At 38.4% G+C, this 116396-nt stretch overlaps 3 protein-coding genes across 10 annotated transcripts; 1 reads left to right on the top strand and 2 right to left on the bottom strand.

Annotated features, from left to right (window-relative positions):
- Positions 1-5796: 5796 nt before the first annotated feature.
- IKZF3 (IKAROS family zinc finger 3) lies at positions 5797-98015 on the bottom strand. Of its 5 annotated transcripts, none has more exons than XM_045044264.1 (8): positions 97831-98015; positions 70070-70123; positions 67803-67901; positions 32959-33219; positions 31875-32042; positions 29792-29908; positions 20112-20228; positions 5797-8462 (listed from the first exon to the last, which is right to left on the bottom strand). In XM_045044264.1, the coding sequence occupies exons 4-8, from the start codon at positions 33209-33211 to the stop codon at positions 7759-7761; spliced, it is 1359 nt and encodes a 452-aa protein (XP_044900199.1). In that variant the 5' UTR covers positions 33212-33219; positions 67803-67901; positions 70070-70123; positions 97831-98015; the 3' UTR covers positions 5797-7758. The 5 variants fall into 5 exon arrangements, with proteins under 5 accessions (XP_044900199.1, XP_044900198.1, XP_019673383.1 ...); XM_045044263.1 differs by having other exon boundaries at positions 67803-67904; XM_019817824.3 differs by lacking the exon at positions 97831-98015 and adding an exon at positions 94328-94541.
- LOC111557747 (ATP synthase subunit ATP5MJ, mitochondrial-like) lies at positions 83650-85887 on the bottom strand. Its single transcript, XM_045044268.1, has one exon. The coding sequence runs from the start codon at positions 84167-84169 to the stop codon at positions 83987-83989; it is 183 nt and encodes a 60-aa protein (XP_044900203.1). The 5' UTR covers positions 84170-85887; the 3' UTR covers positions 83650-83986.
- Positions 98016-98150: 135 nt separating the features above from the next.
- On the top strand, positions 98151-106030 carry ZPBP2 (zona pellucida binding protein 2). Of its 4 annotated transcripts, none has more exons than XM_003996822.6 (8): positions 98151-98339; positions 98483-98548; positions 99935-100060; positions 101487-101648; positions 102228-102446; positions 103088-103170; positions 104838-105018; positions 105572-106030. In XM_003996822.6, exons 1-8 carry the CDS (start codon positions 98291-98293, stop codon positions 105664-105666), a joined length of 981 nt encoding a protein of 326 aa, XP_003996871.2. In that variant the 5' UTR covers positions 98151-98290; the 3' UTR covers positions 105667-106030. The 4 variants fall into 4 exon arrangements, with proteins under 4 accessions (XP_003996871.2, XP_044900200.1, XP_044900202.1 ...); XM_045044265.1 differs by having other exon boundaries at positions 104838-104945; XM_045044267.1 differs by having other exon boundaries at positions 98151-98325; positions 104838-104945.
- Positions 106031-116396: the final 10366 nt, after the last annotated feature.

A 116396-nucleotide genomic window follows, 5' to 3' on the forward strand; every position in this document is an offset into this window, starting at 1 on the left:
GTGCAGGTGTGGGGTGGCCTCTTCTGCCAGGCCTACCACCCTCTAAAGTGTCACATCAGTTCCAAGAATTAGGAAAGGACACTGTCCTTAGGCTGGAAGCCAATCCAGCCCCAAGCCCCAGCACCAGCCAGCCTCACAGCTCTCTCCACTGCTCACTGGCAAATGGGATGGGGTCTCCTGGTCTCCCTTTCTCTCTGAGCTGCTCGCTTTGGGAAGGCAGTGGGGAGGAAAAGGCCACATACCACTCAACTCAGTTACCCAGAGGCCACTTTTCAAAGTACTTAATGTAATAATACAAAGGCGGGCTGTGACACAATTCCTCTCTCCCTTCCCTTAGTGCTGAGAGTGCAAAACCTGCTGGAGATCCTCCAGCAGTCTGGTGCTGTAGGGAAGGAGATGGTGCTGAGCGTAGAAGACAGAGGAAGCTGCCCCCAACCTGGCCCCACCTTTGCTGATCCTAAATTTCAGAAATGGCTTCTTTCTGCCTCTCTCACAGAGGAGGGGAAAAGGAAGGCGTTTTGGAAGAGGTTGAGCAGAACACCAGATGACCTCCCAGTCTCTTTTCTGATATTTTCTAAGAGAGACCAGAAGATATCAAGACCAGGCGAAAGCTGAATAATGTCTGTGCCATTCTCCTAGGACTTTCTCCCCAGCACCTTAGGTTTGGGCCTCCAAATATCTTAAGACTATTTTTTTTTTAATTTTTTAAAATTTATTTTTGAGACAGAGAGAGACAGAGCATGAATGGGGGGAGGGTCAGAGAGAGAGGGAGACACAGAATCAGAAGCAGGCTCCAGGTTCTGAGCTGTCAGCACAGAGCCCGACGCGGGGCTTGAACCCACGGACCGTGAGATCACGACCTGAGCTGAAGTTGGACGCTTAACCGACTGAGCCACCCAGGCGCCCCTCTTAAGACTATTTTTAAATGCAGCTGGGGCGCCTGGTTGACTCAGTCGGGGGAACATGAGACTCTTGATCTTGGGGTTGTAAGTTTGAGCCCCATGTTGGGTGTAGGGATTACTTAAAAATAAAATCTTAGGGCACCTGGGTGGCTTAGTTGGTTAAGAATTGGACTCTTGATTTGGGCTCAGGTCATGAGCTCACGGTTCGTGGGTTCAAGCCCTGAGTCAGGCTCTGTGCTGACAGTGTGGAGTCTGCTTGGGATTCTCTCTCTCTCTCTCTCTCTCTCTCTCTCTCTCTCAAAATAATAAATAAGACTTAAAAAAATAAATAAAACCTTAAAAAAAGTAAGTGTGGCTGAGTTTAGTGACTTCACTTGAACTTCCTGAGGTGGATGTTTCTGAGACCCTAGCAGTGAAAAAGCCAGGGCTTGCCTATCTTCTAGAAAGAACCCATGCTGGGAACAAGGGCAGAGCAGTGTCTTGGCACTGGGAGACACTGCAGTGTTGAGCCAGCCAAATCCAGGCCCCAACTTCCTTGGGTCCCCTTAGTGAACTGAGGGCCGGTGGAATGAGAACCCCAGTATAGGGGTATGAGGGCCAGCAACAGGATGCCAATGGCAGTCTCAGGAAGGCATCAGAGTAGATGCCTTATTTCAGTGATAATTTCATTCACCTTGGTACTTAGACTTAAGAAATAGCCACAGGGACTAAATTAAGAAAACAGTCCTAGAGGCAGAATTAAGTCCTTCCATTTTCTGACAGCTATAAATGATAGGCATGCACAATGACTAATTTTAAACACACCAGTATATATTTTTTTATTTTTCAGTGTAAAAATCAAACATGATATAGAAATCTTGAAAACTATCAGCAGGTTTTTTTTTTGTTTGTTTGTTCGTTTTTTTGTGTTTTTTTGTTTTGTTTTGTTTTTTATGTGATGCGCTCATTATGGTTCTGGCAAGGTTAGCATTGCTACATTTCAGAAGCTGACTTTCTTTAAACAGTCGTTACAGAGGAATAGGGCACCTTACGATGCTCTAAAATAGTTGGACTCTGGGTAAAACTTGAGAGGAGTTAAGAGAGAAGGTCACTGCTGGGCAGGGAGGGCATTTCTGAGAAACCCAGAGAGAATGCTATGAGCACAGGCCGTGTCGAAACCACTCAGCAAGGGCTCCCTCCCTTCCTCCTGGGGGGAAGGCCACTTTGAACCCCCCAAACCAGGTTCCCTTCTTCCCCTGTCATTCTGCAGACAAGGGTCATCCACAGACCACACGTGTGGTGGCTTTGGCAACCAGAAATTAAAAATAACCTATGGTTTTTCCAGTAGCCAAAATGATCCCTCACCAAAGCTCATAGACTGAGAACCTGAGCATGCAAAACCACAGTCTGGGTGAAGGGATGTCTGCTTTTCAAATGACCTGCTAATTCTTTGCAACCCACAGTAATTTGGTTTCTGTGAACCCACAGAAGCAGGCCCACCAACAAGGGTTTTTGTCTGCTAACCTGGAAAAGTCCTTGTATAAATGAGTCACTGGCAATGGGATCATTTTCAAGGCTGCTCCATTTTCTTACTATGTTAAAATGTTTGTTCTCAGTCTTTTTATGAGAGGAAGAAGAAAAGCAGCTTCAGAATCTGAAGCTAGGCCCCACAGAGGTGTGGCACAGGCTTGGGAGAAGGGGGGTTACCTTGTGGGACTGCTCTCCAGGCTTTCTGGAGTAGGGTCAATAGGGAGATGGACAGTGAGGAGCATTTGAGGAAACTCTAAGTTACTTGGGGAGTTAATAGTCAAGAGCTCATGAGACAGGGAGGGAGCAAAGCCATTCTACTTTCCTGGCTGCAGTGCCGTGAAGTGTCTGTAGCATGTGGTTAACTCATATTGGTTTTAATATTCAGCATATTCTTTACTCTTATGAATTAAAATAGCATGAAGGAGACTGTGCTAGAGATCACATGCCTCCACTGGCTACTGAATGACTGAACTGTGGTCCTAGTATGGCCTTGGAATATCTCCATGTCTTTAAATCCACATACAGTACACGTAGTGGAAAATTTGTAACCATCCAACATAATCCCCCCCCCCCCAAAAAAAAACAGTAACATCACCCCATAGACAAAATTACATAAAACTTCATAACATCCTTGGGAGGTAGATATTCTGTCCTTACATTTTTTAATCAAGACATTAACATTCCGTTTTCAAAGAACAGCTCAATCGATATGAATATTCAGCAGTCCACTCTTGTAATATTCGGAGGAAACTTGCATTCAACTTTTTCAAAGTGCAAAGACCTGTTTATCATGTTGATGGCATGGTGGGGTACACACTATCTACAGTTGGGGTGAATGGAGCTACAGTCTTGTATTCTGAGCTCACACAAGTCTAAAGCCTACGCTTCTTTTCCAGGCTCTTCTGAGTCCACGGTCTTTAGAGGCAGTGCCCAGCCCTGGGTTCACTGATTATTTGCAGAACCAGTCAGTCCTTTATCTTTAGAGAACAGCATCCTTTTCCTAGAGTGGCCCAGTTCTAGCCTTTGGTTTCAGGCCAAAATTGTCTTCTTCACAGGCACGGAAGTTTCAAATCCATTCCGCTTTTCTGAACTCTGCTTATAGAGAGTTCTCTGAACTGTACTGTCTGAACCTAAAAAATTAGCTCCCAATTCTTTAAAGGAGAAGTATCTCTTCTGCACAACTGGATGCTACTTCCTAGGGCAAAATTTTTATCACTCCCCTTTCTTTCTCTTCTTGAGCTCATAAATCTCAATTCCAAGCCCTTGTGAAAGAGGTTGGCTATCTCTGAGGATTCAAATGTTGAGTGGCCTGGAGTTTCCAAATCTCCACTGGAGACCAACAGACCTGTTCTCTGTGGGGTACATTTTAAAGTTAGGACTCTAAGCATTTAACATTTCCATTACGGTCTTACTGTGTCTGTGCTGGGATATTTATCAGCAGTATTGCTTTTTCCCTTAAAACACATTAAACCTCACATTTATCAGAGGGGAAAAAGCAGAGGAGGAGAATAAGAATAGTGATACAGAGACTACTTGGAAAAACTTCATGTCAGTGTGAGATTTGTTCATAACACAGTGTTTCAACTAAGCAAAATTCTGTGTTTTCAGACCTTTTTCTTTGCAAAAGAAATCTGAGGTCATATTATATCTGGGCCACCACTATGAGTATGGGCCTAGCAAATGTTAAGCACTGCATTTGAAAGGTGAGAAATTTTGTCACTGACAAAATCAGAAGCTGAGTCAGGAACAGCTCAAAATAGGTAACAAGGCATAAGATTAGTTAGCTTATCTGTGTCAAGGCAAATATCTTTTGGGGAGAATGACTTAAAGAATCTAAAGACTGGTAGATTTATTTATGTAAAAAAATTTCAACATTTATTTATTTTTGGGACAGAGAGAGACAGAGCATGAACGGGGGAGGGTCAGAGAGAGAGGGAGACACAGAATCGGAAACAGGCTCCAGGCTCCGAGCCATCAGCCCAGAGCCTGACGCGGGGCTCGAACCCATGGACCGCGAGATCGTGACCTGGCTGAAGTCGGGCGCTTAACCGACTGCGCCACCCAGGCGCCCCTATGTAAAAAAATTTTAAGTTTATTTATTTATTTCAAGAGAGACGGAGAGAATGAGCATGGGAGGGGCAGAGAGAGAGGGAGAGAGAGATCCCAAGCAGGCTGTCAGCGTGGAGCCTGATGCAGGGCTTGAACTCACAAACTGCAAGACCATGACCTGAGCCAAAACCGAGGGTTGGATGCTCAATTGACTGAGCCACTCAGGTGCCCCAAGACTGATAGATTTATTAATGTCTTTTTGTCCTTGGTGATGGTGGTGGAGGGTAATGGGGGAGATAACTTCTGTTTAGTTCTATGTCGTTAGGAAATACCTGTGCAATGATTCAAGTGGTGGTAAGGAACATCTGGAGAGCCAGTTCTCTTCCTTTTCCGCCTCACCCCAATTCTGTCACCTTGGCTGCAAGGGAACTTTCCATGGGGTTGGCTGTTCCTCAGATTGTGGCCTCCTGGGTGTGTGGTGGGAAATGAAGATGAGCGAAGACCCACAACGTTCATGTTCAGAGGGACTCTGGCTGGGAAAGGAGATCTCACTGTCCAACATGGTTGAACGTGAATCCTGATTCTGCCCTTCTCACTAAGCAATCTTGCTAAGATTCTCCTTTACCCTCTTTACCAGCAAGCGGTGGGCAGGGACATTAATTGGTATAAGGAGTGCCTACAGAAGGAAATATTCACCTGTGTGGTGACAACCACTACTACATATTAACTGGTTCGACTTTAAGATTTAAGAATATGCAGTTTGTACATGCAGATTTTCTCCGGACTCGGTGTGTCCCAATCTAGGCCCAGAATGCTACAGTGAAAGTAGCATTTCTGAGTGGCCACCCCACTCAGAAGACTGACCTCAGAAGAATAGAAATCATTTAGAAAATCTATTAGTCACAGGGAAAATGAGGGTCATATCTACACAAAAGTCCCTAGGTTAGTGGGATGGGCCTCTTTCACTCTTAAGGTGCAAGAGTTGGCTTCTGCAGAAGGACTTTCCCACTAATCTGGTGGAAATGCCCGCTTTCCCAAGCTTTCTCTCCTACTAATTCTTGCTTCCAAATAGTCTTTCTTTTGTCCCCTGAAGAGCCAACAGGATGTGCGGCATTTCAAGAGTATAATAAGCAGCTCCTCGGCCACAACGGGTGTAAGCAACCTGGCGTAGCTTGGGGTCTAGGATTACGGAAACATAGTGAAGACTACGCACTGAAATACGTCTAGTCTTTTAGCTGAAATCTCAGACATGTTGGGACTGTTACCATGGAATTTCACAAAGTCTTTTTTTTTCCCTGAGACAGACGCCATGCTACAAAGAAGGATAAGCCATTTGTGCAGTCTGAGGTGGAACATTTTAATTACTGGCAGCACATAAATTAGTTGAGTTGAAGTCTAATGCCTAAGCCCTTTCGAAATATCAAGGCAGATACATAAAACACTAATCTACCAGGAATTGGGGATTCTTGGCTCTGGTAGAAAGGTGCACAAAGCTGACTCTTAATGTGTAACTAGGCTCCATGAAGTTGTCCCTGGAAGCAGAATTTATTTTCGCTAACACCAGTTCTTAAAAAGGAGAGAGAGAGAGAAAAAAAGGCTTTGGCAAGCAGCTGCAGGTGCCACTTTGTGTATATACTTTGGGGCAAGATCAAAATACCTTCCTGTTTTTTGTTCCTCCCCACCATCCTCTTCACATTCACAACTCAGTGGTCAAAGGAAAAATTTAACAACACTACCATTTTCACACCAAAGCAATGTGAAACAGATATTCATATACATACTCTTCTGCTTAATACCCATGCATTAAGAGGTCTAAAAAGTAACTGTGGTTACAGCATAATCGCATACATTTAAAGCTGGAAGGGACCTTAGAGAATGTATAAACCCAACTGCTACTTTATGGTTGAAGAAACTTAGTTTTAAGAGTTAAGTGATTTGCCCAAAGTCATACAGCTAATTAGCAGCCAATATGGAATTCACAAACAGATTTCGTGACCCCTATTGCAATACTAATTTTACAGTTATCCCTGAACTCTCCCTTGATAGCGTATTTCCCATAACAGATGACAAAGCTGACCGATACATGTGCAGAATCAAGATCTTTCAGGAGTTTTCGTGGCATACAGCAGCTCCACTTAAAATGGAGAGAGAAACCCACCCTGCTTGATCAAGGAGAACCTGTCAGCAGAGTTGCCTCTCCTCACCCCGTCAGGAAGCTCATCAAAGACCCAAACAACACACATGACATCTGTCCCTGATTCCTCTCCTGTGGGGAGGGGGAGACTAAGTCACTCATTTTGGATTCTTTGGTGGTGTTTTGTCAAAAAAAAGAAATCATTGGTAAGTGTCTGTACACTAATGCTCCATGAAGGAGACCAAGAACTTTTAGGTAACTACCCACCCCCCTCACTGCCCCATGGTGCTTCTGAACCGTTTCCCCCTCAGAGCCCAGTTCTGCCAGTCTTGATCATAGGAAATGGATGCCATCGTCCAAAGCTGACAACTTCCTGGAGTTTCAATCATGGTCTATGTTTAAAGCCATCCGTTCTTCTGATATAGAATTTCTCCTATTCATGGCTGGTTTAAACCAAAGCAACTTTTAATCGATGATGGGAAGGTTAAATGGTAGAGGCAGAAGTATCATTGGATGACTTGATTTTTTTCCCCTTGTGTGCTAAGAAATGGGTCTGCTGCCTAGAGACTTCAGTCTTCAGTTACTGGTAACAGATACTTGTTTTATGGCTGTTCTTTTCCTTACCATTAGAGTATAATTTGGGATGAGGAGACTATATCCTAGACTTTCAGCCTGTGTTAAGTACAGAAGGGCATGGCTTCCGAGCCAGGTTAGCTGGTGAGCTCTTCTTCTTTGTGGACCTAGGCAGATGACCAAAATGCTTTTCCACATATGGCTGATGTATCTGTGTGTCTCAGAAAGAATGTCTCTTGCAGCACAACTGGGGGATTCTTTTGAATGGTAACAAACTCCAAGGACTGCTTGTTCCATTGCTGCAAAAGATAATGACCAAATACTTCACTGGCTTTTAAATATCATAAAAATTCAAGTCCCTAATGAGAAAACAAAGGTTTAACAAAAATGATAACATGATATTATCTGCAAACAATTTCTGAATGAAGACAGCATTTCCCTGTTGCCCATGTGAACATGACTCTTTGGACACTAAAAATGGTATGGAAGGGAGTTTGGAAATGAGTTTGGAGAATAATTCGTTAGGTGGGGTGTCGGTTTTTACAAATTATGTTGAATGCTCAGGCGTAAATCATCTTGGAGACCAGATGTTCACTTCAGCATGGCTCTGTGCTCTCCTCTGGCTATGTGAGATGAGAACTCATACCGATCATGGCTTCGATATCCACACATGTTACACTCAAAAGGGTCACGAAAGCCATGGCAACCCATGTGAATAGTGAACATCACATAATCCAGGAAGAGGACTCGACAGTGGTCACATCGATACACATCCATCACCTCCCCTTCTTTGTTGATCACTTTGATGGAGTCTCTTGGACAGATGGGTGGGGGCTTGAGGAGTTCATAAGAGCGGGGGATTTCCTTCAGAAGTGGCATCCCATTGCGGACCCGGGGAGGGACCATGTGATTTTGCTGGTAGATGTGATTCTGGCGTTCTTCATGGTTGCTATCAGTGTCTGTGGAGTCATGGCCACTATTGTTGGGGGAGAGGCCTCTTTCAGAAGGCAGGCTCTTCTCTGGCAGGTGGATATTCTTCTTTTCCAGGTCCTGGGGGGCACCATTTGGCATCTCCGCACGGGTGAGGGCTATGGGATACATGCTGCTGATAACTGGAACCATCTCAGAGGTGGGAGCAGGTGGTGTCTGGACTAAGGGGCGCAGGGCTTCTGCACCGAGATAGCTGATGGCATTATTGATGGCTTGGTCCATCATCCGGGTCTGTATCATCTCACTCTCTTTCTCGTACATATAGCCGGGATTATAGTTGACGTCAAAACAGTGGCGCTTCTCACCTAGAACAAGTGAAAGAAATAATTACACGAGGAAGAACACACGGGCAGAGAGTTTGTAAAATGATTTTCCAGAGTCCTTGAAAAGGGAGGAAGGATGTGCCACCTGCTCAAGAACACCCAGCCCTGGGGCGCCTGGGAGGCTCAGTGAGTTAAGCATTCGACTTCGGCAGGTCATTATCTCACGATTCGTGGGTTCGAGCCCCGCATCAGGCTCTGTGCTCACAGCTCAGAGCCTGGACCTTTCTTTGGATACTGTGTCTCCTTCTCTCTCTGCTCCTCCCCCACTCACGCTCTGTCTCTCTCTCTCTCAAAAATAAATAAACATTAAAAAAAAAAAAAAAAAAAAAGAACACCCGGCCCAGGCAGAATGGCTCCAATGGGTGCTGAAGTCTCAAGGGACAGTGGCTGACAGTACATGTTTGGACAGTCAAAATAAATTAAGCAGGCAGACAAAAGGGAATGTCAGAGATGTCATTAAGTTGAGGCTACAACGTGAACTGTTTCCATTGCTCACATCAGAGGGGACACTGGAGAAAAGGAGAGAAAAAGAAGCAAGAGGACACTGGGGCAGGGTTCACGGAAGGCTGGGGAGCTACCACTGTGCAGGAGCATGGCACTTCTACTGTTCCTGGACTCTCAACCCAATCAATTCCCAAACTCTTATTTTGCTTGTAATACTAGAGAGCCAGGGGAACGGAAGTGCTGCAAACAGCGGGGATGCTCAGCAACTAGCCTCTGCAGCTTTTTAAATAGCTACAGGGGCAGAAAAAGTAGCCCCCAAACCTCCAACTTACCACTCCCCAAACAAATTGTCACCAGACTGAGATTTAAGTAAATGAACTTCAAATGTAGAAAGTTTTAGAAAAGCTTTCTTGATGAAAGATCACAGTCTTTATTCCTTTCATAAAGTATGTCATGCTTTTGTTTGAAAAAAAAAAATGTATCACTGATACACAGGTGATCATTAGGACCTATCTCACACTTAACTGAAAAATGTATTTGTGGTCACCCTGTCCTACTGCTCCTGTCAAACTGCTGAGAAATTCTGAAAACAGAGTTTAGCCACCTTTGGGGTGTGGGTGTTGTGTGTTAGAAAATAGAGGCTCTCTGGCCACAGGGAAGGCAGGAGCAGGGTCTGCAGTGATGGCAGATGTGCTCAGCAGTGAGTGGCTGGTAGAGGGAAGAGAGAACGGGTGGATGTGTCAAGCACTGAAAGTGAGGCTAAGGTATTGCTGATGCTTTTTTATTTTGTAGACACTAGATTCTGGGGGGATATGCTGAACCAGATCCTCTCTTCCGTAACATTCCCTAGGCATGTTATGGTTCCAAAGCTTGTCCCTGCCGTACAGTAAAGGGTCCAGTAATGAAAGAATTCAAGAAAACAGAAGAATTGGAAGAACTAGTTTCTGTTCTTGAGCTGTCTCCAAACTGGTGGGAGAGAAACAAGACCTGTATGCATGGAAGCAGAGAAAAATAAATGTTAGAAGTCATGAAAGGACAGCCCTGCTCTATGGAGGTCTTTGATTTTATTCTAAATGCCATGCTTAAGGCAGTTAAGTAGGGGAGTACACATCTTCTGTAAAAAGAATTATAAGGCAAGGGTAAGGCAGTCTGGTAGAAATTGTCTATTTAAGTGTTAAGGGAATGAAAAACATTCAAGAGTACCTGGGGCAGGGAAAGCTTTCTTGGAAAACCCAGATTTTGAGAAGGGTCTTGATGAACTGGTATGACGTAGCTTTTCAGAGAGGTTGATGAGACATCCTAATTGAGGGAGGAGCATGACAGAAGGCAGAGAAGTGGGACTACACAGGACACAAGCAGGGAACAGTAAGAGAGTATGGCTGTAGCTCTCCTTCAGGAAGAATGAAATACAGCATTTCTGAAACTTCACTTATTCCCTCACGTTCTGCAATACTGGCACCTCAGGGTGGTGTGGTGGTTGAGTGCCTGGGCAATAGGGCCAGATGGGACTGGATCTGATGCTGGCTCATCAGTTACCCATTGTGTGACCTTGGGCAAGTTACTTAACATGTCTATGGCTCCATGTCCTCATGTATAATGGGGATAATAATTGTATCTGCCACCCAGGGTCACTGGGAAGTGCCTAGAAAAATGCCTGGTACATAGAAAGCACTTGGTAAATGTTAGGACTTTTTGTTTTGTTGGAATCAGCTTGCCTTTTCTTTCTCTGTTTTTTTTTTTTTTTTTTTTGCTAAAATGAATTTTCTTTTAAAAATGTTTATTTATTTTGAAAGGGAGAGTGTGTGTGCCCGTGTGCCAGTGGGGGAGGGGCAGAGAGGGGGGGAGAGAGAGAGAGAGAGAGAGAGAGAGAGAGAGAGAGAGAATCCCAAGCAGGCTCTGCTCTAGAAGCATGGAGCCTGATGTGGGGTTCTATCTCATGAACCTGAGATAATGACCCAAGCCGAAATCAAGAGTTGAATGTCTAACTGACCAAGTCACCTAGGTGCCCTGAGTTTGCTTCTTCTTTCTTTCTTTCTTTTTTTCATGTTTATTTACCTTTTTTTTTAATGTTTATTCATTTTTGAAAGACAGAGACAGAGCACAAGCAGGGGTGGGGTGGGGTGGAGAGAGAGGGGGACACAGAATCCTAAGCAGGCTCCAGGCTCCGAGCTGTCAGCACAGAGCCCAACGCGGGGCTTGAACCCACGAACCGCAAGATCATGACCTGAGCTGAAGTCGGACACTCAACCGACTGAGCCACCCAGGCCCCCTATGTTTATTTACCTTGAGAGAGAGAGAGAGAGAGAGAGAGAGAGAGAGAGAGAGAGAGAAAGAGAAAGAAAGAGAGAGAAGCAGGCGAGGGGCAGAGAGACAGAGACACAGAATCCAAAGCAGGCTCCAGCTATCTGAGCTATCAGTACAGAGCGCAACGCAGGGCTCAAAAACACGAACCGTGAGATCATGGCCTGAGCCTAAGTCTGACACTTAACCGATGGAGCCACCCAGGCACCCTGCAAGTTTGCTTTTTAAGTAAACTTTATATTACTAACACAAATGGAAAACCAGAATCACTTACCGCAAATAGAAGGTAGTTATGAAAAATAAAGACAATGAAATAGAGCTATTTACTTAAGTTTTGATCAGATACTGTGACTACTTGGAAACAAAGATCCCCTCTGTCTGCTAAAAACAGAGATTGCCAAGTGTGAGATCAGTATTAATGAAATCTAACATCAAATTAAGTCTAAACCTTTTTCCTTTGGTATAATCAAGAAGATTGAGAGAGAACTAAAAAACAAAACAATTTTCTTGCCCCATGGGCCTCCTGGCATTTTGCATTCCACATTTGGGGAGATACTGAAAAAAGATAACACATGGTGAAACCAAACGATGGGCATTCTGAAATTGGATTTGGATTTGAACAAAGAACAAACTGCCACATGCCCTTGAGCAAGGGAGGCTTGGGTCAAAATTTTATTTTCAGGATATTAATGGAACAGCAAAGTGTAAGATAGACCAGAACAGTGAGAAATGGGAGCCAGAAAGAGCAGCTAGAAGATCTAATGGAATCAGACGGATTTGTCCTGCATCCCCACTACCTTAAGGCCAACATGATAGTTTCTAGACAAATACCTGAGAGAAAAAATATGCAAAGAGAAACACCCTGCTTTGGCAACTCAATAAAAAGCAACAGAAAAGTAGACCTTTGCCAAAGTCATCAGTGGTTCTTATTTTCAGCTTCCAGATTGAATATATCTTTGATCAAAGCTGTTTGAAAGAATGAGGCTGAGAACATGAAAGCCAGCTAAGGTCACAAATATTCATTCTCCTGAACGTGACACAGAAATGATGAACTTTGGTTTCCTGGCCTTTTCAAGGTCATCGATGATTTTCCAGTGTGGCTGGTTCTACTCAACTCCCCAGATACCAGGGGTCCGTGAGAACCTTTTTTATCTTTTCACCTAACAGAGAGGTTCCAGAAAGTTTCCGGGGTGGGGTAGGCACATCATAAACTCAGCTTTTATCCTTTCTCCCAAGAGTTCGCTTTACTGAACTAGGCCTACAGTTTCAGAGTCTATACCACCTGCAGCACATGTCAGAAAACAGCTGAGTGCTAAAGTTGTAAGAGGCAAAACAGTAAGAGGGAAATAAACCCTTGGATGAGTGGAAATATGTGACTGAGTTCTGTGGTTAACACAGACCATTGTTCATTGTGAAGATGGGAGAGCCTCAGATCTTCACGTGCACGCAACCTACAATCATCAGATCCCCTCATCTCTGAGTTACGGTAACTTGAGTAGTGCAGATGATTATCAGTCACCTGTAGACACGATGACTCAATGTGTATGAAACTCAGAAGGGGTAAGCTACAGTAATTGAAAAGCCAACAGCTCACGTTTCTTTAGTAACATACTCATAAAAAAGGTTAGTCAAACCACAAGAGTGTAACTTCTCCCAAACCTGCACAGAGCCTCTAGTCCAGCTTGTAGTCAAAATCGTACCACACCTTTGAATGATTAATGATAGCAGCTTCAGGCTGAATTAGAGGTTTCCTTCTGATGAAAGTACAAATGGCAGCAACAAGTTCTGAGTTTAGGAACCAAGGCTGCCTGGTTGGGCCATTACTTACCCGTGTTTCCTTTTAAAGGTGTCAATCCCTCAATCCCTACCATCTAGGCTTTGGTAACTCTAAACTGAGCAACTGCCTGACCTGAATTGCTGCGATGTGGTGAGGGCATATGGTTGTTGGCTTCGAAGTGCCAACTTGAAAGTACAGACAGAATCACAGCCTAGAGCTAAAAGGGACTTAGCTGAGCACACGGATTTAGACCTCTGCCTTTGGGGCCAAGCAATACCCACCACACTAATCTGTTTACTTCTGGGTTTTTTTAATTTTTATTTTTTTAATATTTTTATTTATTTTTGAGACAGAGAGAGACAGAGTATGAGCAGGGGAGGGGCAGAGAGAGAGGGAGACACAGAATCTGAAGCAGGCTCCAGGCTCCGAGCTGTCAGCACAGAGCCCGACGTGGGGCTTGAACCCATGAACCGTGAGATCATGACCTGAGCCAAAGTCGGACGCTTAACCGACTGAGCCACCCAGGCGCCCCTACTTCTGGGTTTTATACTTCACACTACCTAGCCCTGTGCCTTATATATAATACTAAAAGGAATAGCTACTATTTATTGAGCCCTTACTATATACCCAGTGCTGTCCTAGGTACTTTTTGTATATTGTCTCATTTGCCTAAGGTGAATTAGCATCTCTTAGTCAGATGAAGAACCTAACCTACAAACAGGTTAATTTGCTAAGGTCGATTAGTCAGTAAATGGAGAACTAGGATGCAATCTAAGGGCCTAAATATATCTGTCCATGAGCATTAACTGCTGTTTCCTGGATGCTACCTTGCCCATGGCTGCACAATCCCACCATGGACAGTGACTTCAGATTCTCTGCTGGGGTGGTTCCCATAAGCAGTGGACCAGCAACTGTGCTTTATTCCAAATGGACCAGCAACGTGCATTCAAGAAATATCTATGATGCACAGAATTGTTGTATCTGTAAGTGCTTAAAAGAATGCCTGGCAAATGTAAACACTTAATAAGTGGTAGATCATTTATTATTATTATTATTATTATTATTAGCCTCACACCATGTTACGTGCTTTGAGGAATATAAACATAATTGCAATCCAATAGGAAATGTAGCATTTATGCAATTTCATTACAAATCAGTACCCCTAATACAAAGCATACAGTAGTCAAGAGAGTAAAGAGAATAATATGGACAGCTTCTCAATTATGTCATGTAATGTGAGACAAATATTAATCTATTCTTTATTTAAAAAAATTTTTTAAATGTTTATTTATTTTTGAGAGAGAGACAGAGACAGAGACAGAGCACAAGCAGGGGAAGGGCAGAGAGAGAGGGTGACACAGAATCTGAAGCAGGCTCCAGGCTCTGAGCTGTCAGCACAGAGTCCGATGTGAGGCTCAAATTCAAGGACTGAGAGATCATGACCTGAGCCAAAGTCAGATGCTTAACTGATTGAGCCACTCAGGCGCCTCTGTTCTTTAAAGTCTCCTTGTTATCTGAGGTGGTGGCAGTGATTGTGGTGAAGACAGTTCTATATATCACCAAACTGTTTTAAGCTTGCCTTGAGTGCAGGGGGAGAACAGAGTAAAGAGGACTCAGGAGACTATGCGAATATAGACCATGTGTGTGCTTTTTTTTGTTGTTTTTGTTTATTTATTTATTTTGAGAGAGAGAGCACCACACAAGTGAGAGTACAAGAGTGGGGGACAGACAGAGGGAAAATCCCAAGCAGACTCAGCACTGACAACAGTAAGCCCAATGAGGGGCTTGATCTCAAGAACCAAGAAATCATGCATGACCTGAGCCAAAATCAGAAACTTAACCGACTGAACCACCCAGGCACCTCCTGACCATGTGTACTTCTTTTATTTATTTATTTTTTATTTTTTTTAACATTTATTTATTATTGAGAGACAGAGAGACACAGAGCATGAGCAGGGGAGGGGTAGAGAGAGGGGGAGACACAGAATCCGAAGCAGGCTCCAGGCTCTGAGCTGTCAGCACGGAGCCCGATGTGGGGCTTGAACTCAAAAACTGTGAGATCATGACCTGGGCCAAAATCAGATGCTTAACCGACTGAGCCACCCAGGTGCCCCCTGACCATGTGTACTTCTAAAGGCAGATGTGAGTGATGGTATTCCAGACAGACAGCATGGACAGAACCATTACATATAAGAGGGAAAGTATTACACAGAAGTGGAAGTAGTTCACTGTGGCTGAATTAAAAGATTACTTGGCTGAAATGATAAAATGAGAAAAGGTAACTTGGAGACAGATTGTGCAAGGCTCAGAACACCTGGGTGGTTCAGATTTTATTCCATTGGGAAGCCACTGAAAGGTTTTTTTGAAGATGGGGGGGAATGATTTGAACTTTAGGAAAATAACACATTTCTACTATTACAGTCATCATGAGGGGTGATGTGAAATATTCAGGTTTTCTTTTGAAGTTTCTTCAAGTCACTGAAATGTATTTGCCACTACCTTCATACCATATCCCATGCATATTATCGCTTACTCTTACTGCAAGTACATGTCAAAAAAAGGGAGGGGGGCAGGTAAGTAGGGTAAATGGAATATCTGATGAGATGATGGCTCTGATCTCAATCTAAATGAGACCAAAGTGACTAACATTTCTTCCAGGAGGAGGAAAGCAGTGGGGAGCCACAGAACAGGCAAGAAGGGGAGCAAACAGAGAGAGAGTGATGGGGGTGGCAGTGAGGAAAACTGAGCTGGAGACTGTTTTGTTGTTGCAGAAGCCTTGTCCTCTGTGAGAGGTACTATTGGATGTCATCGGTCCTGATGGAGTCACCAGGGGAAGACTTCTTTTCTCAAGAAAACACACCCTCGAGGGAGAATGATTGCCTTTCTTCAGGGACTTTTTCTTCCACCAGCTTTCAATGACTACACTCCCCACTGTCCAAAGCCCTGGTGTAGCACACATGACATGCACTGCTCGGGGTGACCTCCCAAGGAAGGAAGGCCTTGAACTGCAGCACATTTTAGGCCTTGCCCTGACCCTGCTCTGTCACCTACTAGTTGCATCTCGCCATCTCTCCAATTTTTCCTCCTCTGGTGAAAGAACTCGCTGGGTGTTCCTGATATCCCTTCAAGCCCTAAAATGCTATGATTTTATAGTGTTTAAAGGATTATAGATTTCAGCCCTTTGGGAAGGGGTGGGAGAAGATACTTTTTGCTGTTAGAAACGAGTTTTCAAACTGCTTCCTGTCGCTCTGTTAACCAAAGCAGACAATTTCTCATTAGTTACTTCACAAGGAGAATCGATGGTGTTTGTTGAAGTGTCAAAACCTCACCAGAATGTTTACCGCGGCTGAGTGAGATCTGTTTTCATGTTCTTTTCAACATGAAAACTTCCTTTAATAAAGTAATACATAAAATTAAAAATAATAAGGAGATGCTATGGTAACCACTTTGGTCGGAATAACACATCTGTTTTTGGAGAAAGAATGAAAATCAGAAAAAGAAATATGCAGAAATGTAGTCATTTTCCTCCTCCCTCCAGGAGAGAAATCTGGCCTCTATTTTGAGCCAAGTATTTGAAGATGGCCTAGTTAGAAGTCTATTCAAACAAGTTTATAACAGGAGAATAAGATGCAGAGAAAGGACAACTCTTAAAAGGGTTAGGTGCTAAAAGTGAGGCCTTCGTGTCCTTCGAAAAGAGCAACTAAGAATTATTTTGATGATGTAAAGATGCTGATTTCTAATGAATGTGTGTTGATTTATGTCCTATCTTACGGAAAGTGAAATAAAACATCTTAGAGAATTAGGAAAGAAATTATTTTATTTTTCTCCTATGTAGGCAATTTAATTTTACTCCTATGCTTCAATACAGGCATGCTTTGTGTTTCCTTTAAAACATTTTTTTTAATGTTTATCTATTTCTGAGGGAGAGAGAGGGACAGAGCATGAGCAAGGGAGGGGCAGAGAGAGAGGGAGACACAGAATCTGAAGCAGGCTCCAGGCTCCGAGCTGTCAGCACAGAGCCTCATGTGGGGCTCAAGCTCACGGACAGCAAGATCATGACCTGAGCGGAAGTCGGACGCTTAACCAACTGAACTACCCAAGTACCTCCTTTGTGTTTCTAAATGCACCTGAGCTTAACCCAATCTGTCCCTCTTCCTCAGTTAATCTCTAATTGATGGAAGATGCTACCTACTGGTGATTATCTCTAGCCTGTTGGGAAAGTAACAGGCTGACCTGATGGTATAACTTCACCTTAACCCTCATAGTTCAAGAGGTCAAGGAAGCAAAGGTTGGTCTGAGTGCTGTGCAACTGTCAGCAAGGATTAAAGGGAGTGACTCATTCTTCCTTCACACTTTACCCTTTGCCATTTCCCTGGCAGCTGAATCTTTTCAGAAAATGGTGCCTTGGAGAGGAAATACAGGAGACAGAAGAGAAGAGGAGAGAAAATATTAGCCCTGATGTTTTGTAGCTCTTCATCCCATACACTGCAGTGCCAAATGTTCCTTTTCTCTCCCTGATATTACTGTTTTCTATCAAAAAGGTTGATTCCATTAAATGATTCAATAAATAAAGGAAACCCTTTATTTAAAAATAATCTCTAAAAGGAAGAGATATAAGCTAACGCTAGAAGATTAGAACAGGGCTTAGGAACAAGAACATCATGGATATGGCAGGAGCGCTATCCCCATTTCCTGATGAAAGAGCCAAAGAAGTAGCAATGCCCTCAGTAAGATATATGAATGTTGGCCAAATGCAGCTGTTTGATAGATTCTCAGATTTAACCACACCTTCCTAAAAAAAAAAAAAAAAACAACTAAAATATCTGATATGGTTTATAACATAAATACCTTGTCTGTACAGCCTTGAGAAAACAGTTACCTGAAGTTACACATACGGGTTTATAAACACAAAGTGGTATTCATAATTGCAGCCTTTGCTAATTCATCTCACTGACTTGTAGAATGATAGAGCTGGGAGGGACCTTCCCGATCACTTCATCACCTATTCAGTCTCCTCATTTCACAGATGAATAAACAGAGGCCCAGAAAGGTTATGTGATTTGTCTGAACACACAGAGTTAAGAAATGACTGAGCTAGAATCGGAACCTGGGTGATTTGGCTTCAAATCCAGTGTTCTTCCTACTGCACTACATACCACAATTTACCAAACAAAATTTCCCCCAGTTATTCAGGGCCTTGAAGTTGCTGCCTCAGCTCAAATCAAGAGCTAACTCTACTGGGTTTCCTGATTCCAGCATAGAGAGAAAATGATGGTTCAGAAGATGAGAGAAATCAGCACCTACAAGCATCTCTCATGAGTCTGGAAATGAAGGAGTGGAAATCCTCCGGTCACAAGGGTAACAAATGGAACAGATCCCTGATGTAATAAGTAGAGTGGCATGGAAGTGAACACAGGAAATGTGTTTTCTTAAACCCATGAAGATAACAAAGCAACTTTTATTATATTTTTTATTATATTAAGTAGGGTTTTGGCTCTACTATTGCTGTACGGCAGCTATACTAAGCACCTTCTCTCATATTTTAGTTCTCTTAGACCAAAACGCATTGACTATAATTGGATTGAAATTGCATCACTTCACATTTTTTTCCTTGCCCATTTCTCTCCATGTCCCTCTCCACATCAAGTACGGCCATTTCTAGAGTCAAAACTTTCCCCAAAATAAATTACAAGGTAAATTACACTCATAGAATAACAACTATACTCTCCCTTTGTTCTGACTCCAGTCAGAACTTCTTCACAGGAGTCAAGCTCAAAAGATATATGAGCAATGTCTTAGGATTGCGCCGTGGAATCACAATTGATCCACTGCTCCTAAACTCCACATGGAAGTCACTACATGCCCCTTGACATTTCTCACCAGGGAGGGGGGAAATGGTAATGGGGGTTGGGGGGGGGGATGTGTCTTTCTAAACTGAAATGCACCAACTTTAGTCTGACACAATTCTTAAAGTGATTAAAAGGATACAAAAACTTCTCAGCTAATCAAAATAAAATAAAGAAGGCATAAGTACCTAAATAAGCATAAATACAAAGCTAGGTAATTTTGAAACACATTAGTTCTTTCAATAAATCTCTATAATTCACATAAAATATCTGCCTGTAAAAAAATGACCTAGACCATAATAAAATTTAACCAGATTTAACAACCAGGTAGGTACATAATATCTGTAAAAGCTATTGGGAAGATTAAGCACAAAAGAACTGTAGTGAGAAATCAACAGCAGCAAGTAGCTTTGGAAAAACAGAATGACACTCCTCTAAAATTTTACTGGTGTTGAGGGAGGTCTATTTTCGTGTGACAACTATTTTTGTTCAGTATCACTGAATTTCAATTTATAGCAAAACTGATACATTCAATTCAGCTGCCCTCTTCACAAATACAAATCTATTTTAAATACCATGGTCACATTTATGTAAACATCTGGGAGAGTTGGGCAAAACATCTCTGCTGTTCAGCAGTCCTAACACTTTAATGAACATAATTATTTTTTAGCCATCTCATTCTGCTCCATTGTTTGACAATGTGAAAACCAATGGCATAAAAATTAACTCCTGTAAGACAAATGATTGAATCCAGCCTAGTTATTTAAATCCATGTTCTCCCAACCACATTCTCTTAAAGCCACTCCTCAATCAAATTCAAGAAAGAATGGCAGTAAGTTTTAGAGCATGAAAAAAAGTTTGGGCACGATTACAGAACCAACTTGTAAAATATAACTACAAAAGGTTACAGAAATGCTATTTCAAACATCTTACTGGTGTCAATTGCACAAACTTTGTCATGCAACATATGTCATTCGGAATAAAGAGGAAGGAACAGCATTTTTAACACCAACTCCATTTAGGAAATTGGATATCAAATACTTCCATCTTCAGGAGTTAAGATTATTCAGTTAAAATATCTTATTCTATTTGCCCTAGGTATCAAAATGAAGCATGAAGAATAAAAGTGTACAATGGAAAACCAATTACCTTATTTTAACAGAGATTAAGCTAGGAAGGGCCTGTGTAATATATAAGCATCCTACGTTATCTCATTTAAACTATCTGCTAACAACAGCAGGAAAAAAAGGGTTGTATTCTTACCAATGAATTTCTGAGGCATTGAGCTTTTTCGTTTTGCCACATTGCTTGCTAATCTGTCCAGAACGAGAGCTCTTTCACTTCCCATCTCTGCTTTGATGTGTCTTGCCTCCGCACTTGCTGGTTTGGAAAAATGTAAAAAGAAGAGGGAAAAGAACACGGTGGTAAATGAGGGAGAAAAGGAAATAAACTGGAAGGAAAAGTATCAGACATCTGATGCACACTCTGTTGTTACCTCAGATTCTTGCCCGGGGTACCTGCTGTGGTCAGTGAAGCCAGCACCAGGGCACGTTCAAATCTTGCAGTCTTATGCTGAGATGGGAAAGCCCGACCCATCCCCAACCAGTATCTTCATTAGCAAGAGGAAGTATTAAATAAACAGCCTGGACGTGGTTGGTTGCAAAAAGATAGATAGATGGAGATCTTCTAACCCCCGATCAGCCTTCTTTCTGATTCTGAGTAACTGCGTGTGACACCTGCAGACTGATATAATTCTTCTAAACAACTTAAAAAAAAAAAAAAAGTATGGTGCCCCAGATTTACTGTTCTGTTTATGTTAATAGCACTTTTGAAAATAGATACACTTACCCAGACAGCAAGAAATCTACTCAGTGATTTGTGTATTGTAATTCTGAGTGGTTTTCTTTTTTCTTTCCTTTCCTTTTCTTTTCTTTTTTTCCAGCATGTTCCTTTCAGTTCCTATCTCTTAAATTCTATTTCTCTGGGCTCTGCATTATCTGTTTCATATGCTCCTCACATTTCAAAATTGTCTCAGAATTTCCCTGAGCAACACTTCTGTCTTGAAATTAAAGAGCAATTTGTATAATGCATCTTTATTATATTTCTAATGAACAATGTAAATAAAAACTGCCTAAGAATATGGTCTAGTTGTTAATCCACGAATAGACCCCTAAATGGTGTAGGCCTGTGGTTCTCAGACCTGCCTGAACATTAGAATCAGCTGAAGAGAATGTAGGAAACACCTATGCCCAGCTTCCCCTTCAGATCCTAAAATCAGGATCTCTGGTGTAGGCACCTAGGCAACAGTATTTTTAAAGCTCTTCAGATGATTTTTAAAATTCAGCCAGGATTGAAAACCATTAGAATATATAGATGGTACTAACATCTAATCGATTAAATAGTAAATTGGAATAAGTATAGTATAATTTGCCCTGGTATAGCAGGTAGTACTCAGTAACAGTCTGTATCTAAAGTTCAAAGAGATACCAGCTGATCGAGATGTAAGGCTTTACACTTTAGCAAACGATGCTAGCCCAAGCTACAGATCAGAAAACTTTTCTGTAAAGGGCCAGATAGTAAATATTTTCAACTTTGTGGGACACATCTAGTCTCTGTTCCATATTCTTTGATTTTTCCTCCAACCCATCACCCTTTAAAAATGTAAAAACCTCGTACACAAACAGTCTGCTGGCTACATTTGGCTCATGGGGCACAGTTTGTTCACTCCTGTCCTCCATAATCATATTGTGTTACTACAAACATTCCTCTCTGTTTTATCATAAGCATTTCAGGAGGTCCAAACTAAAATGATGTATCCATACATTTCTAATGTCTCTAAGGAAGAAGAAATTGAAATTAGTTTAAGAGACTAGAGTAAAAAGCAAGTGATGGCCGCAGAATGGATTTTTTTCTTCTCAAATATATGCACAGATTTAGGGATGGTCAGTGCTCATTCCGTAGTTGAAGAGTTTGCTGTGTGAACAGATTCTAATATACAGAAATAATGTCACAAATTCCATGGTCTCTCAGACATTCAGTACCACAAATTGGTATGCCCAGAGAGAAGAAAATTGGCCACCTCTGCAAGTAAACAAAAGAGAAAAACCTCCAGGGCAGGACTGTCAATTATGGTCAGGGCAAGAAAACCAAAGTCAAATTAGAAAAAGAGAATTCAAAATACCAAATATGTTTCATTGTATTATTAGTGTGTCTTAGTTTTTGGTTGCCGGTCGTTACACAATAAATTATAAAGCTCACGGTTTTTAAAATTCAGGAATAAAATGGAATCTGGCTCCAAAAAGGATTAAGAGAAGACGATGATAACCATACTTACTAGACTTTGTGAGTTTCTTGTCAAATATAATTATATGCTCCAAAGAAATAAGTCCCAGTCTCTGGTTTAAGCTATTAACAACACTCTATGTGTCAATGAAAACAGTAAGGGTCAGAATAAGGGGCCTGGGCAGCTTTGGGGCTGGTGGTAAAGCACTGTCACTTTGGCTGGCTGGCCATTGTAAATAATGGGTACTTTAGCAACAGGACACGTTGCTATTGAGTGAAGTGGGTCAAATTCTGTCCAGCACAGGGACAGGTTTAAATGACCAAACAGGAAACTATTATATATATTATTTCCTTTCACACAAACCACCACCAGATGTGGCACTACCCCGAGCCCCAAGAGCAAAGAGATGAAAGACAAAGGCCCTGGATTTGAAATCAGTTCCTGAGGCTGTTATAAGGAGGCTTTTTCTTAGAAACAGCTAAGGGTGCTTTGACTGGGAACATTCATTGTGGTTTGAGCAACTTTGGGAGGATTAAATCCACACCCTGCCCTCTCCCTACCCCCAACTGTGTATTATTATTATCAGAAAGATTTAAAGCGAAAGGAGAATGAAAAACAGTCCTGTGGGAATTTTTAATTCCATCCCCATTTTACCCCTATTTGTATTGGTATCTTCAGTCACTCTTCTAATGGGCCAATCATCTCCCAGAGATCTTGTGCCTTCAGCCCCAGGACTCACCCCAAGCATTATGTTGCCAGCCTAGTTTTCCCATTGAGCTCTCAGTAGTCACTGTCTACATTTTACCAAGTCACTATCAATTACCACAAGCAGCTTTCTGAGGACACATACTCAATATCTTCTATATTTGGGAGGATGCTAGAGCGGGGATACATGACCTAAATAATGTAATGAGGGCATGTCACTAAATGGCAACCTTCCGAGATAACATCTTTTATCCCTGGTTACTCACCAAGCTCCTCTTGACAGTCATTTCTAGATAAATCTTACTCTGTAAACCAGTGGCCAAATGCCTGACATTTAAAAAGATAACATTCTGAAGTGTGTGGATGGACAGATAATTGGGGACATGGGTGGAGACTTTCCCATTCCCACAATAGAGTGAAAGAAATCCTCTGAAGCGAATCGAGAGGGCTTCTGTCCCCCTAAGCCCCTCTCTGGCTTGTTCACTCAAAATAGCAATTCCAAGATCCCAACCGTCACCGGACATGTGAACACGCTCTAGAGATTATGTTCATCTTTACCGAGTTAACCATTGCCAAATCGGCAAGTTAGGCAAAGGCTAACACTTCAGTTGAACCTGCTGCACTCTTTCTTCCCAAACTGCAGGTCTTTTGCCTTGCAGTTATCAGTCAGCTGCTGTCTGCTCTTTAATACACAAAGAAATGCTCTGCAGTTAGAGGATCTCTTTGGGATTACGAGGAGTTTAGGCAGTACACTGAAAAGCAAACAAAGAGGACCACTGGCTTTTGGTCCTCTGCTTCAACTTGAAGACCCAACTGTCTACTTATAGAGTCTAGACTTGTTATCTTGCCACATCATGTCTCAAAAATGTAAGTGGAGGGAAACCAGTTTGGCAAGATAGTAAGGGGACAAGATAATGGGTTTAAATGATGAAATAGGAAATCCGTTCCTGGGTGGTGTTTGGCAGTTTAATGTTGCAAGGGGTGGGTGCGGGGAATACGGGATAGTGGCAAAAAGCAATTTACACACTTGGTTCATGAGTGAGCATAGGGGTAGGGCTGTAATTCTGGATCAATTCCCCTTCATGTCACTTGCCTACTACATAGTGGCTATACCAATTTTCATTAGCAAAATGATTTTAAAGACATGTTGAAAAAAATATTAAAACTAATATGAAGTCATAATTACAGAACAGGTTTCTACCTTTAATCGTCACACAAGTCTTAATTGTCTTTCAGTTAACTATTTCCATGATGCAATTTCTATCTCAAAGTGATTGCAGATTTAACTGTGTAATTGGTTGTGTTTTTGTGTTTGTTCCAAATCTGTCATTTGATCTTGAAGTGTTAAATGGAACTCAAATAAGAGGCATTGCTTCCTGTCTCTTCTCTGGTGTGGTCAGTAAGTGGCTAATGGACAGTGGAACAAAGGGGTGTTATTGTGTAACGAGAATTGTCTAACAAAAGATTGCTATCAAAGACTGAGGCAGGTTCTAACAAAAAAAGCTACATAAAATTGTTGCCTTTTTGAGCAAGCAGAATGAATACTACCTGTGAGATAGTATCACTTTTTAAGAAGAAAAATCAGTTGGGAAAATCAACTTTTAAAACATTTAAACTTTTTCTTTGGTCTGCTCCTTGAGAAAAATATAAGTTTATTCTAAAATTCTCATGCTTGTATTGGCTCAGCTGAAACAATGAGAGTGAGGATAAAAGGTTGTGACTCCCAGATTCATAAATAAATATAATTATTCAATTACTTTAAAAATCTTGTTATTGCTAGAACTCATTGTCATACAAAAATATGTCCTGCTCCAAGTACTCATAATCTGTGTGAAATGAGGCTAAATGAATCTCTATGCCAGCTGTTAGTCCCTTTCTGGGATAAGAATCAAGCTAATGAGAAAATGAAATCCGTGTTCTTCTCTATTTTTTTCATATACATTCCATTAAGACAGCAGAATTGGATTATCTTGATGATGTCACTCATGAGGTCTGGAGTAAAAACTTGGCCTGAAGTAGCTGTATCACATGTACCTCTCTTAGACCTTTGTATTATATTAATAGATCAAATGCCCATTGCCTTGTTGGATTGTGATTTCTCCAAGGATAGGGGCTAAACTTTCATTCATTTTTACAAACAACTCTGCCACAGCTCTGGCACCTAGAGAATCTAACAAATGCTATCTGAGTAGTAATAATAATAATAATAATAATAATAATAATAATAATAAAAAGAGGCCAGAAGTCCTATTTCCCAACACAACATTCTTTTGCAAACTGGTCTCCAGTCCAAGGTCTTTTTATCTGTTCTGCTTCCATAAAGACCTGCTTCCTGATGGGAGCAGGTCTGTCTCAAAGCTTGGGTCTTAGACTAGGCTGCACTTCAATTTACACTAAGCACTTAATGGGGGCACCTGGGTGGTTCAATAGGTTAAGCATCCAACTCTTGATTTTGGCTCAGGTCATGATCTCACGGTTCATGAGATCAAGCCCTGCATTGGGCTCTGTGCTGATAGTGTGGAGCCTGCTTAGGATTCTCTATCTCTCTCTCTGTTCCTCCCCCACTCGCACTCTCTTTTGCTCTCAAAATAAATAAATTAATTTAAAAAAAATAAGTACTTGATGAATAAATGCTATACCCACAGTAGCACATTACTACTATCATTACTTTAAAAACTAGGGATGAAGGGATAAGATATACCACTGGTGATACTATGTTGGTTAGGCTCAGAATGGAACATGATATCCAGACTGGGACTCCCAATTTTAAGAAGGAAACAAAAATGGAAACCATATAGGGAGCAGTGGCAGTAATTAAAGTTTGGTATGGCACCTGGGTGACTCAGTCAGTTAAGCATCCAACTCTTGATTTCAGCTCAGGTCATGATCTCAAGGTCATGGGATGCCCGGCATAGAGCCTGCTTAAGATTCTCTCTCTCTCTCTCTCTCTCTCTCTCTCTCTCTCTGTCTCACACACACACACACACACACACACACACACACACACACACACACACACATTCTCTCAGGGTGCCTGGGTGGTTTAGTAGGTTAAGCGTCCGACTTCGGCTCAGGTCATGATCTTGCAGTCTGTGAATTCAAGCCCCACGTCAGGCTCTTGTGCTGATGGCTCAGAGCCTGGAGCCTGCTTCAGATTCTGTGTCTCCCTCTCTCTGCCCCTCCCCCGCTCATGCTCTTTCTCTCTCTCTCTCTCTCTCTCTCTCAAAAATAAATAAACATAAAAAAAATTTTTTTAAAGATTCTCTCTCTCTGTCCCTTCCCCCCTTGTACTCTCTCTCTCAACACCCCCCACCAAAAAAAAAGATTGGCTTGTATGGATAAACATTCTTTATGTTTTTGGGGGCACCTGGCTGGCTCACTCAGAAGAGCCCATGACCCTTGGTCTTAGGGTCATGGATTTGAGGCCCATGTTGGGTGTAGAGATTACTAAAAAAAAAATAAATAAACTTAAAAAAATAATTTTTTTTTAATGTTTACGTTTTGGAATTCAGGAAAAATCATGGGAACTATTTGAAATATAAAAGAGAATAATATATTGACTGACATGCAGTATTTATTATACTTGATTAAACTGACTTTAAACATTTTATAACATGAAACCACCATCACAACATACTTGTTTTAAACAACAACAACAAAAATTAAAACTTGCTGACTCAGTTAACCCTTTATTTATTTGTTTATTTTTACTGAAACTTAAAGTATGTTGCATGCATCCATCAAACCACCCTATGAAATGCAAATTAACTCAACTTCTGTATTTCAGCATTTCCTGAATCACCTTAAGCCACTGAAGACAGCTAAAATATTTCTTTGATACTTTCCCAATTTGAAATTCCTAAAAATGATTGTGGATATGGGAAATAAGATGGTATCCTTACTTTAAAATCCATAATTTTGAACTTGCTACTCATAGGGGATAGTGTACTGACTTTTCCCCTACTTCCAAGAGAATCAAGACATACACACATGCATATGTGTGTGTCTACTCATATGTGTGTTACCATATTTCTTTCACTAACCAGATAATGTATAACCTTAAAAAATAGCTAATCAAGCCACATTTTCCCAAAGTGGAAAAAAAAACCAAATGTCTATTAACTGATAAATAGATTTGTATTTTAAATGCAGTAAATCCATATAACGGAATATTATTTGGCCATAAAAAAGGAACGAAGTGCTGATACATGCTAAATATGGATGAGCCCTGAAAACATTATGCTAAGTGAAAGAAGCTAGACATAAAAGGCCATGTATTATATGATTCTAATTATGTGAAATATTCAGAATAGGCAAACCCATAAAGACAGAAAGTAGATCAGTGGGTGCCAGGGGCTAAAGAGAGGGGGAAGAGGGAATGACTGCTAATGGGTACAAGGTTTCTTTTGAGAGTGATGAAAATGTTATGGAATTAGTGGTGATGGTTGTATAACTTTGTGAATATGTTAAAAACTACTGAATTGCACACTTTAATTTTTTAATGTTTATTTATATTTAAGAGAAAGAGAAAGAGAGAGAGTGAGTGTGTGTGTGTGTGTGTGTGCGCGCGCGCAGGGGGTAGGAGGGGCAGAGAGACGGAGACAGAATCCAAAGCAGGCTCCAGGCTCTGAGCTGTCAGCATAAAGCCTGATATGGGGCTTGAACTCACAAGCTGTGAGATCATGACCTGAGCTGAAGTCAGATGCTTACCTGACTGAGCCACCCAGGCGCCCCTGAATTGTACACTTTAAAAGGTGACTTTTATGGTAAGTGAATTATATTGCAATGAATTTTTGAAAATAAAAAATATATTTAACCATGGGAACATGAAAAGTTCTAGTGATTTTTAAGCAAGTCACTGAATTTTTGATGAGTTTCAATATCCTCATGTCTAAAATGAGATGGTAGGACTAGATGTTTTCTTTAACCTTCTAGCTTTAAATACAATAATTCTATTTGGAATACAATTGATGTTGATAACTTGGGAATGTCTCACAGTTAAGAGTACTGTCTGTTGCAAACATTTCTCTTTAGAAATAAGGAGGAAATCCAACTCCTTGATAAAACCAAAGATGCCATCAGGATAAAAAGCAGAAGCGTGCAAACCAACGGAATTCAGTTGGCCAGTTCCTAACACTGTAAAATAGGCTTTATCTAAAACAAAAGTTTCCTCTCACTCAAAATAGGTACAGCTAAGCTACTTATGATTTCCACTCCATTTCCCATTATTTCTGTCATACTTGTGTAATCTTTCTGCTTTAGAACCTTCAAACCACTCAACTGCACCTACTGCTGTCAAACAGCAAATCCCCTCAGGGTTTGATACTCTGAATATGCAACCGGTTCAAGTAATTGAATGAAAATGTCAGACAACCCAAGCTGCAGAACCAGGATGATGGTCAACTGGATGGGACAAAGGACAACTGCAGAGATGTGACACAAAGAAGTTTCATGCTATTTCAACTGAAGAATGAAAAGGAAATAAAACCATAATTGATATATGGAAAGGCATCTAGTATTTCAACCAATTGCTCCTAGGCATATAATTCAAAACACTAAATAAAATGTGAAACTCCCAAAGGCAAAGATAAGCATCACAGTAAATCATAGGAGTAGACAAATATATGATTTTGGGGCCTTGGACAAAGAAAATCCTTGTAGTTTTTACTGACTCTGCCCTAGCCACTCCTCAACCCACTCTACTCTCAATTGCTTTTTCAGTTAATGGCAACTGCATTCTTTTTTTTTTTTAATGTTTATTTATTTTTGAGAGAGAGAGAGAGGCAGAACATGAGTGGGGTAAGGGCAGGCTCCAGGCTCTGAGCTGTCAGCACAGAGCCTGACACAGGGCTTGAACCTATGAACTGCGAGACCATGACCTGAGCTGAAGTTGGACACTTAACCAGCTGAGCCACCCAGGTGCCCCATGCAACTGCATTCTTCATCACATCCCACATCAATCTGTTAGGAAATCCTGTTGGCTCCACCTTTAAAGTATATATAGAATTAGAACATTTCTCACCACCTCTACCACTACCAAGACACAATTTTCTCCTGCTTGAATTATTACGATGGCTTCCTAACTGGACTCTCAAACAATTCCCAATTTTGCTGCAAATACAATCTATTCTCAATAGCAAGTAGAGTGATTTTTTTTTAATGAGAAAAGTGTCACCTTTCATTTCAAAATGTTTTGAAGATCTTCAATTTCATTCAGAGTAAAAGTCAGCCTTTATAGTAGCCCACGAGGCTTGATAAGATCTGGTTTCCCCTTTCCTTTCTGGCCACATGTTCTATTACCCACTCTGCTCCAGAGACACAGGACTATTTATACTTTGTCAAACTCAAGCCCCAGGGCCTTTGCACTTGCTATTTCCTCCTTATCTGCAGGGCTTTCTCTTTGTCCCTTTAAGCCTGTTAAAATGTCAGCTCCCTGACTCAGGTTCTGCCCCCAGTAGCTGCTCCATTTTTCTTCTTCTTTTCTTTTCTTTTTTCTTCTTTCCCTTTCCTTTCCTTTCCTTTTCTTCCATCCTTTCTTTTTTAAAGTTTATTTATTTATTTTGGGAGAGGGAGTATGAGCAGAGGAGGGGCAGAGAGGGGGGGGGGGGGGAGAGAATCCCAAGCAGGCTCTGTGCTGTGGGGCTCATTCCCAAGAACCATGAGACCATGACCTGAGCTGAAGTCAAGAGTTGGATGCCTAGTCTACTGAGCCACCTAGGTACCTCCTTGCTTCATTTTTCTTCATAATACTTAACTATCTTCTAAGAAACTGTATATGTTACTTATTTGCTTTGCTTATGGTCTGCCTTTCTCCACTGAAATATAAACTGTGAGGGCAGATGTTTGTTTGTTTGTTTGTTTGTTTGTTTGTTTGTTTTACTTACTACTATATCCCACCACCTAGAAGAGCAGATGCTCACTACATGCAGATAGAACGAGTGTTGCATGAACTCACCAGTCTCACCCAGGTCCGTGCTCTGAAGAAATGTACGGCAGCGCTCCTTGTGCTCCTCAAGGGAACTTCTCTGCTTGTAGCTCCTTCCACAAAACTCACATTTATAGGGTTTCTCGACTATAAGGAGAGCACAAGGGGCACTCAGTGACCCTCACGGTTACAGAATAAATGATGTCTTGGGGTCCCGTGCAAACTATCCTTTAGGAATGAGACTACTGAGAGAAGCCAGGGTATTTGGATATTTTTGCATCTATACTACTTTTAAATTTAATAAACTAAAATCACGTTATGGTCACATTAGAGTTTTCTTCGGAAGGACAGCCTCCTTTCACAAATGAAAGGATTTGGATATAATGACTATCGCTGAGCATGGTGTTTTGGCTCCAGATCCAATCTTGTTTCTTTAGGAAAATATATAGGGCCTTTTTATTCTTCAAGGAGGTTTGTGTGGCTTGAAAATGAAACAGAAAGAGATTCCTTATTTTGTGACATCCATCTGGCTTGTAAGTAAAGAATGCTGGGAGTTAGCCATTCAGCCAGTTGATGGCCTTTTCAGAGCATTGACATATTTGGATAAGTTTAGCTTATCCTTGCCAAGTGGCTATAGTGAAATCTGGGCTAAATCAATAAAAACTGAGCTAACTGAAGATATGTTTGAATAATAGAAATGAGAATGAATTACAAAAATGACTTTATCTTAATTTCTGAGATAAAGCAAAATTTCCTCAACAATTCAAGCCACCTTTGTCCTCCCAACTCCTCCAAGTGCTTTATTGCTTAAAATATGTAAGTAATAATTTCAACTGTGCAGGGCTGGTTTTTCTGATTGGTGGATAAAGTGTACCCTAAGAATTTGTCAGAGTTTTAGGAACTGAGACTTTTATTTTTTAATCCTCTTGCTCTGTTTAAAACAGAGTCTTTGGGACATAAAGCACTAAACAATCCCTCTGGAATCCCAAATTAAAATGAACGCAGGTTTGCTAGGGCTAAAAATGTTTTAAGTGTTCTGCATAAATTGGGGTCCTCTAGAATCTATCTCAAAAATGACCACTGTATTTGGATCTTACTTGAAAAAAGCAATAGACAAGACTGTTCTAATTTTTTGGATTAAACTCATCTTTAATTCATTACTTTGAATGATGAGCTGTAAATGAAACCTTTCTTTTGCCACTTAATACCTCTCATGGTGGGTTTTGCTGGGGCTGATTTGTTTAATCCTTAGTCTCTGAATTGTGACCAGTTGTGGGTTTGGGGCTGGGTTTTAGTCAAAGCAGTACGTGGATTGACATAAAAACAAACCTTTTTTTTTTTTTTCAATTAAAAGTTTGCCAGATAACATCAAGAACATGAGGTCCCAAATTTGAAAATAAACTCAGTTTTAGTTTTCTAGGAGGGAAATTCTAAATGTTGAAAAAAAAATTTATTATCTTGCTTGGTTAAAATAAAATGTGAAAACATTAAGATAGAACATAGTTATTTGTTTTTTTTTTAATTCTGCTCATCTTCTAGAGATTAAAAATAAATAGGCTGATCAAGAAAAAAGTCAGGTTTAAGAAATTTACCCCATGTACACCTAAAACTAATACAATGTCACATTGTCAGTTATATCCCAATTAAAAATTTTTTAGCCCAGAATGGCCAAAAGAAACCATCTGACAATTAATTACACTCAGTTTGCAAACTGTACATCATTTGCTTGTCCAGACTTCTGAATGAAAAGTGTGTGCATGTGTTTCTCAGGAAAATAATCTCTTAATAAAGTTTACCATAAGAAAATACCAATGACTATAATTTTTTCACAAAATTTTAAAAGGCATTTTTATAGGGCAGGCTCTTCCTGTCTGACTGTGTTGTTCTCTAAGGGAACAAGGATGGTGAGGAGATGATCATCTCCATTGAGCCAGACGGAGAGCAATTAATGCCTTAATGGAAGTGTAATTAGCCCTAGAGGTCTCTGCTGTTGTAACCCTTCAGAACAGGAATGACGGATTAAAACCTCCATACTTAACTCTTTCTAGTTTCCTCAATGGGCACTAAGAAACACAAATTTACTAGATATGGAATGCTCATTGCTCTCACTTACCAGAATGTGTCCTAAGGTGACCTGTGAGTGCGTCTCTTCTCTGGCATGCGTAGTTGCAGAGGTGACACTTAAAAGGTTTTTCCCCTGTGTGCAGTTTAATGTGGCGGAGGAGGTTACCTTTCTGAGTAAAAGATGCCCCACACTGATTACACTGGAATGGGCGTTCACCTTTAAAAAGGACAAAAAGGAGACTTCTGATCACCCAGCAAGTGGCAAAGCATATGCACAGATTAGACGCCTATGGCAAAAGCTCATCTTTTAGACAATATCTGTTCATATCATATTGGGATCAGCTGGGAACTATATTTCAAGGCAAGCATACAACTTACTTCTAGAATTTTCTCTGTAGAAGAGAAAAAGCATTCATCTAGTAAGGCTATTTTAGGTATCATCTTGTCTTGGATCAGAGTGGGGGGGGGTGGGGAGGGGGAGAAAGACAGCTCTAGAAGTGCTTTCTAGATGTAAATTTGTAACATTACTTAGCATTCTGTTTGAATATAATCTCAATCTGAAAAAAAGAATCACATACTCAAACTCTAATAAGGTATTGAGGGCCATAAATACCTCTTTTTTAAAATTTCATATCAAATGTCAGATGGAATCTATTGGGCTCAATGGGACTGTTGTGTTTGTATGCAGTTCTATAGACTGGCTGTTTATTTGTCTGAAGATAAAAATTTTAAACTGATAATAAAAACTATATCCTTTCATCTATCAAATTTGAACCTGATATAATAAGGAGGTCTGCTTTTCAAAAAGTTATGCAAAAATGTATGAAAGATGCTTAAGAAGCATATCACAAAATTCAACTCCTACTTATTAGCTGAAGAAAAATATTTGGCTGACCTAGAACACTGTGCTTACTATAGTGTTTTTATTCATGGCATATGCAATGTTTGCCAAATGCATAGTAAAGCAGGAATGAAAATCACTGGGTAAATGAAAATGCAGAGAGGGGGAGGTACATCAGTATTATAGCAAAAATCAATGGAAGTAATCAAAAGTCCCAAATTCCACCATTTCATTTCTCACATGGCTGCATTAGGACAGTTTTCAGAAGAATGGATGAAGGAAACTTATTTACCAGTATGGCTCCGCTTATGAACCATTAAGACATTGAAGCTAATGCAGGAGAGTCCACACACATCGCAGTTCATCTTGCCACTGGTTGGCCTGCTACTATCATACGAGACAACATGTCTTTCCAACTTAATGTTTTCATATTCATTATATTCTCTTGAAAAGCTGTATGGAATTTCAGGCTCTTCTGCATTTCCCATGGGCTCTGGCTTTAAAATATTCTCATCCCTTTCACTGTATTCATCTTTCACTTTCATTGAATCATCTGCAGGCAGGAAAATGCAAGGAATGAACAATGATTGTATTTGGAGCTATCAAAGCAGCTCAAAGAGAGAGACCCACAACTGACAATCAAATACCAAATGAAGTTAACATAATATTGTACATCTACAAAATAAGAAAGCACCATTAGGATGATCACTCATTATCTGAATTCAGAACCACAGTCAGGGGGAAACACACACACACACACACACACACACACACACACACACACGTGACAATGACTTCCACCATCCAGAAAATGAGACAGAATACATTTAGCTGTCACTGCTCAAAGCGGCCATGAAAAAAACATTTTGAGCAACTCTTCTCCAGAACCGGGGGAGAAAAAAGGTTCTCAGATTTAGTACCTTTTTTGGTGGCCGCAGTTAAAAGGTAAGGTGATGGAGCTCTTTGGTTTCAAAAAGAAAATACTGTTTCAGTCCTTCAAATGCATTCAATTTAAGCCACTAAGAGTGAGAGTTGAATAGTTGTTATGGTTTTTCTGATTTTAAGCCATGCTTTGCCTCTTCCCCTTCCATGTATATGCACTGCTAAAAAGAGTCTTATCTCTCTGTTTCTCTTGGAACTGATAAAGAAACAACATTGAATATAGAGGAAGCTGGCAGTACTAGTGAAATACTGTTGAGAAAGATAAAAGGAGAAGTAATTCTTTAACATAATCTTCTAAGGAGTCACTTTCATTGACACAGGTAAATAGAGCTCAACCTAAACAAGGGGAAAGGCACCTGTACCCATGTTAGGGAGGATGAAACTCAAGATCCTGGAACTGTATAGAACTGGAGAGGAGAGGAGGGACTGGCCCAAAAGAATTTGCTAACCAGGCAGTCTCTTAAAAAGAGTTGCCACACTCTTGAGTTGAAGAGCATAAGAAGTGAAGAAGGCAAATATATGTAGTGACACTGATAACACCTAAATATTTGCCTGATATTAATCTTAATAAACATTTGCAAGGGACTTTTCATATATAAGATAAACTGCTTACTTTTCCCAACATTTGTTCTTAGAAATTGGAAGTTATGCTTCCTCATGAGGAATTATAAGTCAATGGAATTTTAGGGCTGGAAGGGAATTTAGGGATCATCTAATCCAACCCCCTTTTGTCCTTCAGATAAGGAAATCTGACACCAGACATATTTTCAGTGATTTGTCCAAGGTTACACAGCCACTTAATAGCAGAGGTGTGATTAGAATGCTGAACGTGGATTTGACCTCACACACGAGATGTAGAAAGTCTAAGTGGCTTCTTACTAACATATTCCACTCTCTCATCAATGGTGAAGACATTAAAAACCAAAACACTCTGAAGAAAAGATATTTTAAAAAAACTGCATCCCTTCCAAAAAAACACCAGTGAGTGCAGAGCTCCTGTTGCCACACAGGAGGAAGTACAACTGCAGCTGTGCCTGGCTTGCTACCTTCAACTCGAGTTTCAATTTTCACTTCTATCAAGGTTACCTTTTATCTATATTAACTGTGTTTGCTTAATAGAGCAAGACAGGGCCTAACCACCAACCGAGGAGCCATTGCTGCAACACTGTTCCTCTGCTTCTCACCACAGTTCATGGTTCATAGCCTTTCACTCTTTGGTTAGAAGAGATGCAAGGCTATAGGATCAGTCCAACATTTTTCAAGTTTGTCCATTCTGTACATCTGGGTCATACATGAATCCATATCCATTTCCACATGGAAAGAGGTTCATTCCCTTCTTTCTCTGGATAGGTCTCACCTGCTTTCAGATGGAATTGGTTTGCTCAAGTGGTTTTGCTTTTTTAAAAAAAATTTTTTTAAGAGAAGGATGCACCTGAGGCTTGTACCCTCCTCCCTTCCTCCATCACTCCAGCTGTGGGTGATATCCCACCAAAGCTTGAGTGCTCTTCAGTTTGCATGTAGGCGTTTAAAAGAACCTCAACGGAAAACTTCAGCTACTGAAAACCAAAAACAGCAGATAGGGGCCCGCAGAAAAAGATCCTTTTCATTTTGGTTATAAAATGTTAATATGAGCAAACGAGCCATTCCATGGTCAGTGACAGTTAAAAACTAGGAAGATAAATGTGTTGGGTCTTTCTGAAAATGGCAGGACAAAAGAGAGTTGCTACTTCCCTCAGGACTTTGGCTTTAATGGGCTTGATCTAGAACTCAATACCACACCAACCTGGCCCAAGAGAAAATCTTGGCTTTGGTCCCTTAGGATTTAGCTGTAGAACAAGGAAGATGGTATTTGAGACCCAGAGCCCTAAGGGAAAGCATAACAGACTCATGGACAGAGTATTAGGGAAGTCCGTTGGACTTAATGGACCAAGAGTTCCTGGTACAGTTGTTGGTTTGCCTTGGAACTCGTACTTTTCTTTTCTTTTCTTTTCTTTTCTTTTCTTTTCTTTTCTTTTCTTTTCTCTTTCTTTCTTTCGAGAGAGAGAGAGAACAAGCTGGGTAGGGGCAAAGAGACAGGATGAGAGAGAGAATCCTAAGCAGGTTCCACACTGTCAGTGCAGAGCCCGACACAGGGCTCAGTCTCATGAACCTGAGCCAAAATCAAGAGTCAGATGCTCAACCACTTTGAGACACCCGGGCAGCCCAGGAGAGTTACTACTTTTAGATGAAAGACCTGAATGGCCTCTCTGCATGGTTACTGGGATCAACAATTCATCATGATTTACCATGTAAAGATACACAGAATTGAACATTAGAAAACATTAGTATTTAAGATATGAATGGGATTTCTGAGGCATTATTGGGTTTAGAACCCAGCCTCCAAATACAGTCCACCAAAACGACTGGCACAGACACTTGTCTGCTCTAATGAAGAGATTCATTCCATCTCTTGGGAGGAAGATTTATTGCAGAAGAAAGGGGAGCATTCTGCTACTTAGTATCCTTTGAAAATATTAAAATCATGTCTAAAGTCAAACTTGTCTAAAATCAATCATGTTTAAAATCATCTTTGAACCCAAGCTTGCTTCTAATTTATGACTTTGTTATATTTCCAAATGGCATCTTCCTTCTTCCAGTTTCCAAGTCTTAAAAATGGAATCCTTTTCCTTTCAGTCTCCACATCAATTCAGTCTGCAAGACCTATAGATTCTATGTCCTCAGGCTCTCTGGATGCTAATTCCTCTTTTCCATTCGCAGTGCAATTTAGTTTAGCCTCTCATCCTCTTTCAATACTCCTTTTTAGACAAATTTACTACAAAGTATGCTATGCTTTCTGCCTGTATATTCTCAAAATTGATGTAAAATTGCCTCTAACTGGGTTTCCACTTCCATAATTCACTGAATCTACTCCCCTGAAGATCATCAATAATGTCCTGATTCCTAAATCCACTGGCCTTTTGTGTGCCATTCTCCCCAGCTTTTCTGTAGCCCTTGACACTATTGACCACCATTCATTCTTCTATATTATTTGTTCAGTGAAACCGTAACTTCTTTCCTTACCTTTCTGCTGTGTTTTTTTTTCTAGCTCTTTTCCCTCCCTCTGCCTCATAAATACCGCCCATAATGTTGTTTTTTCTTCCCTCTACATCCCCTCCCCTGTGGCAATTTCATCTACTATTCAGGCTTCAACTAGTATTTTCTGTGATTAACTCCCAAATATATATATCTCTCCAGGTGTAATCTTTCTCCCCCCTTTCAGTCCTCTAATCTATAAGGCCTCCTAAGAATCTTTCCAGTTACTTGGGCTAGACTCCTTACAGACATCTTTCCTTCCTCTTGTTTGTACCCCACATTTAATCATCCCTTGGTTCTATTTTTGTATCCTCTCTCCAGTTCTGTTTCTCCTCCCCACTATTGTGCATTCCTAGTATCCTGAATCTCAGGAACTTAATGCTCTCCACTTTGTTCTCCTTGCCTCCTTTCTCTCTTCTTTCCAGTTCATCCTATACACTACCACCACACTATTCTTCCTCAACTATAGCTCTGGTCATATCATGGCCACGTGAAAATTCTTCAATACTATACTGCCAACAAAATAAAGTCCAAACTCAGAAAGAATTTAAAGGGGCTTTCAGTATCTGCCTCCACCCCGTCTTTGTAATGTTGATTTTGAATTCTCAGATATCTTTAACCAAACTAAACAACTTCTAAGTATTCTTGCTTTTATTATTTCCACTGCTTACATACAAGATCTTTCCCTAATGTTGTCATGGGTGGGTCCAAATCCTACAGATCCTTTAAAGTCAAAACTAGTATGCCATCTCCCCCCTGACACACACACACACACACACACACACACACACACACACACACACACACACTGATCCTCACCCCACTCCCAGCTGCAAAATAATCTGTTCCTTCTTTCTCTGAATTATTTATAAATTTACTTCATCTCCCATGTGGTTATGTAAGCTATCTGAGGTCAGAAGTTACACAGGTTTGTTTTTTTTAACTCAGTATCCCCTGTGACACTGCTTAACTTGTATCTGTTGATACAAGACTGTGAGGTTTTAACATAGAAATTTTGGGGGTCTACTAATTTGATGTGGAGACTGGAAATATGCATTAAAAATATGCTCCATAGGTAAATCTTTTTTTTTAAAGTTAATTTATTTTTTATTTTGAGAGAGAGAGAGTGCATGTGCAGCCCAACATGGGGTTCCATCTCATGAACAGGTCAGATCATGACCTAAGCCAAAATCAAAAGTCTGATGCCCAACCAACTGAGCCACCCAGGTGCCCCAGTAAATATCATCATCATCATTATTATTATGATTATTATTTGAGAGAGAGAGAGAGAGAGAGAGAGAGCACCCACAAGATGGGGAGAGGGGCAGAGGGAAAGAGAGAGAATCTGAAGCAGGCTCCACACTCATCTTGGAGCCTGATGCAGGGTTTGATCCCATAACCCTGGGATCATGACCTGAGCTGAAATTGAGTCTAACGCTTAACCGACTGAATCATCCAGGTGCCCCTAGATCTTTGGGTAGTAGATCTTGTATACAATGGAGTTTGAGAACTGCCACTCTCTAGTTTGACACAGTATTCTGCATAAAGTACATACATAATAAATACTTAGTACATGAATATACCACTGCATTAGCCTCCTAAATGGCCCACAATATATGTGACCTCTATTTTATACTATATCTTATTTCCAGATTAATCAACCTGTAGCACTAAAAATCTTTTCCAAAAACTTTCTATGATTTCATTCTACTTCTAGAACAAAGTCTAAACTCCTTAGCAAGACCATCAAGGGCCTATCCAGAACCTGCCCTGAGCCTTCCCAATCATCTCATTTCTCACTAGTCCTCTTGAATCAACACTTTTTCTAGACTAGAGCCTTGCTACTCAAAATGAAGTCCTTGGATCAGCAGTTCCAGCATCCCCAGGGAGCTTATTAGAAATGCAGACTCTCAGGTCTCACCCCAGACTTACTGGATCAAAATTTGCATTTTAACAAAACCCTCAAGGATTCCTATGCACATTAAAGTTTGAGAAGTATAGCAGCAATCTAATTGCAGTTTTCCAAGCCTCTTCTCTAGTCTTTTCTATACCTAACATGCCCTTCTCTGACATCAACGTTCGATTCAAACTTCCAGATGCTATTTAAATGCCATTTCTTCCATGCAGTCTTCCTTGATACTCTAAAGTAGAAAAAAATTCTCTTGTTTCTGTGCTTTCTCATATACCTACCTCACTCTCCCTTATATTTAACATATCACTAAGCCTGTACAGATTCACCTTAATATAGGTGATATGTTCATAAAGTGTTGCATGTAAAACCAATAATATTGTTCCACTGATTTAAATTATACATCCAGAGATGTTTCTCTTCATTTTTCTATGATTTTCAGTTGTCAGTAACTGGCAACATGTGAACTGTTAGTGAAAGCAGAAAATCTTTAAAAAAATTTTTTTAATGTTTATTTATTTTTGAGAGAGAGAGAGAGAGAGAGAGAGAGAGAGAGAGAGAGAGAGTGAGGAGGGGCAGAGAGAGAGGGAGACACAGAATTCAAAGCAGGGTCCAGGCTCTAAGCTGTCAGCACAGAACCCAATGCGGGTTCTGAATCTATGAACTGTGAGATCATGACCTGAGCCAAAGTTGGATGCTTAACCAACTGAGCCACCCAGGGGCCCCTAAAAGTAGAAAAGATTAAAGATCTGGCAAGAAATACTTAAATACAGTGAAGAACTGTCCAACAATATCCGGAAGGTTTTGTAAAGTAAATAAACCTTTTGTAATGTGAATAATTTCATATCTTACTTTTGTAAATTCCAGTTTCCTATCATATGTATCAGGTTTCTTAGGCACACAACTTAAATTGCCACTTAAAATACTATCAAGGGGCGCCTGGGTGGCTCAGTCGGTTGAGCGCCTGAATTTGGCTCAGGTCATGATCTCACAGCTCTGTGGGTTCGAGCCCCACATCAGGCTCTGTGCTGACGGCTCAGGGCCTGGAGCCTGCTTCAGATTCTGTGTCTCCTTCTCTCTGCCCCTAACCCACTTGCATTCTGTCTCTGTCTCTCTCAAAAATAAATAAACATTTTAAAAAATTAAAAAAAATAAAATACTATCAAGAATCTTCACAGGCACTAGCAATATTTTATTTCTTAATTCAGGTGGTGGGTCCATGGATTCTTGTTTTGTAGTTATTCTTTCAACTATACATGTAATTATATTTGCCTTTCTGTGTGTATGATATATTTCGTAGTAAAAAATGTTAAAGGCTTCCTGAGTAAATTTTTTATAAGTGAACTTGTGGAGAAGAGAACATACCAAACCACAAATTGCTGATAAAGGTAATTGCTTAACATTCCCAGAGGGGGGAAAAATATGTCTAAATTGAATCTAACCCATAGAAAATTAGATTAAACTGAACTTCTTCCTAAAGGAGCTACTCTGGGGTACAATTGCTCCCATCTTTGTCTATGTTATGGAGGCCTCTTAGGAAGATGACATACACTAACACACACACACACACACACACACACACACACACACACACCCCAGAGAGAATTTTGTAGGCTGAAGAGAACAAAGGCTTGGCTCACTGGGGCTGATGCACATGGTTTCATTTCCTGGGGTGATGGTTATCACATGAAAGGCTTGCACTCCAGAGTAGACATTTTTGGTTTCACCTGAGACACTGCAAAAACAATGGGTCTTGGAAAGGATCCAACATCTAAATCCTTCAGGGGCAATAGCACTCTCAGCCAACTGTGCCTCAGTTTGTTTTTACAGGCACATAAAATGCTCAGTTGGAGAGAAGAACCTATCAAAGATGGCAAATGGAACAGGCAACTTGGATGTCTTAGATAGCACGTTAGTAGGAATTTCCCAGTGCAGAAAGGGGGTTCTGAGTTTCCACTCTGAATTATGGATCTCAGAATCCAACTCAAAGAAGGACAAAGCTTGGAGTAATAGCCTTAAGTTTGCCAGAGATATTGTGAGAAGGGGCAAAACAAGATAGAGGCTCTTGAACAGGGAAGACACAAAAGGGTGATGTTGTTTAAGTGTTTTACAAGGATTAGGGGTCATAACCATGAAATCCTCAGCACATGCAAAAGTCAACTGGATAACAAAGAAGCTTAATCATCTTAATGTGGCATTTTAATGATGCCACTGATTTGCTATGCCAATTCAGAGATAATGAGGCCCTAATGCTACAGATGTTCAGCCAGGCTAAAAGAAAGGGGGGGTGGGCTTTTCTAGCATGCCATTTTCTAACTATCCAATTAAACAAATTGTGAAAGCATCTAAATAGTTTACCAGGTTTTGACAGCTGTTAATAGGATTTAGAAGCTTGAAGCACTAAAGAGCAAAACGGGAGATATATGTATTGTAGGTATTTAGCCTACAGAATTTGTTGCTACCATCCAATACAACAGAAATAGATCGACTAAAACAGTTTTCCTTATAAAATTAATATCTCTACTCCTTTCCTACAATGGTCTCTTTGTATCAGAAACAAGAACACTGAAATCATGGGTCATTTTCATTTTCTAATTTACATTTTTATTTGTAAAGTGAGGAGGGAGGAAAACCAATGCTATTTTGCCAACTAAAGAATACTAAGTTCTAGTATTTGCTAACCAGTAAAATTATAAAGCTTCAATGAAAGCAAAAGTTTTGGTCATTGATTTATAGGATCTATTATGTTTTCCTTTTTTTCTTCTTTTAAAATTTAAAATGGTAGACATCTATTAATTTTTAAAACACCTATTTTAAAATTAGGAAAAAACTGGAAAAGGTGAACCAGATGGCTAAGAGATGAAATATATCTTAATAGCAGCAAAATAAGAGATAAGCAGTTTGGCTAATCTTTGGTTTGGTTAAAGTTTTCATTAAAACATATTCTTATCAGACTTAAATCTGCTCTTAAAAAAATCTCAACTGTAGGGGCACCTGGATGGCTCAGTCAGTTAAACGTCTGACTCGATTTCAGCTCAGGTCATGATCGAGCCCCGAGTCAGGCTCTGTGCTGAGTGTGAAGCCTACTTGGAATTCTCTCTCTGTCCCTCCCCTGCTCGTTCTGTCTCTCTCTCTCTCTCTCTCTCTCTCTCTCTCTCTCTCTCTTTCTCTTCCTCTCCCTCTCTCTCTCAAAAATAAATTAATGAACATTTAAAAAATCTAAACTGGTAATTGCTAAATCATGTCGCTTCATATTCAAAAACTTTAGCATGAAAACATGAAGAAGGTTTCTGTTGCAAAGGAACCATTCTCCACTTAACTAATGATGTTAATCTTTGTCTTATTATCTGACTATCAAATAGCTCATTCATTGCCATAATAATAAAACTAATTTTGTTTAATAATTTCAGTGTGATGCTTTGCTTCCCTATCAGAACAAGAGGAGATTTATTACTTTTAACAGGAATATACTACATATCAGTGGTAGGTGAGGTTCCAGCTGCTCAGAGGGCTAAATTTACTCTTCAGATGTCTTCATCTACAGTTGTGAGGATTGAAGAACATGGTGCGTGAAAGTTCCTTCTAAACTATAAAGCAGTATACAAATATAGTGGCTTTTTCATTTCTCTCTATTATAACTATGAACTTTTCTATTGATCATTTAACCTATGTATTATTTTATATTTCTATTTCTGAGAAGTAACTACTATCCATTGAAAAATAAAGAATGAAAATATATCTAAAAAGGTTGAGGTTTGGAGCACTTGGGTGGCTCAGTCAGTTGAGCAGCCAACTTTTGATTTCAGCTCAGGTCATGATCTCATAGTTTGGGAGCCTGCTTGGGATTTTCTCTCCCTCACTCTCTGCCTCTTCCCCTCTCATGTGCTTGCTTTCTCTCTCTCACTCTCTCTCTCTCTCAAAATAAATAAATAAGTTTAAAAAATATATTTAAAAAATAAAGAGGTTGAGGTTTAAGATGTTGCCCAATCAGAGATTGTTTACCTAGTAGACATTTCATTAATAAATACAGAAGAAAATCTTCCTTTTCATTTATAATTCCTTTGTATAGAATATTCACTCTCTTTTTTGAGTGCAGTTAAAACATTTAAAGCATATTAAAATAGAATACTTAGAAAAATTAAAAAATTATCATCCAAATACAGTTAAATTGGCTAAAAATACCCTGACTGACACAACACTAAACTGAGGATCACAGGTAAAGAAAGGAATGAAAATGCCTCCACATTCACTACAGAAGTTCCTGGTATGCATAGTATGTGTTGTGTTACATGACAGTTAACATGTTTATTTCCCATATAGATTAGGAGTATCTTCAAGGCAGGGGTCAGGTTTTAATATTTAATAATATTTGTGTCCCCAGAAGCTTTCAGAGGGCTCACTTACTCTAGGTATTGAATGAATAAATGAATGGATGAATGAACTCTTTGGGCAGCCTGAGCCAATTTAAGAGGAAGGGGGGCACCTGGGTGGCTCAGTCTGTTAAGCGTCCATCTCTTGATTTTGCCTCAGGTCATGATCTCCAGGTTCATGAGTTTGAGCTCCCCATCAGGTTCTGTGCAAGGACCACACAGGCCGGCTTGGGATTCTCCCTCTCTCTCTGCCCCTCCCCTGTTTGTACTCTCTCTGTCTCTCTCAAAATAAATAAACTTAAACAAGATGACGAAGAAGAAGGCGGCCAGGAAGGGAAGAAGGAATAAGCCATTTTGCTGTACCACTCCCTAATTTGTCTACAACACTCTGAAGCTGAGACGTGGTAAGCAGAATTTCTCCTCACGATACATTAGAAAAACACCCAAGCCCCACAGTGATAGATAACCAGTTCTCCAGTTGACTTCTTTGCTCATGGTGGTCAGCCTTTTGTCTCCCCTATTCCCTCACTTTGGAACAGGATGTCATCCTTTGGAATAGCATGACCAGTCCCTGCTTTTTTTTTTTTTAAGTTTATTTATTTATTTTGAGAGGGAGAGAGAAAGTGAATGTGGCAGTAGGGGAGGGGCAGAGAGAGAGGGAGAGAGATTGAATCCCAAGCAGGCTCTGTACTGTCAGCATGGAACGCTATGCGGGGTTCAAACTCATGAACTGAGAGATCATGACCTGAGCTGAAATCAAGAAATACTTAACTCACTGAGTCACCCAGGCACTAACCCACCCCCCCCCCCCCCAGTCCCTGCTTCTTAAACCTCTTCCCTGAGCTCTATTCCTGCCTGATTCTATTCTACCTCACTTATTTGTTTCTTCCGTCTACTCCTTTTTCTTGGTCTCCTAGGTGTCAATGGTCTCCTGGGGCCTGTTTCTTTAACCTTTTGTTTTTTCACTTTACATATTCTCTTAATCCAACCTTCTGTTGTGGATGACCCCATCTCTATTTCTAGCCTAGTTCTCCCTGCTCAGCCCAACAGGTACTTCCAATTACTTCTTAGATTTCTTCTACTTGTTCCACACTCAACAAGTTGCAACCTAGCTCATTACTTCTCTCTTTTTGACTTGCCTTCCAAATCTGCTCCCGCTATACTAGTCCCTGTTTTCCCCTTTACCTAGTGGCTGCTTATTGTCAATGTCTGTATATTATTCCACTCACAAACTTCACATGTAGCACTGTGCCAGGAACACAGTTTAGCTTAGTTACTGCTTACCAAATGAACAGAAGAAAGGAAGGAAAGAAGGCAAGAAGGAAGGAAGGGGTGAACAATTATTCTGTTCTTTGCTTCAAGTACAAACCTAAGGTTGGAGACGTTTTTTAAAAATTGCGCAGATTGTAATTTTGCCTAAGGTTAGCATGTTAGGCCACAGCAGAGGAAAACAACAAATTGTATTTCTAACTTATGGTATACCAACCAGACCCAAAGGATTTAAAGCATTCTTGAAAGAGAAGAAAATGAATATATGGATTAAGAATTAGAGGGTTCTTGCTCTTTTTAACATTCTATTGATTAAAACAAAATACGTATAAAATAAAATTTACTATCTGCTACTTATTATTTGGACTTTTCTCCCTCTCTGCTTCCTCCATTCTCTCTGGTTTTCAAATGATGGAATTAGAGCACTAAGATACAAGGAAAAACTCAGCACTGACTTGTCCTAGGTGAATGTACAATGCTAAAAGCACATAAGGGAATAAGCTATCTTGTCACTGGAACATGCTTGTCCCTGGGGGTAAAGTATAACAACTGCTTAACAGCTGCCCAGTAACAAACTTCAAGACTGCAAGCAAAGATCCATTGTTGCTCTACCAGAAACAGTGGAGGGTATAATGTCTGGCAGAATAAAACCAGGATGGAATCTAGCTGTAAACTGGAGTACAAGTCTTTTTCTACTTCAAAAGACAACCTCCAATGATAATGAATAGAGAGATTTTTATTAACAGTATTCAAATAGCACCGGAGTGGGTACTGATAATTATAAAGAAAAGACAATAGGGTATTTCCCTCTTATGTTGCCCACTAAAAATGATTTGAATGTATTTTTTTTAAAGTTCTGATGAAAGAGAAAAGACTTTGGAGTAGACAAAATCTAGGTTCAAGCTGTACTCTACTTGTGTGATCTCAGCAAGTCGCTTGATTTCTGTAAATTTTCTCACTTGTACAATGATGATATTATCTACACCTAACAGGGCTGTTACTGTAATTACAATAGGCAAAATAATGTATATAAAGGCCTAGCATAGTAGCTGACACATAATATCTTTGTGACCTTGAGTTAGGCAAAGATTTCTTAGATATGATACCAAAAGCATGATTCATTAAAAAAAATTTTTTAACATTTATTTATTTTTGAGAGACAGAGACAGAGTGTGAGTGGGGAAAGGGGCAGAGAGAGGGAGACAGAATCCAAAGCAGGCTCCAGGCTCTGACCTGTCAGCATAAAGCCCGACGTGAGGCTCAAACCCATGAACTGTGAGATCATGACCTGAGCTGAAGTCAGATGCATAACCGACTGAGCCACCCAGGCGCCCTCCTAAAGGCATGATTCATAAATGAAAACATCTTATAATTCAACAGTAAGCCAAATAATCCAGTTTAAAATGTGAAAAATATTTGAATTGACATTTCACCAAAGAAATTATACAAATGAACAATCAGCAAATGAAATGATGTTCAGCATCATTAGTAATTAGAGGCATGCAAATTAAAAGCACAATGAAATGCCACTTCATACCCACTACAATGGCTGTGATCAAAAAGACAGCTATGAGTGTTGGTAAGGATATGGAGAATATGCACTTATAATATGCTGCTGGTGGGAATGTAAAATGGCACAGCCATTTGGGAAAAATTTGGCTGTGTAATAGATAGCCTTCTGAAATGGTTCCAGATAATCTCTGACTCCTAGTATTCATATCCTTTTATAATCTCCTCCCCTTGAATGTGGATTGGACCTAGGTGATTTGCTTCTAGTTAAAAGAACATGGCAAAAGCGATGGGAAATCACTTCTGTTGTTAGATTATAAAAACCTACAATTTCCATCCTGTTCTCAGTCTCTCTCAGGTGCTTCTCATGTGCTTCTCTGATGAAGTAAGCTAGAGAGCCTATGTGGTGAAGAACTGAAGGCTATTTCTAGCCAACCTATACAGTGAGGAAACAAGGCCCACTCCAAGAACCCTCAAGGAACTGAATCTTGACAATCACATGAATGAGTTTGGAATTTGATCCTTTCCTAGTCAAGCCTGCAGATGAAACCACAGTCTAGGTCAATACCTTGATTGCAGCTTTGAAAGAAACAGAGAATCCAAATAAACTGTGCCTGTATTTCTGAGATAATAAATTTGTATTGCTTTAGGCTGCTAAGGTTTGGGGTAATTTGTTACACAGTAATAGATAACTAATATAGACATTTCTTATAAAATTAAACATAAATTTATCATACAACCCAGCAATTTGACTCCTAGGTATCTACCCAAAAGAAATGAAAACATAAGTCTGCACAAAGACTTGCACACAAACATTCATAGCAGGATTATTCATGAGCCAAAAAATGGAAACAGTCAGAAGGTCTACCAATTGGTGAATTAATAAACAAAATGTATTTCATCAATAAAATAGAATATTATTCAGAAATAAAAAGAAACAAAGTACTAAAACATGCAATAATACAGATAAAGTTAAAAAAAAAAAAAGAAACACATTTGGCTCAGGTCAATGTCTCACTGTTTGTGAGTTGAGCCCCGCGTCAGGCTCTGCCCTGACAGCACGAAGTCTGCTTGGGATTCTCTCTCTCTCTCCCCCTCTTTCTGCCTCTCTCTTTCTCTCTCTCAAAATAAATAAACATTAAAAAAAAACATTATGCTAAGTGAAAGAAGCCAGAAGCAAAAGACTACATATTGTATTACTCCTTTCATATGAGATGTCCAGAAATGGCAAATCTATATAGAGACAAAAATCAGATTATTACTTGTCTTGGGCTGGGAATGAGGATTCACTGCAAACAGGTACCAGGGATTTTTTTAGGATGATAGAAATGTTCCAAAACATGGTGCTAGTTGCACAACTCTGTAAATTTACTAAAAATCATTGACTTGAACACTTAAATGTATGTAAATTAAAAGCTGTTAGGGGCACCTGGGTGGCTCATTCTGCTGAGAGTCTGACTTCCGCTCAGGTTATGATCTCATGGTTCGTGAGTTCAAGCCCCATGTCAGGCTCTGTGCTGACAGGTTAGAGCTTTCTTTGGATTTTCTGTCTCCCTCTCTCTTTGTCCCTCCCCCGCTTGCACTTTCTCTCTCTCTCTCTCAAACGTAAATAAACATTTTTTAAAAAGCTATTTAAAAAAACTCTATAAGAATTAAAAAAAAAAACTAACCCGACAACTAATATCTAGCTACACGGATACTGATTCTGTCTCAAGAAGGTAGAGTTTAGCTACTTATTTACCAACTATTACAGGAAGCATTGTGACAAGTGTAGCTTTTGACCTACGATTAATCCCATATGACAAATCCTCATGAAACTATCTTTAACTCCTTTTGTTCCTGTGTAACTAATCATGCCCTTCTCAAAGAAATTAATAAGTATTGTGTTAAAAAAACACCAGGTGCATCTGTTACTTGGCAGTAGGAAAGAAAACTAAAGTAACTGTAAGAGTTGGCTTCATAAGACATTTCCCATACTTAATTATTTTATAACCAACCAGATTGATAATATTTTATTATTAACTTCAGAGAATACCTAAATAACACCGATTTTTGCTAAGTTGTGCTAAAATCCATAAATATCCAGATTTTCTAATTATATTACTTCCTTGTCACATTTTGTGCTTTTATGTCTTTTTTTGCTTTCATGTCTTACTTTCTATTCTGTTAATAATTTAGTGTGCCTTACTAGGCTATGATTATTAATTAATTAATGGGGACTATCCCTGACCTACAAGTCAGCAGTGGTATAAAAGCCCATGGGGAAGCTCTTTGAGGGTTTACCCAGTGATGTGAGAGTTTAATTCTCCCATAAGAAAAGAAGAAAATAAATATTTTTTCCATATAGTCTCAGAGACAGAACCAGTACAACCTAAAGGACTAGAACCAGAAAACCAAGATGATTGTAATGAACAGTTCATAACAAAATTCCAGAAATAGTCCTGGGCTCCAAACAATGAAAAGAGGTAATAAACGTACAGTAAGTTGTGTCCAAGTTTGGGTGGATGAGAAGTATAGCCATAAGCTTAGACTGCCTTAAAAGAACCTAATAAAGAGGCTTTCCTATTGTCTCTAGGGCTGCCATGAACTTCCTTAAGGGGTAACAAAGGGTAACAAAGGCATGACTGGGATTTCTGCTTCTGTAGACACAGGTGCAAGAAAGCCTCGTTCTAACAAATCTTGTCAATGTTTTTAATGCCACCAGACTGACTAATATAGTGAAATATCTACCACAATCCCATTTTTACTTATTCAGTTGACATAATTAACAAATCTATTAAGGGTAAGGTCACAAATTATTTTTAATTATTAAACCATCAGTCTCCATATGTTACTGTTTAGACAGCATCACCCCCTGCAGAATAGAGTTTTCAAGACTGTCATTTCTACAACCTCCAATCTAGATCCAATTGCAGTCGGTTAAAAAGCAGATTTCAACCAGGCAGCTGAATGAGAAAACATCTGGACCTACCAGTCAGAATGAAAAAGGTCACATGTTAAATCCAGATAATCTTGTTTATTGGTGTTTGAAGGTTATACACCAAGGGCTGGATTACGAGGGTCCTCCTTTAGGCTTGGCTCTGACATCTTCACTCATCTGCTGTGTGTGTGACACTTTAAAATCCAAAGCTTTCAAACTGCTGTGCTATCAGTCACTTCCAAATGTAATCTTCTTAATTCTAAGCCTGAAAACTATATCAACCTATTACTAGACCACTGAGTATTAGATGCTAAATTAGATACCACACAACAGAATTGTCAGGGGCAAATGATATCTATCTATTCTTTTTAAAAAACTGTTTAAAATATTTCCATCTGGCATTTTTCTGTGGATGAAACATCTGTAACTTTCTTTATTAAAATTAAGAAAAGGGAAAGATCTTTGAATTGGCAAGGAATAAAATTAAAAGATTGCCCTACAATAGGTTTCAGGTCTGTGACAAAAAGGAGGATTATGCCTATTTCTTTAAAAAATTTTTTTAATGTTTATTTTTGAGAGAGAGAGAGATAGTGCAAATTGGGGAGGGGCAGAAACAAAGGAGGGCAGAGGATCTGAAGTGGGCTCCGTGCTGACAGCAGAGACTGATGTGGGGCTTGAACTCATGAACTGTGAGATCAGGACCTGAGTGGACGTCAGACGCTCAACTGACTGAGCCACCCAGGCGCCCCAAGGGGGATTATGCCTATTTCATGATTTTTTTTATTAGTATATGTTATTTTATATACATACAGAGCTGACTCAAAATTATTTATGTTGGGAGCCATTCTATAGACCATTACATATGAAACTATTACAAAAACAGCAAAGTTAAGAAGGCTTAAGACCTCATACACTTTGGTCAGAGCTTTTTAATCTTTTGGGTTGTGGACTTCTATGAGAACTGTACTCTTGACCAAGATAAAAGGCACACGTGCCCATAAACTCAAAATTTCACATGAGAGGTTTCCCAAACCTTAAGATTTTGGATTGAGAATCTTTGTATCAGGCTTTTAAATAGGGTCAGGATTAAATTGAGGGCTCCTTTATATACAGTGTACTGTATATAATTTATATGATAGTGGCTGGCCTTCAAATTACTTGTTCAAGTATACTCAAAAGAATTTTGAAAGTTATATATTTCTCCCCTGTACCCAGTGGGCATTAAGAGGAAATTAAGTTGACATCTACAATTTTTCATCTCTCTATTTATTTACTTATTTATTTGATGTTTATTTATTTTGAGAGAGAGAGAAAGGGAGCATGCCCAAGAGAGAGTGGGAGGGACAGAAAGAGAGAGGGAGAGAGAATCTCAGGCAGGCTCCACACTCAATCTGATGTGGGGCTTAATCTCATGGCCTCGAGACCATGACCTGAGCTGAAATCAAGAGTCAGACGCTTAACCTACTGAGCCACCCAGGCACCCCTCATAATTTAAACATTTTACAAGCACACATTTTGTTTATAGTAAATTATAATGGTTTAAACTGTTATTACACTCTTCCAGATATATCCAATGGAATGCATATATTAGTGATTTGATTTACTCCATCATAAATTTAAAAATTCATAAATAAGCTTTTAAAAAAAATCAGAAAATTTCTCCCTGAACTTCTATTTCCATTTCACTTTTCCTATAGAACTTCATCCTTATGTACCATTCTCTTATGCTTGAATATTGCTCATCCTATCATATGTCTCTACAACAACAATATATGTATAAATAAAAATGTTTTTGTTACCATGCAGTGCTCAGTGTTAAAAAATTTCTTCTGGATTGAGTTATTACAATTATTAGCACACAATTGATTAAAACAAAATAGGTATAATGCAAACCTTGATCAATAATTGTTAAATATAAAAACTAAAATTTGTTGGAAATGTATCTTTTAATGATATGGGTGGAGGGGTATGCATTTTATAAAAGTTTGATTAAAGAAATTATCAGAGTGCCTGGGTGGCTTAGTTGGTTGAGTGTCTGACTTTGGCTCAGGACATGATCTCACTGTTTGTGAGTTCAAGTTCCACATTGGGCTCACTGCTATAACAGCAGAGCCTGCTTCAGATCCTTTGTCCCCCTCTCTCTCTGTCCCCCAGCCACTCTCTCTCTCTCTCTCTCTCTCGAAAATAAACATTTTTAAAAAATCATCTTAAAAAATAAATTATCTAAATGACCCCTTATTTGGCATCCTGGAAGTATTTACACCTTAGGGCAAAGAGTAAGATTTGGGATGGGCAAGAGATGTGTCTTTCTTTTATAAAGTGGAGAAGGATCACTGTGAAAGGGGAGACACAGAAGAAGAACCTCAACTACAACAGCCTTGTAGAGCAGATCAGATTTAGGAAAGAGAACATACTGAAGTAGATCCTCTGAAAATTACCCACCCCTATGTCATCTTTGAAAAGTCTTCCCATATCCCAGTTTGAAGAACACAACTAAAAAAGCCCCATTGCCAAACTGTATTCATATGCTCTTCTTCACTTTACTTAACCGAATGACAGTTATTTAGTGAGCACTTGGAACAATGCAGGGATGAATGGATAAATGGATGGTTGGATGGAAAGGCAGAAAGAAAAATGGGTAAATACTGAGTATTTACTACATACCCCACCTCTGGCCTAAAAGAAGAATAATACTAAAAAAGAGACTCTGCCCTTGCCATGTTGTCAACTCTTTGGAAGACAGTAAAGTACAGTAAGACCTGCCACAATGCAGTATGTATAAAATTGGATGTAACAAGATTGGTAATTGCCTCCAGCTGTCCACTCATCCTCCATTCACTGACAGAAGCAAGCTAAAATTGTTATGGGATTCAGAAGGAAGTAACCGACTCATGATTTTTTGGGACATTTTAAGTTTAAGGTATGGTCAGTTGTGTCTAGTCTAAACCTCACTGTCATTCCTTTGTGCTTTTTGTAACAGTACCTCCTATTATTCCATTAACTTTACAATCATGTGATCCCCATACTGTAAAGATAAAATTTGTGGATCCTACCTACCATGTTGTGGAAAGGTCTCATACTCTTCTCATCTCCAACACTATTTTCCCCCATGCAAATTACAAGGAAAAAGAAAAAGAAAAAAAGGCCCCTCTGACAGATTATGAAAAATGATGACCTGGCGAGCCAGAACAGGATTTCATTCAGTCCTCAGTCTAGTGGTATGCTGGTAAGTGCTTAAAAACCAATGCAGAGAGGGGGAAGGGCTTATTTGTAGCACTTGCTGATGTCAGTGGTATAAATACCATGGCCCAATTCAAGCTACCAATGTGAAGTCAACCGGCTGACAAAATTCCTGAAAGTTTAATAAGAGATTATGAGCTGACTCTGGCACACCATTGGGATTCCTCACTTATTCCTCAGCAGGGTGCCTTCATGTGGTTACCAAACTGCACCAGGGCACACAATGGCCCAGGTCACTATGCCTGGTGCCAAATTTAGTTTGAGCAGCTGAACTCGCTTGGCAAGATCAGATCCTATGAGAGTTAGTTATCAGGCACACATGGGTGTTCCACGAATACAGATAACCAACTGGATTGGAATCTACATTTTATTTCACATGCATCTTGTTTCCACTCCAAGGAGGCACATGTATGCCTGCTCCACAGTTAAAGAAACACAAAAGGAAGGGGGGAAGAGCCTTTGAGGACCCACTAAGGACAGTGAGCAGATCCATTTTTCTGTCAACCATCACAACTGTCCATTCCTCTTTTGCAGATGCCAAATATCTTCCTTTTAAGTTCCTTTTAGTTCACTGTGCTACACAGCTTGGTTGGAAAAAAAAAGTCCAGAGATGTTTTCTGTTAAAAAGATTCAAGGAGAGGTGTTCTGTCACCAACAGAACTTACCCGTTTGACACAGTAGAAGCGGTAAAGCCTCTGCCCATTGTGAGCGCTTACAGAAATCCCCTGTGAGTGAACTTCTGCAGCAAAGCACTGCTGATTTTGTAAGATAACCCCTGCATCCCATGAGCGACAGGTCTTGATCTGGGCTTGAGAGATGTAATATTTTGATAAAAACGGCACTTCCTTTTGAAGCATATATTTGCGTGTGCTGAGCAGTACCACTGGAACCTCAGTGAGCACCTAGGCGAGGCTGACTTGGTCTCTCCCAGCTCGCTCCAGCCATAGACCCCTCCTTCACACATCTAAATGTAGCAGTAATTAGCATCCATAAACCACAAATGTGGCTTGGGTTTTTTCCCCCCCTTTCAGAAGCATCAAAGTAGTTTGTATTTCTCATGAGCGCAAAAACGTTGTACACCTCAAAAGAGACTGAGACTCTGATATGGAAAGCTACTGAAGACAGGCATTGTATCTTCTTAGGTCCTAAGGTGGGAAGAATTTTTTTTCAGCAGACTTTTTTTTTTTAATATATTTTTTAAGTTTATTTATTCTGAGAGACAGTGAGTGTTGGAGGAGGGGGGCAGAGAGCCCAGAGAGAGAGGGAGGGAGAGAGAGAGAATCCCAAGCAGGCTCCACATTGTCAGTGCAGAGCCTGATGCAGGGCTAGAACCCCCGAACCATGGGATCATGACCTGAGCTGAAGTCGGACACTCAACCAACTGAGCCACCGAGGTGCCCCTTTCAACAGACTTTCTTTTTTTTTTTTTTTTTTAATGTTTATTTATTTTTGACAGAAAGAGAGAGACAGAGCATGAGTGGAGGAGGGGCAGAGAGAGGGAGACACAGAATCCCAAGCAAGCTCCAGGCTCTGAGCTGTCAGCCCAGAGCCCAACGCGGGGCTCGAACTCAGACCATGAGATCATGACCTGAGCCGAAGTCGGATCCTCAACTGACTGAGCCACCCAGGCGCCTCTCAACAGACTTTTTAATTAAATTTTTTATATTTCATCTAAGCATCACACAAGATATCACAATAGAGAAAATTTAAGGCCTATCAAAAATTATCAAATTCAACTTTTCTCATGGAAGCAGGTGCAATCTTATATCTTACAGAAATAATTAAATAAACACTAATTGATCACCACTATACAAATAATTAAAAAGCAATCTATTTCATCTATTTTATTTAAGGGGTATTTGATAGTTGTGAAGATTAGAGACAGAAATAATGTAGTGCATTGAAGTATCTCCCCAAAATTCATGTTTGCCAGAAATCTAAGAATGACTTTTGTAGATGTTATTAGTTAAGATGAGGTCACACTGGATTAGGATGGGCCCTTAATCCAATGACTGGTGTCTATATAAGAATAGAAGACATACAGAGACATATACAGGGGGAATGCCATGTGAAGGAGGCAGAGGTTGGAATCACACTACCATGAGCCAAGGAACGCTGAGGGTTGCTGAGAGCCGGCAGAAACTAGACAGAAGCAAAGGAAGTTCCTTCAGAGGGAGCATGGCCGTGCTGACACCCTGATTTGAGTGAGACTTCAGGCCTCCAGAAGTGTGAGAGAATAAATTACTGTTGCTTTAAGCCCTCCAGTCTGTGGTAGTTTGTTACAGAAGCCCTAGGTAGCTGATTCAAAGGGTAAATGTGCAATTTAGGCAGGACAAACAGTGGTGTTGATGGATACTGAGGTGTGTTGTATAATTTTGGGCCCCACTGCAGCTCCAGAACAAACTGCTTGTGTAGGCAGAAAGAGATGGTGGGTTGTGAGGGGCTGCTGAAAATTGGGGGCTAGCAGTGTGTTAAATGTAGAGAATTGGGGGCCACAATAATTTTTCCTAATTATTCAAAGAGGAAAAGTAAAGCCAACAGCACATGCATGTCAAATCACAATCTCAAAACTTACTTGCTCATGACAGAAACTTTCCTTCCATATTCAAAGTGGGAAATGGCAAAGATGGGGATCCAATTTCAAAAGGAGGACTGAAACAAAAAGCTGTAAGGTTCTACCTCAGTCATTTTGCACTCGACTGCATTACTTTTTTTTACAGGGCCTTGCTGTGATGACATTCCACCAACTGTCTCATTTCTACCTAGTATATCCCTGGGTACACTACTATGAACCACACCTGATCTCTGGCCCTGATGTCCAGAGGCTTTTATTTTATTGTGTTCCTCAGTGAACACAAGAAATAGGGATATTCTTTTTTTTTTTTTTTTTTTTTTTTGGAAATGTTGTAAATATTTCTTTAACTTCTGCTTTTGACATTATGGTTTCTCAATGACATCTTAGGTCTGACAGGAAGGTCCCAATGTCCTTCATATTCAGTGAAGTGTTTACAATACCCCTGCACTCATCAAATGCTAAACAAAAATAAAGACTTAGGGATCCTTGGTTATTTCCTAGTGCTCAAGATCAGTCTGGTCACCACTGAGAAGAATAGAAATAATAATTCTTCATAGGAGTCAATGACCAGGCTTGAAAAAGAACTCTGAACATCTTCAGGTCTTTTTTTTTCAATTCACTTGGATTATATCACCTCATAGGTAGGTATTTTTACAAAGATATAAATGTAAGCTATTAGGGCTCTTTTTTTAAAAAAGTTTATAATGGAATTGGGTGAAAGTTTGTCATGCACAAACAATTCCAGATACAGTATAATTAGGTGCTTAAACAAGTATTAATTAAACACACTCCAAAAACTCAGCCCTAAGACTACACTTGAGGGAGCTGGGATAGTACAAGGAGGCCTCATGGAGGAAATTAACTTGAATTGATGTAAATATTTCCAGTGCATTAGTCTATTAGATTTAAATTTTCAAGAAGAAAGGAGGAGCCAACTAAGTGGTAACACAACATTTAATCCACATATTTTATTTATGACCAATTAATTTATGTACAGAGCCATAATCACTATATATGTGTGAGATAAACAAAGCTAGTGGTGATATATATTTTTCTTTTCTCTTTTCAAATTTTTTAAAAATTAAAAAAAAATATTTTAATGTTTATTTATTTTTGAGAGAGAGAGCTTGCAAGTAGGGGAGAGGCAGAGAGAGAGGGAGACACAGAATCCAAAGCAGGCTCCGGGCTCCAAGCTGTCAGCACAGAGTCCACACAGGGCTTGAACTCACAAACCGTGAGATCATGACCTGAGCTGAAGTCAGACGCTTAACCAGCTGAGCCACCCTGGTGCCCCTCTTTTCTTTTTTTCTTATTTTTTTAAAATTTAAATTGATTTATTTACTTATTTATTTTTAAATTTATATCCAAGTTAGTTAGCATATAGTGCTATAATGATTTCAGTAGATTCCAGTGATTTATCCCCTATGTATAATACCCAGTGCTCATCCAAACAAGTATCCTCCCTAATGTCCCTTACCCATTTAGCCCATCCCCCCCAACCCCTCCAGCAACCCTCAGTTTGTTCTCTTTATTTAAGAGTCTCTTATGTTTTGTCCCCCTCCTTGTTTTAATAGTATTTTTGCTTTCCTTCCCTTATGTTCATCTGTTTGGTATCTTAAATTCTTCTATGAGTGAAGTCATATGATATTTGTCTTTCTTTGACTGGCTAATTTCGCTGAGCATAATACCCTGTAGTTCCATCCATGTAGTTGTTAACTTTAATTTTAATTTTTTAATTTTTTTTATTTTTGAGACAAAGAGCAACAGAGTGTGAGTGGAGGAGGGGCAAAGAGAGAGGGAGACACAGAATCTGAAGCGGGCTCCAGACTCTAAGCTGTCAGCACAGAGCCCGATGATGAACTCATGAATCCTGAGATCATGACCTGAGCCAAAGTCAGACACTTAGCCAGCTGAGCCACCCCAGTGCCTCTCCTCTTTTCTTTTTTTAAAAAAAAAGTTTATTTATTTATTCTGAGAAGGAGAGAGCGCACCACTTGCACACAAAGAGCCCAACACAGGGTTGGAACTCACCAACCATGAGACCATGACCTGAGCTGAGATCAAGAGTGGGATGCTTAACTGACTGAGCCATCCAGATGCTCCTATATTTTTCTAATTTAGAAAATAATAGTGTTAGACTCCCCATTAATGTCCTTTTGAAATATTTACATGAACATTGTTCCTTTCAAGGAACGAAAGCTTTCTTAACTCATCATCCGATAAATGTATACATTAGGCCAGGAGTCAGTAAGCTATGGTCTGCAGGCCAAATCTGTCTCACAGCCTGTGTTTGTAAATAAAGTTACTAGTATGCAGCCATGCACATCATTTATGTATGTTCTATAGCTGCTTTACACTACAACAGCAGAGTTGAGAAGTTTGCAACAGAGATCACTTGGCCACAAAGCCCAAGATATTTACTATCTGGCCCTTTACAGAAAAAAATTGTTAACTCCTGCACTAGGCTCCTAGGAATATATAGTAAAAAAAAAAAAAAAAAAAAAAAAAGATCATCTCTGGATTATGAGTTCAAGCCCCACGCTGGGCATAGAGATTACTTAAAAAACAAAACAAGGGGCACCTGGGTGGCGCAGTCGGTTAAGCGTCCGACTTCAGCCAGGTCACGATCTCGAGGTCCGTGAGTTCGAGCCCCTCGTCAGGCTCTGGGCTGATGGCTCGGAGCCTGGAGCCTGTTTCCGATTCTGTGTCTCCCTCTCTCTCTGCCCCTCCCCCATTCATGCTCTGTCTCTCTCTGTCCCAAAATAAATAAAAAACGTTGAAAAAAAAATTAAAAAAAAAAAAAAAAAAAAACTAAAAATTATCAAAATATCTGGAGGGTAGGAAACAAGTGAATTTATGTTAAATGTTACTATCTTTTAAAAGTTTTTTTCCAAATATTTTATTTTGTTTCTCACACAATAATTCCAATTGGTAAACACTCTTTCCCCCTAAAAAATTTAGTCTGTCATTCCATAAGAGAAAAATAAAGTTAGCATTCTAATCTTCTATAAAACAATTTTCTTTTTCTTTTTTGATTTAACTTTATTTTTTATTTTTTAAAATTTACATCCAAATTAGTTAGCATATAGTGAAGCAATGATTTCAGTAGATTCCTTAATGCCCTTTACCCATTTAGCCTGTCCCTCCTCCCACAACCCCTCCAGCAACCCTCAGTTTGTTCTCCATATTTATGAGTCTCTTTGGTATAAAACAATTTTCTAAGAGCTGGAAACTTAGATGCACATGACATTTCACTTTCTTTAACATATAAATCAGACATGATTACATTTATTCTGAATTTAAAATATTCCAAGACAGATCTTAGTTCTAAAACTTTTTAAAGAACATTAGAAAAAATGCTTCCATTAAACTTAAATAAAATTGGATCCTCTAAAGTATGCTTTTAAATTTGTTTATAATCATTATTACATTATAGCTAAATTTTCTTTAAAAAATTAATTCTAACTACCTTTAAAAGTATAATCCTAACTAGTCTTAAAGCATCTCTATGCTACATATGACAGAAGTACCTTATTACACAATAGGCATATCTTTTATCAGGCAATGCTACTTTTCAGTTCTATTATTTTTCAATATAGCATGTATAATTTGTATGTACTGATCATATTTTATCTTTTTAAAAAGCAGAGACCTTGTAACATCCTTTTCCAAAGGTATATGATTCAGATTAAGTGCTAGCATTAACAGTACAATAATCAGTTTGGAGTTTAATAATGAAATAATAAAATAATGCTAAAGTTAGCCTGTTCATTTCTTTTTTTTTCTTTACATTTACTTATTCTTTGAGAGACATAGAGAGACAGAGCACAAGTTGGGGAGGGGCAGAGAGAGAAGGAGACACAGAATCTGAAGCAGGCTCCAGGCTCTGAGATGTCAACACAGAGCCTGACGCGGGGCTCAGGCTCACAAACTGTGAGGTCATGACTTGAGCCCAAGTCAGATGCCTAACCAACTGAGCCACCCAGGCACCCCTGTTCTTTTCTTTTTAAATCAGGCTTAGAGGAAACAGCCATTTCTTCTCTCTTTCCCAAACCATTTAGAATCATTGATTATATCTTCTAGTCTCTACCAAGAACCATTATGACACTCCCAGACCCCTAACAACTGAGAAAAATACACCAATATCCCAATCATCACTGACATCGAATTGGAGGTAAGGCAATAGAAATGGCACCAGAAGCTACAGCAGTTGAAGATGACCCAAATTGATTGAGTGGACCACAGAGGCTGAATCTCTCTCTTTTCTCCTTGGAAGCATGTCTGGAGCAGGGTCAAAATGCAGAGGACTGGAATCTATTGTATGGATTCCCAGAGAAGTGCTGTATCACATGAGTTTTTACAATATTTGTTTTAAATTCCTATTGTTGAATGAAATTCTTTGGTGTTTTGTTTATGTTTGAGTGTTTAACCTGTTGGTTTTTTTTTTTTTTCTGATCACCTGAAAACATAAAACTCACAAGCTACTTCTGAATCCAGAGCAAATTCTAACATAAATTATAAATTTCCTGACCAAAAGTTCAAACATAAACTTAAATGGCATCACCTACCAGAACTCAGAAACACTAATTCAGAAAAATGCAAGCCAAAGGCACAGTTATTGTTTGCCTCATTCTGAGTGTGACTCCATGGATGGCATCTTCAAGAGGTTGCATAAAACTGATAGAACATTGTATGCCTTTCCTCAGCACAAATGACCACATCCTGTGCCAGGCAGCATTTTTTCAGTCTCTGTGGTTAAGAACTGGTACAAATTAATGTACAGCTAGGCAGAGCTGGAATGTTAGTTGAAGCTGTGATTTGAATCTCAGAAGTTTTAGACACAGAATTATATTTCTTGGTCCCTTAAGAATCTAAGACAAAAGGAAAAGATCTCAAACATTCTTTTTTTTTCTTTTCTTCCTTTATGAAACACATAGATACACATGTATAATTAACCTAATGTACTCATTTAGTTACTTATTTGACAAATATTTATTGTACACCCTACTATGAGCCAAGTACTATTCTAGGTGCTACAAATATCTAGCAGTGAAAAAGACAGCCCAAGATCCTGGCTCATAAAAGGTAGAGGGATAAAGAAATAAATAAAACTCCAAAATTATCCACGGTAAGTGCCATGCAGAGAATTAAAATAGGGTAGTGTGTTAAAATAGCGACTGGATAAAAAAGAACAGTCACTGGGTTGTTAGGGAAAATCTCTCTGAAGAAATGACATCTAAGATGAGATCTGAGTGACATTCATAAAGGAATAGTGATCGGATTTATCAACATAAATATTAGCATAAAATGTGTGCAATGTTAATATAAATATAGTGTTCCAAATTCACAAAAAGCCTAGAAGTTTTCCATACTGCTGATACAGACTATATTTGGGTGGCAAGGATAGAGGTGATTTTTTCTTTTTTCTTTCTATGAACTTTCCAAACTGTGGTAAAATATAAAAATATATTTAGTCGTTGTCCCCAGTTCCTGACAGAGTTCCTAAAACCCTTGGAATTTCCTATGTGACAGGAGTGTCTTTTGTTATTCATAACAACCTCCTTTCAATCATACCTGAGTTTATACTAATGAACTTAGGATGGGGCCCTTAGTTAGCCTCAGGATGGGATAGTCACCAGGAAGACCAAGTGGTTAAGGGTTAAGGGTTACAGTCACAACCACCAAGCTCTGGGAAGGGGAGTAGGGACTGGAGATTGAGCTCTATAAGTACTCTTGAATAATGAGATTCAGAGAGTTTCTGGATTGGTAAACACATCAAGATGATGGGTGGGTGGTGTGCCCAGAGAGGGCATGGATGCTCTATGCCCCACCACTCCATACCTTTCTCTATGCATCTCTTCCATTTGGCTGTTCCTGAGTTGGACCTTTATACTAAACTAGAAACATTAAGTAAAAATTTCTCCTAAATTCTTTGAGTCATTCTAGCAACTTATCAAACCTGAGGGGAGTGGGTACGGAAAATCCTTCATTTGTAGCCAAGCTGGACAGAAGTGCAGGTAACATGGAGACCTGGTAGTTCCAACTGGTATCTAAAGTGAGGGTAGTCTTGTGGGACTGAGCTCTTAACCTGTGGGTTCTGTGGGACTGAGCCTTTAACCTGTGGGTTCTATGCTCCAGGAGTTAGTATGATAATTGAATTGAATTTTTAGATGCCCAATTGGAGTCTGAAGAATTGGTTGTTGGTGTTGGAAAAGAAAAAAAAAAATCCCAGAATTGGTGTCAGGAGTGGGATTTGCTAGAACAGTCTGGCTCTTGGAAACATGTGGTTTGGGAAGAAAAAGGAAGAAAGGGCAAGAAATTAGGGACTTCTGAGTCCTGGCCATGTGATGACTCATGTTAGGTTAAGGAGCTATGTTATGATTAGTTACTAAAGGTAAAATTACCAAGGGTTTTCAGAAATGGATCCAATTCCTGGGGAGTGGTTCACTGGATTCATAAAGAAATGCAAACCAATCGGAAAAAGGTGAAATTGGTTACTATGAAAATGAAAATGAAATGAAAAGAGAGTTTTGGCTCAAACCTTAATGTTAGACCAAGCTCAGACTTTGGCTGGCTTAAGCTTCAGATATTAGGCTAAAACCTCCCCCAAAAGGTAAAATGTTGAGGTAACAACAGAGAGGACCTCTAAGACCTCTGGTCACCAAAAAGAGAGTTCACACTGAGGGAGGGAAAAACCAAGAAACTATTGAAATCAGGGGGTATAGTGTGAAGGCATCTCATTTTGTAAATCAGTATCATCAGCTTCTTGAAGAGCCATTACTAAAATGGACAGTAAGAGTGACTAATTTAGAGCAAGTATATTTGGTTTTGAATTCTACAGAGAAGAAGAACATGTTTGAGTTGATACCCAACCCACAACTCACTATGGAATAATCACAGATGGCTATACATGATCCAGACACACAGCAGTCTGGTGGACTAGATAAAACCACTGTAGGGTCTGTTTACCCTGAGAAGAGGACTATCTGCCTCCATTTATAAATGTTGAGTGGAACACGAAGTGTAACAGCTGATATACTTTGTATGTAAGCCATATAGGATTGGCTTTATGATAACAGACATATTCATTCATGGAATGTGCCTGTTACCCTGGTCATGGTAAATGCTGTGGTTTAAAGGGGTATTCTAAGAACATGCATATTGGATATGGTATGGCGAAGCTGGTAGAGCTATAAGAGGAGATGAGAACAAAGATTTGAAGGAAGAAGTTTATTATACTCACAGGACTCATAGAAGGGTACTGCCACATGCCACACAGGGTCACAGGGGAAAGTACCAGTGGCAGTCAGGAGGCAGAAAAGAGCAGTGAAGGAAATCCTAGGCTAGCGTTTTTATTGGAGTTTCTGAGAAAAGGCAAGGTAGGCAGAGTAAATAGTTTAGGATTGGCTGGTTTGAATAATTCTGGAAGACTTTGGGACATAGAATGGTCTCTAGTTATCTGATATACTTCATTGTAAGATGATTTTGGGCAGAGGAAATATTAACTTGGTGTATGAGAGTTAGGTAAGAAGATGGGCGAGACATACAGACTCCAGATTCGTTGATTTGTATATGAAAAGCATGATCCTGGCTAACCCCTCTGCTATCTGTAAGAATTGGCTATCCCCGGGAAAAGCAGCCTTTCCTCAGGTCTGTAAGGACCCCAAATGTCAAAGCATCCAAAATACAGAATATAAGACAATGCAGTTAATAAAACTGGTCCTGTGGTGAATGGATGCCAAAGAGACAAATACAGAATCTAAGAAAACACAGTTTTCTGCCTTTTTGCACAGGCACCCCGTGTAACCTTCCTGCTGCAAAATCAAGTAACAGTCCAAGAAACCTGAGTGAATCTGCTGCCTTAGCTTCCCCTCTTGGGTTTTACAGATGCTAATAAAAACATTAGGTTAATTAACAAGAAAATGAGAAAAGGCAGAAAGGAGAGTCAAGGGACTTGTCCCAGCAAGGTGGAAAATTGTAAATGGTTATTAAGAAATAAGAAGAATAAAGCAAACATTGGTAAGTCCAAAGCAAAGAAGAAAAATAAAGGGGAGAGTCAAAGGACTCATCTCAGCAGGGTGAAAATCTTGAGATTGTTATTAAGAAACAGGATAAAGGAAACATATTGATGGGGTTGAAACAAAGGTCTTAAGGTCTTAAGACAGCAGTGTGCAAGGTTGGGTAGACCAAAGGGACCGCCTCCCTTAAAGGGCTCCAAACGAGTCCACTCTTCTCTTCAGTGTACAGGAACTTACAAAGCCAGAAGGCAAAGATTACAAACAGAAATCTGATCTGAAATCAGCTAGGGCAATAGTCGGACAGATTAATCTTTGTCATGACAAAAGGGATGGGCTCAACCTCTAACTAGGGACCTAAAGTCTTCAGCATGTGAAGGGGTAAAATGGTTAGGAGGGTGAAGAAGAAAAGTTTCTGGGACTCCCTGACATGGAAGCCTCATTCACTGTGGCTTGTTATGTGAAGCCTTATAGGAGCCTCCAATTTGAGAGAATATAAAAATGTAAGGGTTGATAGGATTAAAGGGGAGGCTTGGTGGAAATTGGACTGCTTATTATTTTTAAGTCTATTTATTTATTTATTTTTAATTTTGAAAAGTATTTTATTTACTTTTGAGAGAGAGAGAGAGAGAGAGAGAGAGAAAGAGTGAGTGAGCAAGCAGTTTAGGGGCAGAGAGGGAGACACAATCTGAAGCAGGCTCCAGGCTCTGAGCTGTCAGCACAGAGCCCAACGTGGGGATCGAACTCACAAACTGTGAGATCATGACCTGAGCCAAAGTCGGACACTTAACCGACTGAGCCACCCAGGCACCCCAAAAGTTTATTTATTTATTTTGAGAGACAGCAAGGGCATGCAAGGGGGCCAACGGCAGAGAGAGAAGGGAAAGAGAGTCCCAAGCAGGCTCTGGCTATTAGCGCAGACCTCAGTGCAGACCCATGTAGGGCTCTGTCTCACGAACTGTGAGATCATGACCTGAGCCAAAATCAAGAATCAGATGCTTAACTGACTGAGCCACCGAGGCACCCCAGAAATAGGCTGTATTTAAAGAAATTGTGTCTCTTTTACCTGAAAGTGTTATGGGAATGGATATTATGTCTGACTGGGGAACATCTCCCTTACTTCATTTTATAAAACTAAAACCTGTTCATAAAGTCCTGATGGAGGCTACAGTTAAGAATGGAAGGGTTGAAAGACTAATGTGAAAGTCTGGAGGAAAGCTGGTATGTTTGAAGTGGCTGCATCTCTTTCACCTGAATGTGTTATGGGCATGGGCATTGTGTCTGACTGGGGAATTGTTTCCATGAGACAGAAGTCATGTAAATCTGTCCTATTAATTGGACATTCTAAATGGGGATGGATAAGCTTGCCCAAGTCCACAGTGTAGAAGAGAAGCTGCAGCGCTGGTGGGGACAGATGATGGGTCCATATGGAGCATAGACTGGGCTTTATGGCAAAAGTCTGCAAGTGTTTCCCAGCGATGACTGTTGGGATGGTGGAATCAAGAATTCCATTTTAGAGGCAATTAGTAGAGGCAATTGAAACTGCCCTATGACTGCGGAAAAAAAACAATCTTAACATCTGGCATACCCATGATATCTTAGGTGATGTCACAGAAATGCTCTAATGCTTCTGGGAGGGCAATACCCAAGACAGTTCCACAATAAAATGGAAATGGTTTATGCAGGATTATGCTACCTGAGGAATGCAAGCAGGAGGTACTGACAAGCAGTGAGCCTCTTCTCTCCCAGGACTGACTTTGGAACTGTATGAGGCTGCCAGATTCTATCATTGCTTAGAAGTGCCCGATAAACAGCTACTGACTGACCAGCAAAGAGCTGCTGGATAGCTGTTCCAAGGTAAATGAACAATATCCTGTTTGGAAGACCACCACTCTGATTGAAGATGTAAAAACATCAGTTCAGTGGGATGAATTACATGCTGTTTTCCTAGCAGTGATGGAAGAATTTTAACAATGACAAAAGCCTCCACATTTTGGTTTTTACCTGATTCATGAGTGATGGCCAGTGGCCAGGCCATATGGATAGGCAGAAGGAAAACTCGTTATTTATTTATTTATTTATTTATTTATTTATTTATTTATTTATTTATATTTATAAGGATTATTTATTTAAGTAATCTCTACACCTAGTGTGGGGCTCTAACTCACAACCCTGAGATCAAGAGTCACATGCTCTACTGACTGAGCCAGCCAGGTGCCTTGAAAACTGGTCTTTTAAAGCGATGCCCATATAGGGCATGACCGTATGGAAATCACTACAGGAATCTGAGGAGTGCATTAAAGTAGGACATGTCAATGCCCATCAGAAGAATCCCCTTCCAGGTTTGGAAGGGGATTGGAACCAAGTGGATATCACAGTGCACTTACTTGAAGTGGCCAAATGGTGTCCATGAAAGGTATAGACATTTGGGAACCACAGAAATACAGAGGGCTGAATCTGGACATATTCCTTTCGCACTCTCTGAGGCTCAAAATGCCAACAATAACTGTTCTATCTGCCAACAAGAGAGACAGAGGCTTCCGATGGCTATGGGGAAGATTCCTCAGAGGTAAGGCCCTATACATAGCTGGCAAGTGGATTACACTGAACCAATGCCAGTAGCCCCAGGGGGCTTACAAATGGTTTTTGACAGAATAGACACTGACTCTGGACTGTGTATTGCTTACCTGGTTGTAGATGCAAATAGTCAGGGTACTGAAAAACAAAACAAAACCAAAAAAACCCAAAAAACAAACAAACAAACAAAACCCCACAACCCAGATCAGAAGATACTGCACCAATTTGGGCCACCAAATCACATTTCTTTGGGACAAGAACACACTTTACAGTCCATAATGTCAAATGATGGGCAGAGAGATACTGTCCTCAGAAGAATAGTTTCATAGAGAATTGGAACAGGCAACTGAAACACTGGTTGTTTGAAACGGGAATGTGTAGACATGAAGGGCTGGCTGGTTTACATGTCTTCAAGAATGTGTGCTCACACTTAACATGAGCAGGGTTAAGGGAATGTCCCTGTTGACAGATTCCTGTTTTTCTGGTGAATCTGGGGAAGAGAGATGGAAGAGGATGCTAGTATGACTATGCAATTTTTTCCATGGTGGGGAGGGGGGGGGGGAAATATTGGTATGACTATAATTCTTCCTAAGAGGAGAGGACACTGGTTTCATGACCATACTTTTTTTTTCTTCCCCACATCACCTCAGCTTTCTCTTTCCTACCTGATGCAGTAGTCATAGGACCAGCGCTGCAACAAATGACAGAAATGGAGATGATTCCTAAGCAAGAAACTGTAGCTACAGGTTTGTTGTTTATTTAATTTTTAACGTTTATTTATTTTTGAAAGACAGTGAGCAGGGGAGGGGCAGAGAGAGAGAGACGGAGATACAGAATCCGAAGCAGGCTCCAGGCTCTGAACTATCAGCACATTGCCTGATGCAGGGCTCAAACTCATGAACTGTGAGATCATGACCTGAGCCGAAGTTGGACGCTTAACCAACTGGGCCACCCACACGTCCCAAGTAGCTACAGTTTTAAACCTTTATGTCAGAATTCCTAAAGGCCTGATAGGGTAGGTTGTGGCTTCACTCCATTTGGCAAAACTGAGGTTAACAGTGACTGCAGCTATACTGCTAGTGGCAAAAATAGCCTGCTAGTTCTGTACCTAAGTAACTCTACCCTATATGAACAGGAGTGGATTGAGGGGGAGGCACTTGCTATACTAGTATTGTTGCCTGCAATCTAGACCAGCACAGCAGCTAAACCTCATGTTCCTTCCAAAAGTGGAAAAGTTCAGGTAGATGAAGAGAAGAAGGAATAGTAGCTGAGGGTAAAGAAATCAATCAATGGATTATGTAATGAAGGAAATCCAGTATTATATTAAAATGTCAAGAGAGGCTCAGAACAAGAAACTTGTAAATATTGTCTCTCAGTTCAATTATACCAGATGCTGAAAAGGTGAAGCCATACATTGCTGAGACCACTCATGTTTTTGGAACCTGACAAAATCAAATGGAAGGCTGTAAACCTGAGTGACCTCACCCTGGGAGACATTTTCAAATGATATGATGATGGACCAGAATAATTATTAATGACTGAATGTGACTGTAGTAATGTGCCAGTATCTTGACTTTTACGATCCTTTTGTAAAAAAATTTTTAGTGTTTCATTTATTTTTGAGAGTGAGCAGGCGAGGGGCAGAGAGAGAGGGAGACACAGAATCTGAAGCAAGCACCAGGCTCTGAGCTGTCAGCACAGAGCCAGGTGTGGGGCTCAAACTCACAAACCACGAGATCATGACCTGAGCCGAAGTTGGATGCTTAATGGACTAAGCCACCCAGGCGCCCCTATGATCCTTTGTTACAAGAGATTTGTGCTCAAAGACCAGTGGGTAGCCTATGGTAAAATACAAAAATATATTTGGTCTTTGTCCCAGGTTCCTGGCACAAGAGTCCTCCCAAACCTTGGAATCTTCCTGAGTGACAGGAGTATCTTTTGTTATTTATAATAATCTCTTTTCAATCACACCTAAGTTTCTGCTAATGAGGTGAGTTAGGGTAAGGGCCCTAGTCAGGATGGGTTCATCACCAGAAAGACAAAGTGATAGGGGGGCACTGGGTAGGTTCTGAAGACTGAGCTCTATAAAAAGTCTTAAACATACTTTGCTTTATGCATTTCTTCCATTTGGCTGTTCTTGAATTGTATCCATTATGATAAACTAGTAATAGTAAAGCACTTTCCTAAATTCTCTGAGTCATTCTAGCAACTTATTAAACCTGAGGAGAGTGGGTGTGGAAAACCCTGCATTTGTAGCCAAGCTGGACAGAAATGTAGGTAACATGGAGACCTGGTAGTTTCAACTGGTGTCTAAAGTGAGGACAGTCTTGTGGGACTGAGCTTTTAACATGTGGGTTCTTTGCTAATTCCAGGAGTTAGTATGAGAATTTAATGGAATTGTGGGACACCCAGTTATTCTCTGAAGAATTGGAGAATTGGTTGTTGGTGCTGGGAAATACCCCACAATTTCTATAATGAACATGTATTATTTTTACAACAGAAAAGAGTCAAATAAACATTTTAGAAATGAAGTTAGTATAACTTGAATACTGAATAAGCACCTTAAATTCTCAAAGTTTGCTGATACCCTTTAGCAAATTATTAAATATTAATATTCGTAAAATGAACAAAACTTAATTACTTTCAACTCAACCCACAAATGCAAGTTTCTAATTTCTTCCACATATTTAGCCTCAACCATATCTATAACCAGTTTTAGTTTGTACTCAATGGCTCACCTCCTATATCTTCATCTTCATTGGTTGGGCCTTCCACACTGTCTGCATTTTCTGTTTCATGAGGTTTGGTTAAATCGTAGTCATTCAAAATCACTGGACCTTCTAGGAGATAAAAAGAATTTTAACTATTCAGTCAAATTTTAAAGGGTTTTTATAAACATGTATTAAGTAGACTCCCATTTCAGCACAATATCTCAATGATAGACAGAATTCTTTCATATATACACCAAGTGGAATATATATGATAACTCTTGAGGTTTAGAAATATGCCCAGGGTGCACCTGAGTTAAAATGTATTCATGTTCCTTCCTGACAGAAATTCTCTCTCTTTTGGTATGTCTCACAATATTCAGTAGGATGCTATTGTTATTTATGACCAAGAAGTATTTGTGTAGTGATGAGAAATACTGAGCTCAAAAATACTGGCATAATCTGATTTGGGAAGATGCTTTCCTAAGAGGAAACCCATAAGCAACTGTATATCAAATCCTATTTTCCTTTTCTGTTCACATTATAAATGTGATTCTGTGGAAAACATATTGGCCCTCAAGTTCCTTTATTTCTTTGAACATTTACTAAATGCTGAAAAGGCCATAGATATGAATAAGTAATAATTCCTGTCCTCAAGGAGCTTATAATTGGCAAATATAGATTAAGACAAGATCATAAGTATAATGTAGACTCAGACAAGAGAGTAAGGGAAATACAAAGTATTATGTGAGTTCACAAGTGAAAGGGAGCAGACATAATAAAAGCATGCTTAAACAAACAGCAAACTTGTTAAAAATCAAGTTTAACAGAAATATACTTTTGTACAATAAATACTGATATTATTAGACATTAGAAAAAAGGAACAATGTGGCGTATTATTTCATGTACAAGCATAGTAGCTTAAAAAGATATTAACAAAAGAAATAAACTAAAAACTTATTCACTTTCAAACTCTTTTCTTTTTTTTAACGTTAATTTATTATTTTGAGAGAAAGAGAGACAGAGCATGAGCAGTGGAGGGGCAGAGAGAGAGGAAGACTCAGAATCCAAAGCAGGCTCCAGGCTCCGAGCCATCAGCACAGAGTCCGACATGGGGCTTGAATCTACGAACCGTGAGATCATGACCTAAGCCAAAATTGGACGCTTAACTGACTGAGAGACCCAGGTGTCCCTCTATCAAACTCCTTTCTAATGTTTATAAAATATTTATTGAGTACCTACTACCTACAACAAATAGTCAAAGAAACTGAATCCTGTGGCATTTACGCTAGGTGAAATAGGAGAAGTGACTAGAAACTCTGCAGTGGTATTCCTTCCAGCTCACCTGTGACCTAACAGATGGAGCAGGACTTGTGCTGGAATACAGGAGTAAAATAGAAACATATTTCATAAAATCCATGACTAACAGATGCTGAAAATATGGTTATAATGGACTCATGTTTTGATTTATAAACACATTAAACTCCTAACTTCTGCATATTGTAACATGTACTCTATGAACAATAAGACACTGTTCTAAATAGTAGTTCACTTTTCTCAAGCTTAAAGTGACTAACATAAAGTGCACACCTGAACAACTAACATGAGGTCCTGGTTCAATTAAAATATAAGGTTATAATTGATAATAACAAAAAAGTACTCCAGTGGTTAATTTTGTAATGTAGCACAAATTATGATCCAAACAAAGTGGGTTAATCAATCTAGGAAACATGGAAGTTATTTTTAGGAAATAGATTATTTTAAATGTCTCTAGTTTATTCTGGAGCAGGAGTCAGCAAACTATGGCCTGAGAACCACAAGCAATGGCTTGTTTTTATATGGGCCCAGGAAGTAGGAATGGTTTTTACATTTTTAAAATGTTGCAAAAAACATAAAGAGGAATAGGTGACAGAGATCCTATATTGCCCACAAAGTCTAAAATATTTACTATCTTGCCATTCACCAAAAAGTTTGCTGACCACTATCTAGAGTGAAAAGCACAAGCTGATGAAACATAAGCTACTACATTGGTCAACAAAAACTGCTTTTATGTAAACTAGTCAGTTAAAAATAATTAAAAGGAAAAAACAAACAAACAGTGATCAACATTAGGTTTGGCCCTATGATGCCAAATAATTTATATAATGTAAATGGATGAGTTATTTTTGTATCAGAAAGAGACAACTATGTTTTTTCCCAACACATTTCTATAGCATTTTTACTATAATCAGAATATTCATCTTTCTTTGGTAATTTCAGTAAAGGTATATTTCTAGAAAGGAAAGACCTGATGTTACCTGTGGGCACAGGCTGTTCCTGAGTGCTTTTCAGTTCCACATTTGGTTTTATATCTGAAAAGAAAAGGATTATAAATATTAGCTACTTAATTTTTTTTCAAATTTGAGGATTCTAAATTTAATAAGGATACTATTTTAGAAGGTTTAGCAGATTTCCCCTTCAGAGCAGGACTGTTCTTTTCCTCTACCCTCCCTAAAAACCACCTCAAGGAGAATAAAAGGAATTATTTACACAGCAATTGTATTTTAAAGAGATTAAGAAGAAAAAATTAGAACTTTATACTTAACATTTCTAGTACTTTTCTTTTTTTCCTGAAGACTTGAGTTCCCATCTGGTATTATCTCTCTTCAGTCAAAAGAGCTTCCCTTAGCATTTCTAGTAATGCAACTATGTGAGTGGCAACTTTTCTTAGTTTTCATTTATTTGGAAATATCTTTATTTTGCCTTCAATTTTAAAGGATATTTTTACTTGATACAGAATTCTGGGTTGACAGTTTTCTTCCAGCACTTTAAAGATGACATTCTACTACCTTCTAGGCTCTATTGTTTCTGATGAGAAGTCAGTGATATTTGTATTATTGCTTTCCTATATACAATGTATTCTTTTTCTCTGAATGCTTTCCAGATTATCCCTTTACCTTTGGTTTTCTGCAGTTTGACTATGATATGCCTACATATTATTTTATTTGAATTTATCCCACTTGGCCCTCTCTCTCACTGAGCTTTTGTAAAATTATGTTTTTCACTAAACTTGAGAAATGTTCAGTTATTATTTCTTCAAATAGTTTTTCTTCTCCATCCTCTTGCTCCTTTCCTTCTAGGACTTCAACTGCATATATGTTAGACTTTTTAATATTTCCCCACATTCCCTGAGGCTCTGTTCTTCCCCCACCCCAATGTTTTATTTTCTCTGTTGTTCAGATTGAATACTTTCATTGATATACCTTCAAATGCACTTACTCTTTCTTCTGTCATCTTGATTTGTTGTTAAGTCTGTCCAATGAGTTTTCTATTTCAGATATTATAATTTTTAGTTCTCAGATTTCCATTTTGTTCTTTTGTCATAGTTTCTCTGCCAAGATTTCCTATTTGTTAATTCATTACAAGCATATTTTCCTTTACATCTTTGAGCATAATTAGCATAGCTATTTAAGATTCTTGCCTTCCAATTCCAATACCTATGTCATCTTGGAGTCAGTTACCATTGACTTCCTTTTATCTTGAGTATGGGTTACATTTTCCTGCTTCTTCACATGACTTAATACTTTTGGATTGTACCCTGGACATTATAAATGATATGTTACAGAATTTGTGGATTCTGTTATGTTCCTCTGAATAGTATAGGAAGTTTTTTTTTCTTTATTCATTTTACTTTTTAAAGCATGCAGTTAACTTACGTAGGTTCAAACTTGAATTTTGTTTCATTATAGTGAGCAGCACTGAAGGTAACCAAATGTCCCAGAATGCCTGGGATTGAGGGTTTTTCCAGAACAGAGAATTTTCACAGTCTCAGGGAAATTGGTTGGTCTTGGAGAGGCATAAATCTCTGTTCAATATTTTAGCCTCAGATGGGCTGCTCAGAGCATGACCCATATATGTGTGGTTCAAGAATCAGCTAGAGATCTGGATTAGCCAGAAAATTTATAGATAAAAAATCCCTCTCTGCCTTTTTCGTACCAGGATTTCCCTCCTTCTTTCCCAGCTGCTGCGGCTGCTATGACTTTTTAAGTCAGTATAACTATGGATTATCTACTCACGTTTTGGTCACCCCAAGGCTAAAATTGATGCCAACCCTTGAGTTAAAACAAAGAACCATAAAAGCAGGTTGTTTTTGTCATTTTCCTATGCCTTCAGGTAATAGATTTTTTCATATTTTGTTCAGAATCTATCACTCCATTGCTAGAAAATCTTATTTGTTCCTTATTTTAATAATGATCATATACCCAAAACTGTTCAGGATAGTATTAATTTCAAATATTCTATACTATTATCTAGTCTTATTTCAATTTTTGTTTTGAAAAATATAGTTACTCTGCTTACATTCTAATTTTAAATTTTTGACATATTATCCATTAGATGATAGTGCCAAAGCATAAAGGCAGGGAAAATACACATTTTGAAAAATTTTTTTAACGTTTATTTATTTTTGAGACAGAGAGACAGAGCATGAACAGGGGAGGGGCAGAGAGAGGGAGACACAGAATCTGAAACAGGCTCCAGGCTCTGAGCTGTCAGCACAGAGCCCGACGCAGGGCTCGAACTCACAGACCGTGAGATCATGACCTGAGCCGAAGTCGGACGCTTAACTGACCACGCCCCAGGTGCCCCAATACACATATTTTTTAAATAAGCAAAGGGGCAGCCTAGTATGGGGTGTCAAAACCCAAGATGTGGAAGAAGAATGTCCATGTAAGGAATGGAAGCAGCCCAGGGCAGGCTGTGTGAGAGTATGACTATATGGGGTGGGAAGTCTGAATGAGGTAAGGAGGGATTCTACATGGCAGACAGCATGTAAATCAGAGCATGAATAGGCTAAAGAGGGCATTCAGGCTGGAGAATTGCCTCATGTGCAGTGCTGGAGTCCAAGAGGGATAAAAAGGGTATCCAAGATAAGGGATAGCCTAGTATGAGTCACAGCCTGAGCATAGTGAATAGGACATTTGTACATAGAGGTGGTCTGGTGTGGGTTTTCAGAGCTTAAATGGGTGTGAGCACATGGGGACAGTGGGGAGAGCTTCTATGCACAGGATCACTCCAGTGCAAGTTCAGTGCAAGTTCAGTGCAAGAACTTGAGAGGGGTGAAGAAGGGATCCACTTATTAGGTATAGTTTTACATGGAGGTGTCAGAGCCTGAGCAGTTGAAAAGGGTGTCCAATAGCATAGTTGCTATGGTACAGGATGTAAGAACCCAAACGAGGCAAGGAAAGCATCTGTGCTGATGAAGGGATGGTAGTGGCAATGGATGATTGGTTATATAAAGGAGGATTGATCAAATAAGTGACTACAATAAGGTAATAAGAGCCAGATTTTTCTCTGTCAGAGAAGGGAGTTACAAATATGGAAGCCTGTGGTACTGTACTGGAAATGAAGGTACTGGTGTGAATGCATGGCTTCTACTCTACATAAATAAATATCAAATATAGATGTCTACGTGTATGTATGGATATACATACATATAATCCCTAGCCCTGTCCACTGAGAGCACCTGGGAGTGGTAACATTACACCAACTTCTAGCATCCAGATATTAACTTCTAAATTTTTTTAATTTTTTTTTTTTTTTGAGAAAGAGAGAGCATGCAAGCTTGTGTGGGGAGGGACAGAGAGAAGGAGAGAGAATCCCAAGCAAGCTCAACACTGTCAGTGTGCAGAACCTGATGCGGGGCTCAATTTCATGAACTGCGAGATCATGACTTGAGCCAAAACCGAGAGTTGGACACTCAACTGACTGAGCCACCCAGGTGCCCCCAGATATTAATTTCTAAATATCATTCTCCATTTAAAGGATCCAGGCTTCTTGGAGAAATGGCTTATTCTAGGGTTTGGGCAGGGAAAAGTACATAATGGGTCTGGAACATTTTGTTGTGTCACAAAGTATGGAAGTGCCTACAAAATGAAGAGGATATATTAGAGGATATAGACATTATCTTGAAGGGGTTTCCACTGGCCAAATCTGAGACGGGGAAGTATCAAAATAAAAATTATGGTATTGGATTATAACTCATTGAAAAAAAAACAAATTCATGAGTCCAAATTGACATTAATAAGTAAATAAAATGAAAGTCAGATGATGAATGGAGTATTTATACAGTTTCAAAGTGTTTCTCCCAAAATACTTGTTATTACAGAGATGAAAAGAGCAACCACATAGTAAACAACTTGGTAGACACCATGGTAATTGAACAAAGTGATCATCATCAGTAACGCGACCAATGAAAATTATGTGCCATCTGAACACAGCATCACTTCTATGATATTGCTGCCAAATACACATAACATGAATCTAACCATGAGAAAAGGAACTCTAATTGAGGAATAGTTTACAAAATAACTGGCTTGTAATCCTCAAAAGTGTCAAGTCATGAAAGACTGAGGAACTAAGAAACTGTTCCAGACTGAGGAGAGTGAAGAGACTTGACAACTAAATCCAATGTGTGATTGTGAGCTGAATCCTCCTGCAATAAATAACACCGTAGAAACAAATGGACAAATCTGAATGGGGGTCTGAGGATTAAATGGTAGTAATGTATCCCGATTTGGACGTTGTTTTGTGGTTATATAGAAGAAGTATACTTTAGTACGTTAAAGTATTCAAGGATTATAGGGCACTGTGTCAGCAACTTATTCTCAAAGCTTCTGAAAAAAAAATTTTGTACTATATCGCAACTTTTCTGTAAGTTTGATAGTATTTTTTTAAATTAAAAAAAAGCTAAATGTGAAACTTTTAACCTGCACACTAAAGGGATTCTTAACAGGAAAAAAAAAAAGAAAAGAAAAAAAACTAGCTCAAAGGTTTCACATAAACAACCTTCATGTGAAAATATTCTTTAGTTACTACAGAGCAAGATGGCTTTTAATTTGGTGACCTAAAGGAAAAAGGTCCCAGCCCCTGAACCTTTTAAACCCCCTGACAATGACATTTAAATAGCTCTCAATATTTTTTCAAGTGGCCTTTGTGTGCTACAAATAACACCAGAAACAAATGAGTACAGTTTCTAAGAGAAAAAGGAGATTCTGACTACCTTAGCATTCAGAACTTGAAGGAAACATTAAAACCATCTATTATCAGGCTACATGGATATTCTTCTTGGGTACTAAAAAATATTTAAAACACAGGACAAAAGAAATTGAAGTACATTTCTTCCACCTGAAATCAAAGGTCCTTATAAAATGATGAAGCCCAGTAGTAGACAGATAGTGAAAGAAATTCCAACTGAAGACCAGAAACCTGTTAAATATTTCTAAGTACAGTAAAACTTTCCAGTTTTTAATGGATCATTTTGTAATTTCTTTACACTTCAGTCCAAAAAAAACACTTCAAAATTTTTCTATTTGAAATATAAATATTTTTAATGTTAAATTACTGCCATCTTTTTAATATGTTGGCAGTCAACATAGCTTTACAATATTTTCCAAAAGAATGCTCTAGAAAGTTAAGAATGAAGGGTCCCTGTATTGCTTTTGAAATATAGTTTCCTGTACTGATGTTTATCATAACTGGTGCAGATGATAGAAGAATCCCAGGGTGTGTTAATTTTGTTCAAATATAAGTCTCCTCATTTTCTACATCTCTCCTGTTACTTGAATAGGTAAATCATACTCTTGCCTCAAGACCTTTTCATTTACCTTTCCTTCTGACCAGAATGCTCTTCCCCCAGATCACCATGTGGCCAGATTCCTCTCTTCATTCAGATGTGTGCTCAAAAATCACCTTACCAAACAAGCTTTACCTAACTATCCTATACAAAAACATCATCCTCTGTTGGGGGAGGGGGGAGGGTGAAACAGGTGATGGGGATTAAGAGTACACTTATCATGATGAACATTAAGTAATGTATAGAATTGTTGAGTCACCATATTGTACATCTGAAACTAATATAACACTGTGTTAACTCTACTAAAATTAAAATTGTTAACTTAATTAAAAATTAAAAAAATAAAATGTCATCCTCCATTGTCACTTTCTTTTCTCTTACCCTGCCTTATTTTTCTTCATAAAATTTCTTCATTGTCACCACCTGACATATATACACATATATTTTGTTGTTTTTTTAACCTATCTCCCTCTACCAGAATGTAAGTTCATGACAACAGGAATGTTGTCTGTATTTTTTATTACTATTTTGCTGTATCTTCAGGTCCCAAAATAGTGCCCAACCATGATGGGCACTCAATAAATATTTATTGAATGAACACATGAATTTTTATACCTCTATTATTGATCCTTACAGACACTCTAGATCAAAGTTCTGCAAACTACAGCTTACCACCTGTTTTTGTATAGCATGGGAAATAAGAGTGGTTTTTACATTTTTAAATGGATAAAACAATCAGAATACTGTTTCATGCCCCTGGAAAATTATATGAAATTCAAATTTCAGTATCCAAAAATAAAGTTTTATTGGCACACAGCCAAACTCATTCATTTATGTATTGTCGATGGCTGCTTCTGTACTCCAATGGAGTACATAGCTGAAAAGTTGCAACAGAGACTATATGACTCACAAAGCCTATAAAAGTCACTATCTTGTCATTTACAGAAAAGTTTACCAAGCCGTGCTCTAGATCTATTACTAATACTAATACTGTGTCATCCAATACAGTACCCACCAGCCACATGTGGTGATTTAACTTTAAATGTAAATTAATTAAAATTAAAAATTTAGTTTCTCAGTTCCACCACCCACATTTAAAGTACTCAACAGAACATGCGGCTAGTGGTTACTATACTGGACAGCATAGACAAGGAACCTTTCCATCATCACAGAAAGTTCTACTGAATGGCACTGCTCTAGATTTTAGAATATCCTGCTGTTGCTTGGGATACCACTGCAAAGCTATTTCTTTAAAACAAACATTAAAACTCTGGATCAGGAAAAAAATAAATCAAACCACATATAAAAATTAAATACCAAGAAAAAACTAAAGGTATTATACCAGGAAACAATTTAACAATGGCAATCTTCTATCAATATTTCCAAAATTCCTACAATTGGAATTTCAGGAAAAAGTTATAGTTTTCATTAATGTAGTAATCAACGATATAAAGCATCTAGACAACACCTTCCATACTGACTGAAACATTACTGTGACTTTTTTGGAGGGTAAAAAAAATAAAATAAAATAAAACACCACATGATGCCAAACATCCAGATAAAATATTTTAAAGTATACTCACACGTATGTGCACAAATATACTTAGCATCATATTTCCATTAGGATTTTTTGGTATCATTTGATAAAACCATTTTTCTTATCTCATTTAAAAGCCAAAATTATAATCTAGCAGAAAACCCTAGCAAACACTCTTTTCATATCATTTGTCCTCCTGCCCTTCCTACAATTAAATAACCAATCTCCTCATACGTTTTAATTAAATCGTTAGTGTTTTCCCTTGACCTTTAAATAACAAATGTTATAAAAATTATATCTATTATATTACTGAGATGGCTGACAAACGAATTTGACTGGAAAATTAAAGGTTATTTCTTCTGTAGCTTTCCAAGTACTCCAGAGTCTTAAAGCTTTACTAACAATCTCAAATTGTTTTCTACCAGTATTGAAAACAAGCCTTCATCATATGTTTGCTGAGAAATGACAGTTTCCAATTTGTTTTTATTCCTTCAGATTCTCTTTTCATTGGCGAAGATGCCATTTAAAACAATTTCACTAGTTAGAATTTTTGTTAAGATACTAAGATTTTTTGGGGCGCCTGGGTGGCTCAGTTGGTTAAGTGTCTGACTTTGGCTCAGGTCATGATCTCATGATTTGTGAGTTTGAGACCCGCATTGGGCTCTGTGCTGACAGCGCAGAGCCTGGAGCCCACTTTGGGTTCTTGTCTCCCTTTCTCTCTTCTCCTTCCCTGCTCATGCTCTGTCTCTCTCTCTCTCCTTCAAAAATAAATAAACATTCAAAAATAAAAAAAGATACTAAGATTTTTCTCAGAGATTCTAGCATTTTATGCACTGCTAAATGAAAGGGGGTAGACGACAAATAAAATTTAAACTTGGAAATGGCAGCAGTCTGGTTAATAGAGATTTCATCAAAGTTCACATGTGAAGGTTTTTACCTCTTAACTCTAAAATAAATCATCTATGAACAAAACCAAACATTTTCATTAGCAACAGAATTTGTAACCATATTTTTAACTCAAGTGGTTGTAAACTTGCCTTTATTTTGATACTATTAAGTAACTGACATTCAATGAAGAATATCAGCTAACAAAATTCTATTCTTAGTTTCAGAGATCAGATTTTATTCACTAGTCTGTTTTCCTGGTAGAAAGTGTAGGTGCTAAAGGAGAGAAAAATGTCAAATTTTAGAAAGAATCCTGTACCAAGTGTGACAGCTGCCTGTAGCATTGGTCCCTGACAGCTGCCAGAAAACTGTCTCTGAGTGTTGACACTCATTTTTATCTTCGTAACGGTAAACTGACTCCCCTATCCTCATGCCTCTTAAAAAAAAACAAAAAAACTTTCTCTTCTCTAAAAGGTCCACTTTTAATTTTTTTAACCAAAAGCTTAGGAAACTGAGTCATTGACTACAAAAATGTGTTCGACAATAACAAAATTAACACTTAGTACTATAAATGCGGCAACACAAGGGTGAGCTACTATTTCTGAAAGGTCTTTCTCTAATTCTCTTAATACTACCAGGTATAATCATTCCTGGAATCTTACCACACAGGATTAGTTATGCTTTTTAGTTTATTTATTTATTTTTGAGAGAAAGAGAGAGGCAGCACGAGCACGTGGGTGAGCGGGGAAGAGGCAAAGAAAGAGGGAGAGAGAATCCCAAGAAGGTCCATGTACTGTCAGCATGAAGCCCAATGGGGGATTGATCTCACAAACCATGTGAGTTCATGACCTGAGCTGAAATCAGAGTTGGATGCCTAACTGACCCAGGCTCCCCAAGAATAGTTCTGTTTAATGAAAAATGATCCTTATAACCTAATGAAATTAAAATACAAGAATTGGAGTGGATATCTTAGCTATCTTACCTCTTCTTCCTCTGCTACCTGAATTTCCTCCAATACCCCCCTATTTGGGTTGCACAGCCTCTACTTACACACTTCCAATAATATAGAATGTTATTCCTTGCCATTTCAGAAAAGCTCTAATGGTTAAAAAAAAGTTCCTCCTTAAATATAGATAGCTGAACTCAAATTTCCTGAAATGTACATTTCAGGTCCAAGTTCAGCTCTCTGGAAACATACAGGATAAGATATCATTCAGATGCTAACACTCTCACTCATGGTTAGAGCTTTCTTCTGAACCTGGTTTTGTTTGCTTGTGGTTCTCCAAAAATGTGACATCAACCACTTAGCCCAGTAGTGCAAATGAAGATTTCTCATAGCATCTCTGGAAGATAAACAGGTGCAATGGCATTTATTATCTCCCCATTATATAGACAAAATTCAAGACACAAAGAAAAACAAAAAATATAAAGTCACGTAATTGTCTAAGGGTACAATGTCAGTGATACATTAAGAAGCAGGATTCATGTATTGAATTTCCCTTTTGTTTCACAAAATTTAAATAATGCTTAAAGTGATTTCCTATATAGATTACAGATTTTAGAAGAAGGCCAAAACTAGAAAAGATTTCAGACCTAATAACTTCAAACACTTCAGTTGACTATGATTGAGGGGAAAGGAAGATATAAAATGAGAGTAATTCCTCTAGTCATGAAATACTTCCTTTCCTTCTTCTACCTTGGACTAAGGTAAAGGTTAAGAAATATCAAGATTACTGGGTGCCTGGGTGGCTCAGTTGGTTAAGCATCTGACTTCAGCCCAGGTTCATGATCCTGCGCTTTGTAGGTTCGACCCCCTCATTGGGCTCTGTGCTGACAGCTCAGAGCCTGGAGCCTGCTTTGGATTCTGTGTTTCCCTCTCTTTCTGCCCCTCCCCTGCTTGCACTCTCTCTGTCTCCCCCAAATAAATAAACATTAAAAAAATAAAAAATAAATAAATATCAAGATTACTTCTTTAAGGACACCAGATCAAATACAGCCCACATCACCATTCCAGTTTTTCCTACCTTATTCTTTTTTAATAAAATATCCTATTTCCCAACTAGATTAAATGTCTAATGAGGAAATTATAGACTGTTGGTTACAGGTCTAAAACAGCAAATTCAATATCTAGTGTTATTTTCCTTGATAGAAAAATAAGTTGTAGAAAAATAAATACATATTAATTTTGCCACAGATATCACATGCCACCAAATGAATACATATAGAGAAAAGGAAGAATGGTATTTCATGTCATTGCTACTTAAAAAAATGTGTTAGGGGTACCTGAGTGGCTCAGTCAGTTAAGTGTTCGACTTCAGCTCAGTTCATGATCTCACAGCTTGTGGGTTCAAGCCCCTCATCAGGCTCTGTGCTGACAGCTCAGAACCTGGAGCCTGCTTTGGATTCTGTGTCTCCATCTCTTTCTGCCCCTTCCCTGCTCAAGCTCTGTCTCTGTCTCTCTCTCAAAAATAAACATTAGGGGCGCCTGGGTGGCGCAGTCGGTTAGGCGTCCGACTTCAATCAGGTCACGATCTCGCGGTCCGTGAGTTTGAGCCCTGTGTCAGGCTCTGGGCTGATGGCTCAGAGCCTGGAGCCTGTTTCCGATTCTGTGTCTCCCTCTCTCTCTGCCCCTCCCCCATTCATGCTCTGTCTCTCTCTGTCCCCAAAAATAAATAAACGTTGAAAAAAAAATTTTTAAAAATAAACATTAATTTTTTTTTATATGTTTGTGTTAAAATGATTGAATCCAACATTCTCCAAGTAAGATTTTCATTTTAATTGCAAAATGTCTAGTTTCTGTTATAAAATAATTGGGGTCAAAAACAGAATCAACAAAACAGATGAACATATGGGAAAGGGGGAAAAAGAGAGAGAGGGAAGCAAACCATAAGAGACTCCTAACGATAGAGAACAAACTGAGGGTTGATGGAGGGAGGTGGGGATGGGCTAGATGGGTGATAGGTATTAAGGACAGCACTTGTTATGATGAGCACTGGGTGTTATATGTAAGTGATGAATCACTAAATTCTACTCCTGAAACCAATATTACACTATACACTAACTAACTGGAATTCAAATAAAAATTTGAAAAACCAGAATCATTAATTTAAAGTGGGTAATAAACCTAAATGTGAAAGCTAAAGCAATCAAATTTCTAGAGGAAAACTCAGGAGAATATTTTTATGGTCTTAGAGTAGGCAAATATTTCTAAACAGGATGTGAGAGGCACTCAATCCTCCCCCCAGAAATTTAATATATTAGTCTTAGTTAAAGTTAAAAAAATCTACTTATCAAATAGATTAAGAAAATAAGCAAGTTACAAACTGGAAGAAAAAATTTGCAATACACATCTGACAAAGTACATGTTTCTAAAATATTTTATTTTATTTTATTTTTTATTAAAATTTTTTAATGTTTATTTTTGAGAAAGAGAAAGAGAGAGAGACAGAGCACAGCAGGGAAGGGACAGAGAGGGAGGGAGACACAGAATCTGAAGCAGGCTCCAGGCTCTGAGCTGTTAGCACAGAGCCTGATGCGGGGCTCAAACTCACAAGCGGTGAGATCATGACCTGAGCCAAAATCGGATGCTTAACCAACTGAGCCACCCAGGCGCCCCCTCTAAAATATTTTTTTAATGTTTATTTATTTGTTTTTGAAAGAGAAAGAGAGAGAGAGAGGGATACAGAGAGGAAGACAGAAAATCCCAAGCAGGCTCTGTGCTATCAGCACAGAGCTTGACGCAGGGATTGATTTCACGAACCGTGAGATGATGACCTGAGCCGAAATCAAGAGCTGGGTGCCTAACTGACTGAGCCACCCAGGTGCCCCTAAAATATGTTTTAAATGTCTACAAAATAAATAAGAAAAAATATAAACAACCCAACTTAAAAAAATATACAGAAGGCTTACAAAACTTCAGGAATGAGGATATCTAAATGGCCAATAAACATATGAAAAGGTATTCAACATTATTCATCAGAAAAATGCAAATTAAAACACAATTAAATACCACTACACACCCACAAAAAATGGCTTAAATTTAAAAAAACAACTGATAATAACTAGTGTTGGTAAAATGTGAAACAACTAGAACTCTCCAATATTGCTAGAGAGATGGTAAACTGGTCCAACCACTTTGGAAACTATTTGTCAGTATGTATCAAAGCTAAATATACACCTAACCTATGACCCAGAAATGCTAGCCCTAGATCTATATCCAAGAGAAATAAATGTTTATGTCCACCAAAAAGACATGCATATGAATGTTCATAATATAGACAAATACTGGAAACAATCAAATGTCCATTAAGAGTAGAATGAGCAAATTGTGGTATATTCACACCTTTTAATAATAAAAGAAAATAAACTACTAATAAATGTAACAATATGAGTGGATCTCAAAAAGTATGTTGAGCAAAAGAAGCCAGATACCAAAAAATCATGTACTATATGATTCCACTTATATGGAAATCAAGAATAGGAAAACTGAACGATGATGATAGAAGTATGAATAATGTTTAAATGGGGCAAAGTGCTGATACCAATTTTAAATGAGACCAAGGGAACCTTCAGGGTGATGCAAATGTTCCATATCTCGATCAGGAAGGTGTGTATATAGGTAAAAATTAATCAAGCTATATAACATAAGATGTGCACTTCACTGCATAAGTTATTCCTTATTTTTTATTCTTTTTATTCCTTAATTTAAAAAAATCTATTGAACACTCAAACATTTTCAAATATCTAAAATCACAAACCTTAGCGATGCAATTATAGTACTATCTTCCCGCTTTTGAAAAAAGTGACTTTCAAGGGTTTCTCATGATTCTTCTACAGAATACAGATTATATCTATACCAACCATCCACTAAAAAGGGCAGCATATATCTTAAAAATTCTCACGGTGAGGAAATGTATTTAAATGTTATGTGTCAAGTATATATAAAGATATATAAAGATATATAAAGAATGAATGAAGATTTCTGATTTTTGGATTAGGTTGTGTCACAAATGTATGACAATATAAGTAAAAAAATATATGCTCTAAAGCTTTCATTGTTCAACTATCTTTTAAAATCAGCATTTAGGGGTGCTGGGTGGCTCAGTCAGTTGAGCATCTGACTTCGGCCCAGGTCATGATCTCGCGGTCTGTGAGTTTGAGCCCCGTGTCAGGCTCTGTGCTGACAGCTCACAGCCTGGAGCCTGCTTCGGGTTCTGTGTCTCCCACTCTCTCTGCCCCTTCCCCGCTCATGCTCTGTCTCTCTCTCTCTGTCAAAAATAAATAAAACATTAAAAAAATTTTTTTTAATCAGCATTTAAGGGGTGCCAGCATGGCTCAGTGGGTTAAGCACCCGACCTCGGTTCATATCATGATCTCACTGTTCATGAGTTTGAGCCCCACATCAGGCTCACTGCTGTCAGCACAGAGCCTGCTTCAGATTCTCTCTCTTCCTCTCTCTGCCCCTCCTCCACTCGCTCTCTCTCTCTCTCTCTCAAAAATAAACAGTAAAAATGTTTTTAAAAAATAAAAAATAAAATCAGCAATTAAATAAAATATACATTCCAAATACATATATAAAGATGATCCACTACTAATCAAACATGTGCTATGAGAGTGATGATAAGCTACACTGACACTTTTCAAACTGTGGGCAAGGCTGATAAGATTTCAATGTGCACAAGAATTCCCTAGGAACCTTGTTAAAATGCAGATTTTAATTCAGCAAGTCTGGCCTAAGATTCTGCATTTGTAACAACTGCCAGATGTTGCTGATGCTGATCCACAGATTATATTTAGATTGGCAAGGGTCTAAAGGATACCTGTAAATGATTTATGAACTAAGATAAACATTTGCTAGACCTCAACTTTGTGTCTAGTACTATACAAGATGATTTTCATAAACATTATCTTATTTAGGCTGTGGCTGTTCTCTTGTAGTACAGTAAACTTAGAAAGATTCTCAACCTAATCTATCAAGGCCAAGTGTCTTCCTTTTATTTTTATTTTTTATTTTTAATTTTTTGCATCTCACAGTTACATCTATTCATGCCACAAAGGAAACAACATGTCTACAAGTGTACAGCGATGTTCACGTTTCTATCCAACAGAGCACAGAACTAACTTACTGAGATTTATAGACAGACTGATGTTCCAGCTGATGTGTATTCCAAGTAAAACTGGTTAATGATGACCATAAGCAAGTGCAGGACTCAAAGTTTTCAAAGCTTTATTTCTTTTATAATCATTCCCGATTTTATAAACAATGAAGCCCATCAACTCCATTCCTCCCCAAATCTCCTGGTACACTTGGGTATAGTAGGGCTTCATGGGGACCCAAACATTTTTAAAAAGGCTTTGAAGCATCTTGGTGAAAGACCCCCAGCTCAGACCACTCTGATGCACACAGTCAATGACTCAGAAAAAAAGTGTTCCCCTTTTAGAAAAAATATTTTGTAATACCTCTTTTATCATCATGAATTAAATATAACCTATCCACACAGGTGAGTTTTTTTAATAAAGCCCCAACTGTCATATAAAGATAAAAAAATAACAAAATAATTTGTCTTTCAATATGTAAATATACCAGCACAATCATTCTAGAAAACATAATATTATTGTAGTCAGATATATTTGTAGAGTCACCATGAATGTAAGGGCTAAAAATGCAGAAGGATACAGGTTGCATCAATAATGGCAAAAGAGTCTTGGCTCTCAACATAACAAAGAATCATCTTCTCTTCATTTATATAGTAGTTGCATTGCTAGACAATTTAGGCTGTATTAAAACCATCCAAAAATACTTCATGTTTATACATAAAATGGAGTTAGGTTCTGGCAGTCATTAGACATAAAATGTTACTAAGTTTCAGAAAAAGGGATAAATTCCAACCTGGAATGAAGAATGGCTTCCTAAAAGGAATGGCATTTGTGATGGAACATAATGGATGAATGAGGATTTCAGTGGGATTGTGGTGATAGTAACAGTGTTGGGAAATCAGGAGAAGTTGGTTTGGATTGGAGAGACAGACAATGAGTTAATTTTTGGACTTGTTGGGTTTGAACAACATTAGAAAAATGGGGAGTTAGGAAAAGTAATGCATGTTCAGGGAATACTAAGCAGTCCAGAATAACATTAGAGGACAAACGTTACCTCTGACAAGGTATATTGAAGCTACATTGTGGATTATCTTAAATGCCTTACTAAGAAATCCTTAAAATGGTTTTTTTCAGTAGGGGAGTGACCTGATATTCTAGGAAGATCATTCTGGCAGCAATCTTCAAAATGGATGGATTGAAGGAGGTAAGTCTATATACAGGGTTACCAGCAGAAAAAAACATGTAACAGTCTGAATGGATAGTTTTCAAAATGTTTTCTATGGAACTCCAGGGTTCCAGAGGGCTGCCACAGGTGCTCATCTGTGTCAGGAGAAGGAAAGGGCCAGCAGCTAGGTAGGCCTAGCAGTAGTCTCTTGCCTTCTCCCTCCTCTTAACTGGAACATCACACTTGCATCTGTCCCACGTAATATTTTTGTACACAAGGGGATTCTGTTGATAAAAACAAATTTTTTCCTGTTTTTGTGTCTTATCCAAATTCTTATTTAACTGTGAGCATGACCATGGAATATTTCAAGGAGCCATCATATAATCATCAGTGTCACTGTATAGAGTACTAGCTACAAGATCTAAGAGCCATTACATTAATTCTTAATATCAACTTTTTAAAATCATTATGTGTCTCCATCCCTAAATTAGATTACCTGTAAAAATTCTCCAGGTTTTCTTAGGTTTGGGGCAAACAGGACTATATTAGGTCATTGATGTCTGCAATGGAAAACTGTGGAGTCCTTTGAGAATCTCCAAATTTCTTTTATTGAGATGTGCATTGAGGCTGTTGGCTAGGATAATACATAAACTATATACTTGTGTACTCTGGTCTCTCAGTCCTACTAATTTAAATTTGAGGTAGATGGCACAAGAACAGACACTCAGATCAATGGAACAGAATAGAGAACCCAGAAATGGACCCACAAATGTATGGCCAACCAATCTTTGACAAAGCAGGAAAGAATATCCAATGGAATAAAGACAGTCTCTTCAGCAACTGGTGCTGGAAAAACTGGACAGTGACATGCAGAAAAATGAACCTGGATCACTTTCTTACACCATACACAAAAATAAACTCAAAATGGACGAAAGACCTAAATGTAAGACAGGAAGCCATCAAAATCCTCTTGGAAAAAGCAGGCATAAACCTCTCTGACCTTGGCTGCAGCAACTTCTTACTCTGGAAGCAAGAGTAAGAAGGGAGGCAAGGGAAACAAAAGCAAAGATGAACTACTGGGACCTCATCAAAATAAAAACCTTCTGCACAGCAAAGGAAATAATCAGCAAAGCTAAAAGGCAACCGACAGAATGGGAGAAGATATTTGCAAAAGACATATCAGATAAAGGGTTAGTATCCAAAATCTACAAAGAACTTATCAAACTCAACACCCAAAAAGTAAATAATCCAGTGAAGAAATGGGCAAAAGACATGAATAGACACTTCTCCAAGGAAGGCATCCAGATGGCCAACCGACACATGAAAAAATGCTCAACATCACTCATCCCCAGGGAAATATAAATCAAAACCACCATGAGATACCACCTCACACCTGTCAGAATGGCTAACACTAACAACTCAGGCAACAACAGATGTTGGTGAGGATGCGGAGAAAGAGGATCTCTTTTGCGCTGCTGGTGGGAATGCAAACTGGTGCAGCCACTCTGGAAAAGAGTATGGAGGTTCCTCAAAAAATTAAAAATAGAACTACCCTACGACCCAGCAATTGCACTACGAGGTATTTATCCAAGGGATACAGGTATGCTGTTTCAAAGGGGCACGTGCACCCCAATGTTTATAGCAGCAATATCAACAATAGCCAAAGTATGGAAAGAGCCCAAATGTCCATCAACTGGTGAATGGTTAAAGAAGATTTGGTTTATATATACAATGGAGTATTACTCCGGATGAAAAAGAATGAAATCTTGCCATTTGCAACTATGTGGATGGAACTGGAGGGTATTATGCTAAGTGAAATTAGTCAGAGAAAGACAAATATCCTATGACTTCATTCATATGAGGACTTTAAGATGCAAAACAGATGAACATAAGGGAAGCAAAAATAATATAAAAACAGGGAGGGGACAAAACATAAGAGACTCTTAAATATGGAGAACACACAGAGTGTTACTGGAGGGGTTGTGGGAGGGGGGATGGGCTAAATGGGTAAGGGGCATTAAGGAATCTACTCCTGAAATCATTGTTGCACTATATGCTAACTAACTTGGATGTAAATTAAAAAAATAAAATAAATTAAATTTAAAAAAACCAAGTAGGATATATAAATAACTTCTTCAAATCAGTAAGAAAAAAGAGAACCCAATTTAAAAATGTGCAAAAAAAAGGTGAGATAGGACTTTTATATACATTACCCTATTTAAACCTTTACAAAAGCCCTAACATTTACAAATTTCCACATATTATTGTATTCCTTCAGGATCACTCACAAAGAGTCAAAACAACAGGTTATATTCACAAATGCCAAGTGTCTATCTTCTACTGGATTATTGTTTATCAAACAAGCTCACAATCTTATTTCTACAATGCATGAAAAATGTTAAAATAATGACTCATCCTAAATTGTTCACCCACTGAATTTTGTTTTTATGGTAGTAAGCAGAAGTGTGTTGGTTAGAATGGTCCATAAAGTCTTTTGTCCTGCTGAAATAATTCTCAAACCAAGACAGGTAGCAAATCGGTGGTTTACACCAGTTATGAATAACTTCTCTCATTTGGTCCCCTTGAATCCACTGGCACACAACTGCTTTAGACAAATATCTCATGCAGCCCAATGGGCCAGCTATTTCTCAAGGTCTGAATGGTACAACATAACATCTACAGTACCAAAATGAAGTTAGGAAGCTTAGCCTTAACAAAGGAAGTTGTAGAACCAAGGGAAAAGGAGTTTAATTTCTGACAATCACAACTTACAGAACTTGCTGAATCTTAGACAATACTGGCTTCCAGAGACTACTTAGTTAAAAAGCATCTATTTCTATCCCAGGAGTTTTTAAAATTTTTTTTGAAGAGAGACTTCATTTTTCAAATGAAATCTTACAGAGATTGCCATACATAAAATACATAGAGGAGTATCTTAGTAGTATACAGTATAGTAAGTTCAAATATGTAATAATTACCAAAAGGTCAAACAATGAGAACAATATGCCTTTTAATAAAAACTAAAAATCTATAGATATGGATAAAACTTACAGCTTTATATCAGCATCAACACATACATTATTCTATATTTTGTCTTGTCAATATGAAAAAAATGAAGATGCATATATATATAAAAACTGTTACCACTTGCAAGAGTTTCACCTTATTATTTCAGGAGAGTTTGTTTGTTTGTTTGTTTGTTTGTCTAGTAGGCTTCACATGCAGCACAGAGCCCAGCACAGGGCTTGAATTTATGACCCTGAGATGAAGACTAGAGCTGAGATCGAGTCAGATGATTAAGTGACTGAGCCACCCAAGCACCTGTATTTCAGAATAGTTTTTAAACTATCTTTGTTTCAAAGTTGAATCACTCAAAATATTTAACAATTCTTCACATTCTTTAACTCTGAACATAAAAATAAGACAAGAAGTACCCCCAACACTTACAATAAGTATTTTAAAAATTTGTAATATATAATCATGATGTGTTTTTTTTGTTATTGAGCAGTTGGTTACTACACTGTAACAAAAGCATGTCCCAACCACCTTAGCCTGAGCCTTTATAGGTACTTAATTAAACACAGGGAATAGAAGAGTTAATGATGTTCTTAATTCAATAATTTTACATGAGCAAATATGCACAGGAAAAAAACCAAGAGTGCAGGACCGTAATCTTACTCATCACATTTATAAAATGCTAATATTTCAAAGAGTTTCAAAGAGTTGATTAAAAAAAGTTTCACTTTGAGGTCAGAGTATAAATTTATACATTGATAATCTTCAACACATTAAAATTTGGTAAATGATACTCATGAAAGTCAAATGAAATTTAAATCAAGTTAGCCTCTGATGCACATACATGGTACTGTCTATACTGCATGCAAGCATAAAATCAACTATTAATGAGTATTAGCAAGTCCTTTCCTAATTACAGAGATAAAGATAGATAGCAAAAATGATTAGTTGTTAAATATTATAAAAATTAGTTACTTAGTTTTCAGACTGGAGCTATTATTATATATTAACTATGATGTAATTCCACATCTATAAAAATGTTTGTAGGTTTGTGAGCATGATCTTTTTCATATCCACAGCCTACATGACTACTATTACAGGAAACTCTTCTGATGTGCCAAATATTCTGATAAGTTAATAGTCTCTCAAATAGATATCACTTTGCAAGTGAACTGATAAGCTGTATTAGAGAACTCAAATTAAGTAAAGTATATTATTGTCAACTTTAAGAATCAAAACATTTGTTGTGAAAAATGGTTTATTGTGGAAAGTGCAGTGCTTCGTTGACATAAAGAATGCTGCAAAAATTTTAAACAAATCCATAAGTTAGAGGGCACTATATTATTTTGCCCAGAGTAGAGTCAATATTGGATTAGAAAAAGATGGTACTATTCATATTGTTAGATTTAGCCAACATTCCAGACTCTTCTACCAAACCTTTTACAGTACCTCTGACAAATTAACCAGCATAATTAACTAGTTTCAATGTCATTATTTTCTTTACTCTCTTTGCCCTAAAAGCTGAACAAATAAATAATCAAATGACGAAACACACAGGCAACTCATTCATTAATTTGTTCAATAAATATGACTGTTGTTGTACTATGTGCTGAGGAATGGGCTGATGATAAAAAATATGCCTATGCTTTGGAACCTGACAGTCTAGGAAGGGCTACAGGTATGTTAACAACCAAAATAAGCAAGAAATCTAGTTAAGTAATCTTTTAGATAATTAGGAGTTATAACTAAAAAATGTAGCTTTGTATTGTTTCATCAGTGATGCTACTGAAATGTTTTCAATTTCTCTTATTTTAAAAAGTTTCCTTTATAAACCCACAAATAATCTGAGGTACCAAAAATTTCATCTCTAAGAACATACATTAACAAATACAATTTGTAATATGCTGTCAATTCTATTGATACAAAAAGTCAGGAGGTAAGTGGATTTTGAATTTTTGACAATGAGTGAAGAGTATTGTTCCATTAATACATTTTATTCTGTTTCATATCTTTTATTAAACACTTACTTTTTATGTCTTTTAGATGAAACACATATCTAATATAATATGGTATCAACTCCACACTATTTCGATTTACTCTACAACACTTTGGACTCTAAGAACTTTAATTTTGGATGCAGAAAGCAGATTTCAATTAAGACTGAAAAAATTATTCATAATCACTGGGGATTAAAGTATTTTGATAGGTTATATAGTAATAATAACTGGTATACATAGGTTACATTTCAAATAATCTACATATAATATAAATATAATTGTTTCATTATTTCATCTTTTTTTAGTGATTCAAAAGGCCTTAGAGCCATCCTTATGCTTTTTAATTATTATAAATATACCAGCTAATGAGTTATATTTTTAAAAAGCTAGATAGCAGAATGCACTCTATATCCCTGTGATGTTTAGAATCTCTTTTCACAATAATTAATGAACCCTTAGCATGAAAACATCATTTATTGAGCACCTACTACAGGCAAGTTTCTGTATTAATCACTCAGTTCTTCTCATACATGGTCTACATTGAATGTCTGATAAAAGATCTATGACTAACATTTTAGTACTAAATAAGTGAGTATATACAGTTAATATATTGACAAGTTTATAATAATGTATTAAAAAGGTATTACTGGAAAGTTGTATGCTAATTTTACAGTGTCATTTCTATCTTACTGACTGAGAAAGCAAATTTCTGTTCATATTTGATTCATATTTTAATAGACTTACATGTAATCCTGAAATCTGCTGATGTATAGCTAATAGATAAGATTTTGCCTTAAGGCTAGTTTAGCCAAAAAAAAAATTTTTTTGTTTTCTCTGTTTTTTCTATTATACCATTTAATTAAATACTTTAAAATTTTTCTGAGTTCTATCAAAGAATTGCTAGCACCAATCTCCTACTCATAGAAATTAATTGAATAAAAGGTGTCATATAAACATAATGAAAATTACTTTTCAGCACTATTTTCTTAATTGAATGCAACAAACTGTGAGGGTCTTTTATGAACAGAAACCATTTCTGACACCGAGCACACAAAAATAAAACATACTCTCTGCCCTCTAAGAGCTTAAAGACCAGTGGGGTTAGAAACATTTAAAGCAATAAATACAACTGGCAGAAGTGTGTACAGAAAGGAAAGGACCTTGGCCTAGGTGAAGGGAGGTGAGGGACCAGTAGGGAGACCACCAGAAGGCATCAGAGAAGGTCATCAGAAGGAGGGCACCTGCAGAGCGAAGGATGAGTAAGCATAACCAGGTAGAAAATGGGCTGAAAATCCTAGTGAAGACATGGAAGTGTGAAATAGCATATTGGATCATAGGAAGTACACACAGGAATTTTCTAAAATTATATTCTGTCATTTTTGTTCCTTTGAACTTTACCATTTCATCCTTCATATGCTCATAATGGAGGGCTAGTAAACTCCACCATTTGGAGGCTATATCTCTGTAAAACTCAACCATCCAAAGCATAGAAAGGGACCTAGAAGTGAAAAATGGCTTCCACAAAAGCCATGTGATAAGAAGCAGAAGCTGACATCAAGGAAACAAAATTTGTTCAATAACCCTGGAATATTTAGTGTAGGGGCATTCAGCTCTGCACAGTTCAAATCCCCCATAAGAATATACTATAGAACATTACCTGATGGTCAGAATAGTGACTCAAGGTTACCAAGATAAAGTGATCTCTCGTGTACTTTGTTTATAAGACAGGGAGGGGGCTGTGTAATAAATACACTTAGATCTCTACCCAGTATCATTTAAATAGAAAGGTTTTATATTAAATGAGAAACATGCCAATACCTATGAAATCCATTTTTGTGAACCACCTCATTTCTCAACCATAACAAAAAGAAGAAGATACTGTTACTATAACACAAATAACAAAACTTAGCAACATCAAGAGTCTTTGGATAGAAAATACTTAGGATCAAAGATTGTGAGAAAAGAAAAAAGTTACAGCTTTTGATTTATTATATGCATTAACTTTTCATTTTTACATGACAAAATTTCAATTTCAAAGCTTATTTCATCTGAAATCATAATAGAAAGTCTCAATAAACATCTATTGATGAATGAATTTTAAAAAGATTTTATATGTTGAAGGAATGACTAAACAGCTTCACATTTTACAATAAACTATAGCATGTTAATTTTACCACCAAATTAGGCAGAAAATAAAGGTATTCCATAAAGTATTCTACTTTCTTATACTACCAAGAAATGAGAGGTATACATTCCAGGTCAAATTTCTTTATATTGAGACCAAAATGTCAAGATAATATAAAAATATTTTAAATATCAAACACATGTACCAGATTAGTCAATCTCGGGTAAAGAACTAGATATTTTACTGCATCAAATACTCTGTCCTCAAGTAGCACAGCCAAATTCATATCATTAACCTTTTCTTTTCTTTCAAGTTTTTGCATTAAGCATACTATATACCATCCATCTCTATGGACCTATGAATTTAATCTAGACATATAAACTCACAGTTGATCACTGCCTATATTCCAGATTCCATCTCTTTCCATTTATAGTTTGTGCATTCTAAACCAAATTCTATACAAGTTTTCATTCCTTTCTTTTTCAGAGAGCCTTTATTCAGGCTTATCTAAAAGTCTTTGTTAAGGGCATTACTATCCCAAATTATGCTATTTATTTAATAATTTCTTTATTTCACATTAAATAAATGAATCCAAGAGTATTAACATTTACAGGGAAACACTCTAGTTTCCATGGATTTACACTATTCTGCATGTTAGTCTGGAGAAGTGAAATGATTAGGAATAAGAAAAAAATAGTGTTGAATATTGATTTATGACTTCACAAAATAAATTCAGCAATTCATTTATAATAATTAAAGCATGAGAATTTTTAAAATTATTTTTTCATAGTGTACAGTGACCTAATTTTTTTTCCTGTTCTTGGTCAACAAAGCCTTTACATGTTAACAATTATACTTCATAGACCATTTTTAAAATATTCAGTGTCAATTTTAAGAGTTATTTTTTTAAACCCTAATAATTTAAAATTTTAAAAGCATAGTTTTTCATAAAACACTTGAAGCATTATTCATAATGGCTATTTAAAAGTTGTCATATCCATACTAAACACATACTGTTTATTGACTTATTGTTTGGCATTCTACTTAAAGAAAAAAAAATTTTATATGGGCCACAGCAGTTAGAAAAATTGTAAGCATACCCAGGTACAAACTGAGGATTCAGGACCACAATATTGCACTTAATTATATTTTGAAGGAAAAAAATTCTGCCACATGTATCTTGTATCTCAAAGTAGTTAATTAAATTTAAATAACTTTATATACTCTAGATCTAGGGTTGCCAAAGATCAATTCATTATTATGAAAAAAAAAACCATGTTATTCATAATATTTATCAAATTAACATTTTAATTAGGTGTCAGTATCTCATTTATTAAGAGAATGAATCCGTTTCTCACAAATTCTAGTTTTCCAAATATCAGCACCTTCCCCAACTTGAAATGCATTCCCCAACTTGAAAATCTTCCATTTTTCAGAGTGTAACAAACCCTTGTTGAAAAGTTTACAACAGTGGTGTGAAATTTTAGTTATCCCAAGTAAGTATATACTGAAATTTTTTGAGAAATGAGGATAGTTTCACGACTCTCAAAATTAATTCAAATGAAACTTTTTAATTGATCCTGGTTTTTGCTTTGGATAAAGGATCATTAGAAGATCGAGTTCCAAGTGAACCACAAGTGCCAACCAGTTTAAAATTTGCCTTCCCCATATGACAGCATTTACTCTTAGAAGAAGAAAAACTGTTAAATTTAATTCTAAATAAGTCACTCAGGTTAGCCTGAATCCAATGGACACTGAGGCCATGGAAGAAAAAAAAATCCAAAAGAATCAATTATTCCAACCCAGGTTTGCTGCCATTTCAGGGACGCCCATAAGTACTCTTCCTCTGCAGACTTCGAGTTGAGCCCTCATGTCTGACAACCCTTAAGACATAAAATTGCGGAGAAGTTATCATTTCCCAAAGTTAGGTGGGGGTTGGGGGGGGGGGCAAAATGAGAGATGTTTAAGAACTACACGCTTTGCCCTCTGAAATGCCTCATATTTACTTTTGACAAAAGAAATAAATAGAAGCAAAACCGAGATTCAGAAGGTACTCTCTCTGCTGCGTGCACCGGTCGAGCTTTTCAAAGACCCCTTAGAAAAGAAGCGGGCTGGAGGCTCACCTTCCATCTCGCTGCCGGGCTGGGTTGGGCTGGAGCTGCCGCTCTGGCTACCCGGCCGCTCCACGTGCTCCTGCCGTCGCCGGGACGCAGCGCGCAGCTGGCGGGAGATTCCCGGCGCGGGGAGTCCCCGGGATCGCGCCGCCGCGTCGGCGCAGATTGAAAGGGGCAGGAGCGGGCGACCCGCCGGTGCACAGGGTTACAGCGGCGCTGGCTGGCGGCGGCTTTAAAGCACGTTCACCGCGGAGCGCCCGAGTTCCTCACCTCCAGCCCCTTTTTGAATGTCAAACCCGAGAACCCAGATAGGATGGAAATGGCCCATCAGTAAATTGTCCCAAAGTGTCTAAGAAGGATAATGGATGGGAGCGTAATATATGGGGGAAGGGGGGCTCTGGATTGTTTCTTACAAGTTTAAGTTCAGAGAGGTTTGTCTTAAGTGTAACAAGATCTGGAACTTTTGGTCTAGATTGGGGGATGATAGCCATGAATACTATCAAAGAGAACACATTTCATTTGAAGTGTTCTGTTTTTCTTCTTCTGTTTTGCTTTTCACGTGATAATTCTTCGTCCAAGTTTTCAGAAAACTCTAAGTTCAAAAGGATTTGGGCACTTTTATCAACTCGACTTTTTCATTTCGCGAAGCAAAAATTCTCTCACTTTTATTTTCCTGTCTGAGAACTGTTGCCACCACTCACAAAATACTATGCACTCTATTTACGTGTGTTTATTTTCTATTACTCTGACTTCTTCAAAGGAGGATCTAAGACAGCTTACCAAAACACACACACACACACACACACACACACACACACACACACACACACATGCAGTATCAGAAAAGTAAGTAAAGTAAATAGAGCTAAGGGGGAGGGGGTGATAAGATAGTAAAATTAACTCAAAGATGTTACTGCACAAAAATGTACCGGTCAACATCTTTCCCCAACATCCCTCCCTCTTTATAGAGGTAAAGCACAAATTTGACTATAGGAAAAGGAAAGGGGAAGTGACCACATAACAATATTTCAAAAGCAGAACTTTTCTTCACATTGAAGTCTAAGGGACATTGTTTTGGTGAATCCTTATAAAGATATCCATTGTTTTGAATTGGACAACATGTGAATGATTCTCAAAAAGGCCACTTCCACCCTTGCTAGAAAATTACATTGTTAGTGTATATTTCAGACTTAAGGTTGGGAGTTTGTGCATCAGCAGACCATATCAAAAGAAACCCACACTTACAAGTTAAAATATACATGTTGTAATTTTATGAATTTTAGTTTATTTTAAATATGCCTTGGTATAGGAGGCACACACACACATACATATAGGCATGTGTATCTATATACATACACATACATGTGTGGTGGGCAATTTTTCTTTAATGAGTAAATAAGTTGCATTGGCTTTGTTTTAATATCATGACACCAGTGTGGTATCTCTGTAGCTTGTAGGGGTTGGAGTTCTACAGGATAGTGTCAATTTTGGAGAAATACTCTAAACACCAAGTCTAATTATAGTATTGAAAGGGGAAATTTGTTGTTTGTTAGTTTCTAAAAGCAAAAATAGCACATCAAAAGTAGCAGAAGAGGAACTGTAAATTTTCAAGGGATGGTTTAAGGATGAATAGTTGTTTGGTTATTAAAAGGATGTAAAAACTTTTATTACACTTAGCAGTGGAACATGTTACTACTCTGTAAATTATTAGTTCAAAATGGAGTATTTCAGACTCAGAGAATGGCACTTAAGGGAATAGATAAAAAGCAGATGCATGAAATAATTTACCTAGCTACTCCATCCTCAAGGAGGTGGATCATAAATCCCCAATCCTTAAGTGTGGGCTGCACATAGTGAGTTCCTTCCAAAGTGCACAGTATGAAAGAGAGGAAAAAGAGTAACTTTCGAGTAGAGAAACCTGACAAACACTACCTTAGCCAGATGAGCAAGATAACATCAAGAGTGATAAAGCATGTTGGCAGTATGTATCCTTAATATGATGTGATGGGAATGGCACTTTACCTCTATTGTCTTCCACCCCAGTACCTATAACCTTAGTATAATAATGAGAAACATCAGACAAATTCCAATAGAGAGGCATTCTGCAAAGTACCTAACCAGTGAAGGTCAGGTCAATGTCATCAAAATTGTCATTAACTGTCAAAGTTATCAAAAATAAGACATGTCTGAAAAACTGTCACAGCCAAGAAGAACCTAAGGAAACACGATGACTTAATGTACTATGGGATTCCGGAGCAGAAAAAAAGGGCATGAGGTAAAAACGAAGGAAACTAAATAAAGTACGTGCTTTATTTAATAGTAATGCATCAGCACTGGTTCATTAACTGTATGAAATGTACTGTACTAATGCAAGGTGGCAATAGGAGGGAAAACTAGGTGGGAGCACGTGAGAACTCTGTACTATACTCCCCATCTTCCCATAAATCTAAAACTGTTTTAAAATTAAAAGTTTATTTTAGAAGAATGGACACGTACTTTCAGCAAACAACCACGACTCGTTTAGTTTAGTCTCTCCTCACAGTAAAGTTTATCACACAGGATTTACAAGGATCGATTTACTTATAATAACTGGGAAGCTACCAAAGGTACTTTGACTAACACTGGAAAGTCAAACTACTAGGGAATTAAAGATAATGCCTAAATCTGTCTCCACTATCACCACCTTAAGAAAGGAACAGTTGAGACTAAACCATGAATCTAGACACAGTAACTGACATGGGTGGATCTGACTCACTGAGTCACATTTCATGGCTTCAGCTATGTAGGTATAATTAACAGTGACTCAAAATGAAACCACTGACAAAGGTTGCTCCTGGACCATCTGAGATAGTCCAAGTACTGACTTGGCTCAAAGGAAATAAAACTGAAAACTCTTGATCTCACCCCAAATAATCATCCTGCACCCTGTCTGAACCTTGGTCTCTTTACCCACCAGCTTACTCAAAACCACCACCCAGGGTGTCCCACCGCTAAGAAATAGACAACAAACAGGCCACCAAACTGGTAGCCAAGAAGGAACCATGAATGACGGGGCACAGTCTCTTACAGAGCTCTGTGATCTCGACTCATTTGTCATCCATCCCCACAGGCAAAGCAGAGCTGGGGATCTTGCCCTTTCAAATGGGTCCGTTTTCAAAAGAAGATTACTTCACAACCCTAGATAAATTTGCATGGGGGTCTCCCCACACCCTCTGATACTGGGATGTGGAAAATAAAGGTTAAATGTTCCTCTCGAGTGGGAAGGGCTGGAGATGCCTTGTTGGCGCACTAGTGGTTCCTCGGGTTCTTCGTTTGGGGGGTAGGAAATGCAGTTAGGTAAAAATCGGGTGGAAGAGTTTGGAAAAGATTGTGCACACAACTTCAGGCAGAATTCATGAGAACCAAGGCACAGGAAATTTCCACAAGCTCTTCGTGTCCTGTGGGGAGGAAATTTCTCCGACGCTTCTCCCTCTCTCCGGTCCTAATGTAATTGCATCTCTCACTCGCCTTACCCCATCGTCCCACTGGGGGCCCACAGTGTTCCTCTCGTAGATCTCTTCAGCCTCCAGAAAGGTTAAGTAACCGAAACGTGCAGCCTTGACTTCTTTAACTTTACTCTTTCCTTCTCCCAGGAGCCGTTCACAGAATTAAGTCGCGGAGAGCGCGGGAAAACGACACCACCAGCCGCCAGGCGTGTGGCGCGAGGCACTCGCACGAGGGCGGCCGAGTGTGCGCGAGAGGGCGGGGCGCTCGCCTCCGGCGCTCGGGCCCAGCGCGCGCCGGCCCCGCCCCCGCGCGCGAGCTCCCGGAGCGCGCACGCGCGCTGTCCTGGTAGCGACGGACGGGTAGGGGAGCTGATCCCGGCGGTTTGCTCCGCTCTGTGGAGGAGAGATGGGGAGGCGTTGGGCTGGGGCTGAGGTAGGAAGGAGCCCGCCCCTCGACGCCTCCCTCGACGCTAGCCCCTGAGCCGTGATGCGAGCGTGGGTCCTACTCTCTGCGGTGCTCTGGTACCTCACTGGAGGTGGGGCTCCTCCCGCTCGGTCCTCCCCCCACAGCCTTGTCCCTCTTCCCAGTCCTGCCTCCTCCGCTTCTCCCCCCCCTAACCCCACTCTGAGCCCCGGCTCCTCTTCTACAGAAAAAGTCAGTGGTTTCTTTCTTCCGCAGCTGGAGGTCGGCGTTCCTCGGAACGCACAAGCAAAGGTTTCATTTATGGCAAGCCCGGACACCCAGGTACTAAGGACTCTTCACCCGCAGAGTCTGTCAGAAGAGCGGGGGGAGCAGTGGACCTGCTTAAGGTTCTTCCAGCGGAGGGAAAGGGGGAGAAAGTTCATTGACCATCCACCTGGTGCTCGGCACTCTCGTCCTTTCATCCTTACAGAGACCCTGCTACACCTTAGTGTATCACCTGGCCTAAAGTCGCACAGCTCATAAGGAGCTAGGATTCAATCCAGATCTTTCTCTGATGCCACCTTTCTTCCAAGCATCTCTACTGCTTTGCAACATGCAAGGCCCACTCAGAATGATTTCCAGGGCTGCAAGTCCTCTGTTTGGAGTTCCTACACATCCTTTAAGGCTCAGCTCAAATGTTGTTTATCACTGTGATAACACTTCCCCACACTCCCCAAGGAAAAATTGGTCCCACAGGCTAACTTGAGATAACTTTGGGATAACTTTGGGCATTTGTCATGTTTGGAAGCTCTCCATGTTTGGAGTCCCTCCCCTTTTCACCACCTGCCAAACCGTGGGACGGTACCTTCTTTGTATGTTCAGGGGCTGGCATTCAGTAGACTATTTTTTATTATTATTTTTTTTTATTTTAAAGGTTTTTTTTTTTTTTTAATTTATTTATTTTGAGAGAGAGTGAGTGCCAGCAGGGGAGGGGAGTGCAAGCATGGGAGGGAGAGAATCCCAAGCAGGCTCTACCTGCGGGGAGCCAGACCCAGACAGAGCTGGATCCCAGGACTCTGGGATCATGACCTAGGCGAAAACCAAGTAAGCATCTGACGCTCAGCCCACTGAGCCACCCAAGGGCCCCCCTTTTCTGATCTTTAAATTGATTCCACTAGGGGCGCCTGGGTGGCGCAGTCGGTTAAGCGTCCGACTTCAGCCGGGTCACGATCTCGCGGTCCGTGGGTTCGAGCCCCGCGTCGGGCTCTGGGCTGATGGCTCAGAGCCTGGAGCCTGTTTCCGATTCTGTGTCTCCCTCTCTCTCTGCCCCTCCCCCGTTCATGCTCTGTCTCTCTCTGTCCCAAAAATAAATAAAAAAAAAAAATGTTGAAAAAAAAAATAAATTGATTCCACTAACCCTTCAAAAAATTGATTCAAGTGAGTTCTGAATCTGTACATTAAAATGAACTAAATGCATCATGTACATTTTTATAAACAAAACTATAATATCACAGAAAAAAAAGAATATTTACTATCAATCTAGAGTTTTAAAAACTTGTAAGAAGCAAGAAGGAATTTATATTCGTATTCTAAATGTTATAATGATAGGCTATTTTTTCAAATAGGGAAATCCAAAAAGAATTAGTGTGTCCTTGAGACAAAATGGTAGGACGTGTATTTCTTAATTTTGCTAATAATATGGCTATATGTTATCTTATTTTGTCACAGTGAAATTATATGTAAAATTACATCATCATAGCCCAGTCCTTGTCTGTATGGATTTTAGACGTGCTAAAAAAGAAACAGTGGACCCCACCTACATATGGATTGGGCCTAATGAAAAGCCATTAACAGGTAATTTGTTTGATATCAGTATCTTCTTTTAAAATGATATGGACTTTTTTAAAAAGAAAAGCACTGTCACTTATTGGAATGAACAAATTGAAATTTAATTTTTTAATGTTTATTATTTTTAATGTTTATTTCTGAGACAGAGACAGAGCATGAGTGGGGGAGGGGCAAAGAGAGAGGGAGACACAGAATCCGAAGCAGGCTCCAGGCTCTGAGCTGTCAGCACAGAGCCCAACTCGGGGCTCAAACTCCCAAACTGTGAGATAATGACCTGAGCTGAAGTCAGTCGCTCAACCGACTGAGCCACCCAGGCGCCCCTAGTGTTTATTTATTTTTGAGAGCCAAAATCAAGTCAGTGGCCCAACCGACTGAGCCACCTAGGTGCCCTGAAATTTATTTATTTTTTAAATTATTTTTTTAAAGTTTTATTTATTTATTTCAAGAGGACAGAGACAGCGTGAGCAGGGGAGGAGGAGAGAGAGAGGGAGAGAACGAGAATCCCAAGCAGCCTCTGCGCTGTTAGTGCAGAGCCTGACGCAAGGCTCGAACTCACAAAACCGTGAGGTCATGAACTGAGCCAAAACCGAAAGCTGGATGCCTGGGCCATGCAGGCACTCCTGAAATTTAATTTTAACTGGGGTTTCACTTGCTCCATGCTTAGACAAATCATGTTATGTATCTTGGTCTGTGCCTTATTTTCTCTGTATGTAAAAACCAGCATACAAACCTTTTGTTTTGTTTTGTTTTTAATTTTTTTTTCAACGTTTATTTATTTTTGGGACAGAGAGAGACAGAGCATGAACAGGGGAGGGGCAGAGAGAGAGACACAGAATCGGAAACAGGCTCCAGGCTCTGAGCCATCAGCCCAGAGCCCGATGCGGGGCTCGAACTCACGGACCGCGAGATCGTGACCTGGCTGAAGTCGGATGCCTAACCGACTGCGCCACCCAGGCGCCCCAAACCTTTTGTACCTTACTTCTCAGAGCGGTATTAGTTCACAAGTTTTTATAAAACCTAAAAGTTATCATTGTAGTATCTGTATTGGAGATGAATATCCAATATATACTTTTTCATGATGTTAGAAGAGTTTTGGGGAATATTAACATTAATTTCTGTTTTACATGAGGAAATTGTGTAGTACTACAGAGCAGTATAATTTCATTTACTAAGTTACCAGCATAAACCAATTGAAATTAGAGTTCAAGAACCAAGTTAAAGAAAACCAAAATATATTTCAAAAGTGTGCTTACCTCATGTGGCTTTCCACAAGAGTATAACAGAATTAAGATTTCTTTTAATTCTTGAAGTTAAATGTTTAAATAGTCCGTTAATTTTTAAATTTTTGTATTTATTTGTAACCCCAAGTTTACTAAATAGTGTCTGAATTGTTATATGTTAAACAACCAAATAATTTACTATTTCTGTTTAGGAAATAATCAAATAAATATAACTAAAACAGGAAAGCTGATGGTGAAAGATTTTCTGGAGGCTTTGTCTGGACTTTACACATGTACTCTTTCTTATAAGACTGTCAAAGCAGAAACCCAAGAAGAAACAACAGTAAAGCAGAGATATGACTTTATGATCTTTGGTAAGACTATGGGCACATTTTAACTTATACATTTAGTTTGGATAAGAATTAAGTGTATGGTCTCTTCATTTAGTGAGAATGACCACACAAACTCTTAAATTGACATCTAGATAGTATGTCCTTAACAATCCTCTTTCAGCCTCCCACTTCCCACCCTCTAGGTATGCAAGTATAATCTACCATATCACAATTTTGCCAAGTAATTTAAAAACTGATGTTAATTCTATAAAAGCAAATTGATGATCCTTTTCACTGGACTGTGCTGAGAGCAGTGACACTTTCTGCATTTTAAGCTATTCCACCATTTTATTTTTTTATACTGTTAACATATCTATCTATCCAGCCATTTCTTCTCTTGTACTGATTAGATAACATATCAGATGAAAACAACCTTTTTTCATTAAAGTTATTAGTTTTATATATTTTTTGAGAACAAACTGATAAAACGTTTTTATTAGACAAATTTCTATGCTGATTTGCAAGATTAATGGGATTTCATATTACATGTTATTTGCAAGTTCTTTGGTAGAAGAAATTAATGGTAAGCACAATTGTTTTTATTCTCATAATTTTTTAAAGCCTATCGGGAACCTGATTACTCATATCAGATGGCTGTACGTTTTACCACAAAGTCTTGTGAAGGAAGATATAATGACCTGCTTTTTAGAGTGCTGAAGAAAATCTTGGATAATTTAATCTCTGATTTGTCATGCCATGTCATAGAACCATCATATAAATGCCATTTTGTTAAAATTCCAAAACATGGCCTCATACATGAGCTATTTATAGCCTTTCAAGGTAAAAAAATTTTTTTAACATTTCTTTAATGTGAGATATCTTACAAATAGTAGGCCCTAAATGTTTGTTACGCACTAAGGTATATTGTTGGTCCTAGCCTGGTTATGGTTTTAAAAATTAATGTTTTAATTATTTACCTTAAACGACGATATATTTTTGCTTACCTCTTTTTAAATTTTTTTAAATAGGCTCCATGCCCAACATGGGGCTTGAACTCACAACCGCAAGATCAAGAGTTGCATGCTCTACTGACTGAGCCAGCCAGGCACCCCTGAGCAGCCAGGCTGCTTATCTTTTAGAAGTCAATATCACTTTATAAATATGGCCTTTAACTATGCAGCTAATATTTAATTTATGAATTCTTATAAAATTTTAAATTGTATTTTTGAGAAGAACTTAATAAAAGAGAAGAACCAAACCAAATTTATTTCCATTCATTTTAAACCCTTGTAGTTACTTTGATTAGCCCCCAGATGGAGTGAAATAATAATGTATAAATTATTCAACTTGTGTATTTTACTTTATCACTAAGATTAGATAAACACATGCACACATGCATACTAAATTCAGCACTGGAGGCTTTGTTGGAATGTTTGGAACTTTTTAGAATTCTTTTGTGAAGGTATTTTATTTCTCTCCAGTTAATCCTTTTGCACCAGGGTGGAAAGGTGCATGCAATGATTCTGCTGACTGTGAAGATATCACTAATCATAATATCCTCCAGGTAAGAATTTCAATGTAGGGGGAAAGTATTTGAATAGTTAACAAAGATGTGTAAAAATTGTGAATACTTTATTTTATTAATTTAAAAGTTTCTTCAAAAATCTATTCCTCCATGTTGTGAATATTTATCAATAGTAGACATTCTAAGCAGGTAGGTTTAAATTATTCTTTTTAAAAATATAAAGTATTATTGATTTTTGGCTTTAGTTTTTTAAAAAAGTTTTAATGTTTATTTATTATTTTTGAGAGAGAGAAAGAGAACACGAGGGCAGGGACAGAGAGAGAAGGAGACACAGAATCTGAAGCAGGCTCTAGGCTCTGAGCTGTCAGCACAGAGCCCAATGAGGGGCTCAAACTCACAAACAGAGATCATGACCTGAGCTTAAGTCAGATGCCTAACCCACTGAGCCACTCAAGTGCCCCTAGTTTCAGTTTTTACTTACTATTTATTTATTTGTTTGTTTATTTTTGAGAGAGAGAGAGAAAGACAGTGTGAGCAGGGGAGGGGCCAAGAAAGGGAGACACAGAATAGGAAGCAGGCTTCAGGCTCTAAGCTGTCAGCACAGAGCCCAAAGCAGGGCTTGAACTCACGAAGGGTGAGATCATGACCTGAGCAGAAGTCGGATACTTGACTGGCTGAGCCACCAAGGCGCTTCCCACCCCCACCCCAGCCCCGCCGCCACCAACCACTGGTTTCAGTTTTTAAAGCAGAGATTGTGAGAGTCTGGGCCATCTCAAGATGTTTTGTTTTGGAATAATACATCTAGAATAATATGTAGCTCTCCAGGTTAATATTATGTATTTCTTCTATGATAGAAGAATGGACCCCTGGTTTTTGTTTCCCAAATGGCAACTAAGTAGCATCTTGAAGAACAACCCCACAATCATGTAATCCTAGGTTAAACCAGTAGTTCTTCCAAAATTGTATCTATGCTGGTCATTATAGTTGCTTTCCCTCTGCCATTCTCAGAAGCTAAGGACATAGTCTAAAAAAATCCCTTTACTCTCCTGATTTAGTTCCTTGAGCCCTTAATATTGTGCATGGCTTACGGAAAGCACTCAGTTAATATTAATTATTAAATTCTGTGCTCAAAAAATAAAATGTACATTATTAGGTTTTTTTTTTTTTTAATGTTTATTTATTTTTGAGACAGAGAGAGACAGAGCATGAACGGGGGAGGGTCAGAGAGAGGGAGACACAGAATCTGAAACAGGCTCTGAGCTCTGAGCTGTCAGCACAGTGCCCGACGTGGGGCTTGAACTCATGGACCGCGAGATCATGACCTGAGCTGAAGTTGGCCACTTAACCGACTGAGCCACCCAGGCACCCTTGTACATTATTAGTTTTAATGCTGATTAGAGAACAGTTTTGGTTTCCATTTTGCTTGGCTCTTTGGAATAAGAAATAATGAACTCTCAGTTGTCTACACATGGAATAGACATGCTGCAAATAATTTAAACCTCAATTTAATTTTTCTTAACCATTGCACATATGAATTGACAATAATTGATAGACTAATTTTTGTATTTACACACAACTTTTTAGGAATTCATCTGTTGCATAAAGCATGACATGTTTGTACTATGTTTCATCGCCTCTGATACAGGAGGATAAATTTGGTTCACAGTTTAGTAACTGTACTTCTCTCTGGTATTTTAAAATCTTAGGCAAGAGATCGGATAGAAGAATTTTTCCGGAGCCAAGCATATATTTACTACCACGACTTTAATAAAACTATACCAGCTATGCATTTTGTGGACCACAGTTTTCAAGTAGTACGTATGGATAGCTGTCGTCCAGGCTTTGGAAAAAATGAAGGTCTACACAGTAATTGTGCTAGCTGTTGCGGTAATTATAAAATATAAATATCTAAATATTTAGATTATATAGTCAGAAGAATAGATGAATAATTCCCTTAGGATAATTGAATATAGTGATTCTTTCACAAAAAGTTATATTTAAAGGGAAGTAAAATTCAAAGCCCAGATTTCTAAATATAATTATCTTCATGTATATTAATTTTTCCTAATTCATTCTTTTGTATTATAAAACATCTCTATAGTATTCTGAGTTAAGCTGCTAGGCTATGAAGGAAAGTGACAGAATGGTCCTACCTAGAAAACAGCATTAGAAATAGGAACTTGTAAATGGGGCACTGCAAAAGATACTATAAAATGCTGATTTTTAAAGGAAAAAATAGGATTCTGACTTTCTCCTATCTTTGAGATCATCAAATTACAATGTTTCAAACTCATAATCTTTCACAACTTAATTGGCTGAACATTACTCAGTATAACATGGGTATAGAAACAATGTGATATTGAGGGCAGATTTATATTACTAGTATAAAATACCTCTAACTGAAATTATAATAATCTACTCCATGTTTTTTCCTCTACAGTGGCTTGTAGTCCTGGGACTTTTAGTCCTGATGTTGATGTTACTTGTCAAAACTGCGTTTCTGTCCGTATTTATGGAGCTAAATCTTGCACATAAACTTCAAACAAAAAATCGTAATATGAAGACTAGAGGTGAAAGTATTGTTACTTGCTTGTGGAGGTGGGGAACATAAGATAATTTGTTCACATCCCAGAGCATCATAGATCCATTAAGTGAGATCAGTAAGACCAGAACATTGGAAAACATACATTTTAGGAACTTTAAAAAGATAGTTGATATGGCATTTGTAAGAAGGAATTTAATATCTCCAGTGTACAAAGGAAAGTGTATTAGTGGATGATTTTCAATGAAATATGTTTTGCTGTTTACAAACTGAATTTGTTGCTCTGTACTTAAGGGTATATTAAGATCAAAAAGAGTAGCGAAGTATAATATAATAAAAAAATTTATACCTCCCATATATTAATTTGTTTGAAATCACTCTGATATGATATAAAGGCCTATATTTTACCGTTGTAATTAGAACCAAAAAAGTTATTTATTTTGGTCCCTTTGCTTTTAGTTTTTAAAATAATTAAGACTTTTTAAAAATACAGTTTTAGATTTATAGAATAACTGAGATATTAGAGTTCCACATACCCACTCCAGCTCATGCCATCACCCCTTTCTGGTTTCCTCTATTATTAACCTCCTGTGTTAGTGTGATACATTTGTTACATTAATGAACTAATGTTGATACATTATTATTAACTATAGTTCATAGTTTAAGGTTCATTCTTTGTATTATACAGTTCTGTGGGGTTTGATGAATGCATAATGCCTTGTGTTTACCATTACAGTTTCATACAGAATAGTTTTCACCACCCTAAAAATCCTGTGTGCTTTACCTATTCATCTCTCCCTCTTGCTCCACAACCCTTGACACCACTGATTTTTTTATTATCTCTATAATTTTGCCTTTGCCCAAATGTCATGTACTTGGAATTATATAGTGTGTAGACTTTTCAGGCTTGTTTCTTTCACTTAGTAATATGCATTTAAGATTCCTCCATGTCTCTTTGTGACTTGATAGATCATTTTTTATTGCTGAGTAATATCCCATTGTATGGATTTATAAAGGACATCTTGGTTGCTTCTAGTTTTGGGTGATTATGAATAAAGCTGCTGTAAACATTTGTGTGCATGTTTTTATGTGGACATAAGTTTTCAACTCAATTGCATAAATACCTAGAAGTGTGATTGCTGGGTTGTATGGTAAGAATATGTTTAGTTTTGTAAGAAACTGACAAATCATCTCCCAAATTCGTTTACCATTTTTGTGTTCTCACCAGCAATTAATGTGTTCTTCTTGCTTCTCATCCTCACCAGCTTTTGGTATTTTCAGTTTTTTGGATTTTGGACATTCTGAGGTATATAGTGGTATTTCATTGTTGTTTTAATTTGAAATTTTCTAATGACATCTGATGCTGAGCATCTTTTCATATAATTATTTGTGTATCTTCTTTGATTAAGTGTCCAGATCTTTGTTCATTTTTTGTTGGATTGTTTTATTCTCTTATTGCTGAGTTCTAAGAGTTCTTTGTATATTTTAGCTACAAGTTCCTTACATGTTTTGAACATATTTTCTCCCATTCTTTCCCTTCATTCTTTTAACAGTGTCTTTCATTAAGCAGAAGTTTTTAATTTTAGTAAAGTCCAACTTAGCAGTTTTCTTTCATGGATCATGCTTTTAGCATCATACCCCAAAACTCGTCACCAAACCCAAAGTCATCTAGATTTTTTTCGTTATATTCTAGAAAGTATATAGTTTCATGTTTTGCATTTAGGCCTAAAATTAATTAATTTTGTGAAGAGGATAAGTTTTGTGTCCAGATTTATTTATTATTTTTATTTATTTGCATATGGATGTCCAGTTCCAGCATCATTGGTTGAAAACACTATCCTTCCTCCATTGAATTATCTTTGCTCCTTTGCCAATGATCGCTTGACTACATTTGTGTGGGTCTGTGTCTGGGTTCTCTATTCTCCATTTATCGATTTGCCTATCCTTTCATCAATACCATGTTTCTTGATTGCTGTATAGTACATCTTAAATTTGGTTAGTATTAGTCCTCTTTGTTCTTCTTTAGTATTGTGTTATTCTGGATCTTTGGCTTTCCATATAAACTTTCGAATGAGTTTGTTGAAAACCCCCAGATGACTTGCTGGGCATTTGGTTGGAATTGCATTAAATCCATAGGCTGACTAGGGGAAAATTGACATCTTAAAAATACTGAGTCTTCCTATCCAGGATCATGTGATAGCTCTCTATTTAGTTAGGTCTTCTTTGATTTATTTAATCAGAGTTTTGTAGTTCTCCTCACATAGATCCTGTACATACTTTCTTAGATTTCTATGTCTAAATATTTAAAGTTTTTGGTGCAAAACTTTTTTATTTCAAATTCCAGATGTTCATTGCTGGTATTTAGGAAGGCAATTGGCTTTTGTATATTAACTTTATATCCTGTGATCTTACTGTAATTACTTATAAATTCCAAGACGTTTTTTGTTGATTCTTTGGGATTTTCTACATAAACATTCATGTTATCTGTGAACAAAGACAGTTTGGTTTCTTCATTACCAATCAGTATATCTTTCATTTCTTGTCTTATTGCATTAACTAGAACTTCCAGTATGATATTGAATAGGAGTGATGAGGGGATATCCTTGCCTTGTTCCAGATCTTAGAGAGAAAGCATCCAGTTTCTCACCAGTAAGTATGATGTTAGCTATAGTTTTTTTTAGTAGATGTTCTTTATGAAGTTGAGGAATTTCTACTCCATTCCTAGTTTGCTGAGAGTTTTTTTTTTTTTATCATGAATGGGTATTAGATTTTACCAAATGCTTTTTCTGCATTTACTGATGTGATAATATGATTTTTTCTTCTTTAGCTTGTTAATGAGATGGATTACATTAATTGATTTTCAAATGTTGAACCATCCTAGTATATTTAGAATAAATCCCGTTGGGTCATGGTGTATAACCATTTTTATACGTTGTTGGATTTGATTTGCTAATATCCTGTTGAGGATTCTTGCTTTTATTTTTATGAGATGTTGGTCTGTAGTTTTCCTTTCTTGTAATATCATTATATGATTTTAATAATAGTATTGTTTAGTATCAGTATTAACATTGTAGACATGTGAGCCAGTCAGGACCCTCTTAGGAGTCAGAAAACACAAAGTGATTTGAACAGGAAAAGTTTAATATAAAGAAGTACTACTATAACGGAGGATTAGAATAGCAAGGAATTGGCTAGTAAGATATAAAAATAACACTAAGAATATAGGAATAGCAGATATAAAGAGCAGCTACTGCCACTAGGACTGAGATGGAGTCTCCAAGAAAGAGCTACCATCTCCCAGAGCAGACATCCAGACCTTATTGAAGAGGTCACAACCATGGGTCACCGAATAGTAGATGTCACCAATGCTGGAAATTCACTCTCTGTAACTTTCCAGAGATCCACCCTCTAGGGTGCCAAGGAAAAACTGTTCATGGGGAAATTTCTCAGTCTACAAAATCACACAAGGAGGAGAGGTTGTTGGCAAAGCTGCTGGCCACCATGCACTGTGGCATATGGACACTGAAATATTACACATACTACAGGAGCCTGACAAGGCAATAATCCAGAACCAGAAAGTAAGTTCCTTTCCTCCTGCAGTGTCACTCCAACATCATCTTCTGACAAAATTTAACACTGTGCCAGCTGGTGAAGGAAAACATTTACAAGGCCCAGATCCATTTTCACAAAGCAGACAAAAAGGATATATTTGGAGCTGAGAGGCAATAAATAATAACTGGCATGATGCAACCCTTTAGCTAGTCAGCTTCCATATGCACCTTTGATTAATTTTTTTAATGTTTATTTATTTTTGAGAGACAGAGAGAGACAGCATGAGTGGGAGAGGGCAGAGAGAGAGAGGGAGACCCAGAATATGAAGCAGGCATCAGGCTCTGAGCTGTCAGCACAGAGCCTAACACAGGGCTCGAACTCATGAGCCATGAGATCACGACCTGAGCCGAAGTCAGACGCTCAACCGACAGAGCCACCCAGGCACCCCTCCATATGCACCTTTGTACACGTGTTTGAACTCTTGTGCATTGACAGCTTATATTTCTACCTGAGGAGATACAGCTATCCATCCTACAAGTATCCACCATTTCCTAAAAACATAGAGACACATAGTCCCAGTAGTCATTGTTTTTATTCCTAGCTATATTAATTATTCCCCAAATTCATTCACAGAACCATTCAGTTTCCTAAGAACTAAATTGTAAAATTAACTTCCAACAACTTGAATATAAACTAAAAATCATAAAAAGTGAGAAAATGGGTAGCAAATTAAAATAAATATATGGGGGGGGCACCTGGGTGGCTCAGTCAGTTAGGCATCCAACTCTTGATTTCAGCTTAGGTCATGATCTCAGGGTCATTGGATCAAGCCCCACATCAGGCTTCAGGCTTCATGCTGGGTGTGGGGGCTGCTTAGGATTCTCTCTCTCTCTCTCTCTCTCTCTCTCTCTGCCCATCACCCACTCATTCTCTCTCTCTTTCTCTGTCTCTCAAAATAAACTTAAAATTTTTTAAGTGAATAAATAAACATATGGGGGCACTGGGTGGCTCAGTCCGTTGAGCATCAGATTCTTGATTTTAGCTCAGGTCATGATCCCAAGTTCATGGAGCTGGGCATGAAGCCTGCTTGAGATTCTCTGTTTCCTTCTGCCCCTCCCCCACTTGTGCATGCAATAAATAAATGAATAAATAAATAAAATAAAACAAAATAAACATATGAATATAGCAAGCAAATAGAAAATATGCAAAGCTACTTGGTTTCTATAATTGGTCCTGAGGTTGTAATTGATACCCATGTATTCCTTCTTCAACTACTCATTCCTTATTTTTCTTGCCCTCAGCCAGACAGTTGCTCTGGTTCTTTATCTTGTAGAATAACCAAAACCTTCATTCCCAAGGGGTATGGGTCCTCATATTCTGCCCTTTTTTATTGTTGTTGTTGCTATGTAGTTTTCCATTAACTTTTATTATTAGGCAAGGATGAACTAAGAGACACCCCAGAAAATCTCCTGGGTTCCAGAAACACTCCTTCTTGCCAACATTTTGTAGCAACACAGTTATCCCTTAGTAATCAGGATCATCACTCCATCCAGTAGGTTAATATCCCACCTCCCTTTTTTCTGGCCATAGCATATGGAGCTTAAATGTCCAGGTGGCAGTCTAATCTTCCAATTCAGGCAAGAGCCATTGTTTCCTGGTGGAAGCATCCCACATTTGAGGGCAAAGATCTCCAAACCAGTAGAGCTCAAAGTTGCCAGTATAGGAAGCAAAAATTCTGCAAGTGGGTTATTATGTATAATTTCCCACTCCTATTTGCACCTCTGATTTCTGAACTATTCTGGCTATGAGGGAGACAGCACTATATATTGGTCTCTGATTCAAAGCATATACTGCATCCTGTGAAACAGAACCCCTTCATTTCAGGGTATTGTCTCCCAAAGGACACTGTAACTGAGATTTTTGTAAGCCATTTTTCTTTCAGTTGCTTCTGGGTGATGGGGCATGTGGTAAGATCATTTAATTCCATGGTTATGAGCCCACTGCTTCACTTCTTTTGCTTTGAAGTGAGTTCCTTGATCAGACACAATGCTGTGTGGAATGTCATGATGGTAGATAAGGCATCCTATGAGTCCACTGGTGCTGGCAGAAGCATTATGAGCACAGAAGGCAAATCCACACCCAGAATTTGTGTCTATTCCAGTAAGGTCAAATCTCTGCCGTTTGGACAGCTTTACTCTGTCAGCATTAACACATATTAATGAATATAATGTTGCCCTGAGATAGACTACTGCATTATTCTTTTTTATTTACAGTAGCATTGTCCCATTTTTAAACAGAATTTTATAAAAGTGAGAAACAGAATATGAACATTTGAATGATTGAATTCTAAGGGGAAACTTCTGTCCCCTCAAGAATTAAATGTCTCCTTGAAAACAGAACTATCACCGGGACCATCCTAGAGAGATAGATGCCTAGGGGGGATTCAAAGGGAAAAGCTCCATCTGCTCCCAAATGATAGCTGACACATGTATAGCACTGTGTACCAGGTACTATTCTAAATGTTTTTGATGTATTTATTCAGTAGTCCTCATGCTCATAATAGTAGGTACATACTCATTATTCACATCTTATAGAGAGCAAACAGAGGGACATAATTGTTAAGTAATTTGCCCAAAGTCACACAGCTAGTAAGTGGTAGAGTTGGCATTGGAAGTCTCCAGCATCTAGGCTCTTAATAATTAGATGTTCCATTTTTCATAGGAAGTTTTAGCTTAACAGGTAATAACTATTCCTAACATTTTATATGAGCTCTTCATATAAAAGTTTAATAAAAGTGCCCATTATGCAAATAAGATATAAACAAAATACAAATTTTAACCAACCCCAGTGAGGGAAAACTAACAGTACAGGTTAAAGGGATAACTAGCAATGGTGCTGAGTACATAAGATTGCCACCTGCTGCTTTCTGATGATGTGAGTTGTGACTTCACTTTCCTTCCCCTGCTCTTTAGATAATCTCACAGCATGTAGGCCCTGCTCTTAAATTTGTGAATTTTTTTCCTAAGCCCAGAAACTATTTTCTCCTTTTACATATTGTTTTTCATCCTCCAGTGTCTTTTTACACTTTAGATTGTTGACATATTGCATCTTAACTGTGTTCACCTTTGGCAAGCTTTCCTTACCCCACAGCCCATGCATGTGATAAATGTTTCTCAGGGCCCTTCTTGCCTTCCACGTTCAGTTTCATAAGCTTGTCAGTCCCTCGGAAGGAAGAATGTCAGTAGATAAATTGACAGATTAGTATGATTACCTTTAGCTCTATGAGTAGAATAGTTTTAGTCAAAAACAAAACTTGATCTCAAGAAAAATAATTTTTAAGTTACAATAATGGGTAAAAACACAAGATTGCCAGGTTTGTGCAGGTGTCAGTGACCTAGAGTAGAAATTATTTTCTTACCATAGCAGGCTTATCATTTCACCAGTAACCCATTTTCAGAATTGAAAATTAAGTAGCCAAGAAAGAACAAATTGTAGCTGTTAGGAAGTAATATAAATTCAGACAGCTATGGCACAATAATGATTTATGTAGGTCTGAAAGCTCCTGAGGTTGCAGAAACATGATTGGTGCCAAAGTATCGTTCCAGAGTGTCAGCGTTTATTATGAAGACTGCTAGAAATTTGAGGCAGTGTTTGGATAAACAGATACTATGCTATCACTTTGGATCATCCCAGGGTAACACATTGATCATCTGGTATCTGAATCCAGAAACAAATAGAGAGCAATGAAGGTGTTTGGAAAACAAAAAAGATAAGGAAACAGGAAGCAAAAAAGAGAAAGAAGTGGTTTAAACCACCAACCACTGATTAGAAAAGGTTGCACAACAACTCAGAGGGTAGAGGAAGTACACTTCAGTCCAAATTTTAGCTTGAAGTCCATTTCTTGCAGACATAGATCACACAGCTTTTGACTGAACAGGCTCCTGGGCCCTCCATCATTTCTGTGGAAGTTTTCTAGAATGTGGCTCACATAGAAGGAAGTCAGCCAAATTTTAAAATGCAGAAGAAGACTAAATTGAGGATAAAGATGCGTGTGTGTGCCTCTCCTTTCCTTCTGACCCAGCTCTCTTAGAGTCTAATATTCAGTGGTCTTTATTTATTTTTTTTAATATATGAAAGTAATTGTCAAATTGGTTTCCATACAACACCCAGTGCTCAGCCCAAAATTCAATGGTCTTTAAAGCATCTCCCAAAATATGTCTGTCCTGATTGACAGGAAACAAGTGAGGAAAGTCTGCAGTCTATGAGTGGAAAGACCCTGGCTTTCTGATTCTAGTCCTGGCGCCATCATTTTCTAGTATATCTTTGGCACAGACCATTTTCTCATCTCAACTAATACCAGTTTCAACCTCTCTTACAGTATAACTTTATGTAGTCATATAATATATAAGAAAGAACTTTGTAAACCATAAATCAACAATTTCAAAGCTCTGTATTAGATTGTGGGACATATAGATAAAGAGGTGATTCTATACAGCTAGGAATCCATGGCTTTCACCATAATTTGTATACTTCAGTCAATAAGCTTTTATTTACTACTAGTATTATGCTCAGTAGTCTCAGTCTCTGTCACCAAGGAGGGCACAGACTAGCGTCTGAGATAGGTTAGTACAGTACTGTTTAAGTGCTATTGTGACCTAGATGGCAGCTTAGGACCCTCTGTCCCTTGAATATTTCAGTGGTAGACTTTAGGGAAGATTTCAGAAGGCAGATGAGGAAGGGTTTACAGGGCCACAACAGATGCAAAAAGCTTCAAGTGGAATAGTAAACATCACCATTCTTTCTTTTTTCTACCACTTTTATTGTGAATTATAACGTGCATACAGAAAAATGTATTACAGACAAAAGTATAGCTTAACAAATAATTGTCAAATAAACATCTGAGCTACCCACCACCTAAGTGGAGAAATATAATACAAGTAGCATCCTAGAAACCCACCCTTTTCCCATGCACCCCTCCCTGATCATATCCCTCCTTCAAAGAGGATGATTAAAAGGGTGCCTGCGTGGCTCAGTTGGTTAAGTGTCTGGATCTTGGCTGAGGTCTGTATCTCAGGATCATGAGTTCAGACCCCACACTGGGCTCCATGCTGGGTGTGGAGCTTACTTTAAAAAAAATAAATAAATAAAGAGAATGCTCTGTAATAATAATTCTCTTCCTTTTCTTGGAGTTTTACCACCAAAGTGTAGACTCCTAAACAATATAGTTTCCCTATTTTTGAACATTATGTAGAGAGAATCATATTAAATATATTCTTTTATGCCTTGATTCTTTCTAAAGGTTAATTTCATGTATCATTAGTTCATTTATATCCATTGCTGTATAGTATTCCATTACATAGGTATACAGTAATCCCTCCCCCGCTTATCTGTGAAGGATACATTCCTGTGAGGGATACATTGTAGATAGTACCAAACATATCCATTAGGATTTTCTCTTTTAAAAAGTTCTATAGAAGACTTTTATCTATTTTTCTGTTGGGTCATCTTTTTTAATTGATTTATACAAGCTCCCTATACTGGATACTTTGCTTTGTAAGTTACATATGTTTTAAATATCTTCTCCCACTCTATTGTTTGTGTTTTCGCCTCTTTATGATACCTTTTGATGAACGTAAGTTTTTAATGTTAATATAATTTTACCTTTCACATTTAGATCTAAAATCCACCTGGAATTAATTCTTACATATGCTGTGTGGTAGGGATCAAATTTCATTTTTTATCCATGTGGTCACTCAGTTGTCCTGCACAATTTGTTGAAAAGTCTAGCCTTTCCCCACTAATCTGCAATGATACTTCTCTCATATATGAAGTGTCCATTTACACATGAGAATCTATATCTGAGCAGTCTCTTTTGTTTTTCTATTTGTCTATCCCTGCTCTAATGCTGCACTAAAATATTATAGTTTTTATAATCCATCTTGACAATCTGGTAGAGCAGATTTTTTCACCTCATTCTTCAAGAGAATCATAGCTATTTTTGCCCTTTTGCACTTCTGTATAAATTTTAGAATCAGCTTAAGTTATACACACACACACACAGAACTGTTGAAATTTTGTTAGAATTTTATTGTATCCAGAAATTAATTTGGGAAGAATTGACATTTTCACAGTACTGTTTCTTGTAATCATTCTTCAACATAGTATCTCTTCTTTTAATTAAGTCTTCTCAGGTCTCTCAATAAGATTGTATAACTTAATGTGTTAGAACATTTCCAGACCTTTTGTTAGATAGATTCCTAGGTATTTCATATTTTGGGTGCTATTACAATGAGTATTTTCCAAATTTCATTTTCTGTTGATGTATATAAGAATATGATTGGTTTATATGTATATTGATTTTAGCAAATTGCTAAATTATCTTATTCACTTTAACAATTTATCTGTAGACTCTTTTGGGTTTTCTATAAACACATTAGATCACCTGCAAGTAATGTTATTTTCTTTTTTTAATCCTTATATATATATTTGTTTGTTTCTGTTTTTGTTTTTTTACTTACACCTTCTATACAGTGTCAGACACAATGATAGTAGGCATCCTTATTTTGTTTCTCATCTCAGAAAGAAAGCTTATAACATTTCACCATTAAGTATGATATTTACTGCTGATGTTTTATAATATGGTTATCAGATTAAAGAAATTCCCTTCTATTCCTAGTTTTCTAGGAATTTTTATCATGAATGGAAATTGAATTTTATCAAGTACATTTTCTGTATCCATTATGATGATCATGTTATTTTTTTTCTTAAACTGTTAATGTCATGAATTACATAAATTAATTTTTCAATGTTAAACCAACCTTGAAATCCTAGATAAATCTAACTTTGCCCTAATGTATTATCTTTTCTTCATTGCTGGATTGGTTTGCTAATATATTTTCTTATTTTTTCATGTAAGTTCATGGGTAAAACTGGCCAGCATTTTTCTTTCTCCTGTTCTTGTTAGATTTTACTAGCATTATAAATGAGTTAGAAAGTGCTTCCTCTTTTTCTGTTTCCTGAGTTTGTATAAGATTGGAATTATTTATTCTAGAATGCTTAATTGAATTTACTGGAGAAACCATTAGGCTTGGAATTTTCTTTGTGGGAAGATATTTTACTACTATAATATGCTTTGTGATTATAGGATTTTTCATATTTTCTGTTTCTTCTT

The sequence above is a fragment of the Felis catus genome, chromosome E1, assembly GCF_018350175.1.
Source record: "Felis catus isolate Fca126 chromosome E1, F.catus_Fca126_mat1.0, whole genome shotgun sequence".
Classification (NCBI taxonomy): Eukaryota; Metazoa; Chordata; class Mammalia; order Carnivora; family Felidae; genus Felis; species Felis catus.

Excerpts from the sequence above, each read along its gene's own strand:
- LOC111557747 (XM_045044268.1), bottom strand. The coding sequence starts at position 84,169 with ATGCTTCAAAGCCTTTTTAAAAATGTTTGGGTCCCCATGAAGCCCTAC.
- IKZF3 (XM_019817823.3), bottom strand. Across the intron at positions 33,220-67,802 it reads TGAAGATGAAGATATAGGAG|ATGATTCAATGAAAGTGAAA; the intron begins GTGAGCCATTGA and ends TCCTGCCTGCAG. Across the intron at positions 32,043-32,958 it reads TCATAAGCGGAGCCATACTG|GTGAACGCCCATTCCAGTGT; the intron begins GTAAATAAGTTT and ends TCCTTTTTAAAG.
- ZPBP2 (XM_045044265.1), top strand. The coding sequence starts at position 98,291 with ATGCGAGCGTGGGTCCTACTCTCTGCGGTGCTCTGGTACCTCACTGGA. Across the intron at positions 98,549-99,934 it reads TGGCAAGCCCGGACACCCAG|TGAAATTATATGTAAAATTA; the intron begins GTACTAAGGACT and ends ATTTTGTCACAG. Across the intron at positions 102,447-103,087 it reads GCTATTTATAGCCTTTCAAG|TTAATCCTTTTGCACCAGGG; the intron begins GTAAAAAAATTT and ends ATTTCTCTCCAG.